The 135,164-nt window shown below is 35.7% G+C and overlaps 12 protein-coding genes across 22 annotated transcripts in view; 4 read left to right on the top strand and 8 right to left on the bottom strand.

Annotated features, from left to right (window-relative positions):
• Positions 1-15,356: 15,356 nt before the first annotated feature.
• LOC116171220 (zinc finger protein 93-like) lies at positions 15,357-16,955 on the top strand. The gene is made up of 5 exons (XM_031487944.1): positions 15,357-15,568; positions 15,620-16,058; positions 16,107-16,385; positions 16,433-16,600; positions 16,651-16,955. The coding sequence occupies exons 1-5, from the start codon at positions 15,428-15,430 to the stop codon at positions 16,869-16,871; spliced, it is 1,248 nt and encodes a 415-aa protein (XP_031343804.1). The 5' UTR covers positions 15,357-15,427; the 3' UTR covers positions 16,872-16,955.
• A 1,058-nt stretch (positions 16,956-18,013) lies between these two features.
• Positions 18,014-21,030, top strand: LOC116172390 (integrin beta-PS-like). Of its 2 annotated transcripts, none has more exons than XM_031489599.1 (6): positions 18,014-18,306; positions 18,357-18,784; positions 18,836-19,391; positions 19,441-20,243; positions 20,293-20,565; positions 20,615-20,781. In XM_031489599.1, exons 1-6 carry the CDS (start codon positions 18,097-18,099, stop codon positions 20,637-20,639), a joined length of 2,295 nt encoding a protein of 764 aa, XP_031345459.1. In that variant the 5' UTR covers positions 18,014-18,096; the 3' UTR covers positions 20,640-20,781. The 2 variants fall into 2 exon arrangements, with proteins under 2 accessions (XP_031345459.1, XP_031345458.1); XM_031489598.1 differs by having other exon boundaries at positions 18,017-18,306; positions 20,293-20,561; positions 20,615-21,030.
• A 2,228-nt stretch (positions 21,031-23,258) lies between these two features.
• On the bottom strand, positions 23,259-24,359 carry LOC116171506 (general odorant-binding protein 83a-like). The gene is made up of 6 exons (XM_031488378.1): positions 24,225-24,359; positions 24,096-24,171; positions 23,960-24,048; positions 23,579-23,681; positions 23,458-23,522; positions 23,259-23,407 (listed from the first exon to the last, which is right to left on the bottom strand). The coding sequence occupies exons 1-6, from the start codon at positions 24,276-24,278 to the stop codon at positions 23,390-23,392; spliced, it is 405 nt and encodes a 134-aa protein (XP_031344238.1). The 5' UTR covers positions 24,279-24,359; the 3' UTR covers positions 23,259-23,389.
• Positions 24,360-32,162: 7,803 nt separating this feature from the next.
• On the bottom strand, positions 32,163-35,770 carry LOC116172690 (tubulin glycylase 3A-like). Its single transcript, XM_031489940.1, has 9 exons — positions 35,457-35,770; positions 35,013-35,408; positions 34,552-34,962; positions 33,987-34,505; positions 33,790-33,880; positions 33,514-33,728; positions 33,220-33,429; positions 32,798-33,171; positions 32,163-32,735 (listed from the first exon to the last, which is right to left on the bottom strand). The coding sequence occupies exons 2-9, from the start codon at positions 35,245-35,247 to the stop codon at positions 32,709-32,711; spliced, it is 2,082 nt and encodes a 693-aa protein (XP_031345800.1). The 5' UTR covers positions 35,248-35,408; positions 35,457-35,770; the 3' UTR covers positions 32,163-32,708.
• An 8,022-nt stretch (positions 35,771-43,792) lies between these two features.
• Positions 43,793-57,456, bottom strand: LOC116170922 (serine/threonine-protein kinase 26). 2 transcript variants are annotated; one of them, XM_031487477.1, is made up of 8 exons: positions 57,039-57,456; positions 56,717-56,947; positions 48,436-48,945; positions 48,239-48,384; positions 47,806-48,007; positions 47,503-47,754; positions 44,932-45,137; positions 43,793-44,883 (listed from the first exon to the last, which is right to left on the bottom strand). In XM_031487477.1, exons 1-8 carry the CDS (start codon positions 57,051-57,053, stop codon positions 44,877-44,879), a joined length of 1,569 nt encoding a protein of 522 aa, XP_031343337.1. In that variant the 5' UTR covers positions 57,054-57,456; the 3' UTR covers positions 43,793-44,876. The 2 variants fall into 2 exon arrangements, with proteins under 2 accessions (XP_031343337.1, XP_031343336.1); XM_031487476.1 differs by having other exon boundaries at positions 43,793-44,876; positions 57,039-57,455.
• A 1,556-nt stretch (positions 57,457-59,012) lies between these two features.
• Positions 59,013-60,269, top strand: LOC116172154 (protein lifeguard 4-like). 2 transcript variants are annotated; one of them, XM_031489299.1, is made up of 5 exons: positions 59,013-59,160; positions 59,225-59,566; positions 59,613-59,718; positions 59,769-59,920; positions 59,968-60,269. In XM_031489299.1, exons 2-5 carry the CDS (start codon positions 59,328-59,330, stop codon positions 60,218-60,220), a joined length of 750 nt encoding a protein of 249 aa, XP_031345159.1. In that variant the 5' UTR covers positions 59,013-59,160; positions 59,225-59,327; the 3' UTR covers positions 60,221-60,269. The 2 variants fall into 2 exon arrangements, with proteins under 2 accessions (XP_031345159.1, XP_031345160.1); XM_031489300.1 differs by having other exon boundaries at positions 59,029-59,160; positions 59,300-59,566.
• Positions 60,270-65,432: 5,163 nt separating this feature from the next.
• LOC116171128 (zinc finger protein 3 homolog) lies at positions 65,433-73,486 on the bottom strand. 2 transcript variants are annotated; one of them, XM_031487816.1, is made up of 9 exons: positions 73,221-73,485; positions 72,829-73,168; positions 72,560-72,711; positions 72,457-72,510; positions 72,250-72,409; positions 71,415-71,814; positions 71,168-71,360; positions 66,738-66,905; positions 65,434-66,686 (listed from the first exon to the last, which is right to left on the bottom strand). In XM_031487816.1, exons 1-9 carry the CDS (start codon positions 73,371-73,373, stop codon positions 65,991-65,993), a joined length of 2,316 nt encoding a protein of 771 aa, XP_031343676.1. In that variant the 5' UTR covers positions 73,374-73,485; the 3' UTR covers positions 65,434-65,990. The 2 variants fall into 2 exon arrangements, with proteins under 2 accessions (XP_031343675.1, XP_031343676.1); XM_031487815.1 differs by having other exon boundaries at positions 65,433-66,686; positions 72,560-73,168; positions 73,221-73,486.
• A 1,625-nt stretch (positions 73,487-75,111) lies between these two features.
• Positions 75,112-81,432, bottom strand: LOC116171361 (replication factor C subunit 1). The gene is made up of 12 exons (XM_031488153.1): positions 81,288-81,432; positions 80,652-81,237; positions 80,446-80,600; positions 80,271-80,394; positions 77,136-77,771; positions 76,937-77,083; positions 76,617-76,840; positions 76,134-76,462; positions 75,829-76,083; positions 75,570-75,783; positions 75,340-75,522; positions 75,112-75,296 (listed from the first exon to the last, which is right to left on the bottom strand). Exons 1-12 carry the CDS (start codon positions 81,294-81,296, stop codon positions 75,186-75,188), a joined length of 2,973 nt encoding a protein of 990 aa, XP_031344013.1. The 5' UTR covers positions 81,297-81,432; the 3' UTR covers positions 75,112-75,185.
• A 2,371-nt stretch (positions 81,433-83,803) lies between these two features.
• LOC116171205 (sodium/potassium/calcium exchanger 4-like) lies at positions 83,804-98,355 on the bottom strand. Of its 6 annotated transcripts, none has more exons than XM_031487906.1 (10): positions 90,824-90,962; positions 90,523-90,762; positions 89,886-89,992; positions 89,523-89,833; positions 85,367-85,537; positions 85,089-85,317; positions 84,796-85,041; positions 84,551-84,748; positions 84,401-84,502; positions 83,804-84,354 (listed from the first exon to the last, which is right to left on the bottom strand). In XM_031487906.1, the coding sequence occupies exons 3-10, from the start codon at positions 89,935-89,937 to the stop codon at positions 84,035-84,037; spliced, it is 1,629 nt and encodes a 542-aa protein (XP_031343766.1). In that variant the 5' UTR covers positions 89,938-89,992; positions 90,523-90,762; positions 90,824-90,962; the 3' UTR covers positions 83,804-84,034. The 6 variants fall into 6 exon arrangements, with proteins under 6 accessions (XP_031343766.1, XP_031343764.1, XP_031343765.1 ...); XM_031487904.1 differs by having other exon boundaries at positions 90,534-90,762; XM_031487905.1 differs by lacking the exons at positions 90,523-90,762; positions 90,824-90,962 and adding an exon at positions 98,240-98,355.
• An 8,903-nt stretch (positions 98,356-107,258) lies between these two features.
• LOC116171560 (sodium/potassium/calcium exchanger 3-like) lies at positions 107,259-118,065 on the bottom strand. The gene is made up of 8 exons (XM_031488473.1): positions 117,844-118,065; positions 112,464-112,682; positions 112,220-112,407; positions 108,767-108,914; positions 108,511-108,711; positions 108,250-108,459; positions 107,881-108,199; positions 107,259-107,828 (listed from the first exon to the last, which is right to left on the bottom strand). The coding sequence occupies exons 1-8, from the start codon at positions 117,977-117,979 to the stop codon at positions 107,711-107,713; spliced, it is 1,539 nt and encodes a 512-aa protein (XP_031344333.1). The 5' UTR covers positions 117,980-118,065; the 3' UTR covers positions 107,259-107,710.
• Positions 118,066-118,846: 781 nt separating this feature from the next.
• Positions 118,847-120,106, bottom strand: LOC116170604. The gene is made up of 2 exons (XM_031487109.1): positions 119,669-120,106; positions 118,847-119,617 (listed from the first exon to the last, which is right to left on the bottom strand). Exons 1-2 carry the CDS (start codon positions 120,104-120,106, stop codon positions 119,051-119,053), a joined length of 1,005 nt encoding a protein of 334 aa, XP_031342969.1. The 3' UTR covers positions 118,847-119,050.
• Positions 120,107-125,792: 5,686 nt separating this feature from the next.
• The window catches only part of LOC116171206 (sodium/potassium/calcium exchanger 3-like), a 58,829-nt gene continuing 49,457 nt past the window's right edge, over positions 125,793-135,164 (top strand). The window contains exon 1 of one of the 2 annotated variants that reach the window (XM_031487912.1): positions 125,793-125,817. In XM_031487912.1, the coding sequence (XP_031343772.1) occupies positions 125,802-125,817 (16 nt within the window). In that variant the 5' untranslated portion in view covers positions 125,793-125,801. Of the gene's footprint in view, positions 125,818-132,978; positions 133,098-135,164 lie in introns of those variants that run through there. The other variant, XM_031487911.1, reaches the window with a different exon arrangement.

Below are 135,164 nucleotides of genomic sequence, written 5' to 3'. Positions count from 1 at the left end.
ATAAAATTGGCGCCCAACGTGGGGCCCAACGTAAAAAGAATTTTGTTTTTGTATTAAAATTATTTAGATTAGTTAGCTTGGTAATTATAATTGCTTTTCAGTACCCCGACGTAATTTTAGGAAGTAAGATGGATTTTAATTTGGATGTCGATAGGTTAGTAAAAGAGGAGTTAGAATATGAATTACAATATAGAGGATTAGGTTACACAGGGAATGTAGATATGTTACGAAAATCATTAAGGAGTGCGTTAGCTTTAGAAAAATCAGGTAAAACATTCTTGGAAGGTCCAAAATTTGATGAACAACTACAAATTAAAACTTGTGACTTAAAACTAACAGAAGTATCAGAATTAGTAAAAGCATTAGAAACCCAATCTCCACCAGTTAAAAAAATTGAAACAAAATTTGCACACATATTTGGTCGAATTAATCATATTACATCGGTTGATAAGCTGATTGTAGCAAAACGATCTGAACTTTTAGATAAATTAATGGAAATAATCTCTGATTATTCTACTAAATGTAAACAAATTCATGGTAGTACACCACCACTTGCTCCAGATTTTTATAATGCACCAAACACATCTCAAGTAACCGATAATGTCACTAGTGAAGGATCAGGTTCCTCTACAAATCTTTCAAAATCAATACCAGTATATAAATGGAACTTGAAATTCGCAGGAAATATAAAAGACAGCATCAGTTTTAATTCATTTTTAGAAAAGGTAGAAGATCTTTGCACCTCTCGTAACGTAAATAAAAAACAATTATTTGATTCTGCAATTGATCTATTTGAGGGTGAAGCTTTAGTATGGTTTCGTATGGTTCGCAGTCAAGTATCTAATTGGGAATCTTTAATTACATTAATGAAACAGGAATTTCGACCTTCTCACACCTCAGATGCATTATGGAAACAAATACTTCAAAGAACTCAGGGTGCAAATGAATCCATAGGAATTTATGTTGCAATTATGACTAATCTTTTCGATCGAATGCCAGTTTCAGTACCAAATGAACTAAGGCTAAAGGTTTTGCGTTGTAATATATTACCATTTTATCAGGAACGTTTAGTATTGCTGGATATACACTCTCCCTTAGAACTTATAGAATATTGTCGTAAGTTAGAAGAAACTAAAATGAAAATAAGTGAGTTTAAACCTCCACAATTAGGTGAATTATCACTAGAACCTGATTTAGAGTATCACAACTCCTCTGCATCTAAAACGAAGTCAAAATCGGAAGCTGTAATTAGGGAAATCCAAACAACTTTACCTAACAGAGGGTTATGTTTTCGTTGCAATAAACCAGGTCATTTCGCAAGATCCTGCAAAGTAAAAACTAAATTGTATTGCTTTACATGTGGAAAACTGAATTTTACCAAATACACGTGCCCTTCTTGCAATCCGAATTTGGGAAACGGCTCACGAAGGCAGGATTAGGTCGCACCATGTCTTCTTTTAAATCGACGACCCCTACACAAAAATCAAATACATTAGATAATAAACAAAAATTAATTTTAGATTACATTTTGGCTCAAGTGGAAGATGGCGAATGTCCTTACATAGTAGTGAATATTTTAGGAATCGCATTTTATGGATTATTAGATTCAGGTGCTAATAAAACCTTTATTAACCAAAGTACTTGGGATATTTTAAGGAAGTTAGGGTTAAAGTTAAATACAACAAATACACCAGTGTGTAGAATTGCTGATAGTAGTAACTGTGAATGTTTAGGAATGGTCACTGTGCCTATTAAACTTAAACAATCGGTCAAATTGATAGATTTGTACTATTTACCCAGTTTAAAACAAAATTTAATTTTAGGGATAGATTTTTGGAAGCAAATGAACATTATCCCAGATATTAGGAAGGGAGAATGGTACTTTTCGTCAGAAACCTTAGTTAAGCCAATAATAAACCATATTGAATCCATATCGACATTAACCAGTGATCAAAAATTACGTTTGGACACAATTGTCAGTAATTACTTTAACTATTTTAAGGATAAAGAGATAGGTTGCACAAAATTAGTTACACATGCTATTAAAGTTAACAGTTCACCAATTAAACAGCGTTACTATCCAGTATCGCCCTATAAACAAAAATTAATCGATGACGAATTAGACAAGATGATTAAGGAAGGTATAGTCGAAAAATCTTGCAGCGCATGGTCATCGCCTGTATTATTAGTGCCGAAAAAAGATGGTTCCCAAAGATTTTGTGTTGACTTCAGGAAACTCAATAAAATCACCGAAAAAGATGCATACCCGTTACCATATTTAAATACAATTTTAACAAAATTAGGAAATACTCGTTACATCAGTAGTTTAGATATAAAGAGTGCATATTGGCAGGTAGCTATGGACGAGGACAGTAAACAATGCACAGCATTTACAGTACCTGGAAGAGGTCTTTTTCAATTCACTAGGTTACCGTATGGTTTAACGAACGCTCCGGCGACGTTTCAAAGATTAGTTGATGTCATTTTAGGCCCGGAACTAGAGCCTTTTGTTTTTTGTTATCTAGATGATATAATAGTTACTGCTCCAGATTTTGAAAAACATTTAGAGATCTTAACGGAAGTATTAAATCGTTTGCAAAATGCTAATTTAATACTCAATAAAGAAAAAAGTCAATTTTGTAGATCGCAGCTCAAATACTTGGGATATGTAATTAATTCTAATGGATTACAGGTAGATCCAGAAAAGGTTGAATGTATCTTAACTATGCCTCAACCAATTAATATTACTGAAGTGAGACGATTATTAGGAATGATATCTTGGTATAGACGTTTTATATCGTCATATTCAGACTTAATTTCACCATTGACAAATCTGTTAAGAAAGGACACTAAATTTTGTTGGAATTCTGACTGTGAAAATGCATTTAGGGAAATCAAAGATATTTTAATTTCATCGCCTATATTAGCTACACCAAATTTTGATAAGGAATTTGTCTTACAAACAGACGCATCTTCTGTAGGTATAGGAGCAGTTTTGACTCAATTCTATGATAACAGAGAACATGTTATATGTTATATTTCCAGATCCTTGTCTAGTACCGAACAAAAGTATTCAGTTACGGAACGAGAATGTCTAGCAGTTTTATGGAGCATAGAAAAACTTAGGTGTTATTTGGAAAATACAAAATTTACAGTAATAACTGATCACCATAGCTTAGTATGGCTGGATAATTTAAAGGATCCGCAAGGTAGATTAGGTAGGTGGGTGTTACGTCTGCAACAATATAATTATAAGGTAATACATCGTAAGGGAAAGGAAAATGTAGTACCGGACTTTTTATCACGTAGTATTCCAGTCGAAATCAATTTAATCGAGTTAGGGGATATTGCCGAAATTCGCGATCCTTGGTATCACAAAATGTTCCATTCCATTTGTAGTAAACCCATACATTATCCACAGTGGCAAATTATTGGGAACAAACTTTATAAACGACTCAAATATAATTGTTTAGAATCGCAAGAACCAAATGATTGTTGGAAATTGGTTGTACCTAAAGATAAACGGAAAGAAGTATTGAGAACTTGTCATGATGAAACAATTTCAGGTCACTTAGGTATTTATAAAACCTTTCATAGAATCGTACAGCATTATTATTGGCCAACTCTAAAAGCTGATGTTACTAAATATGTTAAATGTTGTGTAGTATGTCAAAAAACTAAGCCGGAACAAAAATTGGTAGCAGGGAAAATGGGAAACCCTATTATACCTAAACAAATTTGGCAAATGATAAGTTTTGATTTAATCGGTCCGTTACCTAAATCTAAACTTATCATTTGCCAAAATTGTTAGGTATAATAGGGTTTCCCATTTTTTTTTTTTTTTTTTTTTTTTTTTTTTTTTTATTTTTTTTTTTGTTTTTTTTTTTTTTTTTTTTAAATAAATACCTGATACTTTGACATGATTCTTCTCAAACCCAACCGTTATAGTTGAGTATAATATTTAAACATTTAGTGAGACTTCTTGAGAGTGACTACTATATATGGTGGAGTATTAATTCCCACACACGTTCATTAACACAAAAGTTTGTTACGATCACTTTTCTAGGGCTTCCTCGAGAGATTTCCATGATAGAGGACTGTAGGAGTCTTTATCAATCTAAAAAAACTGTGTACATATTTATTGAATTTTTTTGGCCAGTTTTTGGCAAGGCACTATCAAATCTATATTCTAATCGGTGTATTAAAAATGTTTTTTTAGCGCATGCTACTCTACTACTCTACGAATGAATTCATAAATTTTTAGTTTGATATGGTATAGATTAAAATTAGAAACGTTTTATGACGAGTTCTTGTTGATTACCTAAACACAATATACTTTATTATTAACGAGCTCCTATCGGGGTCATAATTTTACGATGTCTGTCCGTCTGGCCGTTAGCACGATATCTCGAAAACAAATGGACCGATTACGATGAAATTTTGCAGGTGGATTCTTTTTCTTTATCAAATTTGTAGATCGGAATTCGTCAATTTGCAATGTAAACAAATTTTTTTACGTCAATCAACCGTATTAGTTTTCAATTTGTTGCATAATAAGAACGGAAAATTGGAACAATAAACCCCCCATCTTTTTCAATAATCGGTGATGCCATGGAATTTTACAATACAAAATCTAAGCCAATATCCGTCGTGCCATGGAATGTCTGCTATAAAACAAATCAAATTCTATCAAAGAGTTTTATATTTAGAACAGCGAATTCAACATAAAGAAAGACCAAATTACTAAAAACGGTTTCCTACTATAACAATTTAGAATAAATGTTCGAATAAGTCACGTAACCAAGTCGATTATAAAATCCATTTCGAACTTCTGCTAATTGATAACTAGATATCTATTTGTTTTAGAAAATTCCATGGCATCGCACATTATTGAAAAAGATGCGGGTTTTATTTTTCCAATTTTCCGTTTTTATATGAAAAAAATTGAAAACTAATACTAACTAACTAATAATCGTAATTGATTGACGTAAAAAAATTTTTCTACAAAAAACCTTAATACAATCTTGCTCTAAAATAATTTGGGGAGCCAATAATCGCATCTTATGAATTTTACATTGAAATCCCTATGGTGCGTTACGCAAGTCACCACCCTGTATAAGCAAATCGAATTGCGTTTCGAGGGAGTTCTAACATCGATGCGAAGTGAAGTATTAGTGTTATGTTATATATTGTGTGTGATAAATAATAATTATATTACTGTTATAAAGTCCGGAAAATGATATATTACTGGCGAGGAAATAATGAAGTAGGTACGAGGCCCTTTGAGGCCCAGTACTTTAATTTCCGAGTCAGGTAATGCCATTTTACTGACGAGTTTTGTATTAAATTTTACCCGAAGTCTTATTTTAATATAAAATTGCAATTTTTATATAGAACTTTTGATTAATGTCAATCTGTGATGACAGGAGTCATTATAGACATTTCGAAATGTCACAAATCCGGCCGGTAAAGTGACAAGCAGCAGGAAACGTAGTCTTCTCTGCCTCTGTCGTGGAAACTAAAACATTAATCCCACAATAGACGAATCGTTATGTGAAAATAAGGTTTTATAAAAATAACTAGTAATTTTTGAAACGGGAGGGGACTTTTATAAGGACTTAAAAGGTGTCTTGTAGATCCTGTAAACGTAATGAAACAAGGAAATCACAAAAATTAGAACTCTCTCAATATAACGGACTGTTCTGATCGAATATTAATTAATATTAATATATAGAATATTGAATAGCCGAAAAGGAGACTGTACTCAGAGACTACTATAGCTAGACGTGGCTAATGATTTTCAGAAGGTGAATTTTTTTTTGCCCCAATTACACTATTTTGGGTATGCATATATCCTTAAAAGCCGTCAAAAGGTTGGAAAATATCCGCTGCATTTTGCAGCTCCCAGAAATCTTATTCCTTATAGATAATAAAATATAAACATTTATCTGATAGGCACAACAACACTTGCAAAAGCATTAACATTGCACTTCGAAATCTACCAAAAATGTATTACAAGTTGTACATAAATAAGTACAAAAAAATTAAAGTATATGTACGTACCTATAGGTATACATTTTGGACTGTTGTATAATTAACAAACAATCTAGTAGTAAAAAAGACTATGCCCAGATTCAATATAACGAGGGTACTTAAATGATCAGCAAGGGTCAGAAACATTGGATTATTATTTATAATCAGTCTTTGTAAATCTCGTTGTAAATAGTAAAAAGGGAAGGTGACAATAATTAATAGTGCCTATTGGATTAGACGACGTTTTAGTTGCATTCCTATTTGCAGAGATTTTAACCCTTTTTCTAATTTTTTTATAAGGAGTACCTATAATAATAGTATCGTTTCAACCTCAAAAGATGTTCAAATCCATAATTCAAAAGCATCGTAAAAGTGATGAAAAAATGTGGAAAATTTCATATTAGCAGTCCAAGTAGTTCAGGTACTTCCAGTTACTGGTACTTAACATTAAAAATAATTACTTATACGCTCGCCATTCTTGGGTAATGGGTTGAAATATTTTTTCGCTGCGGTCGGGCAGATTTTGAATATACAAGTGATTGAAATCGAACCCCCGACAAAAAACCCCGGGAAACAATAACCCTATGGCATTTTGCGCTCTTAAGGAATTCAAAAGGAGCAGTGTTGGACGCTAGGTTATTTGAAGGTTTAGATTATTTTTTTTTAATTTTCCTGGAGTTTCTGGTATGAAATTTTTCCGGGGATATTTTTTAAAGGAAATCTTGTACCTACGTTTGACAATGTACAACTCTAGGTAAGCTAGCATACGGCTAAATCCGACGGTTTCCCAATAGGGAGTAAGAAACAAGTGAAACATTAAAAAAATTTAATGCAGATGTAATGCAAGTTAAAAGTAGGTACCTATATCGATACATGAATGGATAATAATAATAATCCTAAAAATTCAATGAAGTTTATAATAATTTAACATGCAACAATATCCTAACAAAAACAGTTTTGATATATTTTTATAGTAGGTATGTAATTTATAATTATTTCGTAAGCTATGGAGAAAGATGAAAATTAGATACACAAATTGAAGTCATTTTTATCGTTGTAACGCTAAATCTTCATTTTTGTTTGGTTAACCACTAATTTCAATAGCATTATAAATATCAAAATGCAATTAAAATAAGTAAGATACCATAGCACTCGCACAAGTAACCTAAGCGTTAATCGCGTATGAGTTGTGAACTATAAAACTATTACCGTATAATGAAACTTAAACGACAGATACTCAACGATGAAGTGAGAGTGTTTAAAGTGTGTTTTGTACCAAAATAGGTATAATTGTATGATTTGTTGGAGAAACCGCAAACGAAATTTGTTCTTTTACATCTCTAACGTGATATTATAACGGCAACAAAAAGACAGTAGATTTACATAGGTTCCTGATGTTTTGCAAATTTACTTTTTTTTTTTGTTTAGCTATTTCGGGATCTATGCCCATTTAGCAACATTGCGCAAATTTACTTATTACCTTCAATTAGATTAGTGTTATCTCACAAGTTAAAAAATTTCAAATATAGATATAAGTATAACGTACCTTCCAGTGCAGATCCGTATAAGACGGATTCGACGTAATGTATATCTATGTGGTAGTCTTCGCATGAACGTCACACAACTGATAAGAAATCCTTTACGAAAAATTTGATCACTAAACGCGTAGGTGTCGTAATACCAACACGTGACGTCTAATAAGCTCCGCCTACACCCCCATAGGGTTAAAAGACCGATGATCAGAACCGCTCGTAGGGGTAGGTCACCCCGGGATTGGTGATTTCGGTTTCAGCGTTATACTCGGTATTGGTCAGAAGCGACTTTTGTTCACCCTTTCAAACGGTGTAAACATTATTTCCATTGTGTAATAAAGCCTTGTCATATAATACAATACATGAAAACCATTAGGGAAACTTATTATCTTCGAAATTATTTGTCCGTGTACTTACCGAAATTTAAAACGAAGTCAGTGACGAAGCAAATTGGGTCACAGATTTCGTTAATATTGAAATGTAAATAGAAATTGCTCTATTTCAGCGGGTAGGTACATTAACTGATCAATAATCTTACGTTTATTTTAATGTAATTCCTTTTACACTGAAAAGTAGGATCATTTGCCATGAATTCGATGTAGTACCTATACTTATTTATATACCTATACATACAATAATAATTGTATTAACTTAATTAATTAATTAATTAGGGATGCAGTCTATAATGGGCACTAAGTTTAGGTATAGGTACTCTTTTTATTTTTTAGTCTAAAGCTTTCAAGAGATTTTCTTCCATTATTAAGGCGGCTATAAATACAACAATTAACATTAGGTACCTATGTTAAATATTATACATCGGAACACAACTAAGGCATAAAAGATGCAAGAAGGGTAAAATCCACAATTTAGTTTATTACCTATTTGGTTACGAGGTTACCTATCTCTTTAAATGTTCGGATGTAATTGTAATTACTGATGTCGTTTTATTATATGCAGAGTACGCACATATTTTGAAAAAGGACGTTGTAGTGACAAATGCATGTTCTAACGTGGAATACTCAAAGAAATTGGAATTTTTATTTAGAAAAGCTTGCTAACAATTTTGACCATTTGTCCATGAGTACTGAAAATCAATTTATTATGTAATTTTCTAGGTACGACATTCTCTGGTAAAATGTTAAATAACTTTTGTTGTTCTATTACTCACGGTAATGGGAGAAAATCTCTCGAAAAATTGACTTCTGTAATCGCGGTCACGGATGGACGGACGGTCGGATCAGACTTAAATACTATTAATGGATATACTATCGTCGCGTAAACTAATAATTTCGGACGTAACCCTTCCACAATTTCACAATTAGGTATTTTCAATCGGTGGAAATCCATTCCACGTCCACGCCATTCTTGTACAATAATAAAGTTAGATTTAGGACCATGTACACAATTTAAACTTAACGGAGTTCGCGAAATGGAAAGTTATTATCGTGCTGTAAAGAAAACCAAAAAATTCCGAAGATATTCCGGAAAGAGAGATTCTAATTTTGCTTTTATTTTTTTCTGATGTCATTTCAACAGATACAAAAAAAACACTTTCCCATTGCCACTATTTGACCTCTACAAGACAACTTTGAGAAATGTTCAATATACCCACAAGTAGGTACAGTTTCGTTTCGAAGAAATCATCACCAACTTTATTTTTTATATGGCCGACAAAGAAAATACATGCTGTATTGAGTAGCATTTTTTATGAGGAATACAACGATATACGACACAAAAAAACAAAAGTTGGAAACTCTGTTGGTTTCAACAGGATGGTGCATCCGCGCGCACATTGCTCTGATTGTGCTAGCATACCCAGACCCGTAGTCAGAATGAAGTAGCAGGGGTGGCCGGTATTTTTCCAGGTGGGGCTTAAGAAGTTTTTCATAAAGACGTCCTCTGTAATTTTTGTAAACGAACCATCAACCGTAATTTCCAGTGGGGGCAAGACCACGTTCTAGGGCGCACCTGGCCACCCCCTGCCTACGGGCCTGAGCATACCAATGAAATAAATGTTACATTTTATAGGGAATTTACTACATTCAAATAGGTACAAGCCTATAAGTTAAATATTACGTAAGTACTGTTATCTTACTTATCATTCATGGTGCTGATCAATCAATAATAATATAATAATTTGGCCAAGGTACTCATTTCATTATTAATGGGGTAGTACTGTGTCTTTGTCTAGCATTTATAGGATCTAAGTGTGAAGCTTTGAATCTCAAACTGTAAAGGTTTAACAATATTATCTCTTTTCAAAGCTTTCAGTATAATCCAGCAAAACGATGTAAAATATGACCGCAACGCCCTTAACCAAACAAAAAAATGAGTAAAGGCTCACAAAAACTGAGGATAGGTGCACAAATCTTCACAAGTGCAAAACTATGATGTTATAGAGTTATATAGATACGAGGATGTTGGGGTTTAAAATTAAGTTCGACCACTAACAGGAAATTTTGACTTTCTCCCAAACGAAAGGCGCCCACAACTTGGGAATTGGCGCACATATCAGCACATACCTATAGTATTAGTGTCAAATCTGGACGAGGAAGATGGTATTTCGCCATTAAGTTGCACAACGGAAAATTTTGGGGATGTAGCAAATTGGGGTGCCGATTCAGGGGTACTAACTGAATCCATCTAATTCCATGGACCTTTTAAACCCGTGACGCTATTTTTAGAGGAATTTTTCGAAAAAAAATTCCCTTTATGTGATGGTTTTGTCCGTCTGTCCACCTGTGCCTTGTCTAACTTCAGGACGAAAAGGGACAGCGATGTCAAACCTTCGCCAATCGATTTTAACGAGTTCAAAGAGCTGAGTGGCAAAAATTACCCTTCTGGAAATCGTGTGTTACATATAAAGTAGATTTAGAGGAAAAGAGCCCAACATATTTTTGTGGAGCTAAATGAATCAAAATGCGGCGACAGATTTATTCATTAAGTCCCAACCAGGTGCGTATTAAAACCATTTAAGACGCAAATTACACCCTTTTTGAAAGAAATTATATACCGCGTAGCGTTGAAGTTAGCTGTACACGAAGACTTTTCCAAACATACAGCGTGTCTCTTTTAAAACGTTCCACCCCGAATATTCCAGTAATTGTGGATGTTCTAAAAATATTTTTAAAAAAAGTCCATTTTATTTTGAAGTGGGCTTTTGGATCTTTTTCGTTGAATTAAATCTATGTGTGCTGGAATAAAACTTAAAATACAGAAAAGGGGTGCAGATGGTACTTCGTTCTGAAAGCCCTTAAAATTTCGTTTGAAAAAATTCATTTAGCAGAAGTATATACATATTCAGCATTTTAACTAATCACAAAGCGTTCTTTCGATTTTTTTTGGTGAATTATATACTTCGGTTGTCTACGAAACGTACAGTACCTACGGTCTCAAGGTTTGAAATATTCTAATACAAGGTGTCAAAAAGTTATTAATGATGAGTTTCAAAGCGCAATTTCTCACATTTTTAGAGCATTTTTCAATTCATGTTGGAAGACGCTATTATAGTCACTTACAGTACTCTTAACTTAAGTGATGTAGCTGGTGCTTCAACTGTTAAAGACTCATCTGAATCTGATTTATCGGATTCTTCATCAATTAAATCAGATGATAAAGTCGAATTTATGGTATCTTCGAGTAAACCGCCCAACCGGTTCAGACTACGCCCTCCAGAAGCAATCTATCTATCTATGGTTGTACAGGAGCAATTGCGTGCTGACTGCTGACAATTGACTCAATTCGGTGGAAATCAATCGGTGTTTGAACGTTAATGATTCGATAAAATGCAAGCAAATATGAAAATTAGACCAATGGCACAGGTTTCACTACCGGATGATCCTATGCAATGAGCTCAGAAATTGATAAACCACTACTATACTACATTAATTCGGCAATCAATTAGTAGGTATTGAGTTCCTAATGAAGAAAATCGGATTAACCGATGAATTCCAAACACTATTTCTTGTAAGAGAAACGTCGAAACACATATGTCTCAAAATCGCACGAAGTTTATTCGAAAACAAGCTTGATGTAAAAGTGGTAAATTTGCCACCAAATAGGTACTATAATCATACACGAGCAAATATGAAATAAATAGGTAAATAATTTCGTATTAATTATAATATTGTTTTATAGGTACTTGAATAGCGAGTCCTTATTTGCACTCGATCGATACCGCAACGACGTCGTAGATATTTTTGTAAATACCTCGGTAAAAACCAAGCTGCTTTAGCAACAAATTGCATATTCGATCAAGATTTCAGTTAATGAAAGAAATGTGTGCGCAAAACAGAAATAAACACCCTCCCATAGTAACAGCTGTATCGAAATCACGAGAACGGTTAATGTAACGCCAAAGTTGAAAGTAGAAGATGAGTTGAAGTGGGCTCGAAAGTAAACAGGGGCCGCATGTGAGCTTCGAACGTCAAAACCACTAGCACTTTTGCAGTTTTGTTAGCTGATTTCATATCTGAAGTATGTAACTATATAAACAACGTCACATGCAGAACCTTCTCCAAGTACCTATACGAAAAAAAAATAATCCTATTATAATGTCTATAAAATTAGTGCGCGAAGAGAGCGATTGGTGGGAATCTTGAAGGAAATGCAAGAAAAGTCGAACTTTTATCCTGGTTCTTTTATCAGCTGTGATCTTGGCAAGAAACCACGACCACGAATTGCTTTTAATTGATTTCCGATAAAAGGTTTCCGCATTTAACATAATAGCGGTAAAGTGTTGACATCTTTTTGGTGTGAATATCAGCACATGATGCCGTTGTTTCATAGAATTTAGAGCTTTCCAAATGGAAACCAAGAAATGCAGTGTATAAGTAGATACTTAAAACTAAAATGTTACAACACACCTACCCTTCTGCGATAATTATTATAATTGTCATTACAATTTTCGGATTTTCACTTCATCTGCACGGAAATGAGCTGGACATACATGAATTAAAAAATCTTTAGGGTGTTATTTTAATTCCATTTCATGCAAATTCGTTCTGAAACATTTTTGAAAAATATGTGTAGGTACACACTGATTACTTCATTCTTGTAGGTATAAAAGTAATTGTAGTTCTGAATCGCACAAGAATTAAGTCTTTCGAAAAGGAGTATAGGCAATCCTTAAATTGTGCGATCAGTAAATTATAGATGTAAAGCGGTTTGAGTTTTATGTAGAAAGAGCAATTTCTGAAAAATGTTACCTAAATGTTATACGTTATACCTACCTACATTTGAAGAATTTAACAATACAAACGCGTATTTGCGTGTTGCGTAACTATCAGGCATAAATAATAAAAGTAACGAGTAGTTTACAATTTGCGATTAATATTTGTAATGTACCTACTGGCTCGGGAACCTTCATTGTTTTTAATAACGCCCCACGTAGTTTTGTGTTCGATTGCAGCCCCAACTGCTGTTTCCTTGACCTCTTAATTCGGGATTGAGCTTGCATCTTGCATCGAAAGTGCATCTTAGTCGACAAACACGCGTAGATCAAATTTAGTTAAAAAAGGTGCCACGAACCACCGTATACTGGGTGATATTCCCCACCCCCTAGACCACCCCGTACGCTACCTCAAATAAAATGTGTAACCGTCGGAGCACTTTATAGTTTAAGGATTCTCATTCCCATTCCTAGTGTCCATTTCCGCGCCCGCGCTCCAATCCCATACCCATCACCAATACCACCCCATTCTCCATGTCCATTTCTGCGCCCCAGCATTCCCATACCCATTACCGCAACTGAGAACGCAATACCGGGAAATCTGAGAAGTACGGAATCCCCCCAGCAACAGAGGAACGATTACCTATTAGCAAAGGTGCCATACGAACCACCGTATACTGGGTGATATTCCCCACCCCCTAGACCACCCCGTACTACGCTATCTCAAATAAAATGTGTAACCGTCGGAGCACATTATAGTTTAAGGATTCTGAATTTAAAATAGGACGCCATCTTCTTGTTCTTCCGATAACATTTAACAGAACACCGATTTGTGAATTTTTTACTTTAAGGGTTGAATTTAACAACATAATCAAAATTTACGTGGTCGCATCATGAGATCATATACGCAAAGGCCGATTTAAATTCGAACGAAAAGGAGAAGGGACGCCATAACTTTTTGTAGTTTAACATTACGTTTAAACCCCGATTAACGTATGATGGACCGAGACGAACTATTTGCCACAATTATACCCGTCTTTTTTGACTTTTTTTAAGTTTATTTTAATATCGCACTTCGTAAATTAGCAGAAAACCGAAAAAATACAACACGCTCGGAACGGCAGCAACGACATAATTGATCACGTGACGACTAGTGATTATGACGTCACAGCTGCAAGACTCGCTCCGATTCGCCCGTTTCAAAAAATGGTCCAATCAAATGCATCCGGCTTTCTGTATACTAGTTATTTTCGGAATTCTAAAACGATGGCAAATTTACTTCCCAAGATCTAAAAACTGTTGCTATTGCAAAACGTTTTAACACAGAAATGGCGAAAGTAACTTCTCTGTTTCCCCTTTATTGGTATACATACATCCATCATATACGTGGGCGAATGTCCGTGTCATTTAAGGACCCCCCCTGAAACAAATTCAGTTCATCAATCGTTAGATTTTTGTGGAATTTTTTGACTTCCGGTACTGCGTTCTTGTTTAAAAACATTCAGCCCTAAAGGCACCCATGACAATTTATTATAAAAGACGATCAAACCTTCCTTTCCCTACCCCACAGACTTGCGGTGTTATGGTTCGTGGTCCTTTCTTAAACGTTATGGTGTAAGTGCTAAAACCATTAAATATTTTGGGGGAGAATGCAGAAGGGGGGGGGGTGTCTGGAATACCTACCCAGGAAATGAAAATTCAGCATTCCTTTCCTTACACCTAGCATAACATTTTGGTACGCTAGAGGGGATGGCTCAGACTGTTCCTACAATTACCATAAGATATTTTCGTGGATATTTTGATGAGAAGATTCGTTGCTCTCGTTTGGGCTAAAATTATTAATAAATAAATCTACGATCTCCCCAATATTTTTATGCGGTTCAAAAAACTCATAGGCTGCTGGGTATAATCCAAACGAAGCTGAAAAATCAAACGGTACCCTCAGAAGCGCTGGCAAGTTCAAAGCGAGAAGCCCAGAAAAGGGAGCAGGGCAGTTATGCCTCGAGTTATCTCCTCATATGGGAGCGCAGATAATACCCTAAAAAATCCAGTTCCATCACTTCTCAAGCCATGGAAGAAGGTGGAGGTGCTTCCACAGCTCCAAAAAAAAACCTTCCGAACCTGAAGTACAATCACCACAACAGCACTAGCAGCTGCTACAGGGGCAAAATGCAAGAAGCTACGGTTAAGCATCACAGTTGAGGCAACTTGTGGCCAGTTCACCCGGGCTTATTTCAAATTTTAAGGAGTTTGTGAATATGGAGTCTGATTCTAGCAACGCTGCATAAGCCATAAACCTTAGGCAGACACCTCACTGTAAAGTAGGACATTGCTCTCATTCAAGAACCTTGGGTTGTTGAATCAAAGGTTTCTGGTCTTGGGACTCTTGGGGGCACAAAACCGTTAGTTTGATTTTAATAACGTTACAATTCTTGTTGTTTATTCCATATTATGCTGTAAAGTGTAAAAGATCGTGACGGTTGCTTTCAAGTTGGGGCTATAAAATGTAACTGGAATTCACAGTGATGACCGAAGATTTTATTAATTAGTGCGTTAAAACAAATTCAAATTTAAGCGCGCTTGCGTTTGCGCAGTACCGAGGGAGTCAATCTGCAACACATCTGCAAGTCAATGAACATCCATTCAATTTAAAAGGGTCTTTGCGTAATGTTTATTTAGGTTTTTTTGTACAATGGAAGCTGAAAAATTTAAGAACACTTGCCGCACTTGCATGTCCGAAAAAGAAGATTTATTATCCATTTTTGAAATACAAATATGGAATGGAGACTCAATACAAATGGTCGACTTTATATACAACTTGACCGCAATTGAGGTTAGAAATTTGTGTTTGTTCTTAAAATGTATATTAACTAATCCCTTTAAGATCTCCCAGAGTGATGGTTTACCACAACATCTTTGCATAGACTGTGTCGATATGATGTGTAAAATATATTACTTCATTGAGCTTTGTAAGGACTCCAACGCAAACTTTCGACTTGTACAAACTGCAGCCAAAGAAGACCAATGCGAAAGTAGCATCACGACCGACCGAACAAACAATGAAATGTTAACCTTGCAACCAAAGCTGAAACAGCACACCTCGACACAAAAAGAGAACCAGCAACATCAGTGTATGGAATGTTTAAAATCATTTACTAAGCAATCACATTTAACCTTGCACAAGCGAACTCATACGAATCTTGAAGATAAGCTGCATGTTTGCGATGTGTGTGGGCAAAGGTTTAATTATTCGTACTTATTAAAAAGGCACAGCTTTAAACATTCAGATAAGAAACCATTCCCTTGTGAAAAGTGTGACAAAGGTTTAGCAGACTTTTCAAATGATACACAGTACTTATCTTTGATTTAAGGTTGTTTAACTGCGGAAAGCTTGAGGCGTCATATGGTAACACACGAAGAAAATTACATGAAAAAAGTACACATTTGCTCTGTTTGTGGTAAAGAATTTCCGTATCCTAGTATTTTAGCTGAGCACATGAAACATCACACTGGCGAAAAGCCATTTTTATGTTCAATCTGTGGAAAAGGTTTTCGGCAGAAGAGTAACTTAGAACAGCACCACTTGTGTTCGCACTGCGGATATAAACCATATAAATGCGAAGTTTGTGAAAAACGTTACACATCTAAAGGTAGTATTTGAAATATTTGTACCGCAGTTGCAAGTTAATCTCTGCAGGTGTTTTAAAAGTACACATGCGGTGCCATACGGATGAAAGGCCATACATTTGTGATATTTGTGGGTTCGCTTTTCGACAGAGCAATGATATGAAGAGGCATAGATTGATTCATAGTGGAAGAAAGACAGCTTTGTGCACTGTGTGTGGGAAGCAAATGTCAACTACAGGTAACTTATAACCACATTGTGTTTACATTCGCATATTATGCTACTTTCAGGTCAACTAACTGTTCATCTTAGATCTCACACTGGCGAAAAGCCCTTTAACTGTGAAGTGTGTGAAAAAGGGTTTACCACCAGAATGATGCTAGTGAAGCATACAAGAATTCACACAGGCGAACGCCCTTATGTTTGTAAAATTTGTGGCCAGTCATTTAATCAAAGCAGTACATTAAAATCACATGGCATTGTGCATAAACGTGTAGACAATAAAATCTGACTGTGTTATTATGTATTTAAAATGTTATTGTGATCAATTGTGATAGTTAATTATTCATAAATAAATCTAATTTGGTGTAATCTCTACAGACTTTTTTGCTTTTGCAATTTAATGAAATAAGCAATTTATAAATAAGGGTGTTTCAATATCCTCACAACATTCAATACAAGTGATTGAGTATGAGTATGAGATGTTTTAACTTTATACAAGCATTTTATAATGTACACATTTTTTGAAAGTGCCAATGCACAAAAGCGCCATGTATGTATGAGGCATTTACTGCCTTTTTTTAGAATTTGTGCCACAAGTGTGGCGGTGGTATTTTGGGCAGTATCATGCAGTTTTAGCTGTTGGCAAATTTCCTTTGCTTCATCGCTCATTATGGAAACAAGCATGTACTTTCTACATGTCTCCTTTGTCTATACTACCTACACAAAATTAAAATCTAGATTTTATGTTATTATTAATCCCTAGTTTCAGTTTGTTTGTTAAGAAATGAGTAGGTAGTATCATTGAATAAGTAAAATTATTTATTTATTCAATGTTCAATGGTAGTATACACAGCTACAGCTAGTATTGTAAAGTCATACTTAACGATGTTGAATGGATGTTTTTGCAAAGAATGATGTTATTCCTTGCAAAAAACCAATCACATGTCCTGACTGAAAATTACTAAATATTGTGCCAAAAATGACTTTCCAAAAAATGGACCTGGAGAGGAGTCCAACCGACCTATTCCCTGCAAAGGTTCACTTATTCTCTTATAGTTAGGCACAATTTTAATGTTTTAGTTTGTTTGACCTATAGAATCTTTTGGCGACATTTTTTATGTTAATCTGTAGTAGGTAGGTAGGTATACTATCGTTTCCAACCGTTTACTTTTATCTTTACATTTTTGGGCGAGCGGAACTACCTACAGATAAATGTTTCCCATTTTTAAGTATGACTATAATTGACGGTAGATAACGGGTACTCATAACTACTGACTCACGAGCCTATCTGAATCTGACAATCCAATTCTTGGTAGGTACGTACCTGGACTATTCATAACATTACATTCCAACATTATTAGAGATATGTGGGTAATTACATATTTAATTAAAATCATATCAACGCTTGACACATTATACAAACTTTCCTTTCAAGTAGCGTTCAGTCTTTAAATACCTTCCCTTCAGCGTTTACTAAAAATATTGCCCATGGTTTCTTACTTCCGTGATTACTAATGTGTAGACTGACGTCACAACCGCACATCCGTTTTTTGGCCGATAGTGATCAGTTGAAAAAACAGTCGGGCAGCATCATGAAGTTTTTAAGCTTTCTACTTCTTATCGCATTGTACTCCCTTCAAGTTCAAGCAAAAACAAACTGTTTCGCTAACGAAAAATGTAGTGATTGTATACAGGATATTGAATGTATATGGTGCATCGAACCGGTATGTATTTTAATAATTCGTGTCGATAATATTAATAAGTGCGATGTTAGTATGCGTCCATTTCCAATGGAACAACACCCATTCATTGCGCAAACAAAGACATTGACAAACAAACGTGGTGCTCCGAAAGTAAAATAGTCGATCCCGCAAAGGTTTACATTATAGATAAGAATGACAAGCTGCAATCTCACGAGGACGGAACAGCCACTCAAATTGGGCCGCAGAAAGTTAGGCTCACCCTTCGTAAGGGAGAAGAGTTTATGTTACCTTTTCAATACAGACAAGCAGAAAACTATCCCGTGGACTTATACTACATTATGGACTTATCGGCATCTATGGAAGAGCATAGAGAGAAGTTAGCCAAACTTGGTGGTAAGTTAGCGGAGACTATGCGAAATTTGACCAGTAATTTCCGCTTGGGATTTGGAAGCTTCGTTGACAAAACGGATATGCCTTTCATCAGTACAGTACCGGCAAAGTAAGTGTTTTCGTCTATTGTAACCGCACCCTACATCCGATTTTGTTACAGAATAAACTCCCCATGCAGCTTCCGAAAGCAAGGCGAAATCGTACACTGCGTTCCTCCGTACAGCTTTAAAAATCACATGTCCTTAACAGATAACTCGAAGGCGTTCTCGGAGGAAGTTAAAAAGGCGAAGGTTTCGGGAAATTTAGATTTCCCCGAAGGTGGATTCGATGCAGTCATGCAAGCGATGGTTTGCAAAAAGGAGATCGGTTGGCGCGACCAAGCTCGTCACTTGATTGTCTTTTCGACGGATGCTGACTTTCATATCGCCGGCGATGGCAAATTGGCAGGAGTCGTGGAGCCTAACGACGCCAAATGCCACATGGAGAACAACAAGTACACGCACGATTTAATCTACGACTACCCCTCCATATCGCAAATAAACTACGTTGCCAAACAAAATAATATTAACTTAATTTTTGCGATAGTTAAAGGCAAAGGAAATGATCGCATTGTCAAAATTTACGAAAGATTACAGCAACGTATCGAAAATTCGGTTGCCGGTGGACTCACGCAAAATTCCGATAACGTAGTCAGTTTGGTGGCGGAGAATTACAACGTAAGTTGGAATGTAAGTGCTGGTGGTGTTGTAATTTGAAGTTTTTTAGAAAATCGTAGACACTGTAGCAATAACCGATAATTCTGGAAACGAGGTGGAAATCAAATACTCCTCAAAGTGCTCGAAACCCAAAGAAAATGGGTGCAGTAATATTCACGTTGGTGAAATCATCGACTTCACAGCAACTATTCGCCCCTTGCAATGTCAAAAATCCGGCGCGCCTCCTCAAATAATCAAAATTAAACCTGAGGGTATAGACGAAAGTCTTCAAATAGAATTGACTGTCACCTGTGATTGTCCATGCGAGCACAATTACCATCCCGATTTTATTTCTCAATCGCCCAATTGTACTGACCATGGTGATCTGCAATGCGGCGTGTGCAGGTGTAATCCCGGTAGGTTCGGTAGAAATTGCGAGTGCGACAGAACAACCTCAATTACCGACGATATTAGCGACTGTAAGCCCAATATCAACAGTACGGAGATATGTTCAGGTTTGGGGTCATGCAAATGTGGCAAATGCGAGTGCGTTAAGCGTCCAAGTCCACAAATTATTTACGGCAAATTTTGCCACTGCGACAATTATTCCTGTAAGCGAAACAATGGGCAGGTGTGCTCTGGAAAAGACAACGGCATTTGCGATTGCGGACAGTGCAAGTGCCTGGCGGGCTGGACTGGTGAAGCTTGCGAATGCCCGGATACCAACACGACATGTATAGCTCCTAACAGTGAAGGTGCTGTCTGTTCCGGACAAGGTAGCTGTGCTTGTGGCGAATGCCAGTGTTTCGTTGTCGATGAATTTAGGTACTCCGGAAAGTACTGTGAAGAATGTCCTTCTTGTCCAGGGCAGAGGTACTCATAGACATTTAGATAACGGGTCAATAAATTTTGAGATTTTCAGGTGCGAGGAGCTGCGAAACTGTGTAGAATGCCAGGCATACAAATCGGGGGTCTATAGTCCATCTGACTGTCTCATTAAATGTACAGCATTCACTGTCAGCGTAATCGACAAAATCAATGAAGAAGATACCTATGAGAACGTTAAAATTTGCAGAACTCCAGACAACTCGGGCTGTACAATAATCTTTCAGTACACATACGATGAGAGTAACGAAATTATGGTCACCGCCCAAAGAACTAAAATATGTAGTGAAAGAGTCGACATTTTGAGTACGTAAGTAAAACTGCCACCTTACGGTTACGTTTCATTTTTTTCATTTTAGCAATAATGTTACTCGTCATCGGTAGTATAGTTCTGGCAGGTATTATTCTCCTAGTGATATGGAAGGTAGGAACCACCATCCACGATAGGCAGGAGTATGCGAAATTTGAAAAAGAGAGGGCTAGCGCCAAATGGAATAGAAGTGATAATCCACTTTATAAGAAAGCCACTTCCGAATTCAAGAATCCTCTTTATAACCAATAATCTCAAACTGTGTTAAGGGCAGTCTTGTGCCAAATTTTGTGATTACCTAATGCTCAGTATCATATTTGTTAGGAAAGACTGTGATTCGATATTTTATTGCTAATTGAAAGCTTGACTGTCCAAAAAATTGAAATGGAATCTTATTAGCTTTAAATTCGTGAATAATTTTCTGTAAAAATTGTTGCCAGTTTTAATATAGAAAATGAAATTGAATTCTAAATCCATTAGATTTTGTTGTGTTCTGCATTGGCCTGAGTTCTTTGTTCTTTTGTGATTTCTAGAGTCGCAGAACTGACTGAATTATGGGAAATTAAGCTTCCTTTAAATACATTCAACGCACGTTCCTGTTGCTGTATGTACTATCTATGAATGGAATGAGTTTGTGATGCACAGCTCCTATTTATACCATTTACTTTGATTCAACCGGCACAACCACTACATTCTTCACTCTTTAGAATTTTAGCAAAGAGTAACTAATAATTATTCCTTGATTTTAGATATATAATGACACCCATTTTTGAGACATTGTAATAAAGTTGATAATATTTTTGTTTTTTTGTAACTGCATTAACCGGAATGGAAATTACCATGGCAACAATTGTGGCAATAATTGATATCGTAGCAAAATCTGCCAACTCAGTTAAACCTGTTAAATTTTCGAAAAGTCTCTGAAAGTGTTAGATAAAGTTATACCTAGGTATCAACCCCTTAAAGTTGGATCAAAATATACACGAAATTTTAGTTTTTTAGCATTAGGTAGGTACAACGGGAATTTTTGATTTGTCATATTCAAGTTTAACATGCACCAAAAAAATACGTAAGTAACTGAAAGTTTAAAAAAATAGTTTCAATACTAAGGAATAATAAATATAAATCAAAGTTTAGGGTCGACACCTATATCCAATATGAAATTGAGAAATCTTCCACTAAAGTGGATTTGCACATCGATTTTCATTCGTGTATGCCTGTCTGTCTGTCTCTCTAACTCTTTTTAGCGCATTTTTGCAAAAATTTTTTTTTGTAAAAAGTAGCTTTTAATCTCACTTTGGCTGGCTGGCTGGCGGCTGGCTGGCTGGCTGGCAGTAAATGCGCGCCCGTAGAAAAAACGCTTGAAAAAGACAAGGAGTGTACATGTAACTATCGGGGCCGTGTAATTAAGAACGTTAGGGATGGGGCTACAAGATTTGGAGTCGACGACATCTGGACGCCATCCCCGAGCGTATTATACTAACCTGGAGATTTTCAGTTTTTATCTATCTTCTTCTACAGTTTTTCTCCGATTGTTTTCAAATTGGTGTCGTCGGGAAGATCTTGTCAAACGCGCACCAACTCCTGCGTGGCGGAATTTTGTTTTTTTTCCTAGGGGCGAAATAAACCACCTTTTGCGCGGCGCGCTTCGAGGGGTAGTCGACTTTGGGCGCCCAAAAGTTTCTTACAGCGCGAATCGCGGTCTCTCTTTCTCGTGTCACTAATAGAAGGTCGAGCTATGTGAAGTACCCAAAAGTTGAATACGATTTTATGCCGGGATTTTAGCGAAATCTACCAAATGTAATTACGAATGAACGGGACGTCGGAACTGTGTATCGACAAAGGGAATGTGGTAACCCCCGACGAGATCTTACTGATGGTGGAGTCAAAACTTCAAACGCGAATTGCGAGTGCACGGTAAGTGAGAAAATGGTACCGACAAAGTGAACGTGGTAGCTTTCGGCAAGATCTTATTGATGGTGGAGTCAATATTGGCTAATAAAACACTGATCTGCCACACAAAAATGCGCTGAAGTCCCTTCGATCTCACACGAGGACTTTGATAATTTTTTCAATCATTATTTTTTCATCCAAGAACTGTTTATATGCACGACAAATCACGATATCGGCGATATTCACTCTACTGTAGTGTATTCTTTCTAGTTGTGCAAAGTACTAAATGTTTTCCGAAAGTAAATAAAGGGACAGTGGTGAAAAATGCGTCTGAGGGTAAAATAACAATAAACAAGGCTAAATTGTGCGCAATTTTTAACCAAAACAGCCTCAGTTTTCTGGGACTTTCTAATTCTAATTCGAGTAGTTATTGCTACAGATTACCTATCTGTGGTATTGCCAAAAAAGATTTACAATAGCGGGGGATGTTCACAAAGACGCAATTAAGAACTTGAAGTGGAAATACGCAAAAAAGACCTCATAAACCTGGCACGAAAACTGCAGAATGCATAAGATGTTCCAGAAATGATTGATTCACCTCACAGTCCCGATCTGCCCCCATGTAACCATTATCTCTTTCCAAAACTCCGAAAATATCTAAGAAAGCGCCACTTTTTTTCAAATTTCGATTTGGAAAATACTGTAGAATCGTAGAGTTCTATCGAAATATAATTACAGGCCTACATGGTATGGGTTCATTAATCCTGAATATAGGTATTCGTAATGACAGAAACAAACTATTTTCATTTATCATTATATTTAACTTAAGAAAATGTCTTCAAACAACTATTTACAGTAATAATTAACTACTTAGGTGTTTGTAGGTAATTAAGATTTTCAATGTCAATATCATCCATCGTGGAACCAGTGCTTAAGGGAAGAAGAAGTCCTGCAAATAAAATCAGAGTATAAAACAGTCAATAATAATTAACAATCTACCGCAGGATCGTTTTCATAGTAACATTTGAAAGCTTTGAGTGCAGTATCACAAGCGTCGGCACCAGCTGAAACGAATGTGTTTCAAAACGTGTAAGATTGGCACAAAACGGAATAAGTTTACCTGGACTACCGCATTTCCTTACGGTCGGTTCAAATTTTGAGCGAACGTCTTCCGGAAGTAAGGCAACAGTAGCCTCCACATCAACAACTCCATCGTCGCTAATCTACAAAAACTTATTCTTGGTTACAGAGTATCATCTCGATACGTCACAACATGAGATGAGAGGAGTGGGAGGGCGACTCAGTTTAGCAACATTTGCCTTCACTATATGTTAATTAAAGAAGGACAAGTAAAGGCTTTTGGTTCTCAATAATAATGGAGCTATATGATAATTCCACTTGGTTAGATAGAAATTACCAAGGAAACAATTGCGCAAGTATTGTAACCAATCCAGATAATTTGGTAGAATTATCGTAATGCCCATTTTTGATAGCTACTTACAGTTGACATTTCAGTCATTATACACTTAGCGTAACATTTTAAATTTTGGTCATCTGCAAATACTCCTTTGGAAACCGCACGGATTACATCTAAACAAAATGTGCTTATAAGGAATTGCAAACGTGATCTTTATTACCTTCTGCCGCTCCTGACTGCTCCCTACAGGTATTGTGCAACATGTCGAGTAACTCTTGCATTTCGTCGCTCATGCACTAAAAAAATGCGTCACTAGTATCGCGGATTCTAACACCATATATGTACAAACCAGTATTGTAGGTATCGAAACGCACAAAATAACTAAAGCGCTTATTTTATACATGATAGCTCACCAGAAACAGCAGGTCACTATAGCAAGCTTTTGACAATTTCATCTGTTTTATACTTCAGAAGGCAATTAGAAAAAAATTGCATATTCCCATTATTATAGTTTATATTTAATTTACATTGTTTTGTTGCCTTGAATATCGTCGATAAATTATAACTTGCAAAAAGGACAAAAGTAAGTAATTATATGTTAAGTGGAACATTTTCTGCGAATCCGAATCTGTAATTAAACATACTAATCATTGTTTTACTGTCCTTCGCCAAATCTTTCAAAATTTCTAAATTATATACATAGTCGAACGTCAAATTATTGAACAAATAAATCATTGTATCTATTATCAATCGGAAAACCAACATTTCAGCTTATTCAATTAATACAACTAATATTCACTCGAAATCGACGCCCAAAAAAACAATATTTGCGTAGTCACCCAGGCGATGTAATTATCACTTAACAGTTCAGCACGCAACATTAAATGTTACCCACTTATATTGTGTAGAAAAATTTCTTGAAATTAACGAGTAATTACTTTTTTCTGAAACTTTAGAAACAACTAGTTTCATCTCTAAAAAGGGTGAAGAAAATGTGAATTTCCTCTCTAGTGAGGAAAGTAAAAAACAATTGCCGCGTTAATCTTAATAATGACATTTAAAATCGAAACAGACGCGCATCTAGATTGCTGTGTGTCAAACTTCATTATTGCATACGATAATTTTTCATTTTTGATTGTAGAAAAAAAAATATGTAAAACTTGGGAAGAAAGATGTATCAAACTTTGAACTCGAGTTGAAAAATTCCACTGTCTTCTCTGTACAAATAACTATATTTCATACTAACGCAGAAGCGAAGCCTATATTTCATACTCTCAAAAGTGCAGAATTAAACCCAATCCTCAGGTATTGATCAAACCACTGGGTTTTATCGAGGCATTTCAAGAATTTGCTTTGTGCGCATCTGGAGGATATGTGCTGGTACCTATCATAAGGAAATCCTGAATTCGAATTTCGATAGGTGATCTAGGGGCAAAGTAGACAGTCGAAGACATATTATTTTATAACTGAGTTGCGATAATAGTATAGTTTGGCTAAAAACAGCAAAATTGTTAAACTATAGGACGCAGTCAAATGGAAGGTAACACAATCTTTTCCTGACATCATTCGGTAAAAAAGTGACCCAATCATCGTTTCCAAGTTAAATGCTATAATCCCACACGTAACAATTTGGCTTTTTGAAACTTTTTGTCTAGGTAGGTAGTGAAAATTTACAGTTCAACTTACAGACTACCTTTGAATATAAAATATTATATTCAAAGCCTATACCTAATAGTGAACTTTTATGAATAATCTCATTACATCATGCATTTTTTAAATCAGAAATGAAAACATTGATTTCTGGTCGGGTTCAGGCGTCTATTGATTTTGGATTTGGGGATTCATCTGGGATTGGTTCCCACAGTAAAATCACTTCTTTTGTCAGGGTATCCAGTCGGGAAATAGTATAGGTATTGGCATTACTTTTATAACTTATTACAACTTATATTAGGAAATAAATTACCACTAGTTACTGTACATATGCTTTTTCATGTTCCCTTGCTTTGGAAAAAGTAGAAAACATGTTCGCCGAAATAGCAAACAAATTAAAAGTAATGAATGAGAAAATTGAATTACCTACTGCAATAAAGGGACATTAATGGACGAAAAATACTACAGCAAGACAGAAAATTAGATTCGTTGGAAAGAAAAATAAGGACGAAAACACTATAAATCAAAGGCGAGTTGAAGATATTGATATTACAATTACAAACGAAAAAGCCGAAGACACACCCAGTAAGATATAGGATAAACCCTGGGATAAACTGAACGTGAGAAATGGATGAAAAAATGATCAAAGTCCTCGTGTGAGATCGAAGGGACTTCAGCGCATTTTTGTGTGGCAGATCAGTGTTTTATTAGCCAATATTGACTCCACCATCAATAAGATCTTGCCGAAAGCTACCACCACAGACAAATCTGTGCTACCACGTTCACTTTGTCGGTACCATTTTCTCACTTACCGTGCACTCGCAATTCGCGTTTGAAGTTTTGACTCCACCATCAGTAAAATCCTTTGGGGTTACCATATTCCCTTTGTCGACACCCACTTCTGATCACCCGCAACAATTCGGATTTGAAGTTTCGACTCCACCATCAGTAAGATCTCGTCGGGGGTTACCACTTTCCCTTTGTCGATACACAGTTCCGACGTCCCGTTCATTCGTAATTTACATTTTGGTAGATTTCGCTAAAATCCCGGCATAAAATCGTATTCAACTTTTGGGTACTTCACATAGCTCGACCTTCTATTAGTGACACAAGAAAGAGAGACCGCGATTCGCGCTGTAAGAAACTTTTGGGCGCCCAAAGTCGACTACCCCTTGAAGCGCGCCGCGCAAAAGGTGGTTTATTTCGCCCCTAGGAAAAAAAAACAAAATTCCGCCACGCAGGAGTTGTGCCGTTGACAAGATCTTCCCGATGACAACAATTTGAAAACAATCGGAGAAAAACTGTAGAAGAAGATAGATAAAAACTGAAAGATCTCCAGGTTAGTATAATACGCTCGGGGATGGCGTCCAGATGTCGTCGACTCCAAATCTTGTAGCCCCATCCCTAACGTTCTTAATTACACGGCCCCGATAGTTACATGTACACTCCTTGTCTTTTTACAAGCGTTTTTCTACGGGCGCGCATTTACTGCCATCCAGCCAGCCAGCCGACCAGCCAGCCAGCCAGCCAGCCAGCCAAAGTGAGATTAAAAGCTACTTTTTACAAAAAAAAATTTTTGCAAAAATGCGCTAAAAATGGTATAGTTGAAATAGAAGAATTGGGAAATTGTGTTTATCTCCAATCAATTCCCCAATTAATACGTTAATCACACTATAGGGTGTTACAACTAAAAGCGGTGCTATTGATAACTGTCTTACTATACTTATTGGAATTACAAGTTGTTTAAACTAGCAAACAAGAAAAATTGGAATTACGAATAAAAAATCATTAACACATATTACCAGCGTCAATTAATTATAGTAGGTAAGAGCAAAGTCACAGTGCATTAAACATTTCATGCAAATTAACGTATCATCCTTGATAAAACAGTCGGGAAAGTTACCAATACAATCTACCTAAAGCTAAAGCCACAAACAAAAGAATTACAAGCAACATATATGGCCCTCAATTCGAACGCATTTCGCTAAGAGCCACTAAATTGAATAAAACATCGCTGAAAACTGAAAAAGTACACATCGTGGAATGAATACTGCAAAAACGCTAAAACCTTAACTACTTACGCGTAACGCGAAAAATTCAAACAATCCCCAAATCACCCTGCATGAATGGGTGTCAGTTGACAGTTCTTATGCGGTTGCTATTTTATTTAATCGGGATTAAAACCGTAACTGCTGAAAAGAATCTCCGAAGACACTGAACTAAACATAGTAATTCCAACCCATCAATTTGGCTTTAGAGAAAGCCACTCAACGGTACAACGCCACAGAATCGTCAAAAACATACACACAAGCCTAGAAGAGAAAAATTTTTGTACAACTGCCTTCCTGGACGTTCAGCAAGCCTTCGACCGAGTGTGGCATGAGGGTCTCCTATATAAACTTAAAACGCTCCTTCCCACACCTCACTACCTGATTCTAAAATCATATCTCATTGACCGATTCTTTCAAGTAAGATTCAACACCGATACCTCAAACTATTACGCTATAAAATCTGGCGTTCCTCAAGGAAGCGTCCTAGGCCCCCTTCTCTATTTAATTTTCACTGCTGACATCCCAACCACAAACTCCACTACAATTGCCACATTCGCCGACGATACCGCCATAATATCAATGAGTGATAATCCGCAAATAGCATCTGACAAACCTGCAAGCACACCTCAACCTCATTCAAGATTAGATGAACAGATGGAAAGTCACAGTTAATCACACAAAATCAACTCAAGTCACGTTCACTAATCGAAATATCGTATGTCCCACTGTCACTCTAAATAACATACAATTACCAGTGAAATACTTAGGGCTAACACTCGATCAAAAACTTACATGGAAAGCTCACATCACAGCAAAGAAAACACAAATACCTAAACCTAAAAATTCGTCAAATTGGCTGGCTAATAGGACCCAAATCAAAACTCTCCACAGAAAATAAAATACTACTATATAAGTGTATAATAAAGTCAATATGGACGTATGCAGTTCAACTCTGGGGCTGTGCTAAACCATCCAATACACAAATAATACAAAGAATCCAATCGAAGATACTTAGAATGATATTCAATGCACCATGGTACATTAGTAGGTAATAAGACCCTGCATGACGACTCTGGTATTCCGCCTGTTGGAGAAGAAATCACCAGACTAACAAGAAAATACCTAAATCAGCTCCCAGAACATCCCAATGAGGAAGCAAGACAACTTTACATTCAGCCCAACATTATCAGAAGACTAAAAAAACAGTGGCCTACGGATATGCTAAATCAGTGATCGATTAAGTCAAATCAGAGACCTATTATCTTATAGGAGAGCTCTCACTGGAGAACTTCTTCCTCAAATGTAGCTCGATGATCACATTTACTTATAGCTGTAACTAGCAGGCTGTAAATTAGCTATTAAAAAAAAATTAAAAAAATTAAAGGATAGCATGGGTCATGGGATTATGTAATGATTAAATAAATAAATAAAAATGTAATACCAAACTCGTCAGTAAAACGACATTACTTGATTCGGAAACTCGGTGCCATGGGGGCCTCGTACTTCAATATTTCCTCGCCAATAATGTGTTATTTTCTTGACTTTTATGTAGATAACTATTTGTCGTTTTGTAGTCAACTCATTCAAATCAGGTAATACCTGTGAAAAAGCTATAATGAACATCGGATATGAGCACTTCTTTAATCAGTTGCTAGATTTTGATGTTATGCGAAAACCGAGGCGAAAACCTTTTAATAAATTAATCTTTTCAAGATAAGCTTGATCGTAATCTTCAGTGTCGATTTCAAAATAAACACAGGCGTATAATTGTCGAAAATCGAAGAAATGAGTGCCGTTTTTTCAGTAAAGTTGTTAGTAGTGCTTATTACAAGGTACCCGCTTTGCTGCAATACATAGCAATGTCCAGCAATTGTTACAAACAACACTTTGTTTTTAGTTCTAACAGTGATTGAATCAGTGAACGTAGATAAGGGGATAGTGAATACACTATTTATACCGATACGGAGAAGTGCTTGAAGGGCAATCTCAGAAAGGGAAGTACGGTGTTGGAAAATTACCTCTTGGTCACTCTACCTATTGTAATGGTACCAGTATAATTAGGTATAGGTTTATATATCACTTCCAAGAAACACTTCGTAATTATGAACAGATTTCGACCATACTTTAAGGGCCGGTTGCACAAAGGCGGTTTAAAACTCGCTTGGAATTAACCAGTGGATTAAGGTCTATAAGATTGGTTAAAATTTGACGTTCATATATCGTAATCCATTGCGTTAACTAAACGAGGTTTAAACTGTCTTTGTGCAACCGGCCCATGATTATACCTAGTTCAAATTTGACAAAACGTCAAATTTAACCAGCCTTACTCCATTGGTTAATTCCAAGCGAGGCTTAAACTGCCTATGTGCAAGCGGCCCATATTAGGGTTGGGGTAACTAAATATCTCGGTCAAATTATCGTGAATCAGCCAATTCTGCGATATTGGAAGGAAATGACGGAGAGAAATCTACCTACATCCGATCGGCCGAGCCGAAAGGGATTTTCTAATTAGTAATTAAGTTAATTAATTAAGTTAACATAAAATATTACTAATATTTACTACTGTAATTAAAACATTAAGTACTTGAACATTGAATTTTTGTATAATAAGTTAGAGTCGGTTCCCCGTGACTAATTGCATCTAATTACGTTTGTTTATGTCCAATCTAGTTAACATTAAAAAGATGAATACTGATGTCCTTGAGCCCAACAAACTAGATGCCACCATGCAACCAATTACAAAAGTTTTACCTTTCATGCAAATCGGCCTCAACTCGATATTAACCTCGATATCGATGTGCAAAACACCACAATTCAAGAACAGCATCCAGATATTCATTATCTAGCATCTCCTTACAGCTAAAACCATTATTTATAGAACGCACATTTAGGGTTCTTTTGGAAAATTAATTTAAAAAAAAGAAGAAGAAAGGATTTACTTATAAATAAAATAAAGTAAAAATTGCCCAACAGAATCTTTTCAGATTACCCTGATAAATCGACGTGAAGATGCTCCGATGACAGGATAAGCTAAGGCAACTTTATTATACCAGGGGTGCGCAAAGACGCGCGGCCCGCGACGAATTTCAAAGAAGACTGTCAAAAATTAGAGCAATGGGTTCAGCGATTGTTACTGTTCAGTAAACGCGCCTATTTAAATTCTCCATTGTTTTTCGGGAATGTAAGCCGTCATCTCACCCCATTTTACTATTCTCACATTTTTGCATGTATAGGTATACCTAACTTCGATTTCCCATTAGTTTCCGACAGCATGGTTACTCCTACCAAAGAGTATCCTACTCTTTGCTCCTACATCGCGTCGGGAATTCAGAAATGATTGTAGATTTTATAGTCATTGCTCGCAGAACGAACCCTTGTTATATAAACCCCTTGACTTGACGAATAGTAGATTTAAGAAAAAATTATCAAAGTCCTCGTGTGAGATCGAAGGGACTTCAGCGCATTTTTGTGTGGCAGATCAGTGTTTTATTAGCCAATATTGACTCCACCATCAATAAGATCTTGCCGAAAGCTACCACGTTCACTTTGTCGGTACTATTTTCTCACTTACCGTGCACTCGCAATTCGCGTTTGAAGTTTTGACTCCACCATCAGTAAGATCTCGTCGGGGGTTACCATATTCCCTTTGTCGACACCCACTTCTGATCACCCGCAACAATTCGGATTTGAAGTTTCGACTCCACCATCAGTAAGATCTCGTCGGGGGTTACCACATTCCCTTCACATTCCCTTTGTCGATACACAGTTCCGACGTCCCGTTCATTCGTAATTCACATTTTGGTAGATTTCGCTAAAATCCCGGCATAAAATCGTATTCAACTTTTGGGTACTCACATAGCTCGACCTTCTATTAGTGACACGAGAAAGAGAGACCGCGATTCGCGCTGTAAGAAACTTTTGGGCGCCCAAAGTCGACTACCCCTCGAAGCGTGCCGCGCAAAAGGTGGTTTATTTCGCCCCTAGGAAAAAAAACAAAATTCCGCCACGCAGGAGTTGTGCGCGTTGACAAGATCTTCCCGACGACACCAATTTGAAAACAATCGGAGAAAAACTGTAGAAGAAGATAGATAAAAACTGAAAAATCTCCAGGTTAGTATATAATACGCTCGGGGATGGCGTCCAGATGTCGTCGACTCCAAATCTTGTAGCCCCATCCCTAACGTTCTTAATTACACGGCCCCGATAGTTGCATGTACACTCCTTGTCTTTTTACAAGCGTTTTTCTACGGGCGCGCATTTACTGCCAGCCAGCCAGCCAGCCAGCCAAAGTGAGATTAAAAGCTACTTTTTACAAAAAAAAATTTTTGCAAAAATGCGCTAAAAATCAGTGCGGATACAAAATGAATGCCATCGTGTATGATCATAAGTACGTAACCTATCGCAAACTAAACTATATATACGATCTGTGGGATGTGTTTTTGAACATTCAAGCCCTGAGCCCACAACTTCAAAATTAGTAACTTATCTAAGTAATGTTCTGAACCTCAAACAAATGAAATACGTTTAAGTACTTCGTAGCGCCAATTTTCCCAACGCAACTGAGATTTTTGGAAATGTGCTAAAATGTAGCACAATAATAGATTCGATCAATTTGTCTTCATTTAATAACAAGAAACTTTTCGATACCTATATTCTTTTACGTGCCTACAATATCAACATGTGGGTTGATCAGTGCTTCAATCTATTTTCTCTATGCCTCTTTCCAAAACAGTCTAACACAAACACTAAGAAAGAGTTCACTTTGAACAAACATCTACATTTTTTTCGACTCTTTCGAGGTATTTTCCAAGTTTAGCTTAGGTTCTATCTTATGCAATTGCGGAAACGAAAGTTTGACATTTACACACGGTAGGCGCTGTTGCTCTTTACATTTTTTATTGATTACACTTTCATTATTACTTTTGTTTGGATTCTGCATTGCGTATGTGGTTAAAATTGAATTATTTTTCAAAAGGTTAGTGCTTGGCTTATCGATATTTTCATGACATAAATGGAGCTTGTCTTCGGGAGTGATCGCGAATTTACTTTTAATTTTCCAGTCCTGAAATAGACCAAAGTAAGCGCTTTTGATGAACATACTGCGAAATTTTTTATAGCCAACTTCCATAATCTTAGCGTTCTCTTGTACGTTTTGATTTCTGTTGATAAAATTTGTTTTGTTAGAAGAACTTTTATGTGAATTGCTATCTTTTTTTGGTACCCTTTCGTGTTTACTCGAGTGTTTCTTTTTGGCCGAAGTGGATGGGAGTGCGGGGATAAATTCGTATCCACTTGATTCCATTGAAGGCGCGTGGATAATATCTTCAATAAAATCTTTTATAACAGGACCGTTGTAATCTGAAACTGGACTTAATTTTGGAAATTGCCTGTTGATCGTAGCATCGGTGATGTCTTGTAATAGTGTCAGTTTCTCCTTGGACTCTTTTGATTTGGCTTTCTTCGTTTTAAATAATCTTCTTCCGCGTACCAGCAGACTCATTCCAAGATATAGAGGAGGTTTCGGCAAATTTTGCTTGTAAACTAGTCGAAATTGACCAGTGTCTGCACTTGGATTTCTACGATTGTCTATCATTACTAGAAATAAATGTTTATAATACATTAGCAAATGCCCAAATGTTTAACCTTTGACAACATCTTGCAGACATTGTGGGCACATCCGTCTGGTTACGTTTGTGGATGGTGACAAATCGGGGCATGAGTTTATTTCCAGCAGCCAAGGCTGAAAATCTTCGCCAAGCATAAAATCTGCACCGTATAACTCAAAGGTGTTTGCTCTACGATCCATTGTATCTTGACATGCCAACATTGTTCCAATTATATTTTCACGTAAACCTGCAAAGAATTACTCTAGTTATATCTAAATTTTGTGTGGTCAGAAAAAAAAAACAAGATTAAGAGACCAAAGGCCGGTAATACCAGGGAATATAATGTCATCCCATACGGTTGGTTTTCCAATATCTTTCAAGTAATTTTTAAATATATTGCTATCCCACATATTCTGTTCTGGTAGTGATTTGTCTCTTTGCGTATAATTGGCGTACTTGCATTGGACTGCATGATTTGTAAGATGTAGAGATTCGTGAAAGTTTTCAAGGTTAAATATTTGCGTGCTGAATCGAAGATAGCATTCACTGAAAATACAAGACGTTAGTAGGTTCTGTGCTTGGCAGTGACGTTTCAATATGCAGTTACCCGTACATCCATATATGGAGCGGTTGCACCGATGTCACCATAAACCATTGCCTTATGTCGAACTTGGTTTGATAAATCAGCAATGGTTTCTCTGAAAGGAAGCTTGTTATTTTTGCGGCAGCAAACGAAAACAGTTTTGGGGGCAAAGCTGCTTTTTCCACAAAGCATGAATTTTTTTGCAAACAGTAGATACGTACCTATATATTTTTGAACAACGTATTTTAACTTTAAACTCATTACTTTTTTAACATCATCCATGTGCTTAATCAGATGAATTCCTCTTCCGCGACATTTGTTGCCAGGTTTCAAAATCCAAACGTTTTTCAGCCCATCCACGTCAAACATCGGCATATACTTTCTTAATTCGTTCAAAACCGATTTCGCAGCCGCATTGAATAGTGGAAGGCTCCACTCGTTGGAATCTATAATTAAACCATGCTCGTGGACGATACAATAATAGTGAGTTAAAAATTGGTCCCATTCGTGGTCCCACACGTTGGCAGTCTCGCGATCAATATCAGCATGCCGTTGAACTGCTAAATACTCATTGGATCGATCTAACGCGAATTGTAGGGCAGTGTGCGGTACTTTCCCGTCGAAGGACTTAACGAGACTCTCATCTCTGTATTGATACTTTTTAGTCAGCCATTTGAGCAAATTTATGCAAGAGGTGATTCTGAAGTCATCAATAAAGTTATTAAAGTGATCGGGAAATCCTAAAACTGAATATAGCAACGTGGGTAATTTTGAAAAAAGATTTACCCAAGGTGTAACATCTCGGAAAATTAACGACGGAGGTTCCAGGTTCGCAGTACCAATGCATCTGTTGTAACAACAAATTTAATCCTTCTTTGGACGTGAACAACGAGCGCACAAATCTGTTCATAATTTGATGGGTGTTAATTCTATGATGCCAGTCGGTAGCCTCCCTCTTCATGTTCCAGTAAAAATCGACGGGGTGGTTTTGTAGCATTCGTGACATAATGGTACGCTCACATTTTACCACATAGCTGGTATCGCTCTCCCACGTATGTTTCGGAGGCAGGTTGAGAAATACATCGTCCAAAAAACTATTCGAATCCTTGAGCGAAGTTTTTGGTTTTGGAGGAGTTGGTTCAAATTTTTCAATCCAACCTCTGAGAAGAAACTGGTTTCTCAGACTCTGCCAACCTCCTACAAAGAAAACCATAGTAACCAATAATCTCGAGTCACATACAAATTACCTTTGATGGTGAAGGTTTTGTGTTCTTTTATGGCATCATCGACGCATTTCCGCAGTTGCGCTAGCCTTTCCGATGTGATTACAGTTTTCAATTTTTCCGTATTGCTACTAGTACGATGTAAGGGCTCATTAGTTGGTTTAGAGTCTGAAATGTGAACTGGTGCGCTTTGGACCGCATTTCTTGCATCGGAGTCTTTTAATATTTCATCATATAGAAGATTGGCATTTTTGGACATTTTTTATTGGCGATGTGTCAAACTGACAACAAAATGTCGATTGTAAAAAACCCAAATTCCATCTTAAGTCGTTTCGAAAAAATTCAAATGTGCCTAAGAAACCAAAATTTCGTACACAAGCCTTTTAAGAAACTGCTTCATTTTTTCAATTCGCCCCACAACTTGAAAGTATACCTCAAAATATTACTTGTATAAAAGTATATACATACCACTTGAAACTGCATTAGTCGCGTGGCACAATTAAATGCATGCTGCGTTTCGAAATACTCCACTTGCATTCTTGTATAATTAATTGAAAAATTCGGCTTTCATTCATTAATTGCCACTTGCGTACCTATTCACAAAAGTTTCTCGCTCATTGATTCTTTCTTGTGATAACCCCAATGCACCCGAACTCATTCTGGTGTGTACTACACTAGTAGCCTACATCCGTAAACCATTGATTTAGTAACCCAATTCTGCATATAACCTAGATTGAAAACTAGGATCTTGCGATTAGTACCAGCAGGCACACAAAATGCATTTACGACAGTCATAAAGTGGTTCGTTTACCTAATTATTCAATAAGATAATGGAGGGGTAATGAAGTTGCACGCACATTATAGCATCCTACATTTCATAGCTACCCATTGACAGCTTCTTCCTTCTTTTTATAGAGCTACGATAATAAACATTGAAATATTTCGGGCAAGAAATCCACAGGTAGGTAATAACCCAGCATAACAATAACATCGTAATATATAAAAAATGAATCGTTACATATAGCATTGAAGGGTGCGAGTAGTATACCATTCCACGAATTGTATACCTACCATTTCGATCAGTGTCATCGTATAGGGATTTCCGAGAAAATATGCGCAATTAAATGATTATTAATAATATAAATAAATAGATAATGCTTTAGAAAACGAGAAAATTCCGATTACTAACGAAGATATGCCAGAAAACCGCAATTAAGCGATTTTGTTTTAATTTTTTTCTGATGTTATTTGAACGGATAGGTACAAAAGCTGTACCAGACACCGTTTAGAGAATTTCAAAACTTTTTTTGAATTGAAACTTATTTAGGTCCGGTCACGAAAATAGTGAAATGCTCGGAGGGGAATGAGTGGAGTGAGATTCGTTTACATTTAAAACTAGGGAAGTTTCACTTCTGTTGAGTTCTGTTCGGTTTTTTTAATGGCCCGTAAAAAAGTACATGCTGTATTGAGTGCTTCCATCCCATAACTTCGCCATACCAAAAATTCTCGTGGGAAAGGGTTTGTTTGGACTCTTTGGAGAAATATCGTTTGCCCAAAGTTTTTAAAAAACAGTGATTAGTACCCCTCTCACTTTTCACGGACTTGGGACCGTCCTTGGCGTGATTAGTAGTTTTTTTTTTCGTTTTAAGGTTTGTTGTTTAAAATGCACATACGATTAAGGTTAACAGAAATATCTTTTCAGGCAGAAAAATAGCGTTTCGATTTTTGCTTTCGATTAGGCACATGATTATGTGTAGTAGATTTGACCACAGGTGTCGTTATAAACGTGTGACAGCACCCGGAACATCGATAAGTTAATAGGGAATGCAATCCCGCAGCAAAATTTCGATCCCGGTATTTGCGGGATCATTAGATTGATTAGATAGTAAAAAACATTGGAAAATAAGCAATTTTGTGCAGTTAAGGGAATATTCTCAAGAAAATCCATTGGATTTCGCGGAAAGAATACATCACATCCGGCATCCGCCGTCTTTTCTTGTCGCCAGTGATAGCCCCTCCATGTCTATCTGGATTTCTAGAATATTCGCCGCAATATTTCCATATAGCCACTATACTACTAAGGTCTTTTATAAACAATCGACGAGTCCGGCATATTGGCTACAAGAATAACGGTTCCTGCGTTTTAAAACAGTATATAAGTCCGATTCACTCGCTGTTTAACAAAGTTAATAACAGATACGGATTTGCGCGTAATTATTGCATGAACTGCAACAACAAAATGTGCGAAATAATCAAATTCGCAGAGTTGCTAATGTATGGGGGTAAGCTTGGTTGATAAATGCTGCAATCCCCCAAGATCCCGCTCCATTTACGTAATAAGGGATTAATCCCGCAAAAAGACTGCGGAATCCCGCGATCCCGGTATTGCATTCCCTAATTAAGTACCATATTCAGTGCATTTCCATATTATTTTATTTACCTATTCTTTGCCGCTCCTTCGTAAACGTAAAACCCTCGACAACCAGTAAATCAGTGCCTTTTTGACTTTTCACATAAATCAGAGGCATTTTTTCCAATTCAACAGCTGAATTCAAATTACGTCTTTCCTTTTATAATGTGTACAAAATTACTGATCCATTAACTCGCAAACTCTATAGGCCATTTAGATAAGTTGGTTTTTGTAAATAGCATTTCAAATTTCTTGAAAAATGTTTGATTCTGATTGTGATTTATTTATTTTATTTGGATTAAATAGCAGAATAGACGCCAAGAGCTTTTGGTGTGGCCGACCTTCGTTGTTTTGGACGCCCAATTACTTTTATTCTTTTTCTCAAGTTATGTTTTATATACAATATAAATTTATTTGTTAATTTGAAACTTCCAACTACTATTTTTGGTGTAACCAATAAATTGATTCCTTGTTCTTATTATTAACCTATTGCATACTCGATTAATATACAGGGTGACAATTTGAAAACTTACCACCCCCCATATCTTAGTAAATAAACGAGATATTTAAAAAAATCAAAATCCGTTTCGGTAATTCGGAGGGGAATCACAATGACATAGTTGGCGACGCACCCCCTCCAACCCCCTGCGCCCCAGCCACCCCAACTTTTAAATCTTAAATAGTGACCCCCCATGTGTGGTATGTCGTTGGAAAGCTCTGAAAAAATGCTTTCCAACCATACCAAATAGCATTACATTTAGGTTAGTAATTATCGTGCAAATCAAACAAGTTAAAAAGTAATCGTAAACGATTTACATAAAGCGCATTTCCACTTGCATTCATTTCCCATTTGTAAGATGCAACTTCTGTTAAAATCGTAAAAATCCGCCCACAAATATGAAAGATAGCGTTGCACATGGACAATCCATTGTTGACGTGCTACTTCAATTTCAGTTTATGCGAAGAATTTCATTTCAATGCTTTTCTAAATAAGAAAGTTGGAACTGCGCATGCGCAAACCTAAATTTTAAACTAATGTTAGATTTTCCTTTGTTCCAAGCGCCTAAGTATCAAATTTCACTTAAATAGTTCCATAGATAAAAAAGTTGGCACTGCGCATTCGCAAAATAAAATTTTGAAACTAGCGCTAGATTTTCCTTTATTCCAAGTGCCTATGTATCACATTTCATTTAAATTCTTCCATAAATAAAAAAGTTGGCACTGCGCATGCGCAAAACCAAATTTTGAAATTGGCGTTTGATTTTCCTTTATCCCAAGTGCCTATGTATCAAATTTCGTTTAAATTCTTCCATAAATAAAAAAGTTGGCACTGCGCATGCGCAAAACCAAATTTTGAAATTGGCGTTTGATTTTCCTTTATCCCAAGTGCCTATGTATCAAATTTCGTTTAAATTCTTCCATAAATAAAAAAGTTGGCACTGCGCATGCGCAAAACCAAATTTTGAAATTGGCGTTTGATTTTCCTTTATCCCAAGTGCCTATGTATCAAATTTCGTTTAAATTCTTCCATAAATAAAAAAGTTGGCACTGCGCATGCGCAAAACCAAATTTTGAAATTGGCGTTTGATTTTCCTTTATTCGAAGTGCCTATGTATCAAATTTCGTTTAAATTCTTCCATAAATAAAAAAGTTGGCACTGCGCATGCGCAAAACCAAATTTTGAAATTGGCGTTTGATTTTCCTTTATTCCAAGTGCCTATGTATCAAATTTCATTCAAATACTTTTATAAGTAAAAAAGTTTGCAATTCGGTTTATAAATGGTCGAGATGCGAAAAGGGCACTGTGAATTTTGAATCGATTCGATTCAACTTTTGGCATTGCGTATTATATGGCTAAATCTATGCCCATATTGAATTTCATGCAATTCAGTTCATAACTAACGGAGATGTAAAAGCGATCGAACATTTCTAAACAAAGTTATCGTTCACACGGACAGATAGATGGACAGACAGACAAAGGAACAGACGGAGAGACCAACCGACAGGCGACAGATAGCAATGCAAAATTATAAACGATCTCTAGGATCGTTAATAAACGGCAAAAGTGTAAAATTATGGAACATGTAAAAAACGGTTTTTTGTTTTTTTTACAATAACTTTTTTTGTAAGCGGTACAGAAAAAATTCCTTCCTTGGTACAAGACTCGACACCATAACGAACCAAATAGCGAAAAAAGTAGAACAATAGCTCTTAAGATAAAAAACTAGTAGCGTCGCAAAGTTAGCGGACGGACGGACGGACGGACGGACGGACAAAGTGGCCACAATAGCGCATTTTTTTTAATTTTTGTGGAAATGCGCTAAAAATAAACTAATATGATACATTTGAAATCTGTTGTATTTAAAACGCAACCGGCGAACTTTAGACGAACTAAGACAGAGAATAATTCAAGAATGTCGAAATATTGCAAAACCAACATAGGAAAGGTTCGACAAGAGTTTGAGAATAGATTATAACTGGCGATCAAAAATGAGTTGCTGTCGAGTCGGCTTTGGAAGTTCAAGTTAAATACGATTTTTCCATGTTTATTTTTTGATTTGCACGATAATTACTAACCTAAATGTAATGCTATTTGGTATGGTTGGAAAGCATTTTTTCAGAGCTTTCCAACGACATATCACACATGGGGGGTCACTATTTAAGATTTAAAAGTTGGGGTGGCTGGGGCGCAGGGGGTTGGAGGGGGTGCGTCGCCAACTATGTCATTGTGATTCCCCTCCGAATTACCGAAACGGATTTTGATTTTTTTAAATATCTCGTTTATTTACTAAGATATGGGGGGTGGTAAGTTTTCAAATTGTCACCCTGTATATTATATACGTTACAGGAACGCCACGAATTAGCGGTCCGGACCTAGCGGCGAAATTTTTGCACGGCGAAGTTTTGTCCTAGTGTACCAGAGCTTAGGGTGGGTGAGTAAAACCACAATGCCACTTTCCCAAAACTGATTTTATTGCCGGCCGTGAACAAGAAAACTAAAACCACATTTCATAAACAAAAAAAAATCTCTCTACAAACCTAACGGCCCCTTACCTAAAACCAGGCAGCGCGTTCCCAAAATTAACAATTTTGTCCCAGCCGCAACCCACAGGATTTAAGTCGTCTTAACCGCGACGCAACAACAAATCAAAATGAGCTCTCGCAAAACCAAACCAAACACGCATGTCACCTGAACATGAAACATTATCAACATTAGTCCACGGGCGCCGTAATTTAAAGACTTTCCAGTGGCGTTCATTCTCAAACGAATTAAATTCAATGCTAAAATAATTATTCATTCTAACGTACAAATGAATATCCTGGGGCGGTACATCTGTCAAAGAATAACGCAGGTGTCCCAAGGCCAGCTCAGCGAGGACAGAAACCTCGCGTAGAGCAAAAGGGCAAATGCTGGCTTGATCCCGATGCTCAGTAAGCATAGGGACCGCGAAAGCGGGGCCTATCGATCCTTTTGGCTTTTAGGAGTTTTAAGCAAGAGGTGTCAGAAAAGTTACCACAGGGATTGTGGCGGCCAAGCGTTCATAGCGACGTCGCTTTTTGATCCTTCGATGTGGGCTCTTCCTATCATGAACTTTTGACAATTTGACAAAGTACCGGTGGCGAAGTTTAGAGTGTAGAGAGTATTGAGCAGAGCTGGGCAGTATTCGATTTTGTAAATATTTTTAGTATTCAAATCCTTTAAAGTATTCATATACGTTGTAATTAAATACTTTTATGGAAGCAGTATCTATTTGTATTTGTAACTCAAATACTTTCACAAATATTTAGTATGCGAATACTTCGCATAGTATTTGAATACTTAACCTTCCTTTTTTACCAAAAATCGAGTGCACCAAAATTTCTCGTGAAAACACTTTTTCTTATTAATTTTGGTGCGTAGAATCCAAAACAATTCGTAACCAATTTCGAAAGAAAATTCAAAGGGCTGGAACTGTTTGAAATTATGGATTCTACAGGCCACATTCTATAAGAAAAATTGTTTTCCGGGTCGATCTGAGACAATTTTTTTTTCGGGCCTCAAAAAAAGGTAGTGTTATAAAACGTTGACTGTGGTGTACACTGAAGAATTCAACCCATACACATATTTAGTTTCACGGGAAGATGCTTGAAATATTGATGCATTTTTCTAGACGGCGCAATTAATATGAATACACTTAACAAGATTGCACCTTAAATAATAAACAGAGATCAGTAGCCTTACACCAAGAATGTAAATAACTTGTTACTTATTCAATGGTTCAAGATAGATTGCACATGTCAACTCATCATCATGCCAGTGGCGGCTCGTAAGCTGCGTTGAAGGTAGTGCCAAATTGTTCGCCCCTCCTCATTATTTTACTAGTTAGAAATTTTTGTTTCCATATTATTCCAGTTGTTTAGATTTAGAGAATAATTCTAATAGGTATTTATCTACAACATTCCAAAATTTGTCTACTGGCTGGAAGCTGGAGTGAGACACCTTTGTAGTTTCACCTACAGTGACGGAAACAAATTTAGCCCCTTTAATTTCTTTGGAAATTTCTTCATGATATACTTTAAAGCATGCATATTTCAGTAATTCATTTTGCGTAGTTTTAGATGAGAATTAGCGGAATTTTTTTACCACAAATCGTATGGAAAGTGTTACTTTTTTCACGATTTTTTGAAGTATCCGTTTCCATGGCTTTAGTCTTATCTATAAACAATAGCATCAATTTTATTTGGAGTTTTATTAATGAGGCCCCTACTATCACTTTTCAACACTATTCAAATCTTTATCTATACTAAACAAGTACTGAAATTTATTAATTCTTTGAATACTCCTTCATTTTCGGATTTATCGCTATGGTCGTGTCCTACAATTCTTTAGAATTAGAAGATTTAGACATATTTTGTTTTTAAACAATATTTAAGTGTGGTATTGCTTTATTTAAAGTTTATTATCTTCCAGAGAATGCATGGAAAAATATTTATTTTATGCATTTTATGTAACAATTTGTCCGGTAAGTGTAATCTTACACAGAAGTAAAAAAAATTGTTTGACTTATCAAGAATGAAGCACGGAAAACAGCGCAAAGCATAGTAATACACATAGGTACACAATATTCAATTGTGCTTATGAGCCAAACTTCTGGTGGCTCAAGTTGTACGTATAAAACGCTACTGCGGTTTCGCTCCTCCCACCCCTCTACTCTCCGCGGAAGTCAACATTTGTAGGAAAGTACGAGCCAGTTTAGATTTGGCACGGCTCGGCCGTATTTGAAGTCCACAATAAGCACCATTTGAATTCTTGGTACCTAATTTATCAAATCATTTCTTTTTTTTGTTTTAAGTTTTAAAACACAATATGCTCTAGAGTCTAGTGAACGCAATTATTAATTGTTAATATTTTAAGAATTGATCATTAGCTGATTTCTTGAGGTGGTGCCATGGCTCCTTGGCTCTTTATAGAGAGCCGCCCCTGCATCATGCATCAAAACTTTTCACTTAAATGGCTGCATATCTTGAGGATGTTAATATGCTATAGCGAAGAACCTACAATGGAGAGAAGAGGGTGTTCCTAAACATGACTGCGTATAGAAGGGGCTAATTCTTTGGCTTATTTTATGACTGTCATAGGTCCACAAATGCTTCGTTATCTATCTACAGTATGTTATACTTTCACAATTACACATTCAAACACAAGATACCGCCAGCCCGTGTGGCGCAGTTGTGTTAAAGCTCGGCTGCAATAATAATAATAAGTTTATTTCTGTTAATTTAATATGCTATAGAGGCATATACAGACGTCAAAATAAAAATACATATTCAAAAATTATTAAATTAATCTGATGTTACTGCTCATAAACTCATTAACACTATAGAAAGCGTGGTTAATTAAAAACATTTTACAATACACAATACTAAGGGTCTCTGGTTTGAATCCGGGTTCGGGCATGGATATTTGTAAATGTATAGTGGGTTGGGTTGGTAGAGCAGCCTTGGCTGGAACCCCGCTCAATCAAAAATAAATAAATGTCAAATGCAAACTAAAACAAGGGATTATCTAAAGAAAGCCAGGACCTACACTTTCATTTAGCCAACTACCGAAAAATAAGTTATGAGACCAAAAAGTTTCTAAACAAACCAGAAAATTGATATCTCATTATGCAATCTACCAGTGGCACACTAAAACTTAAAGACCACCCTGTCAATAGGTGACGAAGCGGATCTATGTTTATATGAACTTTTAATTTTTATAGCCATAAAATAAGCGCCTTCCGTATTTACGTCATATTTAGGAACACCTTGTATATTACGCAATGTTTGTTATGAACAAAATTAAACGTTCATTCGTCTTTATTCAGTTTAAATTCAAAAATTAAAACTAATAAAAAAGTATGACAAAAAATGGTTCATATGAAAAAAAAATGTATTGAATAAATTATACGCGTCGGTGGAGCAATACATCCACCAAAATTATCACTATACAAACGAGTATGTACAAATCATAACAATATAATGAAGTAAATTGTTTTGTATATATTTGTCATAAAAATATTTAAATGTTTAAATTTTAAATCAGATAACAATTCAACAATACAACAACTAGTATAGTAGATATTAACAATTTAAGAATAAAAGATTTAGGTTCATCCATTACATCATTCAAACTTATTGCATTTACGAAAATCATAAAAGTAAATAATTTTTACGGAGAGAAAATGCAAAATTGAGAAACTAAACCACTTATGCACTAATACTGACAGTGGTATTAAACTCCATTTGTACTCTCGTCAATAAAAGCAAATAGAAAATTGTGGCAAATAGAATTCAAAATAATGCCAATGCATATTTATAATATTCATATTATCGCATCTAACAATAAAACAGGATCTACATGTAATTATGATTCGACTAACTACAACATACACTATAGCCGATCCTGTACGTACATATACAAATTGACCTATCTTTTAATCAATCACCAGAAAAATGGAAATAGAATACTAAAATTATATTAAAAGCTAAAAACAGGAAATACCTAATTTTATAAATAGTTCCGACTGAACCGATAAGACAGAAAGAAAAAGAAACAGCAGCAACCATAATCACTCTTCTTCACCAAACTCATAGTTTACATTAAATTAACAAAACGTTGCGCTATATATATTAAAATGTATATATACAATCTAAAAAAATACATTGGGAAAATATTATATTGCTAATGTATAATTCATTCTCGATATACATATATACATTATTCTCAAGACAATGGCAATAATCAACATGTCAATACTGGTAAGCTACAATTTGTTAAAACGCTAAGATGAAAAAACTTTATTTTCCAAGATATGAGACAATCGAATCAAACGATAGAGAAGAAATATTGTCACGTACTTGAATTCATCATCATAAGACTATTAAAGGTTTTTTGATTATAATTCTGCACTATTAAACTGTAACTTCCATTTGTAGCATTTCTCTACGCCGTATCCCTAAAAGCTAACGTTAATAACATTTAATAATGTGGGCGCGTAGAAAATCACCTACCGAGTAGCTTTATCCATGACATTTTTGAGCCTTTGCTCAGTAATAGATGGCACTAGTTTTTGCACCATTTCACATACGAATGTGTCGCTGATGCCCGGACTGCTTCTCTCCGCAATTTCGAACGCGTTTTTTAGCTCTTCGATGGCGTCGCTCGATTTATGCGAACTATCAGTTCCTCGTCCGTTGAAGTGATATTTCCTTTGCAACTGCAATGTAAATTTAATTACGTTTCGTTTATAACTAAATTCATGACCAATAAAGAATTACAAAGGAACAGACAGAAATGCTCACATAAAGTGTTGGTTTTATACTAAATAACTTGATTAGTAACAAGTTCTGTATAAGAGATTGTGAGAAGGCCCATGTCAGCAAAAAAAAACCAACCAAATAACATAATTATTATTATGTTACGAGATATTGAATAAAAGATTTAATGAAATTAGTAAATGTTATATATTTCCATCTGTCTTAATACATATCACCATCTGTTATAAGCTGTCAATTCAGATAATTAGTTACTGAATAGATATATGCGCATAGGTTTCCAACAAATTCTTTACTTTTTATAATGTAACTTTCGTTTCTTATTTCCTGTTTGCTTATATCTATACAGTCATATTATTTGTTAACTATTCGTCTTTGTTAACAATGTTGAATTGTTCTTTTGTTCAAGTTTTATAAATAGTTTCTATTTCTCGTATTCTTTTTTCTTCTATATCTGGTTTTTTTAACTGATCTAGTCAAACACGTTGATTTGTTTTTGGTCCTGGGTTTTTTACTTCTAATTGTATACTCCAGGTTTTTAAAATAAATTTCATAAACTCGTTTTAGGCTATTAATGCAGTAGAATCCTGATGGAAGTAAGAATCCAGATGCGCAAATATGAAAAACGTGTGTAAACGGTACTGCACTTTTGTTCACTTTTTGGCTTTTAGCAAATTTTAGCGGTACCGATCCGATTAAAAGGTAAGCGTGTGCTTTTAAGTTAAAAGGGGTAAATATTGTTCAGTTTTCCTGCATTTGCTTTTCCCTGGATTCCGCCGATTTGTGTGTACCTTTGGGGACAAGAGATACACAAATGTTGATAAGAAAAATTGTTTCTCTTCTTTTACAAGCCACGACCAAACAATTGGGGGGGGGGGCACTGTATCACTTCCTCACTGCGAAACAACTCTGATCGCCCCAAAATAAAGACAGACGCCGATTGCAGTTTGGTAATTTAAATTCAGGTATGTCATTGTGCCTATGAACTTTCCTTATCGTAAAAGTACTTTATTTGAAGCTATTTTTAGTTTTTATCAAATATCTCTGAAACAGTTCCATATTGGCAGATATGAAAAGTTTGCTATCATGCTTAAAAATAGGTATACATTAGTAATGTTCCTATTCATCATATGACCTGCGAGTGTAGGAAGTTCGTGTGATGTTCCACACCAGCTTTTTTTGAATTTATTGAACTTCATTGGATGCAGTTGAAATCAGTGCAGAAAAAAGACCGATTGTCACACTTGAAGTAATAGACACAACACAAGCACTTAATGAAAATGCAAAGTCAGTACATTCTTTTAATACAAGATATCAATAGAGATAGAGACAAAATACTGACCTATCGTTTTATTTTGAAACCTGTATTTGGAAAGTCCCTCATATCGGGCAGAGAAGCGTTTTCTGTTATAGGCATTTAAATTGGTTCTTCTACAAAGTTATTCAAGTTTTCTACCAAGATGTTGATTTAGCTGTATTTTTTTCCAATAAAACACTGCTTATGGCAAATTTTCTGTCAGTGAACCAGAAAGGACGAGTATGAATGTAACATCTAATGGTCAGCAATAGTTAGGTTAGTAAATATTGCAATTGTATTATTGCATCGCACTAGATCGCATTTATTAAGAACACTGAGGGTCTACACCAGCGAGTAATAATAATAACGAAATTGAGGACTCGACAAAACTTGACTAGACGAACGACATACAGACAAACACTAATCGTTACTTGATTTTTATCCGTGCGATTAGTTAACCAGGCTAGCTAGACCTGAGTTCTGAGGAAGACTGACCATAATAATAATAATTATAAATAAATAAACATTATTACTTTATTATTTATGACTAATAAAATAACAATAATGTTTATTTCGTCCAAAAAGAAAAAAAAACAAAAAGGAAAAATATACACATAAAAATATACAAAAGACACAAGATATGGAGATCGCCGTAGAGATGTTGTCGACATTTTTTTCAATGTACAATCAAGATCAAAAGTAATGACCAATTGTAGCCAATATATCAGGCTTTCCACATTAATTTAGGATGAGCAATAATTAGAAAATACAAATCACTGCAATACACTCAGTGCTATAGATTACTTATGACCCTGACTGTACATAGTAATTTTATTTCTTCCCCAATAGCAATAAATTACTGTGTTTATGTTGCTGGACAACAAACTAATTGAAGTAAGCACCAAAATTTATTTAAAAAAATATATGTGAACACATTGGTCAGGCCATCACAGCTCCCAATTACTTACCTTCACCTACGCTCAAGTTAAACCGCAAGAACAACTACTTACCTCCACTATTAGAGGATATATGACGTTCGATAAACACGACGATCGAGCATCAAATTTACTACCGGAATTCGAATGCTCACGAGAAACCTGCCGTCGGTTCGACTTTTTCTCGACGTCAGACTCGCCGTGGTTATCTAACGTGTTCACATCACGAACTATTCGTTTCTCTCTGTCTTTCGTTTCCCTATCCCTGTCCCTGTCTCTATCAATTTTATTTTCTATGACCGGTTGAAGGGGAGGCACGGGTCTCGACTAGAAATGGAAGAAAATAAAACGATTAATTGAAATATTAGAAATACTTACAGGAGTCGCTTTATCTAATCTGTAATGGTTTAGGTTCGAATCTTGAGGGGGCGACCTTGCGAGCGCCGAACCCGATCCGTTTTGAATTTTTTGGATAATTTTATTGTTAGAAGTAATTTCGTCTGTAGAAGGCACAAGAGAAAGATTTCCTTTAACTGTCATTATCCATTCGTCTAGATTATTTTCCATTTTAGGCTCCTCCCTAACACAAACAAAAAAATAATAAAGTTACTAATAAAAAATTAAAAGAAGTCCAAACAAAAGTGGGAGCAAGATCAAATAAAACCCACAGGTGTTGAAGAAGAAATAAAAGAAAAAAGAACAGTAGCAGGAGGTCCAGATGGAGTCTCCCCTCAAATGATAAAATCTCGAATGAAAAAAAAAAGCAATGGGATGAACTAGAGAAATAATCATAAATAGTTCAAATACTTACGAATCCGAGTTCTCCGATTCTGTTTCGCTTTCTTCATTTTGAGTGCATTTCCATTTCTTATACCTATCTATTAAGTCAATCAAATACGAATTTTTCTTCGCTTTCCTAATGAAAGGGTATTTGAGTAACTCTTTCGCGGTGGGACGCTAGGAAGATTAAATAAATAATGGCCCTCACGACGCCATGGACGCACTTACATTTTCCGGATCCTTGTTAAGACAGGCCTCTACAAAGTCCTTAAATTGTTTCGTATAGTTTCCAGTTAACTGGGGAGGATTGTTTTTGGGAATGAGAAATAACACTCGCATCGGATGAAGCTCGGAATTTGGCGGTTCTCCTTTCGCCAACTCTATAGCTGTGATACCTAAACTCCAAATGTCCGCCTTGGAGTCGTACGCCGATTGTTTGATGACTTCGGGCGCCATCCAGAACGGCGTACCAACGAATGTATTACGTTTACTCGTCGTGTTCGTAAGTTGCCCCGCGACGCCAAAATCGGCCAGTTTTACGTCACCCATTTCACTTAACAATACATTGGCTGCTTTTATATCACGATGTAGTTTCCTTTCGCTATGTAAATAATCTAAACCCTTTAATACTTCCCGTAGTATAATAGCTATGTGCATTTCCTCGAAGTTTCCGGCTTTCATTAAATCTAAAGCAGATCCTCCACCTAAGTATTCCATAAGAATCCATAATTTCGAACCCTAAAGTAAAAAATAATCAAAATTAATTACTTATGTTCCAAATTAAAATTCTCTTTTTTAGTTCAAATAAAACTAGAACCATTCCAATTTAAATTTTGCAATATTTATATAAACGAGTCTTATTGTGTAAGTTACAAAAGTTAACAATAAAGTAGGATATAAAAAAGTATCAAATGCATAATTCCCATTACTGTCACAGTTATTACGCAATAAATTATATAAATAAACATTTAATATTGCAAATGAGATTTAACAAACTTGAAAGTGAAGATCATGGATATTAATAAACAATACACATTTTTGGATGTATACCTTGTGAAGGTTATACGATCAAACCCTCAAAAGTAATGGAACCCACTTTGGTCCCTATTGCAGTGACATGCGTATATTATTTAAATTGTGTATGCATTTTGCAATATGGTTCAAATTCTAGCTACAACTTCTACGTAAAGTCCAAAATTTGTCAAAATCAACGTGCCAATTTTGTTGTGGACATGGCAAAGTTAATTGTTTTAACTCTCAATGAACGTTACATTTTGAGAGGGTACCCACAAAAGAAAAATTGGAGATCTGGACGAGATTATCAATCAGTGGGGCAAATGAAAACATCTCCACAAAAATCGAAACAGTAGTGGCGCGACCTTGGCAAAACTTGGCAATTGGCTGCAGGAAAATACAAAATCGAGATAGTAATTTTTCCTTAGTAAGTTAAAGACGAGTCATGGCAACGCCGAAAAGGCGCGACCTAGAGATAAACTCACAATTCCCTGAATCCGGAATCAATGTTGTAACATAACACCCCAATTACAAAAGAAACAAGTATAAAAAACATAAAAATATTGTAAAATCCTGTTCATTTTGAAACTCCCTGTATACAAGGTCCTGCAACCGTGCGTCGGTCTTTCCTAGCTTATACCTGGTAAAAATATATAAAAACCTTTTGTGCAAATGTCAACTATAGATTGTAGCACATCTACAGAAATTATTTTTGAATGTACAGGGTGTCCCATTTATACGGTTTCAATAACTGATTTTTTAAATAGAACACCCTGTACATTTTTACTTGTTTCGATGTCATTTGTTAATTTCTACATGGAAACCTGTTCATTTTTTGTTTTTTTGTCAACGTCGCCATCTTAAATTAAGAAATAAATTTGATCAATAATGTTAATCTGAATAGCATGCAGCATCTTGATAATGAGAAAGTCGGATTTAGTGACACAGGTTGTTCACAAGGACATGGTAAAATTTGCAAACTTCAAAGTGCCATAACTCTTTTTTTCTTTCAAATGGAACTACTATTTTATTTCGCTATTCAATAGTCTTTTGTGTTCTCTTTAATTTTGTAAGACGATCCTGTGCTTATACCTTGTAACTTTTAGACTATTTAATATTTTTCACAAGTACCTACTCATCAATTAATTACATGTTTATACATCGGAGTAATAAGAGTAATGCCAGAGAGTAAACAAGTGTCACAAACTAATTATTTATTTTTTAGAAGAAACTGTTTTCTTTGAGTTACAAAAATAGTGTACTCTTTAAATTTTAGTGTAGTTGTTTACTGTCACAACACTCATAACTATGTAAATTACACCTTATTTAAGGCGAGATTTAAGATTAGAATAGAAAAACCACGAAAACCAATGTATTTCGAAAACTATCGGAGATAGGTAGGTATAGGACAGTATTACCAAAAGTTGAAGGTTTTTGGAGGAGCTACAAGATGACGGAAAAATATACATATAAAAAGTGAAATTTTTAATGAAAAGCAGAGGGTTCCATTTAAAAAAATGTACCTTTTTACGGTCCGACTTTTTGAACACACCCTGTATAACTCAATATATTTTTAAAAAGTGGAGAATATTCAATGATATCCTCGATGATATCATAATACAAAAGCGCTACAGGTTCTCTCCAACATTGCTCCACCCAATATCCCTCCACAATTTTTGTCTTCAAAATCGTACACAATTTGTTAAACTCTTATATCCAGAAGTGTAAATATTCATATGATTATACATATATAAAATAAAACGTTTTGCTTTACACATTTAAAAAACAATTCCACACAGTAGCTAGGTATAGAATAGACATCTCGCTTATCTTGTACTTTATATTTGCAGGCGTGTTTGTTTAAAAAGTAAATGAACCAGTTTTTTATTTTATGTTTTAACAAAATCGGCAATTACTTCATTTTTGGAGTAGGACCTGAAACCTTTAATCAAATTTACATTATTGCATTATATGATGAAGAAGTTCTCACGATTTCTCTTTTTAAACAAGATTAGGTATGTACTGTTTTAATAGTGTTTCCGTTTATATTAAGAAGTAATTGTGATGACAAACCTAATTGCTTTTGTATTGAGTACCCTAAATAAGGTGTATCGATGATGAGATCACCTTATAAAGTAACCCCAGCATTTTAGGTCATTCAATTCGTTAACCTTTGTTTTTTAAACTTACTTTTTAGGATAATTATGTATTGTTCTTTACCACAAATACAATTAGCACGTTTTTAATTTCACTTAACAGGTCTAAATATTTTGTTTGGTGGTAATGTAGTGTGCTAGAAAAGAATGGTGATCTCTGAAGCCTTACACGTTACTCATTATTTTTCTCCAAATATGTAATTTTGTGCAATACCCTCCCTAATTAAGTCCTCCTTTCTGCGTAAATCACAATTTATCTAAAGAGCGCAATTTTTTTGTTTTAAATCAAGTACTAGTTTTTTCATGTAACTATTTCGTTAAGTTAATCAGCCACGATTAAAATATTATCTAACATTTCATGGGCAGATAACGAATTGTGAAGTACACCTAGATATTAAGACTTTGTTACTGGACAGCTAACTTAATCGATTCTACGATTAGTATCCTTGTCATTATCTAATCTTAATACTAATTTTCCCACATCCTTCCCATTATTTAACAGAATTCACATATATTCTTATATTGTAAATTACATTACAAACAAACTTTTAGAGGGTTTTAAGCTCAATTCATTCTCATCCAAAGAAGGATGAAAATTGAAACAAGAAGACTACTTCAGCTAGACTCAACTACCAGTTATTAACTGCCTGACATACCGCCAGATGCTTTCGTCCCCTACATGAATCAAACCGCTGTCAAAATGATGAGATGGGCGATAAATGTTTTTACCTATCGATGGGTACCACTTACCTATCGAATAAAGTAATTTTGGTGATCTACGTATGAATCATTATGACAGTTTATGTACTTCATGTCCAAATTATAAAAAATAAATAAATTATTATGGATATTTATGTCCTAAAATATAGAAAGGTTTTTACAATCTTTGTAAATCTTAAAAAATTCTTAAACAAGACTCCTAGAAATGTTCTTAAAAGCACAGTTATCGAGGGCGTGTGACATGAGTAATTTGAAGTGTATGAATCACGAATGCAATTGTATAATTTTTCATATACCATCCTGACTCAAACATGGTATTAAAAAAAATAACATTCACACGATTTGCGATCTCATATATTTTTTATTCCATTAACGAGCATGTGAGATGAAATCGAGGTCCAAATGTTCTGAAAAAAGGCAATAGGCGAGAAAAAACTAAACTCTACATGTAAAGTCACTAAATATAGAAAATACCGCAATCCATTGGGCTCGTGATTTAGAGAGAGAACGCATGATTTTTGCCCAAAAATGGCGGAAGTTACCAGATTCTAGTAACTTTAATGTTAATTATGTAAAATGTATTGTTCCACCTGTTTGGAGATATCTGTATATATTTTTATAAAACATGACAGTACTATGAAGTTAGGTTATAAAAAATTACAGCTATTCAGATTTTATTTGTCAATTTTTTTAAGTTGGCAGCAAATTTGCCCAAAAATGGCGGATGATTGCGGTACTTTCTATATCTAGTGACTTTATCTACATGTAAAGTCACTAAATATAGAAAGTACCGCAATCCATTGGGCTCGTGTGTTAGAGAGAGAACGCATGATTTTTGCCCAAAAATGGAGGAAGTTACCAGATTCTAGTAACTTTAATGTTAGGGATTGTTCCACCTGTTTGGAGATATCTGTATATATTTTTATAAAACATGACAGTACTATGAAGTTAGGTTATAAAAAATGACAGCTAGTCAGATTTTATTTGTCAATTTTTTTATGTTGGCAGCAAATTTGCCCAAAAATGGCGGATGATTGCGGTACTTTCTATATCTAGTGACTTTAATCTACATGGATATTAGAGCGCACCCTCGCGTAAAATGGAAACATTTTTTTATCAAAAAATCGCGATGGCTCTGGAAAACACATAAGGCCCGTATCGACAATAACCGCCAAAAATTACAAAGAAACTCGCACGGTGCAACAAATTGACTAATGGATTATTTTGAATTAATAATTGATTTTGAAAGTCGATCATACGGGGCGCTATTAAAGATGGCATCAAAGCTCTCGCGCGCACAATTTGAGATATAGACATGAAAATTAACGCTTCCATCAAATGGTCCACATATCATTGAATTAAGATTTATTGAATGCTCGAAAGTAAAAAGTGTGACATATAGGCATCATTTTGTTTATTATCAAGACCTACTCCGGTGTATAAACATGGATTTAACTAATATAGGTAGGCACATTTGTTCAAAATATTGAATAATAAAAACTATGAGGGTTAGACACAGGACATCTCTTATACAACACAAAGAAAGACTATCGAATTGCAAAATAAAATTGTGGTAATTCCATTTGAAAAAAATAGGTACCTATGGCACTTTGAAATTCGGAAATTGTACCATTTCATTGTGAACACCCCGAGGAACACCCTGTATCACTAAATCCGAGACTCAAACTTTCTCATTATGAAAGTGTTGCCCTGTACTTGGATTAATATTATTGCTCAAATTTATTTCTTCAAAAAACAAGATCACTACGAGGATCACTACCATTCATAAAAGTGAGGCTTGCTTATGGGGAATTATTTGGAAAAAATTTATATGATGGAAATATTGACAAAAAATCAAAAAGTGAATAGGTTTCAATGTAGAAGTTAACAAATGACATCGAAACAACTAAAAATATACAAGGTTTTCTGTTTTAAAATCAGTTTGTTAGTAAACCGTAAGGATTTTTTATATTTTTTATCTTGCAGCACCCTGTATGTGTTCCATCAGAAAAAGCACTATCTTGTAGGTACTATAACTCCAAAACCATGCAATACTGGGTGGTTCAAAGGGAACTAAAAGAAACACATGTGAAATTTTTGAAAAATCTTTGAAAATATCAGATATCACCTGAAAAACTCAAAATGTCAAATTTCGTTTTCATTTTCCCTAACTTAAACAGTCGAAGATGGACGGTCCCTGTTAACAATTTTTCTCGGAGAATCTGAATATGCTATCAGAATTTCCATAGCACCTACATGTAGAAGGTAGGGGCTACTACTTTCTTATTTCCTATGGACGCAATATTGAAATTTTACAGAATGAGATAGAAGACAAAAAAGAAATTCATTTGAATACATCACCATCATAAGCATGTTGATTCGGCAAGTTGAGAAGTGAATGTAAAAAAATGAATGTAAAGCTTTTGATTTTGAAACGTTTCTTGTAAATTTATGTAAAAGTCATTATTTTTCTTTTTTTGTCCTCTATCTCATTCCGTAAAAATCAAATATGGCACCCATAAGAAATATGAAAGTAGTAACCTGCACCTTCTACATCTACATCTAGAGTGCTATGGAAATTCTGATAACAGATTCAGATTCTCCGACAAAAACCTTCAACATGACACTCGCTGACTTGAGGTGAGTAGCGCATTACATTACGTGCGCACGACGATTACATGAAAATAAAATAAGGTTTTGAGTTTCCAAGTTTTTTTTCCTTTCGACCTGGAATGAAAAAAGTAAAAAAAAACATAATTTCAGTTAATATAATCCGACTATAAATAGCTTCTCTTTCTTTTGTTTTTCCATATTTTTTAAACAGGTCTGTACATATCAGAATCAGGTCTGTACATATCAGAATCAGGTCTGTGCATGAGAAATACTTTTGTTTCTGTTGAAGTTGTGTTCCAGGTTGGGGATCTGGCTCCGCATTCAGAGAGGTCAATGACACGTAAGTGGTCAATAACCCTTTAGCTATAACCTTTGCATGGGGCGAATGATCTTAAACTAGGCGCATGCGCAGATCACAAGATCAAAGTGGGCAGCAACCGGTGTTACTTTACTTTGCAGCAATTGCAAAATGACTGACTTTCTTTTAATGAACAAGCTTCTACAGTGTTTGAATGTTTAAGGTGGCTACTGCTAATCCACAAAGTGAGGGTTCGAATCTTTCCTTCTACTTCATTTAGCGATAAAAATAGCGCCTTATTCTCATGCACACGGATCTCTGTATCATATTATGAGACCAACCAAAATATGTAGATAATTAATATCAAGCTTGTAACTGTCAAAATCCTAGGGGTAAAGAACGCCAAAGCACGACTGCTGATATATGAGAGCTCCAGTGTAACTACCAAAATAACCCTGGATCAACTGCCAAAAACATAGCTCCTTCGGCCAACTGCCAAACTCTCACACCAGGGCCAACTGTTGAAATACCCTGACCAACGCCGAAAATATGACCAAGCACCACGGACCAACTGCCAAACTATGATTTCACACCCTGGACGAACTGCCGAAATATGATCTCACACACCTGGCCAACTGCCAAAATTAGGGTTTTCCCATGCCACGGTCCCCAGAATTTTCTCACGGTCAGGTGCCGAAATAAACCGTAGAATTTCCCATAAGAAATACCATAGGATTTTGACCAAAAGTGACCCCGAAACTTTTATTGCTCCTCTACTGCTGAGTACTGTAAATCTTGTCATAAAATCAAACAAGGTAACAAAAATGTTTGAAGTATGAACTATCAGATAAATTACAGTCCTCACAATCAACCTGATAATACTGTATTTTATTAAACATCTTCAAAAGCAATTGAGTACAAAAATAAAACACAAAATTATTTGTAGATTATTATTAATTCAGAGATGGACATTTTGCGGTTTTACTTTTTTTTAAGCCCCGCCTACAAAAATATCTGCCACCTGTGTTACTTCATCCTGGTTATGGGCCTGATTCAAACATTTCACGAAGACACACAGAATAATAAGTAAGAAGTGGAAGTACATCGAAGTATGGATAAAATTTCTTTGCAGCGGTTTACTTCCCACCTTTTAGCAACCCTTAGTAAAAAAACAAATCTTGAAAAATTAATGGATCACCTATGAACATATGAACAAGTTTTCTTTTGCTGTGTGAAAAATACAGAAACATTGGAAAAGAAAAGAAGATTATTAAAATAATACAATGAAGTGACAATGTACATTACACACCTGCTGGAGAGAGTAATACGACTTTGCCATGGCGATTTTTCACTATGTTAAATGTGGCATTTAGACTCAAAAAGTAATGAATCAAGCAAGGACATTTGTGTATAAATGAACGAGAATCGGGGGAAATCAGCAGAATGTTTTCCTTGTTCCTAGTAAATTATTACTATAACTCTCAATATTGTGAGAGTTTTTGCAGTTCAAGATACACTAAGAGTGAATCACTTTTTGGGAAATATTAACAAATACGATAACCCACACTGTTAACCTACAACTGGTAAACATCTTAATGACCACTTGTAAATAAATTAACCACAACTGATAAAACTACAATTCATAGTTTTGCATCAACGTCACACTTTAACAGGTGACTATTTACTGGAAATATAAGACTTCACTAACCTTAAGGAATGAGCCATAATATTTTGTAACAAACGGACTGTCACACTGTGACAGCACCATAATTTCCTGCTGTATATCCTCAATCTCATCTTCGGCTTCATCCAAATCAATGATTTTAATCGCTACAACCTGCGTAGTACGATTGTCAATTCCTTTGAACACCTCACCGAACGATCCTTTCCCAATACGCTCTTGCTTCGTAAATATAAGCTCTGGATCGACCTTGGCAATCTGGAAATTGAGAACGACCGTAAGCTGTCGGCTGGGACAATGTGGAGGTACCGAAGTGTCGTAATGGTACAAAAAAATAAACAGTACTTACTTCATTGCTGGCCATTTCCAAGTATATTGCAGCGAGCCTTTCCACCCACACCACTATCACTTGAAATCAATTATTTACACCTATTCTATATATTACAGCAGCCCGTAGACGAACATATCACACCCGAAAATCGTAAAGGTTTACGTTGTATTCCTTGACACTTAACATCGAGTTCGTAGCTAATCAAATAGCAAATAGAAAAAATCAACATTCCTCAGGTGGGAACTACAAACGCTGAACACGAATAATTTTAATTATGGCTCGCAAACCCGAATTCGCCACATTAACATTAATTAAAAAGTATTAAATGTGCTTCCAATACGGTCGTCTTTCCAATTTTCTTTACGAAAATTCGTTCAACAGTGACATATCAACCTTTTACACATCGCCATTAGGTAATTTGTATATCAACCGATAAACATCAAATTTCCCTGCCAATTTTTTACGAAACTTTACGGAAACCCCCGATCCGCTCATTCTTAAATTTTGTTTTGGAATTCGATTTAACGGTTCTTTCGGCCCGTGCGTACGTTATCAAATTGTTTCTTCCTAAAAAGGTGTAACGAATGTATAAATAGATATGTTGTTAAATTCAATTACAAGAATGCGAACTGAACAACACACTTTCACAATGCGACATTGACCTTTCTTATATGGGTTCTTATAGTGGATTAGATTAATGTATTTCTCGCGGTTTTTGTCGTAAGGTTCTATTAAAAGTTGTACTTTCTAATGACTTAAAAAGATATTGATTTTTACTTTCTTATACCATGTTATCCAATAAATGTTTTCACCAATCTCAATCGGCTATGCCTAATTAGCTGATATAACAACAGAATAGCACAAATTACATTGCGATCTTTCGTACCGTAAGTACCTATCTTGCCGTTAACTGTTCAAATAGCTGTTAAAGTTAAGGATAATATAACAACAAAATAAATCTCTCTCTAATTAGATCCGTGCGTTTAGCTGATTTTGGAGCACATCCTATATTTTGCAATTTGCAAACGAAACGCTAAATGAATGCATAGGTATGCTACACCCACTCCACGGTCTAATTTGGTGGGTACGTTGCCTATCTCTGCAATTTGAATAAAACTTCAGTTGCGTAAGCCTATTATTGGCATCTCATTACTATCTTTTTAAATACCGCAGTTACACACCTACCAATTATTATGTGACGTGTTAATTGTTTCTAATAAGCACGTGCGTCATTACATATTAACGTAGCACTCCCGTTTAAAATACGCATTTAAATTCGAAGCGCGTTTAATGAGGAAAAGACCACAAAACCTAGGCCTATATAGGTATTAAACATTCCAAAATATAAAATCATATGACAACCTCTGCGTCCAAGAATGGGTCACTTTTTTCACAAGCAAATTGGGTCAAATATATGGGTCATTCTCCGCAACAGGAACAAATGTGATTGTAACCAGAAGTACGCATAATAATGTTAATATAATAATACAGATATTAACGCAAAAATTGAATATTAAAAAATATTTGCTCGTTTTGAAAATCTGTGGTGTCACTTCCATGGCCTTATAACCAGTCCGCTTATTTGAATATTTATTGTACTATCTAAGTTTATGTTTTAATTATGTACCTATTCTAAAAATCTGTCTACCTATATTAGTAGAATCCATCATAGGCGCAACTGGGGGGAGCTGAGCCCCCCCAAAATCGAAATAGACCCCCCCAAGCCATGCGACAAATCATAATTTGTATGCAGCTTTACTTATTTGCCCTGAAAACCTGTATTTTATTTTTGAACTCGCTTGCTACCCGAGCGGAAGATTGTAGGCGTTGACGTCGTTCGGTGGTAGTAAACTAGTGAGTCTTCAGCCACCTGTGAAAGGTCGTTTTCGGCTATGCGAAAAGTTATGAGCTGGTTAAGAACAACAATTTGCACGTCTTATTTTAAAAAAAAGATCCCTCTAGGCCCTACCACTGCTACGCCCTTGCTCTTATCAGAAAATCAACATAATAATCTTTTTTATCACAAAATTTTGCATTTGCATGTGGCAACCTTAGTGAGTGTTACTGAGTCATTTGAGCATTGAACAAAATCGGAATATATTGGATAACAACGGACATCTTAAACCAATTAATAATTAACGTATGTATATTGACAAGTATAAGTATTGATCCATATCACAAATGCCTTTTGTGGTTTGATGTAGCTGTCAGAAACATATGTGAAGTGAAAACAGTACAATTAGGGAAAGGATTTAATAAAATCGGTTGTTATTCTATAGTCGACCCACCACACAAAAGTAAGGGAATATGTCTTCGACTGTCCCTCTTATATTACAAGAGGACTGTGAGCAAGGAGGGAAAGATATTGAAAATGGCATCGAAGATGATTTCGCCTACAGAAACAATGTGGCACAAGCTACCAAGCGTGTACGAATGGCTTTTATACGAAAAGTATATGGCCTTCTTTCCATACAGTTATTGTTGACTGTAATCGTAGCGAGTATTTGCTTGTTTACTCCGCCTGTGAAGGAATTCATCCATGCAAAGTGAGAAATTTTACTACCTACACGGGAATTATAATTATTGTTTTAGTGATTGGTTACTAATGATCGCATTCTTTGGAAGCATCGGCTTATTAATTGCTTTACATGTGAAACGTTTAGAAACACCTACAAACTTTATTCTTCTAGCTGCATTTGTAAGTTAAACTTCGGCCATGTTATATTTTGGTCATGTATTCAATTGCAGACTGTAGTTGAGGCATATACTATTGGGGTTGTGGTATCTTTCTACTCTCAAGCTGTTGTGATTCAGGCACTCGTTCTTACACTAATAGTGGTCGGATGCCTAACTGCCTATACATTCCAGACGAAACGTGATTATTCATCAATGCATTCTGGGTAAGTTCCGAAACGGGTTGCAGTATTTTTCTTAATCGTGCCTTCAGTTTGTTTGCAGGTATCTGCATTCTCCTAGTCGCAGGCATCATGCAATTGTTTTTCCATTCCACCGTATTAGAACTGGTCATCTCGATCGCTGGTGCATTGCTCTTTAGCCTCTTTATCGTCTTTGATACGCAAATGTTGATGCAAACATTATCGCCAGAGGAATATATTCTGGCTACGATTAATTTGTACCTGGACATTATCAATTTGTTCTTACACATCTTACGCATTTTACAATCGTTAAACAATCAGTAAGAAGCAAATCTGTAGCACACTAAGTCATTATAATAAAGGTGGAACACTACTATAGTATTTTCGTATAGCTGTGTATTATTTAAAATTTAAGGAAATTGTATTATACATCATATGAAATTTTATGTTATTGTTGACTACTTATGGATCATTTTTATGTAAGACTATGTTTGTTTAGGAGATATCATATTTAAATAAAGTTGATGGGTTGTTTACCTGCCATTGACATTCTTTTTCTCTCAAAATCAGTCAAATTGTTGATGACAACAAAGACGATTAAAAATTCAAAAAAACTAAACAATATTACACTTATCATATGTGGGAGCATTAAAAAATCTTTGGAAGTATAGCAATTCAGGAAAACATCAAAAAGGTTTTTTGAGAAATTAACGCTTGGTGTTTTGATGGCTCTTTAAAATCAAATAATTAAATTATTAGGGATTTATTATTATAAACTGTTGTCCTTTTCTTCTACCTATACATCAGGCTGATTCAAATTCGAGAGCCACTATGGGGATCTCGGAAACTGTAGAGATAGGCAGGTAGTTTAAATTTGGCATACCGAAGTTATTTACAAAGATATTTCAAAATAAATGACACATTATTATGGCCACTTTTCCCTCTACAAGATGCTAGTTTTAAATTTTAAGTCTTGACGTTTCGTCTCCGGTTAACCATAATCAATTCTTTGTTTTTTCTTATGGAAGTCATTTTTCACTATCACTAATACTACTCATGGCGATAGAAAACCACCTCTTCGTCCATCATGTTACTTGTTAATCCGAAAAATTTTACGAGTCTGCCAAAAATACTTCAAGCGGAAACACCTCCTCGCCCATTATATGCTCCTCTGATACAGAATTTGCAAAAATTTAAACTAAAGCGTTGATATTTCTCATGGTGATATAAACACCTCTTCATCCATCATGTTCTCCCGGCAGTCAAAAAAATGTTACAAGAGTTTGTCAAAAAATACTCCGTGTATATTAGGAGCAGAAACACCTTCGCGTGTATTATATATTCTCACACGGTGTATAATGGCGAGTTAAGTCGGCGCTGCGTTAAAAAAACTCGCCCAATAAACGGCCCAGCTAACTCATGGATTTTACAATTTAAGAAAAAAACATGAAAAACGTTACAGCGATGGTTTGTGCTGGGCATATATTTTCAGTTTCGATGGCACTTACCCAAAATTGAGCGCCACCCAGATTATATATTAAATAAATAAATAGTTAGGGTCAGATACTCACTCCAAAATCAATGAATGTTTTCCACCCTTTCCACAAATACAAAATTTTCTCGCCGATGAAATACCCCGTATTGGTACAAGGCGTGTCCGAAAAGTATCCAACCTGCATTTGTATCTGCGAATCGGTGCTATTCTTCATCATCCGGGCTGTGGCATCCTTTAAATTAGTCCCCATTTGATTGAATTATATGCTCTTAAAGCAGTCCTCGAACGCAGATTTTGGAATAGTCTTCAGCCGCGCGTCGCGTTACTATAGATCGTCTCCATGTCGTCGAAACATTTCCTTTGAGCGCCATTTTAAATTTTGGGAACATCCAAAAGTCACCGGGAGCTATGTCGTGACTATACGGAGACTGCGAGTAAGATGTATAAGCTTGTGTTTTGCCAAACATTGCTGCACAAGTTTCCATGAATGCACTGGCGAGTCATCGTGATGAAGACGCCAGTCACTGCTTGACCAGAAACGCGGTCGTTTTATTCTCACAGCATAATCCTTTCAGAACTTCAACAAAAACATGGCCGTGGACAGTCCTTTTTCGTAGAATTAAAACAGCAACCATACTACACCATATTTTTACAAAATAACAATAAAGTCAATGTATATATGCACGCACGGCCGAAAATGCAATCGTTGCACGGCATAAACAAGAAGTAAAAAAGCTTTGTTTGCCATCAAGCTATGCAAAAATTTGCTATAACCCGACATCAAACCATTAAATCTTCGTCGACAAGCATCTGAGCAGATCTTCTTGTTTAAATTATTAAATGGAGAAGTTCATGCTAGTGAACTACTACACAGTCTAAATTTTCTGGTACCCATCAAAAGAACTAGCAGCAAGAAATTATTTTACATTAATATGCATAGAACTAATTATGCCATGTTTACACCAGTTGATAAGATTTGCTCAGATGCAAACGGACTTAATATTAACATGTTTAGTGTACCATTTTCGAAGTTCCGGAGAGAACTGGAACATAAATTGTATGGTTAAGTTATTTGTAATTTTTATAATGGATATTGTCCGTCAAATATATATTATTATTATTAACCTTGCATTTGATAAGAATACAATGACCACAAAACAAATTTGTGAGAAGAATTAAAAGGCGACACTTTAAGCGAACTACACCGTAATTACACTCATTAGTAGTGATATAAAGGGTAGTGTGTCTTGCTTGCGTGTGTTAGTGGATTCGCTATGGACGGACAAAGAATAGAAAAATTAATTGTACTCGTCCGCTTTCTTTTTCTTCTTTTTTCGTCGTGTACATGGCATAGTGCCGCTATAAATATTATGAAATCATCTGGTGATGATGACGATGATGGCTCTTCTTCGAGCGTGTAAGAATACATTCTCTCTGAACACAAACAGAAACGCTGCTTCGTCACGCTTCCAAATGGTGCTTAAGCGGGAATACCCCTCTACAATTTGCTGTTAGCGACGCGCCGCGCTGCTCTGCGCCTCTCGGTGCTGCTCTAATGAGAATAGACCTTTAGGATTACCATAAAATGCGTTCAAATGGATGTTGTAGGCAGGCATTTAAATTAGAAACACTTGTCCATTAATCGCGCTTGCAGCACCATATCCATTCCTTGCGTATTAATCCATCGGTTTTAGGGAAGTTATGGTAAATGACTTCCGGGTTAGTGATTTTTGTGCAAACACGGCTGTTGTTACAGTCTAATATTGCACATCGGCGTCCTGGCGTCCATGCAAATACGTTCACAACTTGGCAAATTATAACTGTCAATTCTGACAGCCAGGTCCGTTGGTGACGTCACATATGACTTAAACTTGGGCAACATTACAAGTATAGGGATCGAGCAATCCTTATATTATATAGTATCCTTGGGGTTGGGTGTTGTCATTTCACTCAACGAAATCAAGTGTCTTCTATGTAAAAAGATCCGCTGAATTCGAAAACCATAGTCCCCCTACCCGAAAACTCCCGGAATATATTGTTATGTATAAACAAAAAACGATGAAAAAATTGCAAGATGTCGTTTCTTTTCGCATTTGACTTCAATTATCTCGTTAACTATTGCTCTAAGGGAAAAAATGAAGAGAAATGAATTTGTTTAGAATTAAATTTTCTATGAGATACAGTTGGTATTAAACGTTCATTTTCAAATGTTATTGTTTTTTATGGAAAAATATAAAAAAGCAATCCCGAAGATGGTCAATTGATTATTACTAAGTAAAATTCATCCATCTTTTTGAAAATCCGTATTTGGTCACTTCTTTTGATAACAAAACAATATGACAAACCCGATCACCGTAAATTTGATAGTTATTGCATAATTAAATAAACAAATTTACAAAACGATACTTGGTCTTTTAAACTGGGTGACTCCCAGAGCGTTCTACATTTGTTTACAGAATCCTAAGACAACCATTTCCAAAAATTGTCCAGATGATTCTTGCAAATTGATGGACTGTGGACTTTTTTTTTAGTTAACTAACAAATTGAATAACTCCATAATAGGCCCTTGGCGCTCTGATCAATAAAAATCATACATTTTGGTAAAATAGAAGCATGAAAAAGCTCACCCTTTAAAGAATCATTCGATGCGACCCGATTTGCAAAATCATTTTTTGTTGTGTCCAATACAAGTCCGAAGTCAAAAGCTGATTTCTCGTGAAATCAGATTTGGACGTATTTTTTTAATGTAGGTCTTCTCCCTCTCCCCTCTTGCACACCCGGAAGTCGGGGGGATTTTATTATATGTTGATCAGGGAACCTTCTGCTACACATTTCCGAAGGAATTAGTAATACAGGATTTAGTTCCCCTATTTGTCATTTTTTGATCTCTTTTGTTAACTAAGAAAATTCATCGGATTTTGAAACAAAATTGCATAGTCCGTCGATTTGCAAGAATCAACGGCACAATTGTTGAAAAAGGTTGTTTTAGGGTTCACTAACTGTAAAAAAATTGAGAACCCTCTGGGGAGTCGTCCTTTTGGAACTGCAAAATACACTTTATCGGGAATATTTCTAATAGTGTTTTTGCACTTTGGTACAAGACAATACCTATAAAATGGTTTTTTAGCTTTTTCCATGGTCTGAATAGCTATTACAACTGAAAATCTGTTTAAATAAATCAACACTAAAAGTAAATAAATTCTGGTCGTGGCTCGTGCGTGACGTCATCCAAGGCTCGCTGAAAATGTGGCGGCGTTTAAACACATCGAATAAAGTCAACGTTTTAAATATTATTTTACAAGTTAAATTGAATTGTTCTAACAGTGTTTACTCTTTTTACTATGTTAGAACGATGTAAAAAAGTGATAAAAAAAATTACATGCATATTCCCTATTGCATGGTTTCTGTAAACAAACACAATGTAGCAGCACATGAGGCTATTTTAGGAGGAATAACAACCAAATGGTTGTTGTACCAAAGAATCTGTGTTTTAAGTGAAATCTACTCTACCTTCAATGTTTATGTATTTCCTACTTCATTATACACTAAAATTGTATTTATCCAACACCTCTATGTTATCCAGTCATTATCATGACGAAATTAAACGAGTAAGGTATAATATAATAACCCACTAATGAGTTATGGACGTAAAATAACTCACTAGCAAGATAAAGTACAGGAACCATAAGTAAATCCATATAAATTTTCTGACTAAATTTTTTGTTGTTTATTATTCCCCATAGCAACGAATTATTGCTTTTGTATTCCATGCACTCTAGCTTTTCGCGGAACACGCAGTTTTTAAGATTTCCACGTTTTAAACCAGCTTGAGGAGGTGTTGGATAAAGTTTTGTATGGTGCACGTGTGTTAATTACAAATAAGTCACTTGAGAAAATAACCCCACTCGGCCTGACGGCCTCGTGGGCTTACTTTTTTCTCGCGTGACTTATTTGTAATTTAACACACTTATACCATAAATAACTATTTCCTATTGACAACTAGTCAAAAAAATGACTTACGCCCACAATTACAGCGTAATTTATTCAAAATTATCAAATTATTTACAGTTTATAATATACCTACCAATTTAAAATACAATAGTTTCTTTGAACAGAAATTTGGTATGAAAGTGAAGCTCAAAATTAGTACAACATAATTATTCTAATTTGAGGCTAACTACTACATGTAACACATGACATGAAGTAGTACTGTAATATCTAGTTAAAATCATAAATGTACACAATCTCTCATAAACTTGTTTTACACACAACACTACATCTATATGCAAATATTTACACATTTATACATAATTAAAAACATATTAAGTATGACACCCTTTAATAAATTAATTTTAAGGTATTAATCTCCACGCCTAGCAAATAATGCAAATTTACAGGTCATTAGCAAGTAGATAAAATCATCAAATCTTTATTTGTAACTTGATTTAATTACATGCAACCTCTAACATGCTTTTATTGAACAATAAGATGGGTCAAAAGAGCTTTCTTACAAAATTTGCTAACCATTTATAGAGTTCCTATAATAATATCTAATTAAACTGCCAAAATGGACGACGAAAATTAACCTAAGTTTGTTTATCAGTAACTTTGGTAAGTATAATGCTCACCATTAGTAAACGTTGACGCCGACGCCGCAATTGCTGTGTATGTAATTCCGTTTTCGTCAACTGTCTCCATTTTCTGATCTGTACTAAGGTTTTCTTCACACTCAATACCGGTGATGGTAAACTCGGCACTTTCAGTTTTAAACTTTTCTTCGCCACTTTCGGTGACCACTTGTGGAGAAGCGTTAATTACGGATGTGAAACCAACAAATGTCCCGTTGCTGCATTGTTGAATTAGTTTCGCACTATCGAGGATAATCGGTTGAGAATGAATTTGAACATTATTCTGAATGTTAATATTTCCCATAATGCCGACGGTATGATTCAAAATTTTCGGTTCCTTCAGTTTTGCCTCCTCACCTTCCTTTGGGAAGTAAATTCCGTGCGTTTTAAACTTGATCGGTGCAGGGTTAGTAATCGGAGTTACCGGCTCAACTCTGTGACCGCCTTTCAGATCTGGCTGCGTTTCCATCCAATGCCCGGTCGATCTACGATGAGCTTTTAATTGGCCGGACTGTATGAAACGAGAGGGACAGACGCCGCAGGCGTAGGGACGCGAACCCGTATGCCTGCGCATGTGAAGAGCTAAATCGTTTGATTGCGTAAACGCTCTACCGCAGAGATTACAAACGTAAGGTCGCTCCCCCGTGTGAACTCTAGTATGACGTAACTATAAATAAACCATAGCAACAATTGCACCTATTAATTGGTCCAAGCTTACCAGTTTGTTGCTTTTATTAAACGATTTACCGCATAATGTGCATAAATATGGTTTTTCTCCGGAGTGGGTGCGTTCGTGACATTTCAAGTCGTGTGATCTCGGAAATCCCTTGCTGCAAATGGTACACTTGTATGGTCTCTCCCCAGTGTGTCTACGCATGTGTACAATCTATATTACACAAAATTATAAAATTAGAAATTGAAGCTAAATTCTAAAAAAAATGGGGTGACCCAAAGAGTTTGTTTTCCCGGCTTATTTGTACACAAACAGAAGAATAACGCCCACGCGTTTAAAGTAGGGGGGGGGGCTAGCTGTTACATGCCGTCGTTAAGTTCAGTTTTTTGTGTTGATGGAATACTCTTATTTTCAAAAGACTTACTTGACACCATAAAGGCATGCATATGCAAAATCTGATCTGAGACCTAATTGGTTGTCCCATGTAAAAAAGTTACGCGCGCTTTACTTTCGAAAACAACAATCTCAGGAAATAATTCACGGGAGGGGGGCTTCAGAAAGCAAAATTGATGATCGTCAGGCAACCTTCAAGGTATAGGCTACTTATTGCAAGAAACTGCAGAATTCTAGGACAATTCCCCTAAAAGCCTAAAAGTAGTTCAAAACTGCACAAGTGGATCCAGACCGAGATCCGGACAGACAAAATTTTCACCCTGTATACAATACATAAGCAATCAATGTGTCCCTGTTCAGCAAACAATTTACCTGTAACTCACCATATATCAATCAAAAGCAATAGAACGATTTGAACAAGTGAAAAACTGGATAACAAATGAAATAATAATAACAATTTGCGTAAAATATTGGACATTAATTCAACAACTGAAATATTCCTTGAGCTAAAAAACGTAATTGGTTTTGCAGACCATGCTAACACAACAGACAAAAAATCAAATTGTACAACTGACAGCTCAAAAAAAAAATCCATGTCTCGATGAATAATAATAATAATAATAATTGTGCCCATCAATAGCTATGTTGGTAAGTATGAAATACATACTATCTCTAGATTTTCAATGTGAGGGTGTGAATTTTTATTTTATTTATTTATTTCTTTTATTTTTTTTAGGACCCTACATAACTTCACCAGACACAGACACTAATCGTTACTTGATTTTAATCCGTGCGATTAGTTAACCAGGCTAGACCTGAGTTCTCACAAGATACACCGACCATAATAATAATATTTAATTGTGAGAAGGTGAATTACACTTACACTCGTCAAAAGAAACGGGAAATTACATTAAACATTAAAAATAATAGTATATAACAAACAATATAACAAACAAACTAAAAACAGACAGGTAAAAACAGTAAAATCGCAATAAAAACGCTAACTAATTACATAATCTACCACTAGCCACAAACTCGTTAAAAGAATAAAATGCGTTACATAGAAGAAAATTTTTTATGCGTCTCTTAAATATGGGGTAGTCTAAAATCCTTATATCTAAGGGAAGGCAGTTGTATAAATGTTTGCATTGGTACTGTACTCCTTCTTGTGATTTTGAGTCTGCATAGATCAGTACGGATATTGTTTTTTTTTCTTGTGTGATGAGTATGTACGTCAATTTGTTGTGTGTAAAGAGATATATTTCGTTTAGCATAGCACAGGGCTTCAAGAATATAAATACAAGGAAGTGTTAAGATTCTGAGATCGATAAATGCTTGACGACAATCGTCTCTATAACCTAAAGATGCCAGAACACGAACAGCTCTACGTTGTAGTTTGAACAAGCATTGCCAATGAGAACTGTGTCCCCAAGCGAGGATGGCATATGAGAGAGAACTATGCACAAAACCAAAATATGCTGCTTTAATGGTATTTAAAGATGTGCAGTTGCGCAACCGAGTAAGTAAAAATATCGACGTGTTCAATTTTTTGGACAAATTATCGCAGTGATATTTGAAGTCTAATTTGCTGTCAATCACACAACCCAGAAATGTGAAATGAGCACCATTAGAGACGATATTATCTTTTCTTAAAGATAAAGGCAAGATAGTAGTCTTAGCAGGATTTAGTTTCAAAGTATTATCAGTGCACCATCGAGAAATAAGTTTGATGCCGTCTTGAATGTTGGCATAAGCCGAATCATAACACATACTACTCGATATTAGTGTAGCGTCATCTGCGTACAAAATACATTGCGTCTGCGGTGGCAAATGGGATGGTAGATCGTTAACATAAATTAAAAACAGCAAGGGTCCAAGGATAGAGCCTTGCGGTACGCCGTATTTGATGTGTAATTTGTTAGATACTGCATTGTTAAAGAGGACACATTGATACCTATTAGACAAAAATGAAGACACTAATGACAAACTCCGTTTACTAAAGTGATACACCTCACTAAGCTTGCGGACTAAAGTATAAAAATGGGGTTTACTGGATAAGCCACCTCCTTCCTCACACTATAGAATAACTAATTGGATGTAGCCTACATTTCCTAAACCTTGCAAGAAAAGAAATAAAAATGTGTACTGTACAGGGTGTCCCATTAATAATGGTCACAAGCCATACCTATGGAACCATTGATTGCACAGAAAAAATTTTAATAACAAAAAGGGCCAAGGGAAATCGCTGGAAAGTTTCCAGCTTCGCCGCTAGCTGGCGTACGATACATAGTTAAGTAGAAAAATGATTTTTTCTAAAATATACCCAACAAACATGCATAGCAATCTTGTATCTCTAGCTCATAAAATATGAGGAGTGTGGGAAGGGTAACATCTCTTTAAGGAATTGAATGGTTCTTCAGTTTAGGTTAACAGATTTTCAATAGGTCTTGTTTAGTAAATGTGATGAGGGTTAGAGGGTGCGATGTGACACTAACATAAACTTTGCTGTTCCCCTTCCTCTACCCCTCATATTTTATGAGCTAGAGCAATATGTGCTGCATCAAAATGATCCAAAATTGAAACTAGATTGCTATGCATGTATTTTTTATGCATGTTTGTTGGGTGTGTTTTAGGAAAAGAGTCATTTTTCTACTTAACCTAAAGTCACTAAATATAGAAATTACCGCAATCCATTGGGCTCGTGTGTTAGAGAGAGAACGCATGATTTTTGCCCAAAAATGGCGGAAGTTACCAGATTCTAGTAACTTTAATGTTAGGGATTGTTCCACCTGTTTAGAGATATCTGGATATATTTTTATTTCATACTGTCCGGTAGATGTTCGATTACACTATCATTTTGAGTCCGGTAGGTGAGTTATTACAGCATCAGAGCCGGTAAGTGTCGCTAAGCAACACTTACCGGACTGTTATTTGTATACATCAAATTTGACATCTTCACACAATTAATTAAAAACCCCAACATAAATTTGGCTGTAATTCTTTATTTCAAATATTAACATTGATTGTAATGAAACAATTTGTATTGCCCTCAAGACTACGCCTGGGTTATTACTGGATGTCGAGTTAGTAATGTTTGATTCCTTCTGCTGTAGAACTCCAATGAAATTTTCGCCGCCTTGTATCAGTTGTATCATACGAGCAATCTTAACTTTTCCTTCTACCGAGCCTTCGATGTATTTTTCTGCCGTCGATGAGCTTTTCCATGCTCCATGACGCTTTAACACCGAAACCCAGGCAAAAAATCTCAATTCAAAAACTTACTGCGTCCAAAAAGTATGCTAACATGACTTTTTCCTCTACTTGTTTCGCCCCATGTTCGTTCCTCAATTGGCAAAACACTTAGTACTCTTTTTCATACCTTGCGGCCGACTTCTTAGGAACCAACTTTTCGGTTGCTTCATGAGATTTCGACAGGATTGTATCGGGAACAGTGGAACATCCCACAACGTTTATAACGTCAATTTTTCAGTGAAAAAAATTCAATTGTCAACAAACTACAAACTATAGCAACGGCCGTTGCCACAGAAACAAGGTAATGCGATTTTTACAATATGATGAAATTTTGTAATCTTTGAAATAAAATAATGATACAAAACAGACTTACAGTATGAAATAAAATACGTTACGATATACTCCGGTAGTACTTGTAACAGTACTCGTTTAAGACATTCTTGACTCGGCTCCTGACGTCGCCTCGTCCATAATGTCTAACTCGTACTGTTACAAGTAACCTACCGGACTTATAACGTAAATAACTATTATAAAATATGACAGTACTATGAAGTTAGGTTATAAAAAATTCCAGCTATTAAGATTTTAATTGTCAATTTTTTAAGTTGGCAGCAAATTTGCCCAAAAATGGCGGATGATTGCGGTACTTTCTAAATTTAGTGACTTTAACTTAACCATGAATCATACGCCCTCTTATGGCGAAGCTAGAAACTTTAAAATGATTTCCAGCGATTTCTCTTGGCTGCATTTTTTTCCCGAAGCTGTGCAATTAACGGTTCCAGAGATATGGCCTGTGACCATTAGTAATGGAACACCCTGTACATACTTACCATATTGCTCGAGTTGTTAAATTCCTTCCCACAATAAATACAGAGATGCAACTTGGAATCTTTGATTCCGGTATGAATTCGTTGATGGGTTTTCAGGTTATCTAAACGGTTAAATGCTTTTCCACACTCTCCACAAATATGCCTTTTGTCTTGTTTTAAATGGACTTTAGTATGTCTTGCCAACAGGTCAGATCTAAAAAAAAAACAGTTGGCGAATAGTACGGATGGTAAATAGAATTGCAATTACCTAGAAAACGACTTATTACATATTGAGCACGTATGATTTGCCTCCGATCCGTCCGTAGGATCGTGTATTTTAAGATGCCGAATGAGATGTTCCCCTCTAGAAAATTGTTTATTGCAAACTGTGCAAATGTAAGGTTTGTCGATGTGATTTTCTTGAAGATGTTTTGCTAAATGTTCCGAAGTGGCGAATGCTTTCTCGCACCGATTACACTGTTCCGTAAGTACCGCTCTATGTAAAGTCATATGCCTGGTTAAGTGATTGGTGCGCGAGAATTTTGCCTCGCATACATGACACGTATGAAGTTTTCGATTTTCTTTCGGTTTCAAAAATTCCGTATCAGTAATACCATCATCGGAAACTTCAGGATTTGTTATGTCCTTTAATTCGGTTGGATCTGAAACTGTTTGGAAACAAAATGTAAGACACTGCTGGTCTCAAAAGAAATATTATTTATCTAAAATTATTGCACTTAAAAACTTGGTGTTTAGTAGTATTTGTTGATCACACCTGTATACATATCCAAAATTTGAGCAAAATCTGTGATCGCAATAGTGCTAAAATTGGGTTTGGGCATGCGTGAATTAACTTGAATAAATTTTTATTTCGTGCTCCGCGTCCCATTTGAAATAAGAATGACAGATGTCATTAGAATGCATAATCATCTGTTTCACTTTATCTACCCTTGCGGTTAAAGTGATCACTGACCCTTGAGAGAGAGAGACTACTCATTCAAACCTATTTAAATATCAATTTAATATCTGCTATAACATAAAATGATTTTCGAGATTCAGTACTCAAAGGATCTCGCACAAATGACACAAATCAGAATACTAACCCTCAAATTCACGTGTCTCGCTATCAAGCTTGGATTCGGTGGCATTAGACAGGCTATTGCTCACGTCATTCGCATCGGTCATGCCGTGTTCCATCTGCAGATGATGTATAAAGCTCTTCTTATACTTAAACTTACGATCACAAAATTCACATTCCATTACCTAGAAACATTTAATTAAACCTCTCACAAGTCTGCGCAAATGTGAACCTTTTTCTCCATTAACTTCTCACTATGTTTACTTCTCTCAGTCGCAGTGTTATCCTGAAAATGAAATTAAGGATGAAAAGTCGACTGTTAACAGAGCAAAGACCTCGGTTGTTTGCCAGCCCGTCCAATTTGCATCTTCGGCGTCATCGGCATTAGGAGATTCACATTCCTCCTTTTCGTTATCATTACTGTTTACTTGATGTTCTTTCTTATGCTTTGACAACTGGATGGCTTTACTAAAAGCAGCGCCACATTCTACACAAACGTGAGACGAACTTTTGTTAGATTTATTGTGCGTTTCTAAATGTCTTCGTAGGTGGTTGGTTCTTGTGAATTTCGCTTGGCACAAATGACACGAACGCATTTTCTCACCTGTATGTCGCCGCTGATGTATTTTTAATCCTTTTTTTGTGCGTAAAACTTTCTGACAATACGAACAAGTAAATAAGTCATGCATAGGGTGGAGTTTTGGGTTAGGCGCCTCACTGCAGTCCGAATCAACAGAACGATCAATGAAGCTATCGCCTAGGTCAGGTTGAACGACAATATCCAAGGATTCCTCCTTTACACATCGGTTTGGAGAGCCCTGATTTGTTAATCCCCTTAACTTTACATCCGTCTTTTGGCATTGTTGTTTAAATTCGAATGCGCAGTCGAGCTTTGTTTCGCAAGAAACACAAAGCTGTACCGGTAAACCATCATCCGTAGTTATCTGCAACATTAATTTTCGAAAAAGGTGTCGAAATTTACTGCAAATTTATTACTTGTATCGAAGTACAGGCCATTAACATATCAGCCAGTAAAATTTGCCCTTCCTCTGCTGCTTTAGCTTCGAACACACTTTTCATGTCCGTGCCTTCGCACATACATGACCTACATATCTTTTGCATAATTAATTGTGTTTCTTTGTTAATCATTTTAATTTGGTTTTTTTAACATGTAAATTGTCTAAATAATAATAAACGTTAATAAAAGTCAACAATCCATTTTCCATTTGTGATTTAAGTCTGGTGGAAAACCAGTTTACTACAGAAAACTTTAGCTGCCGCTAACAAACACGACGTTGCCAAATTGAACGCGTTATACAGTAATTCACTTACTAACGTCAGATGACGCTTTTAAGATCCAACTTGTAGCCCAGTATGACCCCACAAAAAAATGCCTCGTTTCAGATCCATCGTCCATCGATAGTCTATCAATAATAAGAAAAACATACATTTAATTAATTTTTAAGTTTTTTCTATCATTCATTTGCGTCACATTGTCCCAGTACCATTCGATCCACAAATTTAAATGTTTTTTAGCACAATGAGATTTACGTTTCAACAGTATTCAAGTTCATCATGATCATTTTTCGTATAAACATAATCTTTCAGGAATTAAAAAATATTTATAGAGATGTCTACATTTTCTTTAAAAACCCCTTGAGAATCTCTGTAAAGCTATATAATATGAAGATGCTTTTACATTGAACGAAATAAGTGATGAAGAAACATTTAAAAAGATTACCCAGATTGTGAAACATTTGTACATTTTTGGAGTATCTATTTTTAGATGAGATTTTAGACGAGACTGTTCTACTACTGGACCTGCTTCTGTTGAGCCGAGTTCGAACTTGAGATTCAGCTCCTCTGGTTGTATCCTATTCAACACATCCATAAAATAGCTATAGGTAATTGATACATCTCCTTGATGAAAGTGAAATTTTTTCTAGTAAATGATACGAATAGAAGTGGGCCCGCTTCACATAAAATATTTCCATTGCCTCACGTCTTTTGGTTTGACTAGGACAAAGCAGATGACCTAGTTTTTATTAATTTTTTAAAATTTGGCCTAAATTTGGACAAACTTTACCATAGAGCGTTCTATAGTTCGCGTGTTCAAAATCAAACTCTGTGATGATCAAGTGAGTGATCAACATGCCATTCCCCCTCACAAGCCCCGGGGCTTCCCAGTTTGCAAACTTATTCACCACGTCCATACCACCCTTTGACATGTAAAAAAATAAAATTTTGCAAGGTGCCACTCCTTTCACAACTGGTCTAGTTTGCCTGTATACAGAAATCGTCAAAATAACGGGATTTTTCGTTTTAGTGCTTTGTATAAAATCAAATTGAAATGTCAACAAATCCTGTCAAAGACGAAAGGTTGCCATAACTGCAATCTTCCAGTACGGTACATCCTTAGACCATATAGTACATGGACTGCTATTAGCCTTATGCTTTCAATACAAAATGGGTGGTCACGGATAGAGGGCAGTGTAGTCGTGGGTATGTGTATCTCAGGGTAAACTCAAGACGTGTAAACACCACTCGGATCGCCTAAAGAGTAGCTTTTATAGTAACCGCGTAGTACGGGAAGCTTTAAATACTCTTGATTATCTTCAATACGGCCACAAAAAAGAATAGGATTGCTTTTTTTGCATATCTAGGCGATTATTTCATTGACGTTTGTTAATTTATAGGTTGACAGTCTCAAATCGTATCTAATCGGACAACTTTGGACAGACTCGTTTACCCTGAAACTCACATACCCAGGCGATGTCCTTGACCATATTTTAGTTACAATTAGCAATCCATGTACTATATGGTCTAAGGGTACATTACAGAACCAATCAAATTTTTTGTTTCTAGATTCCTTCATATAATTACAATGCTGTGTAAAAAAAATGTAATAACACTAAGCGTACATAATAATTAACCAAAAAAAAAACATTCTCTGTAAAAAGATCATTTCTTCGCTTTCTTTGCTGTACTTGCTTTCGAAGTTTTTGCCGCCCCCTTAGCACCGCTAGTCGATGGTTCATCTTTCTTTTTAGCTTTAGCAGTTGTCTTCTTCGCCTAATCAAAAGGATTACGCTTATATAATGACCGTCAATGTTACCTTAATCATCGCATCTTGATTAATATCCTTATCGTCTTCAACCTCCTCCTCTTCTTCTTCTTCACCAAGACCGTATTCCTCTTCGTTACTGGTAGCGCCTCTCTTTTTTGATACGGCTGTTTGCACAGCGTATGGTAGCATGGCACTGGATTTGTTGTACGCACGTGTGAAAGCTGCCTTTACCTACACAGACATTTTGGTTAGATTAGTCGTTATATGCACGTGAATACCTTTGAATCCACCATATTCATGGGATCCTTTTGTTTAGGCCACTGCGCTAATTCAAGAATACTGTCTAAATCTTCTCGTAACAGATTGTAATTGTGCATAACATTGAGCGAGTCGGGAACGCCCTCGCCCCCTTTTTTAATTAAAGGATTCACAAGACTCATGCGTAGTGTCGAAAGGTAATCCAAATTCACTTCAGTTCGATTAGCTGATATACTGCAAGAGAATGTTTAATCTATTATCAGTAAATGAACTTCGCACCTTGTTCGCATATGGGCCTGTAATTCTCCGAGTAAACGCACAAATTTATTCCGTTTCGAATTTTTACCCAGCCAACTAGGAAAATCAATTTGGGCATTAACGTGTCCGCTAAGATAGGAACCTGGAAGCACAGATAAGCACATCGCCTCCATGTTTAACAGGGACCAATTGTTGGTTCTTCTTATTCCTGTGTCAACTAAATCTCCCATACTGATACAATCGGCAGCAGCCGAAAACCGTTGCAGATGTTCACTTCTGAAAAGTACTTCTTATTATGCGGTTACAAATTTAGTCAATGTACATACTTTGGTGCGTGCGGTAATACTTTTAAATAGTTCTCTTGGACAAATAAAGGAGCTATACTGTAATCGTAATAAAATAGTTTTTCTCGATCGACAATTGTGTTCGTTTTATGATTTTCCGCTGAGAAGACCAGTCGACAAACTTCCCATGGGCCTAAGGGCGAATCCTTTTTAGGTGCTTTAATATCTGAGTCTGTACTCTTGTCCGCGCTCCATAATGACAAATGGGTTAGTATTTGACGTACATCCATTCCGGAGGATGTGATTATTTCAGAGAGCGCATCTGAGCTGATTTTGACTCCTTCTTTAAAACAAACACTCATCATTGCTCCCTACAATATAAACAATCTCGATTTACATACAAAGAGAGACTATGAGTAGGTAATGTAAATTTATGAATTTCTGAAACTAGATTTTGTGTAATTTCATCTCACTAATTATATTGATTGACAAACACGAAAATGCACACACAAGCTAGAAGTCTACCTTTATTTGTTCCATTCGTGGCCTGGAGAATCGTAAATCAAAACAGTAATTACTTAAAGATCGTATTTTCGGATGATTTCTGTCATTACACATACAGATCACAGGAATGTTGGAATTCTTAATCAGGGAGATTAACTCCTGTACTCCACCTCGATCTTCATTCCCAGCCATGCCATCCACTTCATCCATTAGAAGTACATGTTTGCTTGTCGGGGCCGACCCACCTTTTAACAAGCACAAGGTAAACGATATTTTATAAATGTCTAACTCGCGTAATTAATTTTATTCAGATTTAGTTTCAGAAATTATGAAAAACTTACTTGTAAAGTATCCCGCTAATGATTTGGTGCTCAACAGTTGGGAAACCTCTTCATGGAGTAGCCGTTTATTACGCGTATCTGACGCATTAAACTCCACCACATCGAATCCCAATTCTTTCGCTACTAATGTGGCGGTTGTTGTTTTTCCTAGAGGGTGTAAAAGTTAATAGGGTTGCGATATCAATTGCTTGTACAGTACCAATTCCGGGCGGGCCGCTCAAAAGTGCTGCTTTGAAGTAAGCACCATCGTCACTTTTAGCCCAAGGACTTGGCTTTATAAGCTTCGGTTTGTTTTTACTTCCATGATTTTTGTACCAATTTTGTAACCAGTGAATTAAGCGATTCATGTTGCTTTTCTCAGTTTGTTGGCCAATAATAGACTTTATGGACCTCGGTTTATATTTTTCAGTCCATGGTACACTATCATTTGGGATTTCATGGATTTGTGCAGGTTTAGGTTCTGGTTTTATTACAATAATATTAGGTTTTTTGGTAGTTTCTGATTTCTTTTCAGGTTTGGGCATGGGTTCTACATCTTTACTCTTGTTCCTAGATGGTGTTGCGTTGTGCTTACCATTCACTAACTTCTGTGATGTGTTTGAGGATTCTGTATCTTCCTTTGTTGTTGTTTTTTTGTTGTTATGAATAAGTTCTGCACTTTCCGCAGAAATTTGCTCTAAATTCGTATTGTCATTCGAAGAAGGTTTTTGACCGGATTTTGTTCTAATTAAGTCAAGTAATTCATCTTCAGACAATTGTTTAATTCCGTAAGTTTTAGCCTTCTCCAGTTTTGCTGGTCCAGGATCCTCACCAACCACAATGTAACTCACTTTCTCTAAAATGAAAGTGTTGATGCAAAATTCAAATAATCAGCCCTTAATGATTTCGAATGTTAATGTGCTGCTATGAGGGTGATAGTAAATAAATAACAGATATTCAAAACTGTCATGTTGCCTTTCGCCATGTTAAATTAAATTTCTTTTTATCATTAATTGCAACTGTACCATTCACTTCGTGCATTACTTTACTTCTTTATTTATTTAACCACCGATCTCATTAGAAACGCAGGTGGAGAGCAGTGGTACAGGGAAATAATACTGGACACGTAGGATTAGTGAGACTGTACTGCACAGGGTGCCCCAAATTCAAGTGTGGCCACTGGGATCTCAAAAATCGTAAGAGATACGAAACGGATGCAAAGTTACGCATTTTCGGGCAAATGAAGAGAGAAGGAATTCCGGATACTTTCGGTGATTTTTCTGATTTTTTCGGAAGATATTTTAAAAAACACTTTCTCATTGCTACTTTACTCTTTCTCTCATATAGGCTGGCATAATTAGAGGTTTCCTTTTTTTGTAGACATCATCCCCTTTACTTTTAGCTTCCTAGCTCGAGATAGGTGGCTAGTGCGATCATCGTTTTTTGATTTCATAAAATGTCGATGTTTTAAATCATTTTAGGCAACTTTTAAAAAATAAAAATTTGTTCCGTCTGTATGTATAAAATGAATACAGGTTATATACAACAGCTTGTTGTTTGCTGATGATGACAGCCTTGCTGTCGAAACGCGTTCGAGGTTTTAATATATTATTGAGGTTTATTGGTGTTTTGGTTTTACTTTTGCAAGTTCAATAGCCACAAGTAGTTCCAGTATATAGAATAGTTTTGAAGCCTACAAAAGATATCAGCTTCAGGCGATGATTTATTGGGGTTTAAGAGGACTTGCATAAGCAAGACAAATTGGGGTGTAGCCGAGGGTGAGTCATTTCTTGTGAGTTATGACTATCAGTTCCATAATCTTATATTTCATACAATATTACTTAATTAATTTATATACAGGGTGTCCCACTTATCTTGAGACAGTTGATTATTGAGGAAACTAGGGGGAATATAAAAAAATGATTTATATAAATTATTCTTCCTATGGAGGGGGTCATTTAATGATGCTATGCATTTTCACATAAACGTCTCTTAAGGGTCAAGTATTTTTTTCAAATAGAACTTTATACTTTTTATTGAATATTGGTATTCTATATCTGAAAATTATAAACTTTTGTGAGAAACGTTTTTTCCATATACTTACCATTGTTTGATGACTCTTCTAAAAGTGAGATTTTTGGTTTGAGCTAGGAAGCTGTTTTGTCAAGAATTTCGCACACTGCTTTAAATACAGACCTGCGTTTTTATTTTATTTTTGAAAGAGATTTTCATTCTAAGAAAATGCACGTATCAAATTTACATAGTTGCCCCCCTAAAATTAACATAAACTAAAATTTACACAAAAAATAAGGTGGCCATGAAATAAAAGCATTTGTGAAGGGCCTTACCTGGCCAATGTTTGAGAGGGGACAAACGAAAAGGGATGAGTAATATACGGCGGTATCTCCCAAGATGAAAGAGACTCCAATTAATTAATTTGAAAACATTAAGTTTACCAAATTACATTAATAATGTTGACCATGTCAAAAATGACACCTATTTCGACAATTTAGAACCAAAAGATAAAACAAAAACAAGGTCCTATTTCCATCGCTACAAGGAATATCGTACACATTCTTTCAATTTAGTTGTTTAGCGAACACTCTCTACCCCTAAACCACCCCTTGGAAAAAGAGCGACTGCACTTCTTGAAGTTTTTGGTAAAGTAGGTGGTCACAACATTTTGAGCTAAATTTGCAACACTTGATAGTGCACTCTCGCCTTCAAAAAATAAAAAGTGAACTTTTGCGCTCTTGATGCCTGCCTGTCTGAGTCACAAAGGCTTCGGAACTACGCCACTTACAGACTTGGTATTGGTGTCATTTGATCAGAAATTAAAAATTATTTCATGTTTGTATACTCGTTAAGGCATGACATGTCCATAAGGGCTATTAAAATCAAAAAAACAAATTTGAAAGTGCACTCTTCGCCTCTTGCTCACAAGCGGCTTAAGGAATTTTTTGCAATTTTAGGTGCGTTTTTTTGTATAAAAGAAAATGGTTATTTGATGAATGTAACATATTATTATTTCATCTTTTTTTTAAATTTCTACATTAGACCCTATTTTCATTCGCATATGACAATATGCATTTGAGACCATATTTGTTAAGGGTTTTAAAAGAGTCTCAAAACTAACTTTATATTTACTATTTCAGTTTAGCGAATGAAATACACAATAATTTTGATATACCCTGTGAACATAGCTGCAGAAACCTACACATACTTTGGTGGTACTATTGATAGACACTAAAAACCCTAGTGTTGGTGACATAAATTAAAAAAAATTAAACATATTTGTCGAGATAATTGTATAGCCTTCTCTTTGCATTTAGTTCTCTTTGAACAATGAACTTACTCGAAACCCCGTGCACCACTCTGCCACCATGATCTTTAATCAAAGTCTCAAACTCTTCATTCTCTAGAGAATCTAAAACACCTGTTCGGAGAAAGCAGAGACCGCTGAGGCAAGTTGGTGTTCCCTAAAAAAACCACAATTCATACTGATTCTATTGACACTAACAGAACGACACCTTAGGCAACTCTTTGCTTCCATGATGGGCCGGTCCTGAGCGATTGAGATACTTCTGATACAAAGCATACGACTGTCTCTTTCTTTCGTGTCTTTCTTGATCTGGATCGCCGTCGTGATGTTCCTCCTCACTTTTCTGGCGCTTGGGTGTTGGTTCTAAAAAGAATCAGGTTAAGAAATAGACAAGTAAAAAGTAAGATGACATACCACTAGGTTTTTCTATCGGCTTTTCTTGGGTTTTATTATCTTGAGGTGTTTCGGTGACACTATTTTTCAAGATCTCATTGGCGGTTTTATCCAATTCATCCAGATCGGTAAAGAAATCGTCATCCAAATCTAACAAGGACTGTTCGAAATTTTTGTCATTATGTATGCCAACTTCAGTGCTAGTTTTGCTGTTCGCTTTATCTTTTTTCTTACGCTTTACAGTCTTCTTTTCCTCTGGCGGTTTCTCCTGCACAGGTCTTTCAATCACAGGTGTCTGTTTAATAGGGGTACTGCTGAATGTAGTAGAAATATCGACAGATTTCAGTTTGTTTTTTGTGCTCTTCGATTGGGGGCTATTTTTCTTTTTTGTGGAGACATTCTTTTCACTATCAGATTCTGAGCTCAGTTGTTGTAGTTTCCGTTTCTTGGTAGTTTTTGATACTTTAACTGGTTTTGGGGTAACGGGTACAATATCTTCGTCACTTGATTCAGTTATTACAGGACGTTTATTTTTACTAACGGTGGTACTAGAAGTGGTGGAATTGGATTTGTTTGATGGTAGCGCTTTGAAAAATGATCTTATGTCCTAAAAAACATTTCCAATATGATACAAACGAGGGTAAATTTAATACTTACTTGAGACATATTTACATCGATCAACAAATATGCAGTATAAAAAAAATACGTGAATAGTTAAAGCTTGTATGTATATTATGAAATAAAAGCGCCAAAATAACTTTAGATTTTAGAGGTTATATTGAGATTGGAATTTAATGGCTGTGGCTACAGGCTCAAGACGCATTGCGCATACTTTAAAACAGTGGCGTACACACTTTTAATTATTTTCTTTGAAGCATGTTTGGTTGCATAACAATTTAACCAATGACGCGATCAAAAAGGACAGAAAATGGAAAATCATCTGCATGAGTACACTTACAAAATAAAGTTCTATGTTAATAAAACCTGAAATTTAGAATGATCTCCGAAATATCTTGAACACCTTAAGTATTGTGATTACCATCAATTAATATATTAAGGTACTTTGATGACGGCTTATACGCTTAGAAGGATATTTTATGGGATATGTTTTGTATTCATAAAAAAATGTGATAGATAACGTTAGACAATTACGCCTCCATTGATTAAAATATGGATTGAGGCGAAAACTTTATTACTTACGTAATTTTTTAGATAAGTTTGTTTAGAAGATGTTATTGTGTTTGCTAGTAACGAAAACTACGTATCGATCGAATTAAAGGAAAAAGTCTTACTTTTTACGTATAAGTAACACCCCTCAGATTTGGGTTTAAAGGTGGGGTGGGGTAATAATACACCATTGAATAAAAATACCCCATAGGTACTAACAAGCAGCGCCACCGTTACTTTCATGTCAAAACGACACTTTCTAATCTGGATAGCAGTCGGTGTTAAAACTGATGGTTCTTTTTATACACAAAAGGGAAAAGAAATTGCATAAAAACTCATAACTTTGGGCTTAAGAAAACACGAGAACATATAAAATATATTATGCACACAACCAGGCGAGGTCAGAGAAACCTTCTTGGGACAAGAACCCTGACATAGCCCACACAGATACACGAACTAAATTAACAAAGACAACAAAAGCAAAAAACATCTACAAAATATTTCAAATTATGTAGCAGTATTCATCATCATATTTTTCTAAAAACATCAACGTGCATCGTTCTAGCTGATTGGATAATGTCGCAAGGGCGTTAAACTTTTGCCTCACTTGTTCGCTGATCTTCCTGTTTTCGTCCTGGTAAATTCGAATCATAGTATTTTTACCGAAGACGCATCCTTCGGGATTACTCCATGAAAGCACCAGAGGCGCCGTTCACCAGCCCTTTTGATAACAAGTCTTTCCACATATCAGGTGTAACTGCACCAACGGCCTGTTGTTTGAAAATTCCCATATACAGTGATATTCATTTAGAAGTAGACATAGGGATTTCCTATAGGAATTTCCTATGTCTACTTTTACATGTTAAAAAGTCTCCTGAAAAACGCCTAATTTTATGCAACTAAAATAACTTCTTGAAACAAATAAAGATCTGGCTGTTATATTAATTATTAATTTGATTATTGTTGCTGTAGCTTCACAGAAAATAAATCTCTTAAGCTCCTTTAACTGTTATCGGCACTATACCAATTGGAACTATCAACTTTTTCTTTACTTGAATACATCGCACACTAACCAAAATTAGAATAGGGAAGTCAAAGCGATAATATTCAAATTAATTAATATGACAGGCTGATCCTCATTTTTGTTGTAGGTAGTTACTTTGGTTGCATAAAATTAGGCGTCTTTCAGGAGACTTTATATCATGTAAAAGTAGACATACGAAATTCCTATAGGAAATCCCTATGTCTAACTTCTACATGAATAGGTATCACTTTATATTTTCGATGAGATTGACAACGCAATGGTTGGGAGGCAACCGTAGTCCGCATCTCCATTTTGTACTCAGCAGCATAACGTTTTGATAATGTGTTTCTGAAATAACAAATCTAATCATGGCGTACCTATCTGTGTATCAAATAAATTCTTGGTTTACATCTCAAAGGAGCATTTTTAAGTGAGATGGGATGGATGGATGTACAAGTACCGGTCGGACGTTCAGACTTCCACGTTTTTGATAAAGTAGCTTCTCGCAATACTCTCGCTACGTAATAATAGATGGGTATGGGTAGTATCTACCCAAGAATGTATACCTATTTTAAATTCACAAGGAACGTTAAAGAGCAATGGATTAAGCCATTTATTTTATAACATAACTAAATATTTACATACGCCCTGGTGACCTATTCAATAATTTTTATAGATATTTATTTATTTAAGTGTGTGTATACCTTTCGTGTATCTGTGTGTACTCGTTAGTCATCTGTGCAATTAATTTTTTTAAACTGTTTTTTTTTCGTATACCTGACGTGTTAATGACAAATAAATAATAAATAAATGAAGCTGGATCTGTGTAGGTACATATTATGTTCTAGTTATATTATCGGCGCTAATTTGAACTTAAATTGTACATCAATATTTCTTGCAGACGAGCAGTTTGCTACCCAACTGACGTGCACTGCCTGATTTGAACGCATGCTGGCAGGAGCCCTACAAGAAATGAACAAACCGTGAAATTTCCGTTTTATTACAAAAACTTAAAAAATGAGTCACAAATCTTTCAACGTCTTACATCTTCATTCCTAAGTCTAATATTTGGTGTAAATTCCTTTACAAAAAAACTTCAAGCTATTCACACAGTTCGTAGATTAACATAATCTATAGTAGTAAGGTCAACAGTACCTAATACTATAAAAATTGTATGATATCACAATTTAAAAGTGGTTAAGCGTTATCACTATCATTCACAGGTTTCTGAACTTTTCATTATTAGTTCTGTTGCTAACGTACAACTCAAAAATATTAGATAAATAACAATTAAAATAATACCAGTCCTCTTCTGTAGCTTAAAGCCGTTACAATATAATGTAATAAATAAAGCGATTACCACCAACACAAGACTTAAAATAGTATATTCGATAGCTCCCGATGTTATCTCCACAAATTTATCACTTCTGGTTTCCATGATTAACGTCTTAATAAACCAAGGCAAGCCCAACGATAAAAGGATGTTCATTGAATTCGCTCCCAACGCGTTGGATATACCCATTGAGCCCTCACCTTTAAATCAAAAACCATTACACCTGAAATTTACGAAAATTGTTACCTTTTCTGGACATTATGGTTATGGAAACGGCTTCGGGCAGGCAACCTCCTGCTGCCAAAAAAGTTAAGCCGAGCACCGTGTCAGAAATGCCGAAAGTGTTACCTACAAAAGCGTGGGTAATCAACAGTGGCAATTAATATTGCTATTTACCGATTATGGTTATCATCCATGAGATTACATAAGAATTTGCACCTATTATAAGTACACAAAGGATGAAGGTAAGCGGGAAGAGTTTTGGCTTCTTCATCGGATCAGGAACGAAGCAAAACAGGAACAGCTTTAAAGGGCATGTGTAGATATACATGAACTTTTTGAATAATTTTTTCGCAGTGCTAATATTTTCGCTACCTAAAAGCTTGTTTGCAATAATACATTTTAGACAGCATTAGTCATACCTTCATCGCTTGAGATAACTTTTGTTGGGTCGATTTCGATGTAAACGTTGATAGCTTCGTTTTCTGTTTTCTTTTCATCACTCGTTTTTTCTACGCTGTAAAGCGATGCATCCTTGCTGTTTATATCACTTATTATGCTAAATTGCGTAAAGCGTTTTGCGTGTTCTTCTACTAAATACAACGCAGGTGTTTGATTAATACTCGTCGAATTATCACGCACAAATCGGAATTTGTCATTAAAGGCATCTGGAATTGATATATCAGCAACGGCTGAGATTAGTACCTCTATTCACCTGCAGATGAATTGAGCTTCATTTGTAATTTCTTTATGATGCGCTTGCAAAATTTGGAAACTTTACTATTGTTAAACATGATTGTAAAGTATATAAAATAAACTATAAACAAAATCATGCCTTCGTACCAGAATACTTTTCCATCCCATGACATGACAACCAGTAAGACTATCGACACCAAATACAGGAAGCAGTCCCTCGAGACTGGCCACCAGTCAAGTTGAATTGGCTAAAAGTAAATCTACCAAACTATTACATTACGCATGGGGAGGTCTTACCGCTTTAGCCGCTAGTCCACCCAGGGCAGCTACCCCCAGTGTATTAAACATCGACGATCCCACAATTGTACCAATTCCCAAATCAGATTCGGTTACGAAGGTTCCAATAACGTTGACGAAAAGTTCGGGCGCCGAAGTAGCCATTGCCATAAAAGTGGCGGCGGCAACATCCTGGAAACGTATATTAAAGATTAATTTATGGTAAAGGACGGGATTTCCAAGATAAATGGCAGGTAGTCAGTTGTAATTTATATGCACAGTACTACGATTTGAGATATTTATTTCTTAAAAACCATAAACTATAACTAATGCATAACAACACGGTGCGCAGTGTCCGTTTTTCTTCAACCAACCTTGGCAAAATACCATTTCGTAAGACCTTCATTGAATACTAATATAGACCAGACCGTATCGTTAGGTATACAATTTTGAGTGTTACGCAAGTAGTGCCGGTCTCCAAAATAATCTTTTATCTCAAGATATAACTATGACTGTAAAATTATTTTATTGTTTATTCGCTTCGTATTAAAGTTCAATTATAAAAAAACACGTAATGCTTGATTAATTTATTGATTAGGTACTCCCTTTGCAAAAAGTAATAAAACACAAATTAATTTAAGCCAAAATAGCAAACCGATTTTTTTATAAAAAGCTCCCAATGGTAAAATGAAACATGTAGGTACCACGACTAGGATTTCCAAGATGTAGTTTTTTTTTAACCAGAAGGTCGTTGGAGCAGTGTAAGGAGATGATATTGGCAAAAATTCGACTTGGTCACGCGCAACAGATAAAATACATGGTTTGGAGTCACTATTATTTGAACGAAAAAAGGCAGATGTAAAGATTTACGGATATCTATGTTAATTTTGGAAGTATCCCCATGCCTTCCTTCGCCAGTCTGCAGATGCACGATAAAACATTGCCTCCTAGATCACCAATTGTTTTCGTGTTTTCGCACTTATGTCGTCTATAATAGATGTTCAAAAGTACAATGATTTTTGTAATCATTACTATATCTAAAGAGGAGACATTTGGGCGGTTCTGATATCACCTACGCAGTGTCATTTGATAATTTTCAATAAACCTCTTTCTCGATTAACGTTTTTTGAAATAGCTATCTGTTTTGACGTGCAACTCCTGGTAATAGTAAATATAACGAATATTCAGAGTTTTCCCTTGGTCGCGATTATATTTATATACCTACGACAAATTTCGAAATAATATATTGAAACATTCAAATTTGTTCAGTAAGTTTGTCTACGTCTCTTTTTACATCGGCATTTTTCAACACTTTTTCAACTTGTGTGATGTGTCTTTGAAATATGCATTATGGTGTTTATTTGTCATTTTTTTCAGCACGTACCCTGCATCGTACGAGAATTACTTAAACGTTTTCTGAAATCGCTCGGGCGGGAATGCCTACTTTCTCGAAGCAAATTCACCAATACAGTACTTTAGCCCCTTTCCTAGACCGAAACGGGTCTGGGAACATTTTTGTCAAACAGTGTTTTCAAGCAAATCTTGCTCTGCTTCCCTCCGCACCCTTGTTTCTTTCTATAAGAACAAGCAAAGGTAAGACAAGCGCAAAAATTCGTGACGCTATAAAGAGATACAGAGTAAATGCTAGTTTTAGATGACTTTTACAGAATAAGTAGTCTAAGAGAATACAGTCATCATTTGCAAATCATCAACCTGAACCTATTTCGATTTTGAAAACGGTCCATTCATACACTATTGTCACAGATTTGTTGTATTTAATCTGTGCTATTGTTTCAAGCTTTCATTAAACTGCCCCTTTTGTTTATGCAAAGTGTTGGTCATCCTTGTATTGATGTTGCGATGGAAAAAAAATTGGTTCCCCAAACTAAAACTGACTTTCTAAAATAATTTCTTAAATCCCACTCTTATATAAGGAGTTCCAATGAATATTCCGGGAGAAGCGATTTTGGGTTTCGTGGGTTAACCCCTTAAAGCAGGACAGAAATAATATGCATGCTCGGGTTACTTCATTCCTTTGGGTGTGTTTATTCTTGTACGAATAAATTTTCTGAAAGCGAACTGTTCAAACACGAAGAGGTCGGGTGCGAATTGTTCTGGTTGCGGTAAGTATGTGTAAGAATGGTCCGAATGCGAATTACTTTCTAGCGAATGTTGTGAGCATTGGTAAGCAGAGTTCGACGGAGCCCCAGTCACAGTTCCACCAACAGCTATAGGTACCTACACCCAGTGACTCAGTTTCACTGAGCCGCTGGCCACAGGACCAATACTTCAAAAAAGTTTGATGACTTAATTAACTCATTACAACTGTTCCAAAAATGCGTATTGCAAAAATCTTAGACATGAGTGCACGACAGAGCAGAGGAATAACAAAAGCCAAAAGGAAACGTATATGAAAATGACTGTTTTAAAATAAAAATTTCCAATATTCAGAATACTTACTAATCACGCATTCGATAGGTAACATTCCATTAACTACTTAATACGAATTTTCATCTCGCACCTACTTTAGATATAGACTTACCTATCAGTAAAGGCGGTTAAAAAATACCTAAGTAAAAATCAGGTCACCTTCTAGGTATACAAGATGCAATAGTTAAATATGTAAAAAAAATTGGTGATGGAGATAAAAAATAATTGTAGTATTTCAGTAGTAAACCCAAAATAATATCAGAATCCGAAGTACATAGGTACCGCGATAGTTCAACTTGACTAAAAAATATTATCCAATCCAGCTACCAGAGTACAACAACCCTTGAGTAATTACAAAACTAGCTATGTTTATAATCGAAGAAAAAAATTCCTTTAAATACGTAATATAGCGGCGCCGAAGGAGGGTACTGAGAAAAGGAACGTCTGGAAGAAACATAATTGTTAATGAATCAACATCTGTAAAGGATTGATTCATCTTGCATTATATAGCGTAGATTTTGAATATGTCCCAGATGGTTTTTGAATGTTTATGGGCAAAGAGAACCCTTCCCATTCAAGAAGCTAAACATCAATTATAACGTAATAATTTGTCATGCTATGTAAACAAATCTTTCTTTATCTGCACAAGAATGTTCGGCCAACAATTGCAGTAGAGTTGTTATTTTTGACTCCTGTATAAGAGTGGAAACTTTCTGGGGTGCAGCTGTCACTCAAAACTTTTTAGATCCTGGCCTGACTATCTGAATTTGTTAGTCTTGGTGAACTAAATAGAATCATTAGCCAATGTTGGTTACCTATAGTTTTGGTAAACGATCTGATTTGGAAAGAGATATGCAAGTAAGATAAAATTAATAATAGTTGAAATGACACGTTCAATACTTTTGACAATCTTAATTCAATGTCAAACCAATCGATACTGACGGCTAGATTTTTAAACGAAATGCGTAACGTAATAGTCCAGTTTTATTCACCTTTTAGTCTGTTCGACTAAACTTTTGAAGAACTTGGTTTCCCACATCTACTAGCATTCGTTTTCATATAAAAAACTTAAATTGCAATGTCCTCCTAGCCACCCATATTTGAGAAACCCTTGAAAAACCCATTCCCGATAAGATCCATTTGAAGCATATAGTCTAGCTGAGATATACCGCGCCTGACATATTTCTTAAAGAAATTTATGATCGTTTTGAATAATATGACCATGGTGCAATACATAAATTTTACCGAATATTTTTGAAGAACTTCCCTAAGATATATATATGATAAGAACGGTGCTGTAATTTAAACCGTCTAGTGGCATCATTTTAACCCCCATGCACAGAGAATCCATTTTTTTCATTTAATTGCTTATAAAAAATTCTATTGTAAGTTTCAAATGGATACCCACTGTACTCTCTAATCAGAAACCAATCGTCTATGGAATCTCTGTAGATGTCACCAAATAACATGCACAAAATCAATGAGTTTCACTTGATTCATATAGGATATATTACTATTTTTCTATACTATGTTACTGTTTTTATTAAAATTTAAAAAATGTACCCGCATTAATAAAAAAATTTTTATTATCTTATCGAAGGTTGAAATTTTAGGCAAAATATGTTTGTACCCATTTAACAATTGTTCATTTCTTTTTACTTACCTACTTTAATAATTATTTACGAGAATTGAATCAGAAAAATTTTTACATAAAAATGTGCAGATAAATAAATAAATAATAACTCACCTGAGATAAGTTGAGAAATTCACAAATTTTCCCAACGCATGGCAAAAAGTAATTATCACAAATCAACGCTAATAAGGTAAAACAATAAATGCCAACCAGAAACGGGATAACAATGGCACCGTCTTTTCGTTGTTCGTCCGTAAAGAAATTAGGAAAGTCACTGGACGAATTAGAATCACAGTCTAAATTGTTCGCTCGTGGCATCAAAAACATCACGGAGATCTGTCTAAGAACGTTTTCTTGAACTAATTCCGCTTCCTCTAATGGGTTCGGTAGTGGTACTTCCGTATCAGTTGAAATGTTCCCGTATACTAAAAATGCAAGTTGTTCGTTACTATCGGAATTGTTTAATTATGTACTTACCTACAAAACTTGTTTGCATACTAAGAATTATCAATAGAAATTGCATGTACATTGTAAAGTCCGGAATTAATTCACAGTAGATACAAAATCCGTTAATTGCCTTTAATCTGGAAAAAATAAGAAATACACAATATTAATGTTGGGACCGTTGGGGGTACTTAGCTACCTACTAACGGCTCATGTTCGATATGAAGGGGTTTATTTATAATTATTGGCAAGTAGCGGTTTAAAAACAAATTGTGTACGATTAATGATTGCTGCTCAAGGTTAATAACATTCCTTATTGAATACCTAAGTGAGATATTGAATTTCACACTTCAGTTTCTGTAAATTGTTCAAGTGCAATTTTTCGTTGATAAACTCTGTGGGAAACTTTGTTCTTCCTTTTTCGGAATATAAAGAAAAACATTTAAGAGCAATACGAAATTTGTCCACAATTGGAATGAAGATGAAAGCATATTGAACAGGTACTATCAGTGATTTTGAACTTCAAACAAGTGACAGTTACCTTAAATATCTACAGTATATCAACTCTGATGGTGCACATTTTTAAAACTGTCCGACCGAACATATTTTTTTAAATGGCAACCCGAAACTAAGGCAGTAGCAACAAATTCCTATTGATAAAGATACCTACATGTAGCTCACCCAGATAAGGACTTGATAGCGACGTTATATCGGAAATCACTACCGATATACAGATAAGAACATGATATCGGCATGTATCAATGATATGGATAAGAGTTGCTTAGGCACAACTTTCTTCCGAAATTTTGAAAACAAACCAGATAGAAAAGTAAGTCTCTGAAGATAAAATGGACCGAAAGTGCACTTGAAATTTTTCACCAGTCGAATGTTGGTTCACTATATTTGCTTGCTGAAGGAAAAATCAAATTAAAGAGGTTGATATTATTTCTTATTAAGCTGCAACTACTTACCATTGGAGTACACCATTAGTTTAGCTTTAGACTAAGGTCCAATAGCGAACAAACTTAGAAGAATTGTTAAAACAAAGTTTACGTCCACCTTATCAAGGTGACATGTGCGCAATAAATACTCCTCAGATACTTAGTTGCGGCTATTGATATAACTATTTTCAAGGTCTAGTGATAAAAGCAGCTAGTTTTTTACGATTCCATTACAAACCGTTTGCCGTTTAATGAAAATCGCTAAAACTATTATTAGATTTTGGACACAAGCTAAAAAGGTAGAACGTCCATTTTTTTCCTAAACGGAATGTTGTAGGTTTGTTTAATTGCTAATTAAATTGCCCGTTTGATTTGAAATCGGCTGTAGAAATGCGAAAAAAAACGCTAATTCGATTCGGTCAAGTTAATTTTCAAAAACATTGTTTTGAGATTCATAGCACCTTACTATAGGTCTAACGTTCATACACTTCAAATACCTATATGAACCCCTCAAGGTTTTAGAAATGCTTAAATAGATAAGCTCGATATGTAATGACATTGTTGTCCTACTTGGGTAATAGTACCTAATTGACCCATTTGATGTTAAACATGGTATATTTTTGGCAGATTCTGGAAAGTGCGACTGTATTTCGGTGTGCTGGATACTTTTCTTCCAAAACATTGAACCGATTCCACCGCCGATATCTAATATGGTTTATGTATTGCACATAGGCCTAACTGAGGATTGCAATAACCCGTTGAAATACTTCTTTTATTTACCTATACTTGATCAGTTAATAAGAGTTTATGCAATAAGACGATGTACCTACAATTTATGTTAGGTATTTTATGTCCTATAAATAAAAACTAATTGTTTTAAGTGATTGATGTGACGAATAAATTACGTAGGGTTATATCACAGATATAAAAACACTGAAAAAGTATGACCACATACGAACAGTTTTTATATGGTTATATTAAATAACGTAGTTCAACCAAACTAAACCTACACGATTGCCTCTAAAACTTTAAACTGAAAAATTATACAAGATGCTCCCAAAACAGCAAATTCAAGTGAAAGATGTATACTTGGCTGACAATTTTCGTGTACAATTGACCAATATCATTGAATAAGTAATCTTTTATTCAATGCCAATATGACATAGGTATAATAGAACGTTGTCGAAAATTTCGATGGAAAATGTGCCATCAGACGCGAATTCTTGTAATGAAAATTGTCTAAAACAACAGCATCCAAAATGTTGTTTTCTGAAAAGAGGATACTTTTATTTTAACATGGCTGAAAAAAAGTGCCATTAAATCGCGAGCCTCCTGCAAAATCAAGAAAAATGAATAGGTGCAGGAATTACCGGCATTACAGCTTTACAGCGATTCTTTACCCAGGAATTTAAAATGTCCATGTAACATTAAGATTCAATACCTGATGGTCCTGCCCCAAACTTACAGTGAATATTGCGCACCTTAGGTGACTGATATTTGGGTAAAAATTATTCTCCACTACGTAACAGAACCACCTCGAACAATTTTAAGATACCATTCTGCGTATAATACAATGGGGTGAAATTAAGTCGATTGGTCAGTATTGGACACCACTTCCAAATATTAATTACGATAAACTCATGCGGTTTTATGGAGTTCTCGTGAATATACTCGAAAATTTACCTTGTAACTTTAACAATATGGATTGTACGTTTTACGACTTGTCAAATAAGTGTTTGAACAATAGGTACATAAGTATAAAGTTTATCATTTATCACGTCGTATCAGTTTCCAACAAATCTTAAAATTGACCTTTTGTTTTGAATATACGAGCCCAGTAACGGTATTAGATCAAAATATCATTTTCTGAATTACAATTTATTAGAGTATTATAAATTTAATAACACTCAATACAATAAAATTAAGCTTAGGTGTCTGATACTATGTGGTTTTGCCAATTATTCAACAATATCTAATACTTTTATCAACTACAATAATAATTATAAAATATACAAAAAAGGTACCTACTACCTAAAGTAGTATCTATTGGTTTTGGTCCAATAGATATGCGTCTGGGCTCGCATACGTAGAGCATACTCATAAGGACTTTTCAGGAAATTTGTAATTTTCTTTGGCAATTCTATGGCAAATAGTAAAATAAACGAACATAAAAATATATAATTAACGTAATAACACACAGGAGGAACATGTTACATGAACCGGAAAATTGACTTAATATTACGTCCATTTGACCATGATAGTTCAACCTCAGTCACTGAATTAAAAAATGTGCTATTGTTTGGGGGGGGGGGGGGGTTAAACACATGTTCTACCCTTGGTATTCTAATGAAAGGTCTCATCGAAATAAATTGGTTTGTACAAACTATAACCACAGATGTGCTATAACTTTCCCGTGCGACTCTTTTACGAGATCAGTGAGCGACGGGGCCTGAGGGAGGTTAAAAATTAATGTTACCGTTTTCTACCAACTACTGCCCTTCTTTCTGTCCTCTTATCAAAGTAGAAAGTCTTCTCCCAAAGTAAACACAGCTGTTGAGTTTATGGAAGACGCGCAGTAATTATAGGTACAAGAGGAGGCGCCTGATGTTTTTTTTCTTTTTACTAGAACCCACTCGAATGTATTTTTCTGTACTTTCCCTTACTTTTTAGCGTTCGCGGTTTTTAAGGAAATTGGGGATAAGCCAAAAAACCTCTAGAGTTGTAAATTGTCATCAATCCGAATATTAAAAAATTCCTACCTATAAGCACCCTAAAATGGCCTCTAACGAACCCACTACTAAGATACCTAGTTTCACTCGATTCTCTGACGTTCTCTATGAAATGTAACTATATTTGAACAGTGAACACATTGTTTAATGAAATTGAAGAATAAATCGAACAAATATTAAGAGATTAATAGTAAGTGTAATGAGGTTTGCAAAAGCAAACGCTCTTTAGAAACCGTAACTATTACTTTCCGTTTCACTTGGTTAGTATAAATAGACCAAGAATTGTACGTACCTTTACATCGTTCGTTGATGATGACAGCCTTGCTCGAAACGCGTGCGTTTTTATTAAAGCTTTATTGTTACCTGGATCATCAAATGCAACTAAGCCAACCATTCCCTTGGCTGAAGAATAATGCGGTTGTCATTCGATTATTGAATTAATAGTAACAGATGCGTACTGTTACTACAAAGGCCACGTATTTTTTTATTTTACTATCGGTAAGTACCCGAATATTAAGTAATTTCTCTTTGGTTCATGCAGCCAATTGAATTATTGTTTTTAGTTTCCAACAAAAAAGTGTTTTCAAAACAGTAGATACATGCCATTGTCTTGTTAATAACGGTAAGTAATTCTTGTTTTTTAAGATACGCAAATAATTAGGCAATTAGTTAGTTTGAAATTAAAAAAATGTAGGTACCTCTCAAACATCAAACAAAAATTATGGCAAAAAACAGCACATCATTGAGTGCGTATCTTTCACAAATTGCTGGTAATTTTTTACTAAAGGAAGTATACCGTAATAACAATAATACCTATTCTGCTTTTATCTGGATTTGCAATTTAAAGTAATAAAGAGTATGAGTGTCGTGACGACAACCGTTCAAAAAAATAAATATACCTATGTGTCTAATCAATTTAGTTTGGTATCTACGTAAATTTATTCCGAATTACTACAACTTGCATTAGTGTTGCGATGGTTTCAGCCCTTAATGGGGAGGGTTGAATTGTGGCGAAGTCTATTGGTATTGGTGTTGGTTACAACATTCCGCGGTAGTTAAATAAATGAAGGAATTGGCGCTGAGATTCAGTTCCCTACAATTGCCCAGTTTCAATAAGTAATCAACAAGGTACAAAAAATATACCCAAAATTGATTGATGATTTTATATTTACCTAGGTACACTTGACTATTAAATGAATCAAAGTGAACATTCAAAGTAACGGAATATAACTTGAGGACGAGTGGGGAACCCTCGCCATAGTGCATCTAATTAAAATTAAAAGTTAGTTTAATTTGGTCGATTGGATGGTAACTAAATTTCATTTCCGTCGACCATGATTTGTGGATGGGCGGCAGAAAAAGACATCATATAAACTAGCAAGTCATTGTGTATAATATTTAATTCAACACCAACAAAGATCATCAAGAGTATCGTTTTCTGAAGGATCCTAGAGGGTATACAACTATTAGGCATGAAGCCAATCGCAACTTATATAGTCATAACTTATCAGCACATTAGAGCGAGCGATAAAATAATTCTAAATGATGCAGTAAAATACTAAACTTAAATGATTTGGAACATTGCAATAAAAAGTAGGTACACAACTTAGATCTTTGAAAACATCAATGGATCTGTTGATATTATAATAAAGTAGACCAAATCATCATTCATGAGTTTACGCAAATGTATCTTCTAGGTGGCATTATTGATCCGAAAGCAACTTTTCGTACCGTTTAATACAGAGAACAATTTTTGTTTGAAACAGATCTACCTATTGATCATGGGGATGCATCTGTTGTATTGAAATGCTGAATTCAAGTTGTAGGAAAAGCAAGTCTTGCTCACATTTTTATTACATATTCCTGTTGCTATACTATCTACTACAAGAAAGGGTTCGACATTGTAACAACTTAGTTGCGTACAAATTGATAATTCGCCCACTCAATATTATTTAGTGTAAATAACATTCCACTTCATGAGATATGACTATCCCTTTTGCCCTGCGCAATGCTGGCGGTAGAAAAAAACGCAATGTTGACAAATTTTGCTATGGCTGCCGGTTTTTCGAGATCAAACCTTACGGTGCAGGGGTTCGGATAGTCCCGGTCGGGGATGGAGCGGATCTGGCAGGCATTATCTGACCGTTATTGAGCGGCTGCTGGGAGTCGTTGGGTGATGACCAGGCTTCGACGCATGTAAATGCTCCTGGAAGGGGAGGTTTCCCCTGTCTTGTAGGTGAACAGAGAAGATTAAGAAGAAAACGATGAGTTGAAGAGAGCTTTGCATCTGTTTCTCAATCGCTTATGGTTGGGAAAAAGCGCAAATGAAACCTCCAAAAGGCGCCAAAAGCTTTAGTAAAGTTAAAACATGCTGTTTCTGCATAATTCTTAGTTTGGAATCCATCCGAAACTAATTTAGTCACATGCAGTAGATTTATTTTTCATAAAACCAAACTGACACCAAAACAAATTATTCATTTCAAAAAATTTCTCTATTTGCTCCAAAGTTTAGTACGATTTCCTATGTAAACAAAAATTGCAAAGGTGACTGGGCAGCAACTCATTTTTGATCGCATATTTTGGGATTGTCTCATTTGGAAGTTCATAACCCATAAATATAGTTATTTATTATACAGGGTGGTGCCTAGCGCAACGCAGCATAGGGATTTCAATGGTAATTTCTTTATAGTTAATTACTAGCTCCCCAAACTATTTTAGAGCAAAAGTCTAAATACGTTTTGTTTAGAAAAAAAAAAACTGCATCTGTTCATACTATTAGTTATAATTTTCCATTTTTCAAAACCGTAGAAATCGACAAAGTAAAAAGGTTCATTTTACAATAAATCAAATATACCTTGGAATAATGTTCTGAACGTCGTTTTATAGCGTGATTCACGTCACATTTGAAATAGGAATGATAGATGTCATTAGAATGCACAATCATCTGTTTCACTTTATGTACCCTCGCGGCTAAAGAGCGACTTAGCCTACTGATTCAAACCTATTGTCAATTAAACATCTGCTATAAAACAATAGTTATTTACATTATTAGTGCGGGAACAGTTATTTTGAAGATGAGCGCGAATATAGCAAATACTGTTCACGCACGTAACATGTATTCTATTTTTTGCACGGATTAGTTAAATCGAATTTATATAAATTCAAATCCTTTTCGCGAGATTTTTGCGACATTATAATTCTTTTGAAAAAATCAAGTCCTCTATGCCGATAAAGTAGAAATTTAGAAATTTAAAATGTCAAATTATTGTTCAAAACTTCTGGTTTAAGCTTATTTTTGCCCGTGTATTACAGGGAATGATGTAAAGTGTATTTATATTTTCTTTTTTATTCTTCCATCATACTACTTTTTAGTTTATGATCCGCACTAAATAGATAATTTCGTTGAATTTTTAGGCACTAGTGCGCGAAAGTAGATAGTCAATTGTAAAATTGACGTTCCCGACGTTCGTGTTTTATTGGGAAAACGCGATTTAGAACGAAGGAGTGCAAAAAAACAATTTCTTGGTCCAATGATGTGTTTTACGCACGCGTCACTTTATACCTATTGGGAAACTATAGAACGTTTACACGCAAAAAATGGTACAAAAACTAAACATGATTGTACCTATATCTAATTCCTTCTTCCGAAATAGATTTGGTGTTTAAAGCATCCTTGCTAAAGGCCTCATCTGTTCATATTTTACTGATGTACTTTACTTCTACTAAAATAACCTGTGCCACTTTTCGTTAAGTACCTATACTTCCTACCTCAGGGTAAAGTATGGAAAAATCATTAATCTATTAGTCTAATCGAGATAACCGAATATAACATGACCAAGCATTACCTACGTAAAGTGAATAGTGCACCTACATGTCAGGCTGATTATATTGCTATTGTATAGCATTTCTTGTTCATAATGATTGACTGTGTTCCTGTCCTACGCGTCATGCCTAGTACTTTAAAGACAATAGAGACACTAGCTTAGCCAAAAAAGAGCATAAAATGTAGCTCATGTCCACGAAGAAGATGTGTTGCCCGAAGAAATTGGTATATGGAGATTTATATGACTTTGCAGTGTCGAGTTTCTTTACACAGGGCGGATTGAAGACAGTAATAGTGCTATATCAAAGAGTACCCATAGTACTCTTTGGTGCTATTTTAGGTTTGCAAAGAACCTTGGGCATCCTTAAATTGAAAACGCTGTTAGATACCTAATAAACATTACCTATACAGAAAATGTATTTGTATTGAATTGTATTGGTAGACATTTCGTTATAAAAATTAGTGTTAAGCTATTAGGTCAAATGCTTAACACACGAATTCGATGATCACCCCTTTCGTTCCGTTCGAGAATTGTTCAAATTTAAAGATTCTAATGGGAGATGTCAAAAACCGTTTCCAGATTTGACTGTTACCTTTCTTATCAACTATTTGAGAAAAATTATTCAATCAAACTCTCAAGTCCCACCGCTGTTCAAAGCTGAGGGATCCCTGTTTGCAAAATTGCGAAAGCGTTCTAATGATGGTCATTGTCACTTGAACACGCACGTATTTTAAATTAATAACATTTTTGGTGTGTTTTTAATTCCTGTGCGGTGCTGGTAGGTCATACTTCAAGAGCATAATATAATATCTATTGCACTGTCAAGCATTGGAGTGATACCTACTTAATTCATAATTGTTCAGGTAAATAGTGACTAAAGCAAAGTTACTTACTTGAAACAAAAATCCGATTTCATCAAACACCACCTACAACTGTCTGCCGAACTGTGACTTTGCAATGTTCCTGCAGAGAAAGCTTAGCACGTAACTATTTGATAACTCAAACTTTACCGATGTTTATGATTGGAAAACCTTGTTTTGTAGACGATTACCGTCTTATCTTGAACCGGTTTCATCATTTGGGCTTCTTGAAAGTCAATCGGTGTTTGAGTTGCTTCTATCTGTGTGATTCCCAGGTGAACCTGACAATTTCATCATATTGTTTTGCGACACTTATTGATAGCACCAATATTTATCAGGAGATGTTTATTTTGCTTTCTTAGGGCAGACATTGAAAAAAACATGATCTGAACACATAGACCATGATCATAACTCAACAGCACATGTACTTACCATGCTTTTACATTATGGTGATGGATGAAGTTCGAAAAGTAAAATTTCTTATTTTACCAATTTTGATAGAAGTGCTATGACCCACATTTTTTATCATTGCGATGGTAATTGCACGATTAGCTAAATCATAAGATAGTCTATAAGGTTGTGATTGATTTTAATAAAATCCAACTGCCTTACATCATTGACAGGCACGCATTCGGCATTGGGACTGACACAACGTCCATGTTGTTAGTAAACAACGCATATCGACATTGTAAGTTAAGGTCGATTAAAGTCTTTCTGGAACAATCAACAAGAATTGCAACTTGTGTGCCGGTTAACCCATTTAGTCGGGATTGGGTTGGAATACAAGGTTCGGTCCCTGCACTGGTATTAGTTTTGAATAACACATTGTGATCTTGGTATGAGTATTTACAAAAATGTGGCCTAATGTTGAACGATGCAGTATATAAAAGTCTGAAGCCAGTTCAAAATAAGGGACGTGTAACAGCTCTTGTAAATGTGTCAAGTGGGTTAAAACTGACTTTTACCCTTTCTATTTATCACGGGCACTTAAACTAATAATAGCAACTCTACTTATACCTTAATCACTTACCGCATTACCTAATCAAATTCATATTAAAATTATACCTGCAGCAATCGCTGAAAACGATTTAACGACCTGACTCGTTTTACATGAGAGGAAAGGGTTTTCAGTAGGTGTGTTGTGATAAGAATATTGTTTTAATTTTCTTTGTTGTAGAATAACATACAGAAGCAATATTTTGTGTGATGCATGTACCAAATGATTTAATGTACTTTCTTCATAATTCAATGCATGAACGCTGTACCGTTACCATTTTCGGAAAATCCTATTCCAAAAGATCACGTCACGGTCAACTTCCCGAGGTCGAATAAATTTTATGAACAATTACTGTGCCTTTTAATGTATGTGAATATTTCGTAAATAGCAGTCCCTTCCGCATGTAAATGTAAGCCCATTTCTTTCTCTACGAAAAAGAGTAGCAGCCTTTACGGTTTGGAAGCCCAGAATACAACATTCACCTATGTAATAATTTCGGACGTTATCTTAGGTGTTGTCACGGTCGTCATATTCTTCTACTATTATGCCCTAATATCATCTTTCGTATAACTCTCGCCAGGAAAGATTGCCTGTCACAGCACACCTTGTGTCGATCTACAATCTATGTTTTTCTTAAGATGCGAGCGACTTCCGGAATAGGATCGTGCCAATGTTGAACGAAAAGTCTTTTTGTTCAACATTGACACGATACTATCCCCGAAGTCGCTCACATCTTTAGAAAAACATAGATTGTAGACCGGGATCAAGTGTTCTGTGACCGGCAATCTTTCCTGGCGAGAGGTTTATGAATGTAATTTCATTAATATGCATTTAGGTTGGTTATAAAATGGTTAATACGGCTGACAGTGAGGCCAAATAGTGCCTTAAATTTTGGGGTGTGTAAGAAACATACCTATGCTGAACTACGCCTATTATAATCAGGACGTTATTATTATATAATATATTTTTTTAGGCAAAAGAGATGCAGGAAATACTTAAGCGGCTGTTGAATAATCTGTCGTTTTCAAAATAAGCATACGGGGTCAGGTAAAAAGTTGCGGGACCTAATCCTGTTTTTATTTAAATAGGACGCTTTGTATTGTGTTATATAAAAAGATTGCATATTACTTCCTTTCAAAAAAATTACGGCACACTAGTAATAAATCGTTTTGTTTAATCCAAGGGTGCCATTTACGTCTTAAAGACAAGCCTTTTAATCTTTTTGAATCACTCTTTTATATTAAAGAGGTGTTCCATTAAAAAAAATTCTGTGGCTACCACCCGTACCGAATTACAGTTAAAAACTATTACGTCATGTATGTACCTACTGGCAGCGCAATCGTCAAAATTTATGAAATCAGAAAATTATGATTTTTAATGATCTGACGCGCAATTCGATACAAAAATAATATGCAACGTCAATAATGGATAGTTTTTTGTTGCGCCTGCGGACTTCTGCCCAAAAGCTTTTCGACTCTTTCTTGCTGCTTGAGTAAGGCATTAGTCAAGTTATGTGCACTGTTAAATACAACCATTAGCATTTTACATCGTGGTGATCTACATATTTACAATGGTGGCACACTTAAAAAAAAATGCTGGTATACTGCTAATGCGCTATAACTATAGCATCTTTAAAACAATATGTGTACGCTTTGCCCTATGCCTAATAATATTTCGAAACATCCTACGCTTTAGTGATATTAATATAATGGGCTTATCTACCGTAAGTACCTACCGTCCATATACCATGCGTTAGGTATATGGAGAAACTTTCAGAATTCTTGCAACATTATCAATTGAAGTACTATACCGTATCAGTTAATTCCTGATAATTTTTTTAGTTCAAGTATAGGTACTTTACACCACGTAAAAATATATCCAATGATTTACCATCAGATCTCGGAGATAATGAGTTTGGAAGTTTCCCAAATAAAGTGGTTCCCGATCCACGAAAATCACTGGGCCCTTTGAAGTGTTGTATACTGGATTTCGAACGGATCGTTCGCTTCTAAAAAAAGTTGTCTCTTCCAGGCAACTATACAACAGAATTAGTAAATGGTGCGAGGATTGGTATATGAAAATTGTCACGTGGTAGTTGCTAGTGAGAATTCTAGAACCTTATTGCTGTATGAAGTTCATATTGCTCCCGCATGAAGGAACGATTTCAGATCCCGCTTATTTATTTTCAAATTATTATTAGTAGATGTAAAACGAATAGAACGCGCGCCTTAGTGATATGAAACCCCTATATCTTTTACGACATGCGAGATTTGGTTACAATAGATATGATGATATTTATAGAAGGTGACCCCTGTTTGATAATAATCAGGTAATTAACCAGTTCGAAAATGTTTAATATTTTAAACGGTTTTAAACGGTACTTTTGAACTGTATGCCCCAGCCCAGAATTATCGTCATCTTGAAACATATAGCAACTACAGCTACGTCCAAGAGGAACTCAAATCAATCGTGCCTTCTGCAGGGGAACTTTTCGTAAAGATATGATCATCCTACACCTAATCATTCAATCGGTACAAAACAAAATATACGTATTAGAAGTAGGTATTTCTAGAAAACAACAACGTGGACGTGCTGTGCTTAAGGGAGCATTGTGATGAAGCTGGTGTCTCCAAGCTGAAAGGGTATGTAAATACAGTTTTAGCAGGACTAAAAGAATTCATGGTGGTGTGATGTACTAATACTAATAAAAGACTATATGATAAATATGCATTACTACCTTTAATAATACTGATTTTGTATCTGAAGTACGCAGGTGTTTTCGGGAACTCGTTGCTGTGAACATAGTGCCATGGGAGTCTTTGAAATGCTTATATGCAAAAGTACCTATATACTGCTTTCTTTGAACATTTATTTTAAAAAACCATCACTGTTCACTGTTTTCAGCATTTTTTTTAATTTTTGAAATCCGATCAGTAGGTCCGGAGAAACCTCGATTTATAAATGGATGTGTTTATCGAGTAGGCGTTGAAATAATACTCGTAGTAACACAAAAACAATAATGGTTTACACCGGGGTGTTTTTGTGTACCACCGCAAATAATATGTTCCATCAGTGGTACATGCACCACAGGTTGAGAACCCCTGGTTTACACTATAGCGGAAAGGATGGAAAGTGTTTCGATTTAAAAAAAATGGTGAATCTGCGTTTACAACAGGAAATAAGCATGTTCATCATTCATACGTCAAAGATTTAATACAAAAAATGAGAGATTGGGGCACAAAGGCAACGGATTAAGACATATGATTAGATCTTATTAGACCTATAACTCCACTGGTTAATTCCAAGCGAGGTTTAAACTGCCTTTGTGCAACCGGCTCTGGATCTATAGCAAATAAGAAACGAAATTATGGAGACGTTGAACAAAATTTAGCAGTGGAACTAGTAGTTCTGGGTCACGTTCCGATGGGCTCGACATTAAGCATATGAAAACTGACTACTTTTTCAGGAGTCTTGCGGACAAACAAGTATTCAACGTACTTATTTTAAATAAAAACAAATAAGTTTGGTAGAAGATGACAACAATCGTCGTTTGCAGCTTTGTGAGACCCTAACCGAGTGAATAAATAAATAATAATCTTTGTAAATGGTACAGTCAATCGACATAATACATTATCAGTATTGGTCAGATAATAATCCAAAGATTTTTCATTAAGTACATACACAACATCCTGCAAAATTAAAAGTATGGGCTGGCATTATGGAGATTGTATTCTTGGACCTTTTTTTCTTCCCGGTAATCTGACTGGAGACATGTATTTGTTATTGTTAGAAGATCTTATTGATCCAATGGTAACTAATATTATGGAACGTTATTTTACTTAGAAGACGAGGTGGTATTCCAACAAGACGGGGCTCCACCCTATTTTGCACAGAATGTTAGACAGTTCTTGGGCCTTAGGTTCCCTGGTAGGATGGGTCTTCTGAAATTTTGTGCGCCAGTGGTGAGTCACGAACCAAGGAAGATATTATTTGCACGTCTAAACGCAAAATTATACGCCACTTGCCCACTTCGCCAGTGATACGTGGAAAAAAATGTATTTTCCTCAGGTAGTGTGAACCTTTACTCGCGAGCAAGTAGGACTGATCATTAATTATACATGTGTAATGTGTATAATCAATGGACTGGCGCCATAAAACCATGCACGTGTCAACCCACCTTTAAGGGCAACTTCGGTATGCCTTAAAACATAGGTATGTAATTGTTTTGTGGCGATTTGTGCGCATATCCTTAGTTTTTGCGAGCCTTAACAATTTTTTGTTTAAGATCTTCTGCAGGGGTACCTCTAAAAAGCATTATGCGAGTCACTCCGCAATTGGGCACAAGCCTGTTGAGGGCCTTGAACAAGAGAGGAATAATAAATAAATACATAAATAAAACGTTTTTTATTTGCTGATGGTTAGATATAACCTAATAGGTTGATTGATATTTCATAATGAAATTTGGAAAAATATCCTTTGTCCATTGGATGGCGAAATTGGTTCAACCTATGGAGATGACCTTTTTGGTTCAAATCATCTAATTCATCCTTCAGTCACATCTTGTCCAAAGAAATGATTACCAAACTACTTTGCTTCTGATCGAAATACCTATGCCAATTGGCGATTTGCATTTCCTATTTGGACTTTAATCGCACGACATCAATTGAGCCAAATGTGAATTTCAAAGTTTTTTACTTATATCCTTATTATAACAATATGGTTTTCATATGAAAGGATTTCTGGTAGAGATCCACAATATCCATTTGTTTAACCTCGACTCATGACATAAGTTCGATACCCCTCAAAAATTTCACCTTAGATGGGTCTTCTACATAGTGAGTACAAGCATGTTGCATTAATTGATTAATAGATGAACTCATCGATTAAAGTCGGGGGGTTAACTTTTCAGATGTGGATCTCGACGAAATGCATTTTTTTTCTTCAGGAGGGGAAATGCAATTACGCACTGAGTGTGGGGCTCCCCCAGATACCGGGTATAATGTATATCCACTGAAACCGTTCATGGAGCATCGACTACTATTTACATTTGCCTCATTTTATTAAAATATACAGTGCTATTTATTAAGAAGCACACGTAGGGATCTACGTGCATTGCTTTTCCGAATGTCTACTTTTAAATGACAAAATTTCTTTTGAAGGGCGCTTAAAATTTTATGAATTTTATGAACCCCTGAGGAGCTTTTTCGGAAGAGTCGTAATCCATAGTGTCGTCATTTTATAGCTTCCGTGAGCTTTTTTAACAACAATAAATAGAACTAATATAGAATACACGGGGTTGTGTGGGAAGAGGACGGCGAGGAGAGGATGGTTTAGATAGGATTTATAGGGGAGGCGATTGGACTCGCCGCCGCCTCTGCCCATTGATCGCCTTTTATACGATCTCCAGGACGGGAGTGGGTCAATTCTACTCCCGAACCCACAGGGGCTCGAAATGCATTTGTCTGTGGACTGTGTAGTCAGAACTTCAGATTCATATGTACAGATATCTAAATAATAATAAAGCTTATTTAATGTTCCGTAGAATAGCCTACATATATTACTCAATACAAAAGCAAATTAAAAATATTACAAATGTAAGAACAAACAAAAATTATAACACAACAATACTTAATTGTCGCGAAAAGAACTCTACTGAAAAATTCCTCATACGAGTAAAACGCTTTATCAATAAGAAATGGTTTAGTTCTTGATTTGAATGAACTAAAAGCTAAAGCCTTAATATTGTGAGGAATACTTTTTTATATTGATATAATCAAAACTGTTTTGCGTCTAGGGACAAATGCATTTAATTTGTTGCGGGTGTCAATTATGAATGAATGAACATCGCAATTTTTAACAAAATAATGTTCATTGCGCTTAACAAAACAAAGACAAGTAAAAATAACAAGTTAAAAAGTAATCGTAAACGATTTACATAAAGCGCATTTCCACTTGCATTCATTTCCCATTTGTAAGATGCAACTTCTGTTAAAATCGTAAAATCCGCCCACAAATATGAAAGATAGCGTTGCACATGGGCAATCCATTGTTGACGTGCTACTTCAATTTCAGTTTATGCGAAGAATTTCATTTCAATGCTTTTCTAAATAAGAAAGTTGGAACTGCACATGCGCATACCTAAATTTTAAAACTAATGTTAGATTTTCCTTTGTTCCAAGCGCCTAAGTATCAAATTTCACTTAAATAGTTCCATAGATAAAAAAAATGGCACTGCGCATTCGCAAAATAAAATTTTGAAACTAGCGCTAGATTTTCCTTTATTCCAAGTGCCTATGTATCACATTTCATTTAAATTCTTCCATAAATAAAAAAGTTAGCACTGCGCATGGGCAAAACCAAATTTTGAAACTGGCGTTTGATTTTCCTTTATCCCAAGTGCCTATGTATCAAATTTCGTTTAAATTCTTCCATAAATAAAAAAGTTGGCACTGCGCATGCGCAAAACCAAATTTTGAAATTGGCGTTTGATTTTCCTTTATCCCAAGTGCCTATGTATCAAATTTCGTTTAAATTCTTCCATAAATAAAAAAGTTGGCACTGCGCATGCGCAAAACCAAATTTTGAAATTGGCGTTTGATTTTCCTTTATTCGAAGTGCTTATGTATCAAATTTCGTTTAAATTCTTCCATAAATAAAAAAGTTGGCACTGCGCATGCGCAAAACCAAATTTTGAAATTGGCGTTTGTTTTCCTTTATTCCAAGTGCCTATGTATCAAATTTCATTCAAATACTTTTATAAGTAAAAAAGTTGGCACTGCGCATGCGCAATACCAAATTTTGAAATTGGCGATTCGATCCAACTTTTGGCATTGCGTATTATAATATGGCTAAATCTATGCCCATATTGCATTTCATGCAATTCAGTTCATAACTAACGGAGATGTAAAAGCGATCGAACATTTCTAAACAAAGTTATCGTTCACACGGACAAATAGATGGACAGACAGACAAAGGAACAGACGGAGAGACCAACCGGCAGGCGACAGATAGCAATGCAAAATTATAAACGATCTCTAGGATCGTTAATAAATGGCAAAAGTGTAAAATTATGGAACATGTAAAAAACGGTTTTTTGTTTTTTTTACAATAACTTTTTTTGTAAGCGGTAAAGAAAAAATTCCTTCCTTGGTACAAGACTCGACACCATAACGAACCAAATAGCGAAAAAAGTAGAACAATAGCTCTTAAGATAAAAAAACTAGTAGCGTCGCAAAGTTAGCGGACGGACGGACGGACGGACGGACGGACGGACAAAGTGGCCACAATAGCGCATTTTTTTTTATTTTTGTGGAAATGCGCTAAAAATAGATATGGAAGCGTTAACATTTGGTGATCAATGAAAGCTTGCCGACAATCATCTCTAAATGAAATGTTAGCAATAATCCTAACGGCTTTTCTTTGTAATTGTAAATATTTCAATGCCATTTGGCTATTCTGTCAAATGTTTGTGTGGGTTAAAGGTAAATGAAAAGAGTTCATTTTCAAAACTTTAATTAAGGAATATAAACCTAATATCTTGTATAATGTCTTTCATTGTCTCTATGCTACCTCCAATAAAAGAACTGGTACACGATGATCACTAAAATGGTACCTAACTTAAAGTAGGTCCTACAAGACACAGCGTAAGTCTAGGGTACTAACACAATCATCTAGCTAGAAGGTCTGCGTCTAGGAGAACCTGAGTGGTGGAAGTGGAATAATCAGTTTATTTGCCCCCCAATGGCTCAGGATAGTACCTACCTAAGATAGGAACCGATGTTAATCAATCTCATGTCGCAGAACCATTGACTTTGTAATGTTCTTATTGCTACAATTCAAGTAAACTCCGTGAACCCATAACTTCGCGGCTGATACTTAGTTTGCCTTATATTCGCCAGAAAAGAACTTCGCCTAATCAAAATGTTACTGATACGAAACTGCGCCCTGCGAATACTTCGACTGACCTTTGGTTGCGTTTCTTAAAACCTTGATTATTAAAAGCATTTTAGACAATATACCCACGTTTTTGTTATCTTACATTTTATTTCTGTATAATCAGTCAAGACCTTCCTGTAAACCATTCATCAGGAGACCCACAAACCACCCCAAAACACCACAGTACACAGACAGTTTCCTAACAAACGTCTCGCATTGTACAGTTCGATAGATCTCCCTTTTTCTCTGTCGATTTTGTCATTGGGTTAGTTTCCGCATGTCCAACCAGATTTATTTACCTTTATTACGGCATTCTGTTAGAGCTTTACTTTTATGTCTGTCACTGTTTACTGCCAAAAAAGTTACAACTGCGGTCAATTGAACGGTAAAAAAAATTACTAAATATTATATTATTTTCAATCTTAATGAGACAAACGAACAGACACAAACACACACTTAGATAATAATGTTAGATAGTAAATAATACACGAACCACAAACAAACTAAGGTTACTACAACAAAATACAGTTCAATTCGTAACACTGCAAGAAAAATCTTGCAACCTATTAATATTACCGATTGCATGTCGGTAAGTTAACTGGGAAGAACACATTAAGTTCCACCAGAGATGCAAACACCAAGAAACAGATGTACATCGATAGACAAGTTAGTCCAATCTTCCAGTCCAACCTTAAAAGAAAATAATAAAGCGTCTCCTGCACCAGCGACTAATGGTACTTACTTGAAACGATTGAGCAAGAAGCTGAGGTATAAAAGAATGAGTGTTGAAAGCAATGAGACCGCACTATACGTAATGCCAGATGAGTTGATAGTAATACTGTTGTCCTCCTCACTTTTCGGATAGAAGGCAGTTTTGATTAGCCACGGAAGGCCCAAGCAGAACAGAATGTCGAAAGTATTTGAGCCTATCGAGCTACTCAGTCCCATCGCGCCGTGACCAAGTTTCGTTACGATTACACTGGAAACGGCTTCGGGTACGCTAGTTCCCGCCGCCAAAAACGTCAATCCCATTACCGAGTCGGGAATGTTGATTGTGTCTCCTATGATTTGTGTTTTAAAAAAGAAGGAGAACATCATTAAACACCATTACCTATGGTGGTAATTAACCACGCGACGGCGTAAGAGGTGAGGCCGATGTATACGACGCACATTCCAAAGGTGACAAGGTACAGCTTGGAATGCTTGCGACAATCCGGTATTGTGATGGAAAGTACAAAGCAAATGGGCCATGTCAATAGAAACCATAGTTGTTTGGCGAAGGGGTCACCTCTGGGCCAGCTCCAAACGTCCATAGGTTCATCTGTGGTCAAATCAAGGTAAGCACGAGTGAATGCGAAGTGGGCACACTTACCAAGCTCCTCGCAATCTTTCAAGGTAACCTCTGATTTTAGCATTATGCCTTCTTCGGCAATATGCCCACAGTTTCCGTTCTTTTCGATTTTGCCCAGTAGAGGATGAGTCTCGCTCATTACTGCCGTATAGTTACGCTTTCGTTTGCATCTCCGCGCCAGTCGATTAAACGTGTTACTGAGTGCTTTGTTAAAACAAATGGCTGAAACGAAATGCTGTCACTAAGCGTTTCAGCTGAAAGTTTTGGGCGCACTTACAGATAATGTAGAACACGTAGGCTCCGACCAGCAGCGCCGCTTCGTGCATCTCTACCTTTCCATCTTGAAGGATACCAATGAGCATTATTACCGAAATTCCGTACATTAAACTGTCACGAGTTAAAGGCCACCAGTCCAGCTGTAAAACCTGAAAATGATACAGTTATTAGCACACTTTATTCTTATGTTTTCATGTTTAAATATCTGTGGAAGTGGTGTACATGATTGAGGGGAAAGTCAAGGAACGCCTGAAAATATTGAGACAGATAATTTATGGGAGAATCTGTTCTGAGAACTCATCGGCAATCGCTTACTGAGAAAAAAGTAAAGAAGATCAAGTGCCTTAGATCCGAAATAAAAAAGTGCTTGTTTTCATCACATATCGAGAGTGAAGATCAAACCAAGTGATTAGCAAAGACCAGGCTAAGGGATTCGTTTCAGAAATTTCATGCAAAGCGAAGAACTGCCTTTATATAAAGAGGAAAAATGTCTGAAGAAAGCGCGGAATTGTAACTAAGGAAGAATTGATAACTATACCAGATAATTCGGCTCTTTCACCACTACATTAAAATTCATGACGACACAGACACTACCTCATAGTAAAGAGATTGCTAGAACTGCTAATTTAGATTAAACTCTTGTTGACGCTATATATTGATTACCTTAGTTGAAGCCTATGAGGTTCCTTGTCGCACAATTTTGTTTTCATTCATTGTTTAAAAAAAAGTTATAGTCGCCTATACCAAGTCGCCAGAAGCTTAAACTGTAAAGGATCACACTTAATTTCTGATGGTGGCTGGTGTCTTGGTTCGAACTGGAATGGAGCATCAAATCATAATTAATAAAGGAGCATATTATAAAAGGCATACTGACTAAAAATGACGTAAAGGGGCGAATTTTCGTCAGTATCAATAAACAATACAGTGACTTTGGTCAACTAGTTACAATAAATAAGGGTGGGTTTCATTCCATCAGAAAGATTAAGGAAAGAACAGTCTTTTTTGCTACTATTGGCTAAGTCGGAGATGAAAATTACACAGCAGATGTGGAAAGGTCCTCGAAGTAATGGACCCATTAAATCGGTTATACTACTTATACGTGGTGGTTACGAAATATAGAAAAACATAAATTGGTTAATAACAAATTCCTCTTGTCTATCAGTAAGTGGTAGTCACAAGTAGGTAAGTATATAAACCTTAAAACACGTATTGTTTGTTCTTAGATATCGGGAAAGTTCCATGACAAATACGGAATACCTGCGTATTTCACCGTGTCCACGACTACTGTGTAGTGAACACGGACAAGGACACAACATGTTACGATTCCATTCGAGTTTGCACCTACATTTTACAACCTTTAATCTTTGTAAATCACTTGGCGGTAATTTGGCGTAAAGTGAATATCTAATTGTTGTATTTGGTTTGATTTATCTGGCAATACGGGAAAACCGCAAGCACTTGTAGTTGTAGGAAAACTTCATAATTCACCTAGGCCTTTGAATAATCATTATGCTCGTTTGTACTGTCATAACCATGGCACTGGATGTCATGGAAATTAAAATATGGCTAATTTCAAACAAATCCATAATTTTAGTTAGAGTAGTAAAACAACTGAAATCTTAACCAACTGTGAGATACACCTACAAGAAGGCAAACTTCTTTTAGTGGTATTAATCCGCTACTAACATTTTCTCATCAAAAATGAACTCTCCCACCAAGATGAAACTGAGTTTCTTTTATTGGCGAAATAGTTTCTTCATTAAACTTACAAAAAAACCATCAACATCAAGGATGTGAGGGTTCAAAGAGACACAGAACGTAGAACGGATCATAGATAGCGAAGATGGAACTGTCATGGAAGAAAAGTTGAGAAGGAAAAGAATAAGAAGGGAGAGACAGAACAAGCTATGATTGAAATATAAATGGAAGATATAAAAAGGCAGTCAAAACAATCAATAATGGTAAAAAGACAGGATTGGGCAATATTAATAAAACACGATACAAACAAAATGTTTCGAATAATGCAGAGAATTTTCCAAGAAGTTGCAAATGGACTAGAAATGCCCATGGAATGGACGCAATCATACATAACATCAAATTATAAGAAAGGAGACCGAAAAAAATGTGAAGACTGTATAGGTATAAGTGTCATAGCAATAATGGGAAGAATATATGGGAAAATAATACGGAATAAGATAGAAACCCAAATACAAGGGAAAATAAGTAGGGTTTACAACAGCAGAAAGCTCAACGATTGATCATATTTACACAATACAGCAATTATTACTGACAAATACTGACCAACGCAGTAAAAAAAAAAATGTATAAAAACAACGGAACAGGCAGTAAAAATCGGTAGATAAATTACGAAGAAATTGAAGGGACTGCTACAGGGATGCTCCACGTCCTCCACACCATATAAAATATTATTATAGGACACACGCTAGGCAAGTGGAAAAGGAAATGTGAAGGGATGGGAGTATACTCGTTAAAGATGACCATATCTATACAGTTAGCTTTGCAGACGACCAAGTGGTAATACCGCAAGATGAGGAAGATCTGAGTTGCATATATTTATTTATTGTCCCTCTCTTGTTCTGGGACCTCCTCCGCCTATTGCATTTTAGGGGTGCTCCTGCAGAAGGTCTTAAGTTGTATTTACCTTAGGAATCAGGAAAACTGCAGGAAAACCTAATTCGGAGTAGCCGGCCGAATGCTCGAAACTGATCTAAGGAAATTCCCATCTCTGCCCCAGATGCAAACATTCTTACCTCAGCCCAGGTTCGAACACCGGGCCTCCCGGCTATGTAGCCCAACGCTGTACGACTGAGTTACACAGTCGGTATGGTGCGAGAACTGAAAGAAGCACGAAAGTGGGATTAGAAACATACATGGATAAGAAAGATGACGGAATGGAGTCCTATGGGAAGACGAAGGCGAGGAAGGCCAAGGAGACCATGGCGCAACGAAGTAGACGAAACATCGAGAGCTACAGGAGAGCGAATGGAGCAACACAGAAGAGTGGAGAGTGACAGTGACAACTGTAAAAATTCTTATTAGGTATATGTCATTGATAATAATTCATCTATTTTTCAGTGAACTGAATTAAATTAATTTTATTTGCAAAGAGCCATTCAGGAATCACTGGGAATTGAAGTCATGCCCAATTCTAAGCCCGGTTTTTTGTTCATTAGGCATAAATTGCTTTCGTGTTATTGACACTATAGATGAAGCATTTAATTAAGTAAATAACGATTACAGAGGAAACTTTTGATATGTCTTCACGTAAAATGTATATACTTTGTCGTATTCAAGCTCGTCTTTGTTACATCCAATTAATAAATAATAAACAATTAGTCCAATTAGATTATACTATAAAGATAGGTTTTTTCACTGATAACCGTAGCAGCTTTTGACTTTGTTATTTGTTTACTTGCACTCGAGGACAACTTACCATATTTGCGATGAGGCCACAACAAGCGGGGACCGCCAAAATATTGAACACAGCAGAACCGACGATTGTACCAACCCCGATGTCCCCCTGAGTTACGAACGTGCCGACCGAATTTATGAATAATTCTGGACTGGAGCCGGCAATTGCCATAAACGTAGCGCCCGCTGCATCTTCGGACAAGTGAAGACCTGAAACGAAAGGCACAAATGTCACCTTCGTTCGCCGACCTTAATGTTGTCCTTACCGTCGCATACTTTCTTAATTGCAGGTACGAAGAAGTCGTCACAGACTATAGCGAGTAGTATAAATAAATAAAATGAAATGAAGACGTGGACCAGGATCCACCCTTTTTGACGTTGCTCTCTGGTGAATCCGTCACTTGGAAATTCATCAATGGCCGGCGGTGTGCAGTTGATAGTTGTGTTTATGGCTAATAAATGGCGGCCACTTCCGTAATTTATTTCTAAATACAAACAAAAATATTATAACGATACAGTTTGTGCGTAATTTATTTGAAGGAAGCGTTTTCGTGTATTTTTTCAAAAATGGAATAAGATGATTGGATGGGCTAGTTGGCGTCCATCTTCTCAGATATAGTCAATGACAATAGCTAGAATTTGATAATGGACTCAATTGTATCTAGAAATCCAATTATGATACCTTCAACCTTTGTATCGAATTTGAGTTCGAATCAACGTGAGAATTATCATGGCAATTGTCTAAAATTCGAACTTTGAACCGCGAGTTCAGTAAACCATTTCCGATAGTGATTAATTTATGACTAGGAATACCGTCGTAATATGTAACTTACAGTAAGTAGGTAGTGACTGAAAAAGCTGCAGTGTGGGAAGTTACGCCATACAACTATGAGTAAGAGTAGAACGTCAGGTTGTACTATCCTGGGATATCTGTACTATCCGCGCGACTCTCAATACGTAATGAAAATGTATAACTGAAGACGTGAAGGTATTCTCTAAGGAATCTGAGGTTAGCAGGTTAATAACACTATACATATGTGGCCATCATTTTGATTATTTCAAATATGCCTTGTAGTTAAAGAGTTGCTAGGTAGAGATTGACGTGATGATGATATGGTACAACGCAAGCTCTCTCTACACGGTTTTAATTATTGCGCAATGCCGGTATCTAACCCATTAATCACTGTGTTTGGAGTACAAGCGCCTATCTCTAAATGCGCCTACGCTGTTTGTATGCCTATCTGTAATTAATGATTCCACAGCATACCAAGAATTGATAGATCCTTTAGATACCCAAAATATGCGCATTGAAGGTTCCTAGGACCGTGGAAAGGCAAATCTAAACCATACAAATGAACACCTACTTAAATGTGCGTATGTCCCAATGGATACTATGTACCCTTCCTACACATAGAAGTTATGAGTACTGAGTAGGTACCCATCCCCGGATAGTTGTGTTAGTACCAAATTCAGAAAACATGAAATATTAATAGTCGACGAAAAGGCTACAAATGAAATCCTAGGTATCCTAGGTAACAATCTTGCTTGATACGCTGGGAAAAAGTACAACTTTTCAATGTGGAACAATCATGCCACCAGTGGAATTTGCACTAGGTAATCTGACGTGACGTACGCTTTCGACTAAAACTCAAAAGCAAAAGTAAAACCGAATATGCTTTGATGTGAATTAAATCTCTAACCCATACGGACCTATAGTCTCATTGCACTGTAAAATAGGATTGTAAGCGAATTTGTCTCCTCAAGGAGAGGCTACAGAGAGTGTCCAACGATGGTCTAGTCACTATCCGATTGTTATATGGGAAACGGATGATACATACGTCATTCAATGAATACGTTTCATCTAAAATATATTCAGTCATATATTCATATGACTTACGGTTTGACTGGAAGTATGTACTGTGGAGTAAACGGCAGAGCATAAGAAATTTTAAATCAGTCAATAGGTACTACTCAAAATTTGGAAATTTGATACTTATTTTATTGCAACCCCTGAATTAAACAGAACCACATAACGGGCGATCAAAAATGAGTTGCTGCCGAGTCGCCTTTGGAAGTTCAAGTTCAATACGATTTCCCATATGTAAACAAACACTCCAAAGGTGACTCGACAGCAACTCATTTTTGATCGCATAGTACAAAAGGAATTATACTCATTTGAACCTTTTTTGAATAATATCCCTGGTGTGTTTATATTTTTGAAGGTTAAAGTATATAGGGCGTTGAATGAAGTTAGGTCCGATAACTTCTTTACCTGACCCCGTAACTTATTTTGAAATCAGAAGATTAATCACCATTTTAAAGGTTAAACCTTTATATGAACATTTTTCTGTATCTCTTTTAACTAAGAATATTATAGCGTCATTCTGAAGTAAGTGCACAATTTTATGGTTCTCCCTCGTACCTCTTAAGCGAGTGAATATTTTCAAATTTTCATTTTACAATCTTAAGTTTGACCCAAATAGAGCACACGACGCCTATATTTTTTTTAGTACTAAAACTATAAAAGTGTGGAAAATGGAACACCCTGTACATTTCTTAACCCATTACCTAGATTAGTGTACCAATTCAATATCATTTTTTTTCCTTTGTAGACATTATAGCATTCTTAAAACACTCATCCGTATGAATTTCCTATACAGGGTGATTCAAAATTAAGACCAAAGATTTTTAGGGTGTATTTACCAGCCAAAAACAAAGAATTTTCATATAATCATATGTCCTAACTTGCATCGTTTTCTAGATACGGGGTACGTGTAAACTTTTTTTGAAAAAAATCGGTTTTTTAACAATTATTCAAAAACCGTTCAGCCGATTTAAATAAAAATTTGGTAGATTTATTTGTCATCCTAAGATCCTTCCTTTGGTGGGAATAAAATAAATAAAAACTGACTTTTGAAAAAACTTTTACACCTTGTATCTAGAAAACGCAGCAAGTTAGAACATATGATTATATGACAGGTATATCTTATTTTTGACTAGTAAATACGCCCTTAAAATCCCTACACTCGATTTTGAATCACCCTGTATATATGCGGTAGCAAGTTGAGGGTGCGGAAATTTTTCCTGTACCAAAAAAACCAAATGCGAGGTATAAGTTTGAATAAGCATACGTTTACCCTCCTCTCCAAATCCTGAATCAATAATGCAATTACCAACAATGAATGGAAATTGCCAAAAGAAATGCAAAGCCTGATAAAAGAAACAGATCCATGGCGTTTCTTAATCTGTTATAGGTAGAAGTAGCCCAGCCGCATCAGTTTTGAACAGACATAAGCAATCTCGGATAATGTCTCTTGATCCAGAATTTATCACGAATACGAATTTTGTAGGTGCGATTCTTCGGGGGCGAATTTACCGGAGCAAATTTTCCAGAATGAAAAGGTAACAATAAAAATGAGTGGAGAGGATGAATATATAGAGAGATGGGTGGACGGAGATATTTTAAAAGGGCAATTGCCATAAGGTATCTTTTGTTAAAATTTTAAATCAACAGCAAGCACGCTTCAGTAAAACAATGGAGGACGAAGAGACTTCGTTGGTTTTCCTAACAATCCGTCCACTTTCGTTGGTTCCATTTTGTATAGTGCTGCGGAAACAGATTAGATAAGAATGAAGTCTTGTGATTAGTGAAAAGGGGACGTTGGTCGCGAAAGTTGAGGTGGTTCCGTTCTGGCTTAGCAGCCACAGCTTAAGCGGAGAGTCTAGCATCAATCGCCTTAGTTGGAGTAATTTTCATTCTGGAAGAACCTAAGAATTTGTTTAAGAAAGTTAATCGCAAGCGCGTAGTTACAACCTCAAGGAAGGCAGGGGTTGTTTGTATTCGTAACCTAGCAACTTGAGCGACGACAAATTAATTTCGTTTTACAATTACTCAACCTAAAAATAGCAAAAGTTAAATTCGCACGAAATAAAATATTCTACGCATGCATTACGTGATCTAAGCCGCACCGAAGATCACTTTTATCTCTGAAGTAATTGATCCATTATCAACAAAGATATTACGACCGCGTGTGAGTTTTCAATCACCCAACAACGTTTCGATTTATGGTATATTTTAATCAAACTTAACTGGGAATAGTTAACCTTGAATTAGTTAGATCATTTCTTGTTTATAATTTTAGAGTTCACATGAACCTTCTCTCAGTTAAGTGTACAAATGAATTAGAGCCTTAGAAGTAAGATTAATTTTTCAACATAGTTATGCCACGATTATTAGAAAACGAGTGTCAGTTTAACTGTAAAAGTGATAGCTAAGATTTTGCCATTTTTATTAAGTGACCCTAAATTTAGGGAAAAGGTGATTACTATCTTGGTGTGTGGAGTAACTCAAATAACTTACAATTTTGGGTTAAATATACTCAACTATTTTTTATACTTGAGTTTTATTATCGACAAGATCGTTTAGTGATTTTCTTTGTTAAAGGAAATCCAATAGTTACTTATTTCAGTCAATTATCATCTTACATGTTTAGCTTTTTTTAAACTTTTTTCTTGAGTATTTGACTTAGATAATTTAAAAAGTATGTCGAGCTTCCAGCGTTTCCGTAATTTATGAAGTTTAAGTTGTGTCACGCTTTGGTTAAAGTTCAAAAACATTATTTTCACGAATTATTTTCATCATCATTCGATTCTAACTTCTAACAAGTTCAAGACTTCCTTCCGTATAGGTAGATCTTTTATGGTCCTTAATCCTTTCCCTCCGATAATTATCGGAAAGGTTGGTTAATACAAGAAGATTATAAAATCTTGCCTCATAACTCTCTCTCCGGTCTTTGGTTGGAAAAATTTTTAATAGCGACAAACTACAATATACGAGGCAATAAATTTTTAACGAAACCTCTGCAAGAATCTCGAAAACCTGTTGGCTCATAATATATTCGTGTGGATAGACGGACGAGCAGATGGTACGATCACATAAGTACAGTTGAATTCACGAAAGGTGAGCCCTGCGTCACTGGTTTGTGACCCAATTTCCAACTATTTCAAATTGTTCCCATCTCTTTCTCACTCATATGTTGAAGTTGAAGTTAAAAGAGAGGGATCATCTCTTTTTTACGAATGTTATATGCCAAATCGAGTGTGTATGTACCAAGATGGCCGCATTACATAAAGGTTATTTTTTGTTTCGCATAAATCTCGACCACCACAACACAAAGTTTATCATCTTATGGTGTTGTGAAATGTGTTTTGTAGACAGTAAGTAAATTTGAGCAAATTACATAAACGTTATCAAAATTATGAGTCAAGTATGTTTATAAATAGTAAAAAGTATTAATAACAAGTTATTCCAACCCAGTTTCTTCAATTACATTGGTACCTACTTGGGTACGGATTTGAATAAAATGCAGTGTTCTTGATTGGTATAATCTTAAGTGACGCATTTCAGTACCTATATAGCCATCTTGAAATGACGTGAACTGTGATTTTGCTATGTTCATCAGCTATTTACTACCACACTTACTACAAGTTAACATTATTTCACAAATGGTAGATACCTATCATGTCTATCATGACGCGCAATGATTAAATAGGTAACTGCCATTTCATATACTTTCAATGTCTGCCAATAGGCGATGTCCTCATGATGAAATAACAAAGACGTAGTTTATTTTTTCTTTGTCTTACCTAAATTAACGTCATCTTCATCACTACTTTTAAATTTATTAGAAACACTACCTATCACCATATACGTAAAAACAACAACGAGTAAAATTGAAATTCTTATAATTAAAGCTAATTTTCTGCTTCGAGTCCTACCCATTTTTCAAATTTATTTATGCGCACTTCACCCACACAAATATTGCTTGATCAATTACGAAGTGAACAATGTGAAAGAGCGCACTGAATCCGATACATTTATAAACTTTATTTAAGAAATAATAAATATTCTTATCAGTTACAAGTAGTCTCAAGAGTGCTTTATCAGAATGGAAAATTGTATCTGGGAACTACAAATAAAGCTACTGCAATGGATCCCCAAATCAAAGTATTGGTCCACTGTATAAGATACCTATACCTACACGATTATGGCATCTTACATTTGGAAATAATTTAGGATGGTTACAAAAGGTGAATGATACTTTGACGAACTTTATACGTCACAAAAGTGAGTGGTGGCTACCTTGATAAAATGGAGGCTTATCGCACACTTACAATGATACTATCTTTATTAATACAATTTAATGCGTCCCAAGAAGAGGAATAAGATAATGAAGCTAATGACCATGGTACTCCCAAATTACCCAATTACTTTTTCCCTAACGATACTTCCGAATGTGCCCTTCTATTGAATTGTGAAGAAAACGTAACTTTTGAGACCCTGACTCATAAATAAACCGCACCCCTTCCTTGAGCACCTTACCGCTAAATTCGGATCAGCCATTTTCGTACACAAACGTACTAAAAGGTTTAAAACAAGAATAGTATATTATTATACGAGCATGTTATGACGCTTATTATTCACGAGGTTGACGTTTGCGACGCGAGCGAGCTTGCGAGCGAGTGGGGCAAGTAAACCGAGTGAATAAGAGCCATAACATGCGAGTGTAATACTATACTTCATCTACGACTATTACTTCAATTAGATTAATATTTTATTAGCATTTACATTACAATAAATACTCGCAAAAATAACTGAAATGAAAACAAAGTAAGCAGGATTTAATTCTATAAAGGAAAGATTTCTTATTTAACGTCGAATTATGGCGGAGTAAGTTCTGTGGTAGATCTTGAAAAATTAACTGTCATGGTACCGTAATTAACAAATGTAATAGAATTTGGTTGCAAGTTGGTTTGAGCATGGGTCTCAAAATGTGCATTTGCATTTAATACGTTAGTATACTACAAGATGTTCCGGATGATGATGCTGCAGGTGTGGAGCGATATTGGAAATAGAAATCACAGAGCTTGAAATTTTTTTAGCGGTATCCAACTTATTTGTCAAGGAAGTATCAACGTATCCTTCGGCTACGGCTGTCGATTTCCAGCCACCGTGTCGTTTCAAAGCCATGATGTCTCCACCAGCATCAATTAGGATTGTTGCGGATGTTCTTCGGAAACAGTGACCGGTGTATAAATGCGTGTTCGTAAGTCTCAAAAAGGTAGCAATATCTTTGGGCATTTTCGCAAATTTGTTAATTCCAATTTTTTGGCTTGTGCATTTTCCCTTTTGGAAATTTAAAAAAAAAAAGGGAGATTGAACGGTAGGTGGGCGCAATTTCGCATATTTCTTGTATATATCAAAGAATTGACCCGTAACTGTAAACGTTCGGACAATTTTAGTTTTAGTTTTAGGTATTGTGATAATAACTCCCCCTTCAAAATCTTTAATATCCTCGACTTTCATGTCACTTAACTCACAGGTTCGACATGCACCCATTAAACCCATTATCAATGCAACCTAAAAATACGAAAGATTAAACTAAGAACCGTACTAAGAAACGTCAGAAACCTTTGTTGCAAGATATACTTCGTCAGGTGCATTATTCAAAAATGCATTTATTTCCTCGGGGCTGAAGATTTTAGATTTCTTCTTAAGATGTCCATCTGATTTACGTTTAAGGAAAGTACGTAGTTTGGGATATTTATCAATTTCCACTCCATCATCAAGATTTAATGTAGTTCGTAGCATCGAATAGAATGTCCACAGTGAAGAGGAAGAATACTTTTTAGATAACTCTTCGAAGTATACAAGAAGAACATTTTCAGATAAAGATGATACCTTTTTTTGACGTCTCCATTCCATAAACCTTCCATATACGTGTTCGTACTTCGTTCGAGACTTTTCGGGCAATAAATTTGAACACACTTCTTCTGCCTGGTGCATAACCTCAGGAGGTGTACCCACGGCCACGAGCTCATTATTTTCGTTCTCACTATCGAGGTCCATCACTAACTTATGAATAAGCTAACGGAAAAATACTAGCGAGAATGATTGTCACGATAATTAACATTTATCTACGACCATTAAATTATGCGCTTATAATATGCCTCTATTTCTATAAATAATGCTAGCCATAATTAATTGCTATGCAGTTATGGAATCAAACTTGGGCTATGATTGGTTGCAATCCATTGAATAATATTCATAACTCAATGGTTCCAAAATAGCGCGCTCCTTGAAAACAAAACATGAAAAACGATTTAACCGCATGTACGATTTTGGTCAGAAGTTTCCTTCGATTATCTCAAGTGTAGCACATAACTAATACACGAGTAGGTAGGTACCAGATCTCTTGGAAATTTACAATTTCTTTTGAAAATGAGGAAAGTTCCCAAGATTGAAATGAAACTGAACTAAATCACGGAGGATCTGACATATAAGTCCGTTTTCTACAGTCGAGGTATATGAGGGAGGACAGTACTTCTGACCACGACTGTATCCTGCATCTACCTATTCTTGTAAACTAATCCATCCCTGTGAAATTTTTCACCTCTCAGAACGTTTAATTTCAATTATCACGTCGATTGCGCCGTGATTTTGTCATATGAGATTATAATGTTAGTGTTTGAACTAAATAAACAGAAAATGGCTGGATGTGTAAATGTGTACTTATAGCTTTTTGTGGAAAAAAATTATCTAAAAGTAGCCACTTAAGCTTCGATGTAATGCTTTTAAAGTTTTCAACCAAATTGTCATAGAAATGACACAAATTTCTGAAAATGTATAAAAATTCACTTATTGTGTTTTGGATTAATGTGTTCTAACGAAAATGGTGTATAAATAATGCTTTTAATGTTCCTTTGTCAAAATTTATGACTAAGTAATAGATAAAGCAAAATGGGGTGCGTTTATTTAGGGTTTTACCGTCCACAAGCGTGTACTTCATTTCAAATTAAATGCAGGGTGTCCCGTGACCATATTCATTTGTCAATTATAAGTCTAAATTTCCTTATAAACTTTGTATAAAACTCGATAATAATCGGGCAATATTAAATTTAATAATTCGATCTAGTAGGCCATGGAATTGTTTTGTCATATTGTTTATAGCTCGGTTTATGGTTTATGCGGATACTGTGACCGAAATGCAAGAGCGGCAGTGACTGAATATTAGCGGAGATTTCCTGATAAAGAATACCTACACGCTATAATTTAATCTGAAACTTGAAACGTCAAAGAATAAACAATGTCACCATAGCAATATGACAAAACAATTACATGGCCGACTAGATTGATTTGTTGTTAAATTGAATATTACCCATAACTTCTTAACTATTGAGTTTTGGGCAAAGTCTATATGTTACCGCTAATGCTATAAAAACGTGGGCACATTGACAGGTTAATGTGCAGATTAACGGTTCAGTTCCGTTAAAGTGCAACATTTCCTTCAAGTACCAATCTGTAGATCTTGCTGCACATTACTCAACATATTCTAGATTGAAAAAGTATCGAAAACAGCAATACAAACACGTGATTCACGTATAATAAATGATTTCATTGCAGTAAGGTTCAAAAAAGTTTTTTACTACATCCCTAATTTAATAAGTTTGCTTCAAAAATGTTGAAATTATTTATCTTTTCACAATTTAAACAAGATTTCCTACTACTGAGTTGATTTTACTGAATATACCAATTTAAAGGTAATTTTAACAATCAACTCTAATGTTTTATTTAAGCAAAGAATCATTTTTTTCAGATTAACGCATACTTGGTTGTTCATCTGTAGATTATCTAGGTAATCTGCGAAGCAAACGCATTTTTCGACTTTAACGGTTTTCGCACATCAACGGTAACATATACACAAGGAAATTTCGACTTAAAATTGACCAAGGTATGTCCATCGAGTCACGGGACACCCCGTATATGGGTTACTATTACTAGAAACCATTAAGGCACTTAAAATGCATAGAAGTACTGACCATATCCTGGCCAATTTAGAGGAAAATGCTTTACTAAACAAATTCAGGGGGCATAGCCCTAAACATCGGTGAGAAGAAATTCTCATCTCCAAGTTATTGAAAATTACAAACAAAATATTTTAAATGTATTTTTTGGTCGGACAACCAAAAAGTTTAAAAACGAAATTATCGAACAGTTCTTGTATAAGATTTTAAAAGTTATGCGCATTTTTTACGCAGAACAGTCGTCGCTATATCCAAGATTTTGACCAATATTTAGCTTGGTAATTTAATTCTCCGAGTAAATGTCTTCAACGTGTGTACTGTGCAGTGAAGTAGCGCATGTTGCTCCCATTGGCTCATTAGAGCTCATAAGAACTTTACAAATATCTTTATTTTTATTGTTATTTTGTTTCTTTTCTTGTTGTGATGAATCCCCCTTCCAAAGTGGGCGAAACGTTGACGTTTCGTTCAACATTGATACGGGCCTATACCGGAAGTTGCTCACATCCTAACATTAAGTTTTCCTATTCTGCGAAGGCCAAGAAGTTATTCATTATTCAGATATGTTTTAGTGCCACTCGCAATTGGCACAAAAGACGTAAAAAATTATACTTATACATCGACTCATCTTTCAGATTACCTTTAACAAACTCAAATTAGATTAGTATAAGTAGAGAAATTTAGATACATTTTTGTTAGTTTTACCTGAACTATGATGTAATGAAAACACTTAACTCAAGTAAATAAACTCATGAGATTGTGAGGACTAGACTAGGTACTTGTTCTACTTTCTGAAATACCTATACCATGAGTTCTTCTAAATTATTGATAATACATAATTTCAATTAATTTGATGTTAGTAATATCCTCCAAAACGTTTAATTGCTATTGCTTCTTTTTATTTCATATACACAACGATAAAGGAAATTCAACCATCTGGTAAATGAAAACATACAAAACTAGTTTCCTATTTGGCTAAAATATTTCTTAATCGTGTCGTATACCTAATAAATAAACTATATAACAAATCCAAAAATGGAGAAGATCTTCTTCCTCTACGAAAATTACCGGCTTTCAAACCCTAATAGCTAATTTTCCCAATTAAATTGGTGCAGTCATACTGGTATTTATATCTTGTAGTTGGCGAAAATGGATGGCTACTAAATTATTTTATTAGACATCGACTTTCCGTTTGTGAACCAAATCTAGAGCATAAATACAATTTTGACACATTTTTGGCCAAATTTATGTTGTCATAATAAATCAAATTCCCGTCTTATTGCTCTACTCATAGGTAATGAGTTTCGGTGTTCTGACATAAATAATGACTTTCAAATGGTTTAGTAAATCCGATGGATATGGACTGCAGCAAAAAGAATGAAAAATCTCTCTCTCTCTCTCCTCGGTTTAATGTGTTAATGGTCCGTGTATTATACTATGGTGATAGACAGAACAAAATGATGTCATAAAGACGCTTTCAATCTAAAAACTTTCATTTATTAAAGAAATTATTTATTCCTGTTTCTGTCGGGGTGAACATTTTTGAAACTTCGCAATAATTTAAATTGTTCTCTTAATTAGGGAATAATGTCATTATGGTACCGCTCGTCACCTCTTTATGTGGAGTTACCTGATAATCACTAGAGAAACGGTAGTATCTAAGTAAGATATGAGACTATACCACCAGATTGGAAATTGATTAATTTCAAACACTTATGATGACGAAAAATTAAAAACTATCATTTTTTAAAAATAAATTCAACTACTGAGACTACTGCATATTTTTTATGGTAGCACACTCAGATTTAAGTATTTCGGCTGGTACTGATCCATTATCTAAAATGTAAAAAGATTCGCAAAATTCTTATCACTATATATGAAAATGATTCTTGGATTACCTACAAAATGTTTTGATTCAATTATTTAATTAAATTACTACTGTACTAATCTAAGCAAGATACTGTAAAAATACGTGGTTTTTGACGTTAAGGCACTCTTATTTAATTAATTTTTTTATCAAATCGAATTGATGCCATGTGGATTACGCCATGCACCCTTCAGATGCAGTGCAAAAAGACAATTAACTTAATGCAAATGGGGGATTAGAAAATGTAGTGACTTTGTTTTAATTCGGTTCATTTCGATCACATTTCTAAGTAAATGTAAGAATTAAAGAAGAAAGCCTGACGCCAGACTCTGATGTGAAAACACTTTACTTTGTTTACTAAACAGAAACGGTATAGCAATAACTATTAATAAACATATGCTATAATTAAAAACCTTATCTCTGCAACAATTTTTATATTCATATGGTTTTACATAATTAGTGATAGTGATCCTCCAAGCTGGGGGGAATGTAAATGGGTTATGTTTAATATTATAATATTTGACATGATTTACTAGATTATATAGTTCATGTATATGGGTATATAACCCTTCCAGTTAGACATAAATGGACTGAAAATTTAAAGAATTTATTGATAAGAACCGGTTATCAGCTCACCAGAACACTTAAATTTAAATATCAATTTTGAGAATAAGATAAATTTGTCTCGCCCGTAAGTCTTACATGATAATCTTGTTTAGTGACAGGGTCAAGGGCGTTTAATTATTAATTTCCAATCAGCCAGTTACAAAGCCTTGAAAAATGGGGAAAGTTCGTTCCCAATTTAGTCTATAGTAGAATTTTTCAATTTCTGGAATTCCTAGTTTTTCATCCGGTGGTAAAACCCTTTAATGAGGAAATTTTCATTAATTGTCACGGGCCTTCCCATAGTCCTCTTGATACTTCACTTATTCTGGGTTCCAAATTTGGTTTGGACTAGTTTTATTGCTGCAACATTGTAGTTATCGTCCTCTTCGCGCTATCGATGATAATTGTGAAGTGTCCTACAACAGATTGACAATGGACCGCTTAATCGCATGAGGATGCGGTCAGCATGATTTATAGACGTCATCATGTAGGGTGAAAGAATGTATTTTTTATTTTCTATATTTCATTGCGGTTCTCCTGCACAACCTAGTTAGCCATGACTCACACGGATAAGAAACCCAAAGACGTCTGGAAAGAGTGCTACAAACCAAGACGTAGAGCAAGGTATGCAGTTCGGGAAAGACAGGGGTGAACAAGGGATCTGTACTACAATTCCCTACGGCGAGAAGCAACCAATATTCATACACTTTCGCCCGATAAATGGTAGAGGTAGATGTTTTGAGGATAGAAGAAGCTCCATACCACTCAGTCTTATGCAACCGATTGCGCGAGTAGGTAAATGGTTTCTCCATTGCAGTCTTATAAACTTATTCATTGAAAGAAACACTGCTATCAACGTTTTCTCTGCCATTAATGGCGATAAAATAATGAGACAAGCACCTGTGTATCAAGAGTTGCCTACACAATCGGTTTCACAATTTAGATATTGATTACACGGTGTTCAACGATCACAAACCCGGTTTGATGATCATCCTTTCCTTTTCCAACTACTGGAAAAACCCACATCTGGGTGTAAAGACAAGGGACGGGTCCCATATCGTTGAATTTGGATTAGATGAGCGTTCATAGAGCATTTGACAACCAAGCTATCATAGACTTAGAGAACAAGTCATAGTGACGAGAGTACTGTTTCAGCGCATCGCAACCACAGTTGATGCCGCGAACATGTTGAAGTGAAGTGCTTTAAACAAAACTGAGCCATTAAGTTTCTTGAACTGAACTGAAATTTATTGAAGATTGTGGGGTGCACATGGAAATGAAAACAGGTACAGTATCATTTCGCTTTTGGCTAATAAGTCCAGTTGAAAAAGAAGAAAGTATCGATTTTGGCGGGACTAATTAAAAAGGTAGTAGTTCACTGATTGCTTGACACGTGTCGGTAACCATTGAGGGGGTAAGTTAATTTAAGTCATCAGCAGAGCCGTCGAGATACATTTCTTCACTAGGTATAATACGAAATTCAATAGCGTCAGGTACTCAGACTTCGTACAACAGATTAGATAGTACTTTGGGGTACTGACCGACAGGCAGTTTTACTGTAAGAATTCTGCCAAAATTGTAAAACAATACGCTCAGAACATCTACAGAGCTCATAGTAGTTACTTTCCGTGGTAGGTAATTGGCATAATTTTAAACGTGGCAAAACTCGATTATTAAAATATTGTTCAGTCCTTTAGCCCTTAAGTTCCCATTCAAAAACTTGTTTAGGGTGGTCGTTGACAGGTTTTTTAGGGTTCAATTTCACTTTCGTCCAAAATAAAGGAAGCCATCGTAGTTTTAAGCATTCAAACTATAGTGTGCTGGTGCCACTATCGATGTTCAATTACAATAGGAAAAGTTTTGCTCTTCCTTTTGAAGCATTAATTTATCTTTAGACCTAAAGGTATGGGTGCAGTATATGCCAGGAAAATTGCCACAAGATGGCCCTTTCCCATGTAGATAGCAATCTAAAGCCCCACCAGGACGCTAATTTACACAGAACGCACGAGGTGCGACCATCGCTGAAACCACTCGACATTGAAACTCTTCCACGGCCCTCACAATAAAAAAGAAAAAAAACAATATTTGTTTCATGACCTCACAAGTGGCTTCACCTAAATATAAAATGTTGGTGGGCGATATTATGAGTAATTTGAATACTCTAAATAATATAACCGAAATGTTCAAAGAACAAATTAGAACAAAGTTTTCATTTTTTCATTCGACCGTAGATTAGCAAATTATTGTAGTCAATCGAGAATTATATGCAGGGGAGGTCTGAAGGGGTAACAGGATGCTCCAAGAAGTGAATTCAAGTGAACTCAAGAACAAGGTACATAATAGTTATTGCAATAAAATACATTTTTTAAAACTATAAAGGAATTAAAGGGAAGCAAATAGACTGTTTAGTCCAAATTAAAAGCGTATCATAAAACTTGGCTATATTAATGATCAGTTAGAAGTAGACGAAATACAAGAGAAAAGGAGTAACACAGCAGAAGGAGAAACAAAGGGGGAGGAGGTTATAGAGATCGTGAAGGGGTGAGCGATTTCAGTGCAGTGCTTTGAGATTGCTCCCAGAGCTTTAGTTCTCAGAAAATCCTTACAGCAATAGCCTTTGAAAAACACCTTTAAGAGTATTATATTTTGAGCTATGTATTGGAACTCTCTTAAAAAAAATCTGAAAAATTATCGCCCCCCCCCCCCCCTCAATGGTATTATAATATTTAAAATAAATGCTTTTTAACCTTAAACGAATTCTTATACCAATAATCAATTATACTTTTTCTGTATTTAAAGGTGCAATATGTATGAGTCCACGCAAAAGTGACATGAAAAATTGAATAAGCATTAAAGGAATAATGATTATAAGTAATTCAATTTACAAAAAATAAATAACTTTACAAATTATAGTCACTGAATACGTGATACGTGGCGAAAATAATTGCTGGACAGAGAAAAAAATGACATAAGCAAGAATGAAAGCAATGGCAGAAATGTACCTATTCGTATCGTGAAAGGGAAAAATCGGGGAAAGAAAAATACAGAAAGAAATAAAAGTGACAATATGTTTAGTGTTCTGCCACAAATAAAGCATACGAGCTCCTGGGCCACTGAAAGTGTATTCAGTTCTTCCTTGGGTGACAATAAACATAATACCTGTGATAATACTGAAAACAGATTTGGAAAATTCGAAATTGTTCCGAGTTATCATGTACACAGATGAACTGACGGACAGAAAGTCCAAAATCATGAACTCGCTCGCTCGTTAATAAACGGGAGAAAATTGTAAGTAGAGCTTAAAGTGTTCTTTACCATGAAGTGAAAGAAAGGACAACAAATGGGAATATGTACTTACCTTTATTTCTTAGTTTAGCAATTGGCACTGGTATACTACTGACTGACCAAATCACAGTCGCATAATTGGCCGAAAGCCACCTTCTAAAAAAAAAGCATACAAAAAATGGGACACATAATCTCCTGAAACAAATGCACGGGGTTTTGAAATTTGGAACAGAAAAGTAATAGGATTGTGTTGTGTCCATTTACTAAAAGAATGACAATCGTGTTAGTGACCTCTGTGGCATAGATTCTCTAGCACCAGCCCTTGTCGGGAGATGTTCCGAAAAAGGTTTCATGTATTTTGCTTTAAAGTAAAGCCTAAAACCATGACACACTTGTAGGTCAAAATCATGGTGAAACATAGGTACTTTATCTTCTAATTTGCTATTCTTCGTTGAAATTTTATAACAAAATTTCGGCGAATACCATCGTAATTTATCAATTATTTTGTGTTGTGAAAAACAATTAATTAGCACCTTCGAAAAAAATGTAATTTGAATAAATTTATGTAATCTTTTTTCAAAATAATGAACGTACTGCGCTAATTATAAAAATACGGTTTTGTCATATATTTTCATTGACACAAATTTTAATTTTCACCTTTTCTTCGTTGTGTCAGTCCAATATATCTTAAGAAAATTTGGTACTTTCTTGTTCTAAAACCTACTCATTGTCGTTTATGTTTGGTTTGAAAGTACGAAGTGTTACTATAATATGACACTTCCCTTTTCGTATAGTTTATACTATTACAAGAAGATCCGTTGGCAAATGATGAAACGAACACTTTAAACCCAAACGAAAAGAAACATCTTTTGTATTGTCTCATTCACTCTATTATAATATCACTATAAATTTTGGCCATTCATTAAAGAATATACAATTAATTTGATTAGGTATGTTAATTAATTGTACAGTTATCTTTTCTTGGTATTTTGTTCATTTTAATATACCATTTTACCATTACGTTGATGTAACTTGTGGCACAAACAGTTTCTCAAATTAATAGCATTAATTTAATATTGTTCCCTTAAGAAGTACCTACAGTACGTACATATATATACCTAGAGTCCAACGAATGGTGTTGTAGTGTTACCTACTGAAACGTCTTATTTGTCCAAGATTACTTCCTTTCGAATCCTACCATTACCTAAAAGGACCTCAAACAGATGGAGAATGTAGTTCCAGGTAAGGAATTAAACAATTACCTCTTTTGTGCGACATTTTCCTGCAGTTTTCACAGTCAAATAAACATTTCTCATTAGCTTACAATATAACATAATATGATACTTTTTATTTTAATATCTAAGGTAATCAATTTCACATCTTCGTCGCATCGAAGCCATACGTTTGACTGTTATCCAAACGAAATTGGTTTCTTTGAAACTCCATCAATATAATGAAACAAAAATTATTAGCTCTTGTCGATAGTAGGTACGTAATGAATAATTAAATTTAAATTCTTCATCCATTCGACCGTTTCTCCCAAGCAAATTGGGTGAAAATATATATCGGTAAGTTCATACTTGGTTTGCGCATTTGATCTTAAATATTTGTTGTTGTATTCCATATTTCATACATTAAAAGGGGGATATAACTTAGACTTAACTTAGAAATGGACATGAAGTTATGCGAGAGATTTCCGTTCATCATCAAGATGGAACAATAACTGCAATGTTAAGGAGAAGCAGGTTTATTGAAAATGATTATTTGCTCTTACGTAGAATTTAAAGCAAGGATATGACAAAATACAATGAAATACTTACCCCTAAGTTTCAGTAACCCAACATTTTCACAGAAGGGGCCACGTTTTACCAAGATAAGACCATATATCTGATGATCAGTGGATACGTACTGGCGCACTTAGTTACTGCATAATGCGCTTACACAGTGTTGCTAATTATAATCACGTAACCTTAACAAGTAAAAAAATCTGTGTTTATATTACTCAGTATTAATCAAATTAGTGATTTTATCCTGTTGTAGCCTGTTAACATAAATCATGTGATAGGTATATGATTTACGACAAAAAATTTGGCTGATAGAGACCTAAACAAAAATGCCTTTCAAATAAACGGAAGTCGCAAAACTTTCTTTTGGAAGGTAATACCTTCAAAAAGTTACCAAAATTGCATTTTTCCTAGTAAACCGTAACACGTATCAAAAATTAGACCAACTTTTGGATAGGATATTGGACAAATAACCATGCGTTTACAATCATAAGAGCATACAATTGGGATGATACGGCAGAAAAGGGCACAAAATGAATACTTTGTATGCTTCATAACACTAAATCGTCCAACTATTTTCCTCGCGTTTTTTTCTCTTCTTTTCCCTAGTATCCACCTCATCCTTTTCTTACCTCTTCACCCCTCTTGTACCACATCACTCCTTGTCCTTTCCACGTTCGTGCAATTTCATAGCATGTGTTCTATGTCTCTTCTTGCGCTCCACAGATTCTATATTTGCTTTCTTACTTCTTGTCCCCATTTCTCCTCTCGTCTCTCGTCATTCCCGCATCTGAATCTCGCCATTATTTTAATATTTTTTGTTCCATCGCATAAGTATTTTGGTAACCACTCCCATTATTAGTTCCTTGTAACTACTACTTCCACCTGCGCATTTTATCTTCGCCCTTTGCTGTTGTACTTGTGCATCAAGGTCCTTTTTTATCATCCTTTCTCCTTCTTTCAAACTCAGCCTATCCGTATTCATTTCTTTCATTGTATTTTTTCTGTATTCTCCCCAATTTCCTTTTGTGTCCATCCTTGTTGACAAACATTCTTTCACTAATTCACTTTCTCTTTCATTCCATTCCTTCGTCCCGACGCTATCCTTATCTTCTCCATTCATGTTTCCTCTTCTAATATATAATTTTGTTTCGCTCTTTCGTTTAGCTCTAGTACACATTTATAATATCTTCTTCGTACTTCTTCCAGTTCCTTCCATTCCTTTGAACCCCATATCACACCGTTCCGTACATAAACACCCCTGTCACCGTTGAATCGAACCTCCCTCTTATTCCCCCACACCTGTATTATCACCATCACCCCTTTTTGCTAAGTTCTCTTATTTTTTCACTTTTATTCTTTCCTCCCTTCTCGTACCCGTATCCCTTTGATAATTTAAACCAAATTAAACTGTTTTTAATTAATTACTCCTTTCCCCGATATCGGAAAAATATGGGACCGATATCAAACTTCAAGTTTTTAAGGGCGCTTCTTTGGAGATAACGCCCAGCTCATTTAAACGTCAGTCATTAGTTATGCGTTTCTGTTCTTTCACCTTTTTACCCTCTTCTTTCTTTCTCCATCATTCCTCTATATCTGTTTTTCTCTTCTGGGGGCTCTCTGTCCCACCACTCCTCTCTTTTTTCTCCCCGATCCCCCGATCAATTAATTTGTTTCCATGTTATTGCTTTTTTAATACTCTTATTTATATTATTCCTCTCCTCCTCTGTATTTCCTCCTATTTCTTCTCCTTGTGCCTCTGGTTTCTATACCGCTTCAACGTGACTCTTGTCCACTAAAAGTATCTCTCTTTGTATTTCTTGATCTTCTTATCTTCCCTTTTAGACTCTATTCGTTATTGATTTTTTAATATTTTCCTTTATAGTATTCTACTCCTCCTCTGTACTTCCTCCTATTTCCTCCCTTGTTTATGTAGTCTTCTTCTAGTTGTAGACAACTCCACAGTGTCTCTTGTGCATAACTGTATCTCCCTTCTACTTCTTTTAGTCGCCTATACGGACCGTCCGAGCCCTTTACTACTCGAGCAGTTTTCAATATATTTAGTTCGTTCTTTTTTAATTAGGTAGTTTATAGCTCTGGAACCTGAGCCAAGACAAATCTTAACGATTAATATGCGGATACGCACCCTGCGCAATGCCAACTTTCTGGTTTATGGTGGATATTTCTTTGAAATTTTAATTATAGATGCTTCTAGTAAAGAAAAACATATCCGATGTAGTAAAAATTGAAAACTACAAATGTCATTAGCAAAGGCAAAATACATTGCACTAGCAAAAACACATGCGCGCTTACGCAGACTGCAAAATGCTAACTTTTTTATTTATGAAAATCTCTTTTTAACTTTTAACCATAGACGCTTCTAGTAAAAACAAACATACCGCATATAATATACAGTAAATATGCGCGTGCGTGAACTGCCTAACATCAACTTTCTTATTTATGGACACATTTTTTGAAATTTTAACCATAGATGCCTCTGGTAAAGAAAACAAAAAGCCCAGTGACGCCAAGGCCACATTTATATTTGGTGCATTTCTAAAAGAGATTGTCGGCATTGCCTTAGTTGTTGAATTTTCCTTTTGATGTTGTCCAAGCAACTTTGCTGGATTTGCATTAGTCAAAATGTCGTCCAATCGTTCCTCATATTTGGCGTTGTGAAATATGTAATAAATTCCATAACTACAGATATTGAAGCAACTGATTAGCGAATTGAAATAATAAACATCGGTATAATAAGACCTTTTCAATTTCAATTAAGGATATACCTACTCATATCTCCCAAAATGTGTACAGTAGATGAATTTCTCGGTGTGGTATCCGTCGTGAAACCTTTTCTATAAACTTACCCCATTACCGTTTTGAGCAGAACAGCTCTACAGGGCGAAATGGGTGAAAGATAAATCGTAGATATCTGTAGTACCTAATAAATAGATGTGAAATGTTTTATACCAATCACTGTCTAAAACTTTGTCTACAATTAGACTATGGGCAATGGGTATGTCAAAATAAATGGTAAAGAAACAGAAAACAGACATTTTTTGTTTTAAATGTTTGTCCTCCCTTAGCGAAAGCTTCTATGGCCAGCCTTCAACTTTCAGATGTTGCATCCATATTATGGAAAAGTTTTCATCAGGTTACTGAAAAATTTGCTGATAAGACGCGTTCAACATTTCAATTGAGCGATTCTGCATCTGGGGAATAAAATTATGGTACATATCCATAGTTATGGTATGTAAGTGTGCTGTCAAAACTGTCAGTGCGTGCCATGAGAAGATTAGAGTTTCGAAATGCATAAGTGAAAAACAGAATAGAGCATCAAACCTTTCCTACAACTGACAGACAATGGCAAATGCCTAATATTACTACGCTTCATTGCGATTATTGTTAACAATACGAGTGGAAGGGAGCGAGGGCCATTTATCAGTGAGTGAGTTGTTGCAAGCAGGGGAACATGGACTTCGAAACATTAGCTGCAGGTAAATCCTTAATTATCCTCACGTGTATCCATCCCAAGTTCTTCGTATCTACAAGTGCAGTGTTAAATTTAAGCAAGGATAAATGCGTTTTAAAGTGCATCAACACGTAGTGACCTGAGGATCCGTAAGAAATTAAATTATTTAAATTCTTTCATAAGTGAATGATTGTACTTTGATGAAGGGTCCGAGATAACAATGTATAGTAAAGATAGAGCGAAAGGAAAAGACGCCGCGCGTCCCTGTATTCCTTTAACAAAATCGTAAAGCATTTTACGCCAGTTATTATTTTGGATAACGTTTTACTGCTTCCTAGTGCCATTAAAATTGTTTACTTACATATATTACAAAGGCGTTAAATTAAACTTGTGTTAAGTTAATTTTCAATTACGTGACTAAATAGATTTACTTTTGTGGTACAGCATACGTAAAGTGTCACACGTTATCTTTACAATTGCATGTATGTGGTTTTATTTGAATTACGAATACGCGTATTAATCAATTTCAAATGATGGATGAAGATCGAATAGTACATCTCATTTATCGAAATAATCCTTTCACAGTCAAGGCTTGTTCCACAAAATTGCATGGATCGGACTATCGGAGATTGTTTACTCCCCTCCAATGGTATAATTAGGAAAAAGTATTCGGATATATAATCAATGGATGAACGTGGAAAAGTTTGCTTAGTTCCTTTTATTCCTGAGCAAACTAAGCGTGGAACGTCCATGATTTTCGTTCTGTAAGGATATGGATATTATACTACCAGAGTAATTCCCATTGAACATTAAGTATCCCCTTCAATGGAAAAACATTCAAGGAAAAAGCTTTGTGACAAATGAATTATTGTTCGTCAAATATCGATCGCCTATGCCTAAAAGTGTTAAACAATTGCATGGTGCGCAGTAGGTACAGTAATATAGCACTTCTATCATTTATTCTTTACTGCGCGGTCTTTTGTTTCTACCATGCAGGTACTTCTTCTGTTTTTGTCCACCTTCCCATTTTTCGTTTGCGTTTGGTCGTCATATCCTCCATTCAACTTAGTCTTTAACTACTACTCTTGGTTCCTTGTTGGACAGGTACATTAACCATTATATAGGCCCTCTTTCTCCACTTGTAAAATTTCCATTGCCATGCAGGTATGCTCTGACTGTATCATTGACCACGTTTTATTCTCAATAGGGTTTTTTCTTGTTTGTTATGCTCTTTCACTACTCTCGATCCGTTCATTTTTGATCTTACTACTCATATTAATTTAATTGGTTCAATGTCGTTAACCTATGCTGGTATTTGTCTTGTTTATCCTATTTTGACTTAATACATAATAATTTAACACCAAAAACACCAAATTCTACTACGACTAAAGAAAAATTGCACTTGAATCTCTGTAGCTAACGTCATGTTGAGTTTATCTAGTGCTATTACTAGTTTTGTGGTATAACGCCCCTGACTTTTGGGATCATCGATAGCATCATCCATTGTGTCTTATCACTTCCACTTTCTAAACGCACCAGACATGCTACCAGCTAGTGCCATAACATTATGTGCCCGTGTCACCCTCTGATGGCGCGGGCAGTCAGTCTTTTTCGCACCACCAGTTAGCGTTTTTTTAAAATTTGGACTATTTGTGTTCTGATAACCTAACGCCAGCTAGCACTGCGGCGCTACCGCTTTTAGTTGATTTAGGGCTATTATAGATTGTGCAACAGAACCTTGGAGGGGTGCTAAGTTAGCTTCACTTCCACAAGCAAACGTTACCTACGGTACAACTAGAGCCACGGGGGAAGGAGGATCCTAGCACCGCCATTTTGGTTTAGGAGTAAAATTTGTACATTCAATATTGTGCTGGTGTAGCACCAGTTGCCGTCCATGAAATTATATCGATTATACCCGGTGTTCATAAATTGTTTTGGTTGTAGGTTGGGTGTAGTTTTCTCTTTCTGGCATAAACGTAGAGCCGTAGATGAGTCCTTATGATTTGGTGTCCGGTGTCAGTAAGTGTCTTCTTATTTTTTGAAAGTTGACCTCACTTGCCTAAAATAAAATAAACTCCTACACGTCGCTGGC

This window comes from Photinus pyralis, unplaced genomic scaffold, assembly GCF_008802855.1.
Source record: "Photinus pyralis isolate 1611_PpyrPB1 unplaced genomic scaffold, Ppyr1.3 Ppyr1.4_LG5, whole genome shotgun sequence".
NCBI classification, from domain to species: Eukaryota; Metazoa; Arthropoda; class Insecta; order Coleoptera; family Lampyridae; genus Photinus; species Photinus pyralis.
The sequence above is the reverse complement of the archived record's forward strand: the minus strand, read 5'-3'. Positions and strand labels throughout refer to the sequence as shown.

What these genes read in the sequence shown, in the direction of transcription:
- LOC116172690 (XM_031489940.1), bottom strand. Translation starts at nt 35,247, where the DNA reads ATGTCCAAAAATGCCAATCTTCTATATGATGAAATATTAAAAGACTCC. An exon ending in CGTTGTTCAAAAATATATAG is followed by an intron (nt 33,881 to 33,986) that starts GTACGTATCTAC and finishes GCTTCCTTTCAG; the next exon opens with AGAAACCATTGCTGATTTAT. An exon ending in CTCCATATATGGATGTACGG is followed by an intron (nt 33,729 to 33,789) that starts GTAACTGCATAT and finishes TTGTATTTTCAG; the next exon opens with TGAATGCTATCTTCGATTCA.
- LOC116170604 (XM_031487109.1), bottom strand. Translation starts at nt 120,106, where the DNA reads ATGGACCTCGATAGTGAGAACGAAAATAATGAGCTCGTGGCCGTGGGT. An exon ending in AAGTATATCTTGCAACAAAG is followed by an intron (nt 119,618 to 119,668) that starts GTTTCTGACGTT and finishes TCGTATTTTTAG; the next exon opens with GTTGCATTGATAATGGGTTT.
- LOC116171128 (XM_031487815.1), bottom strand. Translation starts at nt 73,373, where the DNA reads ATGATTAACAAAGAAACACAATTAATTATGCAAAAGATATGTAGGTCA. An exon ending in TGGCCTGTACTTCGATACAA is followed by an intron (nt 73,169 to 73,220) that starts GTAATAAATTTG and finishes TTAATGTTGCAG; the next exon opens with ATAACTACGGATGATGGTTT. An exon ending in AGAAGTTAATGGAGAAAAAG is followed by an intron (nt 72,410 to 72,456) that starts GTTCACATTTGC and finishes AAATGTTTCTAG; the next exon opens with GTAATGGAATGTGAATTTTG.
- LOC116170922 (XM_031487476.1), bottom strand. An exon ending in TTAACAAGGATCCGGAAAAT is followed by an intron (nt 48,385 to 48,435) that starts GTAAGTGCGTCC and finishes TAATCTTCCTAG; the next exon opens with CGTCCCACCGCGAAAGAGTT. An exon ending in GAATCGGAGAACTCGGATTC is followed by an intron (nt 48,008 to 48,238) that starts GTAAGTATTTGA and finishes TGTTTGTGTTAG; the next exon opens with GGAGGAGCCTAAAATGGAAA.
- LOC116171205 (XM_031487904.1), bottom strand. Translation starts at nt 90,607, where the DNA reads ATGCCGATATCATGTTCTTATCTGTATATCGGTAGTGATTTCCGATAT. An exon ending in GCTATCAAGTCCTTATCTGG is followed by an intron (nt 89,993 to 90,533) that starts GTGAGCTACATG and finishes TATTTTTTCCAG; the next exon opens with ATTAAAGGCAATTAACGGAT. An exon ending in GAAGCTCAATTCATCTGCAG is followed by an intron (nt 85,042 to 85,088) that starts GTGAATAGAGGT and finishes TATCAATTCCAG; the next exon opens with ATGCCTTTAATGACAAATTC.
- LOC116172154 (XM_031489299.1), top strand. Translation starts at nt 59,328, where the DNA reads ATGTCTTCGACTGTCCCTCTTATATTACAAGAGGACTGTGAGCAAGGA. An exon ending in AAGGAATTCATCCATGCAAA is followed by an intron (nt 59,567 to 59,612) that starts GTGAGAAATTTT and finishes TTATTGTTTTAG; the next exon opens with TGATTGGTTACTAATGATCG. An exon ending in TTATTCTTCTAGCTGCATTT is followed by an intron (nt 59,719 to 59,768) that starts GTAAGTTAAACT and finishes ATTCAATTGCAG; the next exon opens with ACTGTAGTTGAGGCATATAC.
- LOC116172390 (XM_031489598.1), top strand. Translation starts at nt 18,097, where the DNA reads ATGTGTAGACTGACGTCACAACCGCACATCCGTTTTTTGGCCGATAGT. An exon ending in GTATATGGTGCATCGAACCG is followed by an intron (nt 18,307 to 18,356) that starts GTATGTATTTTA and finishes GTGCGATGTTAG; the next exon opens with TATGCGTCCATTTCCAATGG. An exon ending in TGGTGGCGGAGAATTACAAC is followed by an intron (nt 19,392 to 19,440) that starts GTAAGTTGGAAT and finishes GAAGTTTTTTAG; the next exon opens with AAAATCGTAGACACTGTAGC.
- LOC116171560 (XM_031488473.1), bottom strand. Translation starts at nt 117,979, where the DNA reads ATGGGTAGGACTCGAAGCAGAAAATTAGCTTTAATTATAAGAATTTCA. An exon ending in CTACGTGTTCTACATTATCT is followed by an intron (nt 108,712 to 108,766) that starts GTAAGTGCGCCC and finishes ATTTCGTTTCAG; the next exon opens with CCATTTGTTTTAACAAAGCA. An exon ending in TTCTTGCTCAATCGTTTCAA is followed by an intron (nt 107,829 to 107,880) that starts GTAAGTACCATT and finishes TTTTCTTTTAAG; the next exon opens with GTTGGACTGGAAGATTGGAC.
- LOC116171361 (XM_031488153.1), bottom strand. An exon ending in GTATTACCGCACGCACCAAA is followed by an intron (nt 76,084 to 76,133) that starts GTATGTACATTG and finishes AGTACTTTTCAG; the next exon opens with AAGTGAACATCTGCAACGGT. An exon ending in CAGGCCCATATGCGAACAAG is followed by an intron (nt 75,784 to 75,828) that starts GTGCGAAGTTCA and finishes ATTCTCTTGCAG; the next exon opens with TATATCAGCTAATCGAACTG.
- LOC116171506 (XM_031488378.1), bottom strand. Translation starts at nt 24,278, where the DNA reads ATGTATAAAATAAGCGCTTTAGTTATTTTGTGCGTTTCGATACCTACA. An exon ending in GCAGTCAGGAGCGGCAGAAG is followed by an intron (nt 24,049 to 24,095) that starts GTAATAAAGATC and finishes CATTTTGTTTAG; the next exon opens with ATGTAATCCGTGCGGTTTCC. An exon ending in AAGGAAATGCGGTAGTCCAG is followed by an intron (nt 23,523 to 23,578) that starts GTAAACTTATTC and finishes CATTCGTTTCAG; the next exon opens with CTGGTGCCGACGCTTGTGAT.
- LOC116171220 (XM_031487944.1), top strand. Translation starts at nt 15,428, where the DNA reads ATGGAAGCTGAAAAATTTAAGAACACTTGCCGCACTTGCATGTCCGAA. An exon ending in AAAACGTTACACATCTAAAG is followed by an intron (nt 16,386 to 16,432) that starts GTAGTATTTGAA and finishes TAATCTCTGCAG; the next exon opens with GTGTTTTAAAAGTACACATG. An exon ending in GAAGCAAATGTCAACTACAG is followed by an intron (nt 16,601 to 16,650) that starts GTAACTTATAAC and finishes TGCTACTTTCAG; the next exon opens with GTCAACTAACTGTTCATCTT.